Source organism: Lutra lutra, chromosome 12 (genome assembly GCF_902655055.1).
Source record: "Lutra lutra chromosome 12, mLutLut1.2, whole genome shotgun sequence".
NCBI classification, from domain to species: Eukaryota; Metazoa; Chordata; class Mammalia; order Carnivora; family Mustelidae; genus Lutra; species Lutra lutra.
This window is the reverse complement of record NC_062289.1, coordinates 2,331,978-2,455,353: the sequence shown is the minus strand read 5'-3', so window position 1 is coordinate 2,455,353 and position 123,376 is coordinate 2,331,978. Positions and strand designations below refer to the sequence as shown.

At 55.6% G+C, this 123,376-nt stretch overlaps 1 protein-coding gene and 1 long non-coding RNA gene across 7 annotated transcripts; both read right to left on the bottom strand.

Moving 5' to 3' along the window:
- Positions 1-2,294: 2,294 nt before the first annotated feature.
- On the bottom strand, positions 2,295-105,613 carry MBP (myelin basic protein). 6 transcript variants are annotated; one of them, XM_047696290.1, is made up of 10 exons: positions 105,475-105,613; positions 86,623-86,698; positions 68,620-68,707; positions 34,752-35,188; positions 28,322-28,399; positions 13,628-13,735; positions 11,680-11,715; positions 11,315-11,347; positions 8,085-8,195; positions 2,295-3,857 (listed from the first exon to the last, which is right to left on the bottom strand). In XM_047696290.1, exons 2-10 carry the CDS (start codon positions 86,671-86,673, stop codon positions 3,813-3,815), a joined length of 987 nt encoding a protein of 328 aa, XP_047552246.1. In that variant the 5' UTR covers positions 86,674-86,698; positions 105,475-105,613; the 3' UTR covers positions 2,295-3,812. The 6 variants fall into 6 exon arrangements, with proteins under 6 accessions (XP_047552246.1, XP_047552251.1, XP_047552245.1 ...); XM_047696295.1 differs by lacking the exon at positions 86,623-86,698 and having other exon boundaries at positions 105,475-105,555; XM_047696289.1 differs by lacking the exons at positions 86,623-86,698; positions 105,475-105,613 and adding an exon at positions 75,838-75,859.
- An 8,949-nt stretch (positions 105,614-114,562) lies between these two features.
- Positions 114,563-116,414, bottom strand: LOC125082588 (uncharacterized). Its single transcript, XR_007122018.1, has 3 exons — positions 116,141-116,414; positions 115,114-115,497; positions 114,563-114,903 (listed from the first exon to the last, which is right to left on the bottom strand). It is a non-coding gene; the product is annotated as an uncharacterized LOC125082588 (long non-coding RNA).
- Positions 116,415-123,376: the final 6,962 nt, after the last annotated feature.

The window sequence follows — 123,376 nt, the reverse complement described above, 5'->3', positions numbered from 1 at the left end:
CCTGCTGGCGAAGGGCCTGCTGAGCGAGGCCCACAGAAGCAGAGCATGGACGGCCTCCCGTGGTTCTACTGGCACTCTGAGGAAAGCGGTTCCGTGTCTGAGGTGGGCGCAGACGGCTCACGAGCGACACGGCCTTCACAGACTCTGCGTGGCCAACTGTGCCTTCGTGTCCCATTGCTGGGAACCACGGTGATGACTTAGGGCAGAGAAATCCTCGTAGGACATGTGCTGGCACCTCTCTGGGGAAGAGGAGGGGGTGCCTGCCTGCCCGGTCCTGGGGTGATTCCAGCATCGGGCTGGGGGAGTGCGGGGTGGCCTGGGGAGGTAGGGCTGCTGCGTGAGGCCGCGCACAGCTGTGGTCCTGTGAGCCCTGTGCCCGGTGCCCCCCGTGCCCCCCCGAGCCCTCTGAGCCCCTGCGTGTCCGGTGCCCCCCACGCCCCCGCACCCCTCACGCCCCCTGCGCCCTCAAGCCCCCATGACGTCCGCATCCCCCGTGCCCCTCACGCCCCGTGCACCCCTGCACCGAGGCCCTTGGTCCCCACTGCACTGAGTTCCGAGGCAGGACTCTGGGGAGCAATTCTGCTCCACGGGAGGCTGTGCGGTGAGACCCTCGTGGGAGCACGTGTGGCCCACGGAGGAAAGGGCGTGTGAAGACACAGGAGCAGTGGAGGAAATGCGCCCAGTCCTCGGACCGGCTCCAGCCCAGCGGGGAGCTGTGTGCCTGGACTCAGAACCCCTCGCCCCCTGCATAGCCTTCCAGGTCCCAGACAGTACCACCTCCCCGAGTCACCCGAGCTCCTGTCCTTCGTCCCACTAGAGAGCTGTCTCCTCGCAAACTCAAGTCCAGGGGGAGCCGCACCCCAATGTCCTGGGCTAGCGTGTCCCGTGGCACCCCCGTGTCCTGACGCAGCATCCCCGCCATGTCCTGCTAATCCAGCCTGGGTCCGTGCCCCCCGCAGACCTTCTGTCCCCTGAGCTGTCTGCTCTGCCTGCGGCGTCCCCCCCTCCGCGTTGGTGGGGCTCACACTGCACCTCCAGCTGCAGGGTCCTTCTGCCTGTCGGCCTGATGACGGTGGCGACCCACGGTCTCGATCTACACTGAGTGGCGTGGCTCTCTGTTCTGATGGGGAGTCCCTCCTGCGCCTCTCTTGCCCCCGGGACACCTCTGGGCTCTGCTTGTGTCTGAGGCTCCCAAAGCCCCTCCTCGTGGAGCTCAGCCTGGTGCCCACCTCGTGGGAAAGCGCTCGGGGAGAGTGCACGTCCCGAGGTTCCGCTCCAGTTCTGCCTTGTTTTATTTTGAAATATGTCTCTGAGTGTTGTCGTGCTAGTTGCTGTGTCCCTGCAGGATTAACCCTTGATTTACCATTGAAGGTGCGTCCTGTATATGTACCATTAGAAGGGACCGGCCAACTCTAAAAACACTATCGTAAGAATGTTGACTCTCGGGGCGCATGGGTGGCTGCAACGGTGAAGCGTCTGCCTTCAGTGCAGGTTGTGATCTGGGGGTCCTGGGACTGAGCCCCACATCGGGCTCCCTGCTCAGTGGGGAGTCTGCTGCTCCCCGTGTGTGCTCTCCCTCGCTCTCGGATAAGTAGATAAATAAATAAAATCTTTAAAAAAATGACTCTCTATGCATGATTTTCCTGATTCCTTGGTTGAAGCATTTGGGGGCTCAGAGGAGGGAAGGGCTGGCGCCTGGCGAGTAGGGCGGCTCCCCAGGCTGGGGGCTCCAGACAGTGGGCTCGTGTCCTCCCGCCACCATCCCAGCATGGGGGCCGCCCCCACTATGCTCACAGGTGCAGAAGTTCCCTCCCTGCTGCTGCGGAGACAGAAGGGAACCAGGACTTGTTAAAAGCAAGAGAAAACAAAGATTTTGGCTTATCTTTTTTGAAACAAAATTGTTGTCACCCAAAACAACGACACAGAATTTCCCAAATCCCTCATGGCTGTCCATGGCTTTGCGTGGCAAAGAGTAGTTTCCCCGAGTTTCTTTAGCTCACGTGAACAGGTGTTTCCTCTCGTGAAGACAATGTAATGCAAATACGCTTTAAAAGATTGTGTAAAAACAAAATGAAAAATCTTTTCCTGGTGACATAGCGAATCAGGGCCCTCACTATGGCCTCTAGTCCACTCTCCCTTATTGATGCGAAAGCCACTGGGTACCAGCCCTCGCCCCGCCCCTGACGGCACAGCCCACACCCGTGTCACCTCTGAGATGCGACCTCTCATCTTCGTGTCGCTGGGGCCCGCGTTCTGCAGACCAGAACAAAGATAAAAGAAGACACCACACAAGGATCATTAAAAGTTTATTATTTTATTTCGATATCGACCGACGGTGTGTCGTTTCCACGAGGCCCCCACCATCACTGTGCTCGCTGTCTGGGGTGGCCGCACACAAAGATCCCTCGGCCGACAGTCAGCTCGAAGACGTAGAGTGTGTGTGTGTGCGTGCGTGTGTGTGCGTGTGTGTCATGAAATGTGGAGGTTTCATTTCTGAAATTTTGTTCCTTGTTCCCCCGTAACCCTCTCATCACTGAGGCTATGGGTTAATAGACATTACATTGCGCCCACACCGGGCATCGGAATTAGGACGGGGTTACGTTGGTGCGCTGACTATTCCTCATCTTCGTTCTAAGGGAGGATGACGCCGGTGTGGCTCCTTGGAAGGCCTCTAAGACGTAGCTAAAATCAAACGGTGGGTCAGTGTGTTATGAGGGGAGCACAGGAAAGGTGAGCTTGAGTTAGAAAAGACACGATTTAGAGGAGCCCCCGTCTCTGCTCGCAGGGCCGGCCAGGCCCGGGCCCCCGACGTCCGGCCCCGCCACTCGGGACGCGGGCTCTCCGAAGCCCGTGGCCACGCGCGTCCGTGTCGGGATGCCAGCTGACGGAGGTTATCTGTCCACCGAGGGTTAGTATCTGCCTGCGCACTGCCGTGAGGAGCACCGCCGGTCACCTCCCACAGTGACCAGGGTGACGCCACAAGGCCACCCGGAAAACTTCTCCAGTCCCACTCTGAGACGAGCGTCTCCCTGGACCCTCCTGCTGGGCTCAGGGGGAAACAGGCTGTTCGTAGAAGCCGCTCTGGCTCCCTCCGTGCCATCACCTAATTTCCAAGAAGATCCTGTTTCCCGTTGGGGCCGTGGCCCAGCCCAGCTCTGCCTCCTTGTCCCCTTGCAACCGCGCCTGAGACCCGCCAACCGGGTGTGGTGGGCAGCCGCCGCCTGTAGGCGCCCTCTGCGCCCACCACATGGGACTCTCCCAGCTACCCGCCCGCACTGCACGTACTGAAAGCCCCTGTGCCGCTCCTGACTGCTCATCCTGGAGGGAGAGTGAGTGTGTGTTAGGAGGTGAGCCGGGGTCGGGGAGAGAAACCAAAGGAAACAAAGGAAGCTCGGATCAGCAGTCCTCACCGCCCCGCACGCATCCCTGTGTCCACAGCGGCGTCACACGGCAGCACCTGCGAAGCCTGGGGAAGCTGAGTCAGCAAAGCCAGTCCGAGGGAGGAAGGTGAGCTCGGAGGTGCGTCCGTGCCCCGGCACCGCCAGCGTCCGGGCCACGCTGGGCGGAGGGGGCTCCAGGCACGCGCTCTCTTCGGACACAAAGTCACCGCTGACCGTCTGTCTGCGTCTCCTCCGCTCGGCTGATGGCCAGAACCGCAGGGCGCAGAGTGCCTGGCCCACCGTGTGCGCAGCTCAACGGGCATTAGGCAGGGTGTTTGCTACACGTGGGGAGCGGATGTGGACGGTATTAAATTCGTAAGGTAGTTGTATTAAGAAGCTGAGGACAGGATTCGGGGACCCCAGGGGAGGGCTTCAGCGTCTCGCCATGGGGGATCCGGAACGACTGTCTCTTCCTCCCTGAGAAGAGGAAACACACAATTAGACGACGTGCGTGGGGCCAGGGCCTCCGCTCCTGAGCCAGGATCCCGCAGCGGGAACCCCGCTCGCGGACCATCTCGCCTGGCTCTGAGGCTGGGGCTCTGGTTGCACGTGTCCCAGCACTCTGAGCGCGAACTCGCCCGGTGTGTCGGGACCCTCGGAGAAGCTCCCGGGCCACCTGCCCAGGACCCAGAAAGCCAGCACCCACGTCACGTATGGGGGGCCGAGACCAAGAGGCCCCCGGAAGCAAGGTACCTGTGAAAGCACATGTCACCACTTGCCACCTGCGCCCTGGACACCGCCCCGGTCTCAGCGCAGCCGCCACCCTGCGCAGTGAGCTGGGTGTCGGAAGCCTGGTGCTGGCGACGCCCCCTCCTGTGCCCGTGCACAGAGGGAGACCACAGCTCGGATCTGTCGGGTTTCCAGAAGACCCTTTACATTGTTCAACAACTGCTTTGTGGGGTGTTAGTTTCCTCGGTGAGAACATTTACGGGACTCCAGCCCCTGGAGTACCTGGCGAGCCCCCAGGAGCAGCGGGGCCGACGGCCCGGCTGGCCTTCCACAAGCCGGCCCTCAGTGCTGCCCTCCGGGGGAGCCCAGCGCAAGTCTGCACGAGCCTCCCCGCCTTCTGAGCCCCCCAAAATCCACCTGCGTGGCTCCCTGGCAAGTGCAGTCTCATTCTGAAAAGGGGCGGACCCCCTGCTTCCTAGAACAGAGGGCGTCCACCCTCCATCCTGTGCAGCACAGTCCCGTGAGACAGCATTTCACCTCCCGGGGCTCCGTCTGAGCGCAGGACAATGATGGGCATCCGGTGTTATTTCTATGACTGTGCCTGCTCCTGGCAAGTCCCCACCATGGTGGAAGGAGACGCCAGCCCGGGAGGCGGGGTGCTTATTGTCCCTGTTTTCTAGTCCAAGGAGCCAGAGCACAGCCCCGTTGAGTGATGCCCCATGGCCATGCGGCCAGAGGCGGAGTCAGGGTTCCACCCAGCAGCCCTGCTGGGCGGGTCTCATGCTCTCCTCCCTGCCAGGTTCTCCGCACATTCGAGCAGGTCGATGCCAGCAGCAGGTTGGCCCCAGGCTCAGCTGAGTGGACGGGCTGGACCACGAGCAGGAGGTCGGCCTGAGGCCGCGTCTGGGGTAGGAAGAAAGGGGACCCGCGGGAAGGCCGTGCGTTCCGTCCCTGCCTTCCCCACCCCTGTGTGGGAAACTCTCAGCTGTGCATTTGCAAAGAAGAAACTGGTAATATTTCGATGCAGTTCCCTAATGATTCAGAGAAATGCAGGGTCTCCAAGCAGTTCCCAGCCCATGGGGTGGACCATCTGCGGTACTCCCCCTTGAGTACTGGGGAACCTCCGTCCACACTCACTGCCTTGGAGCCCTTCTCGCCTCTGGAGGGAGTTTTCAATTGACGGTACCATGTGCGTGGGCTCACTCAGCCCTGCGACCGTGGCTGGCCAGTTCGTGGACATTCGTGTAGTAAAATCTCATGAAAGCCACAGTCACTGAATTTGATAAGCTGAAGCTTCCCTTGAACCCCACGGAAGCTTTACAATTTCTAAACTACTTTGTACAAACAGACATGTAGGAATACACGGAACCGAGTGAAAACGAATGGACCTCACAGGCTTGTGTCTGTCGCCCACGATGAACACGCTGGACAGGGACGTGGCTGGTCCGCTTGACCCGCAAGCTTCTCGCGTAGGCCGGGCAAGATCAGCACACATGACCCCATGATTACTGGGGTCACAGACCCAACTATTCCACCATAAATGGTAAGACCGTGATGTGTTAGGGGGCTGATTAGAAAGCGCCCTCATGCAGATTAGAGATCTCCTGTCAAGGGTGACTGGGGCTGCGGGGCCTCGTGCATGGCTGCCTGAGGCTGAGCCCGAACTGGGGGAGACCAGGAGCCTGCAGAAGGCACAGGTCCTGCCTTCCGGCAGCCGGATCTCTAGCATGATACCACCAAGCCGCACACAGCAGAGCCTTTTAGTGTTAAATCAGGTTGTCTACTGTGACCCCAGCGGGTGGTCTGAGGACGGGGGGAGCCGAGGGGATGCTCCTGTTCTCATCTGTAACCCAGAACCCCTAGACGTGCAATTTCCATGGAAACGCACGGCTCCCCCAGGATGTGCCCGCCGGCCTGAAGACAAGTGGTGATGAAGCTTTCACGGGGGCAGTAAGAATCCACGACGTGTCTATCTGCGGGGCTGGGACACCAGCCAGCGGACAGGCTGTGCGGCTGTGCCCACGCTAACATCCCTCCTACTGGGGTGTCTCGTCTTTCTCCGCCTGCAGCGATGTCAAACCCTCCCCCAGGAAGGACAAACAGGCAATTCCTCATGAGTTACTTTCTCCGGACAGGGGGCTGCGGGCACCCTGGGGCCTTACGCCTTCGCTGATGCCTTTCCTGCCCTAACACAGGAACCCTGCCCTGTACGTGCTGGCGTCTGTCTCCCGATGGCGCTTCTTGAGGGCAGAGAGGGAGCCGGTCCTGGGCACCTTGCAGGGAACCGTGGCTGTTGTTAGGTACTTGCTCTCTGGCCACGAGGCACGGAAGCCTGCGGCCTCGTGTGGATTCACGGGAAGGGGAAACAGCCGCTCGGTCGTTACTCTAATGAGGAAGTACGTGGGAACGTGACTCAGACAGCGGTGCCCGTGGCAGTCCGCTGTGGGCGCCCCGTCCAGTGATGCACGGCACTCCCTCGTGTCTCAAGTCAGCCTGGGGACTGTCCTGGGCTGTCGGAAGGTGCAATGTGTCCCCATGGGGCGTGGAGCGACCCTGTCCCCTTCCAGCTGTGAGCCCCGAGGTGTGGGCTCTTGCAGGGACCTTGGGTCCACTGCCAAGACCCCAGAGGGGAGGCTGCAGGAGCCCCAGCCCCATCTAGGCTGGTCTCTGCCGGGGACGCACGGCTAGCCTTTCAGTGTGAACACCATGTTGTCCGGTGTCAGAGGACCCACGTGATGCAGCCCTCTGGGGGTCCCAGGGCCTTCTGTGTGGGGGACCCCTTCCCTGTCTGACCGGTCTCTTCCGGGGCCTCTGCTTCCTCCAGTCTGGGCTTGCCCCCAGCTGTGTGACCGGTTCCTCGACCCTGGCCCACGAGGCCTTATCTGGCCCTCCCCAGAGCTATGGGCAGCCATCCAGGGGACCCTGCCTTGTCCCAGGGCACTCATTCCAACCACGTTCTGTCCCCCACCACGAGAACATGCTCTCTACACGCCCCCCCCCCCCCAAAGAGCACGCGGTGAGGCACGGCAAGCACCCATCCACGGAGTGAGCCTGACCGCAGACGGACAGGGCCCGGGGGCAGCCACAGGCCTCTGACCGTGAGCACCGCCAGCCTGGGCTCTCAGCTTGCCAACGTGCCCCTATGTCCATCTGAGGCCTCTGCCCCCGGGGATGGCGGCTGCTTGTGGGCGGCCCCGTGCCCGAGGCTGTCGGGCATCCGGGGTCCAGGCAGTTACAGCCCCGGAGGACGGCGTCCCGCAGGCCCTATGCCAGAGCTGGGGGGGAGGCCTGGGATCCCTGTGGGTTCCCTGGCCTGCGAGTGTACAGGAATGAACGGAGGCCAGTGGGCCCCTCCGCATACCGCAAACCCAACCTTGGGCTCGACCAGAGCCGAGATGGGCGGCTGTGGGGCTTTCTGAGGCTCTGCTGCACTTCAGGACTGTCCGAGTCCAGCCAGAAGCCAGAGGGCCCACCCCACCTGCTGTCCTCACGCTGCCTTCTCACGCCCTGTCCAGGTGCCCGGGCCCTGCCAAGCTCACACCTGACCATGGCCCCGGGGCCAGTGACCACAGTGTCCATATCAGGCAGCCCCCGTGGGTTCTCGGGACCTCTGGCCGCCTGATCACTGACCTCCCCCGGCCCCTCGGCTCCTGCTCCCTTTCTCGGGCGTCAAAGATCTGAGGCCTCGGCACCAAGGGTTTCCAGACAAGGTCAGCGCCCACAGCCACCCCTGCTTCCGCAGGGCGTGGTGGAGCCTCGCGTGGGACCCCTCATGTATCCTCGAGGTCCCCAAGGGAGCCTGGGCCACCCCTGCAGTCACGTCCTGGTCCCTGGGCCAGCCTGGCAGCTGAACGAACCCCAGAGGAACAGTGTGTAAGGTCTGGGCCCCGCCCACCCCGCCCCGCCCCTGGTCCCGCCCCTCGTCCACCCGCAGCGCACCCCTGACCATCAGAAGGGTCACAAGGGTTACGTTACCAGCTTGAAGATTTTGGAGAGCGTGCCCTGGGCGTCATGGGCCCCCTTGAGCCCCTTGTGAGCTGGAGCTCGGCGTCCGTAGCCAAATCCTGGCTTCTGCCCCTCGCCTCCCTGCAAGAGACCAGAGAGCCCTCAGGGCGGCCGTGCGGGGGACGGGCTGCGGGGCGGGGACGGGCTGTGGGGCGGGGACAGGCCCGCTCAGTCGAGGCCCAGGGCTGGGCTCTGTGCTGCCACGTCGGCCCAGTCCGGGCTGCCGCGCGTTGGGAGATGGGCGCCCAAACGCTCTCAGAGAAAGATCGGAGCCGGACCCGCTCCACTGTGTGGCTCTCAAGAGCGGCAAGGTCGAGCTAACCCCGGTGAACGGCCTTGGCTCCCCTGCCCGCAGGAAAGGCGCACCCGGCCCGCTCTCGGCCCCAGGGGGCACTTTCCTGGGACTGAAGCAGCGGGAGGCCAGGCGCCAGAGCTGGGGGGCCCTGCCTGCTTCTCTGGGTAAACTCTTCATGTCCGGCCCCTCCTGCAGCGGTCTGCAGGGTCCGGAGCCTTGGCCTTAGCACAATTTACTTTTCTAAAGCGGAAGGAGAAGCTTCGGATTCTTTGGCCTGGATGAGCTCTCCCCAGGATGACCCGGCACCAGCTCCCCCGGCCATGGCTTCGGTGCCCTGAGAGCGGATGTGTGCACCCCCTTGGGGGCCCGGGATCTGGGTTGGTCATGAAGGAGGGAAGGGGGCAGTTCCGGCCAGCAAGCCATGTCCCTGCCACCGTAGACCAGGGCACAGTCGCAGGCACCCCGCAGCCTGGACGGAGCCCTGGCTCTCCACTCCCTCGCCGTGCGAACTCGGGCAAGTGTCAAACCACCCTGAGCCTCAGTTTCCTCATCTATAAAATGGGGTTAGGGGTGACTGGGAGGGTTCTGCAAGGTCACGGACGTGCTGCCCTGCTAACAGAGCCTGTAAGCTCGGGCACGTGCTCGCCATTGTTTCAGGAGAGGCCGCACCCGGCCTCCCGGTGCCAGCAGCCCCCGCACGCTCGGGGAAGGAAGAAATTCCCCGCGTGGCACAGAGCAGGGCTAGTGATTGCTGACGTGTCAGGATGTCCGCATCCCAGACTCGTCTACTTTCAGAGCTATTTTACTTCCAAATGGGATCTTCCCCCACGGACACAAGAAAGGAGTTGGGGGGCTTGGGCGGTGCTGACACAGGGAGGTTAGTGTTCGCAGAATGGGGATCCCCAGGCTCGTGCACCATGTCACGCAGGTGCCAAGCAGGCTGGGGGTTCTCAGATAAGGTTGCTGCCTGCCCCGCGGCTCTGTCTTCACAGACAGGCTCTGGGAGTTCAGGTTCTTCGGCAGGACATGGGGGATCGCTCGGGTCTGCGCCTGACAATCCAGTCAACGAAATAAACCTGGTGGAGCCCCGGATCCCTCTGCCTCGCCGAGGGTCCCTGCAGCACACAGGTGGGTCCGGGCTGGAGGGAACGGGGATCCATGCGGGTCCCCCGTATCCTAAAGGTGGTGGAGGCAAGTGGAGGGCGGGCTGCCCTGGGGTCCAGAGGTTCCTGTGGACGCGCTCACTCTGGGACGTCCCACGGAGGGACAGGCCACAGCCAAGCATGCAGGTGCCACATGCAGACACACGACGCGGCAGGAAACCACGCCTCACACACCCGTGTCACATTCTCCTGTCTCGCTTGCTTTTCTCCAACTAGGAACTTCTGAGAACAAAACTCAAGGGTGGGTTTCCAGATTAAATGATCTGCTTGACTTTTCGTCCTTTCCAATTCTTGGTTGCTTCTATCTTTGGATAACCTGGAATTTACCAAGAAATGTTTGACATAGTTTAGAAGAAGCACGGGCGACTTCCACACCCTCCAAGCAGGAAGGCCGTCCTGTAGCTCGAGAAAATGGACCCACGAACAAATGAATGAGCTGGATTTGCTTTGGAAAAAAGAGAAACTGAATAAAGATTAGTAGGCTCCAAAACGGAGACGCAGAGGGGAGCAAAGGTCTTTCTGGTTTGCTGCTGGGTGAAGCGGGTTCCGAGTGCCCTGCGGGGGAAGGGCCTCCTCCCTGCCCCGCACTTTCTCCAGGACGGCTGACTCCACATCCTGCCCAAGCGTCCAGGCCTAGAAAGTCAGGAGGCAGACCAAGGGGTCACCAAAACAAGAGCTCCTTCCACAGTTCCTCTTGGTCTCCTGCTGGCACAGATAGTCAGACGTCCGTCGCGGCAAGGCCCAGCCCACCGGCTGCCTACACGCTCCGCCCCTTTTTGCAAAGTCGTTCACATCGTTCAGAAAAGGCTCAAATACATGTGCATAAAGCGTTCCAGCAAATTCCATGTAAGAACATGCTGGGGCCATGCACGAGCCTTACGGAACCCCCTAACCTGCTCGGCGGGCCTCCCCATCCTGCACCCCTCCCCCCACCACTGTTCTCGCTTCCCTCCTTTCTCTTTCTTTCAAACTTTGTTCATCCGTGTGTGTGATGCCCATTAACTGAGCCCCATGGATGTGCCCGCCCTGCACTAGGGACTCGGGCTGGGTGTCCAGCGCACATGAGGTCCTGGCCTGTAGGTCATGGTTATTCTTCCATTTTATCCCGCAAACGGCAGCCTGAGCCAAGTAAGAGCCGTATCTGGCATTTGCTCCTAACCAACGTCTACAGGTTTGGTTAGCACACGCCGATAGGCGTTTTCAGCCAGCTTAGACACCACCGCAGGTCACCGGTGTCTAGAAAGTAAGCCGGCTGGCCTTTAAAATCGTGGTGGGCACTTGGTTCCCGGTGTTCCTCAGACGACGTTCCTGGGTGCTGAGAGCTACACTGTGGTTATTGCTACGCCTGGTCTCGTGGCTTCATGAGACCATGTGACAGGGGGTGGCATCGCCAAGGGTCAGCCTGGGGGCCGGGCTGGGGTCTGGACAGCCCGCCGGGCGCAGGCCTCCCTGGGCCTGCCCCATGGGAACTAGTATCCGCCCCCCCTTGTGCTGGAAGGAGGTCAAGAACTTTCTCAGGCATGGAGCCACCTGGTCCGGCGTGGAAGCAGAGACCTGTGCCCCGCTGCGGGGTCGGTGGCCGGGGCCCTGGATTCCCCTCAGGAGGAGAAGGTGGCCCTCGATGACGTGGGCCCTGGGCCTGATGAGGAAGAAGGGGAGCCTCGCGGGGTGGGACGCAGATGCTGGGCAGCTGTGAGGAGCAGAAGGGAGAGGGAGCCGCGCGGACATGCCGTGTCACCTACCCAGCTAAATCTGCTGAGAGACAGTCCTCGCCCCTGTGGGAGAGAGAGAGACAGTGACATTGTCATTGAGGTAGGGAGAGAGAAAGTCTTTTACGAAGCGAGCAGGTCAGGATGCTGCTGAGCGCGAGCAGTGCGGACACCCGCCGGGTCCCGGGGTGGGGGCGGCTCAGGGCGGATTCGGGGCGAGGGCGGAGAGGGGAGAGCGAGCTGGGAGCTGGCCCCACTCTCCGCTAGGTTTTCCGCAGCCTGTGCTACTCGGGGAAGTCAGGCAGCCGTGAGGCCCGCCCTCTTTTTGGTACATTTAGGGATTTCAGGGAAGGTCTCCAGGCCGAGTGACAATTAAGGACCGTGTTCCAAGGTCTTACCTTTCCTTGCGACGGAGGAGGTGTGCGTGGTGTCACCTACAAAGATACACAGAGGCCAGTGAGCGGGGGCGGGCACTTCCCTCCCCCACGGAGCCTCCTGCCCTCACCTGCCGGCTCTCGACCAGCCCGGGGTGGCCCGGAGACCTGGGGGCCCAACAGTCATCCCTCCCAGCCCGCCTCCCTGTTCTGTCCTCGTTCACGGAGACTGTAGGACCTGGGACGCCAAGGCCAGGCAGTTTGCAGAACACTCAGAAAGTGTTCAGACGAGGGCAGGAGGCTCTGTGAGCAGGACCGGTCCATCCCACTGAGGTACTCGCACACGCGTGCTGCCCCCGGGGGTGACGGTGACCCTCCCTTTGCTGAGGTCCTTTCTTGGGGTTGGAGGAAAAGTGTTGCCCATACTCAGGAGTGTTCTTGGGCCTGGGGCTCACTTGTCAAACACTCACTTGTCAACATGCAAAACACCCTCTTAAAATGTCTGTGGCACAAAATGTTTAGGATTGGAAGCGTGTGGTTTTGATTTTGTTTTTCAGTCTTTATTTTTGAGAGCAGTCTTAGGTTTCTAGAAAGAATGCACAGAAATTAGAGCGTTGCCACGGCTGCCCTCTTGTCCTGCACACTGTCCCCCTGTCTGTTACCACCTTGCACGCGTGCGGTTTGTGCATTACAAGCAGGAACCACGGCGGACGCACTTCCATTAAGCGAGTCAGAGTGCACAGCGAGGGTGTTCGTTCAGTGGGTTTGCTCCCGTGCGTGAGGTCAGGTGTCTGCCACAGCTGTATCACACACAGTAGGTCCACTGCCCCATCTGTGCTCCCCCGTCCACCTCCCTGTCCACAAACCCTGACAACCGCTCCTCTTCGCATCTTGTTAATCTTTTTGTCTCCAGAGTTTTGCCTAGCCTACGTTTTTAAAGTGCGTGTCTCATAGTACTTTAGTCTCAAAAGGAGTGAGTTCTTCACTAGAACACAAAACTCAGTAAGTGGCAGATGGAGTCCAGACCTTGTGACCAGGTTCTAGGGCTGAGCTCCCATGGCCAACCTCACCCTGAGGAGGAGGGAGGCATCATGGGGGATATACTCACATTCCTTGTGGGGACAGACTCGGGCTCCCATGGATTAGAGCTCGGGGACATCTGGGGATAGACTCTGGTCCTCTCATATTAGAATCAGTGTCATCTGGTGATAGACTCAGGCCCCCATGGATTAGAGCTCAGGGTCATTTGGGATATACTCCGGTCTATTGTGGATTAGAGTTTAGGGTAATCTGGGGATATACTTGGGCCCCTCATAGATTACAGTTCAGAGTCATTTGGGGATATACTCTAATTCCATGGATTAGAGCTCAGGGTCATCTGGGGATAGACTCAGTCCCCCATGGATTGGAGTGCAGGGTCACCTGGATATACTCCGGTCTATTGTGGATTAGAGCTCAGTGTCCTCTGGGGATAGACTTAGGCCCCCATGGATTAGAGCTCAAGGTCATCTGGGGATATACTTTGGTGCCCATGGATTAGAGCCCAGGGTCATTTGGGATATACTCAGGTCCCTTTATGATTAGAGCTCAGGATCATCTGGGGATAGACTCAGGTACCCTATGGATTAGAGTCAGGGTCATCTGGGGACATACTCAGGTCCCTGCATGCTTAGAGCTCAAGGTCATCTGGGATATACTTAGATGTCCTATGTATTAGAGCTCAAGGTCATCTGGGGATATACTTAGATGCCCCAGGATTAGAGGTCAGGATCATCTGGGATGTACGTAGGTCCCTTCATGATTAGAGTCAGGGTCATGTGGGGATAGACTCTGGTCCCCTGTGGATTGAATTCAGGGTCATGTGGAGATAGACTCCGGTCCCCCATGGATGAGGCCGTGACTGGGCACCTGCTGCCCCCCAGGCTTGATTCTCCCTGCCGCCTGCCGCTCACAGTTGGATGGGAGCACTTACAATGTTCTTGAAGAAGTGCACTACGGGGTTCTCATCTTGGGGCCGGCCGTGCTGTGGCTTCTGGGGCAGGGAGCCGTAGTGGGCAGTTCTCGCTGCGTGATGTCCATCCTGAAAGAGAAGGCGTGGGGAGCTCGGGTCAGGTCCCAACCTCCGCTCTGGCCTCCCTGGGAGGCCTCTCTCCTCTCCTGGAAATGCACCTGGTTTCTTTAGGGTCGGGACCTTGTGCTGGGATGTGGCTGCCATGACTCGGGATGCTCCTGGGGCCCGCAGGGGAACAGCAGACTCTCTGACTATACCAGGGGTGTCTCCACCACGGACCTGGCACTGGGTCCCCCAGAGTCACGGCACAGGGAAGGGAAGGGGATGTCTCCATGAGTCCACTGAAGATGGGCGTGGGGTGAGTGAGTGCTACGAGAAAGCTATCACTTCCCTGAGCTTCTGCTGTGGATAAAGGAGAACACGCGGGGATTAATGGCAAAAACCCCCACCATGAGCTCTGAAGGGGGTGCGTCACGCCAACGGGCCTCCGTTTCTCAAAATCAGCGCCCTAGGTCACAGCACTGGCACCCGCCCAGGTTGGGACGACCGCTTCCTCATCTTGAGCCGAGGGAAGGCTGTGGGCAGCAGTGCCCAGCCCTTCCCAGCTCCGGAAGTGCTGCAGAGATGACACAGAACGTGGTGGAAGGAGCGAGGCCCACGGCGTACCAGCCCCCACGCGCCCCTGCACCCTGGGCTGAGCGTGGCCTGTACACCAAGCGCTCAGGGAGGCGAGCTTGCGGAACTGATCCCGGGGCTTCCCTCCTGCTCGCCCAGTAACATGCATGGGGAAGAACGTGAGGGAAATGAGGGCCACGGGAGCTTCTCTGGGGCTGGTCTGGCATCAGAGGACCAGGGGCATTTCCATTACATGGGCTGAGGTCCCTGCAGGTCCTCCCTTCCCTCCTCAGCTTTGTGCAGCCTGTGTGAGGCCAAGCCCTTCTTCAAGAGACAGTTCGCCTCTAAGGAGTCTACCGCCTCCAGCATTTGAGGCCTTCGGTGGGCCTCACCTAACCAGTGACTGTTGTACCCAGGCTGGGCTGTGGTTGGAGGGACAGGTGCATGCACCCAGCACCCACTGTTGGGGACATGCCGGCTGACCCCAGATGTCTGTTTTCTTGCCTCAGACCCGCAGGTCTGCAACTCCGTGGTCACCCTTGCCTCCAGGAACATGTGTTGTGTCTCTCCAGTGCCCCACTTGCATCCGCCCCTTCCCAGGACTGCCGCTAAAACAGAAGCTGGTGAGCTCTTCCTCTGCTTGTTCCCTTTCTAGCCAGGACGCATCTGCAAACCCGGTGGTCCTCTCCCCGCTGCACTCCCGACCACCCCCCGCTTTGGCTTTACCAAACAGAGCATGTTTTCTCTGGCCGGAGGACCGCCGCGAGCCCCCCCGACTCCCAGCCATGCGGTGTGTGTGCTGCTTCCTGAGTGCGGGTCTTTGCTCTGACGGCGCGGCCACCTCGCTGTGCTGTGGACACGTTCCCCACGCGCGGCCGGCCTCTGCACCATGGGGATCCTGCTCCCTGCCTCTGGGGAGGGCCGTGCGCGCTCTCGGCCCGGCCCCCGTGCCGGCGCTCCTTCCTCCGCCCTCTGCCCTGGTCACTCTGCCCTCCTCCTGTGAGGAGCCGGCTCCAGCTCACCCTGCAGACCTGGGGTGTCATTAGCCTCCCACACTGCTCGCCCATGAGCAGCCTGAGTGTGCAGTGCCAGTGGCCTGCCGGGAGCCCGGCCGCTCAGGTCTGCCCCAGCACCTGCAGGGGAGGCCCAGGGAGCCGGGGGGCACTGGCCTGGAGGTGTGGGCACAGCAGGGAGCGAGCCGGAGGGGTTCTGTTACTGCTGAAACTCCTGGCCTTCCTGTTCTACCCGCTCTCCGCTGATGCCACAGGGACCCCAGTGACCCAGTCCCCTGCCCACCCTCATCCAGCAGCCCGTCTCCAGCGTCTGGCCTCACCAGCCGGTCACACTCAACGCGCGCGCCAACCTCGTATGCTCCCCTCCAAGGAACGAGTGAGCATGAAATCAAGAATTAAAAAGCAAAACAGATGAGCCAGGAAATGATTTAAATTAGTTACTTTAAGACAAATATCTTTTCAGTGTCTCACACGTCCTGCAGGTGGTCATTTACAAGATCCCGTCCTAATGGCCTGGACTGAGGCAGTCGGCTGGCTGCCCCGCGCACCCCGCTCTTCTCCCGTGTTCATACATTGTCCTCCTGCGCGCCCAGGACTGGATATTGGGTGACGATGCATCTCACACCCGTAACGGACACGCCTGTGGTTAAACTAGAGAAACGCCTCAAACTTTACACAGAGGTTTTCACAGACGTGACTGGAAAGTCCTGTGACGCGGCTCTCGGACAATTCAGACGTGCTCATGTTGTGAGCTAGACACGGAGGTGTTACACAGGTGATAACACTTCTCACGTGACTTACGCACGCCTGCTCTGAATGCTGCAAGACAAATTATGTATTTTGTGATTTTTTGCGATGAAGATATTGGTCGCCAATCTTCTGAGGGAAGCATAAGTTAAAGGAGGCATGAAGCTGGTAAACTGCATTTGGGCTCTGGGAGCACAGCATCGGGGGTCAGCGCTGCTCATGGAAGGGTGGTGGGTGTGCTTATTCAGAACCCGCGGCACGGAACTGAGCACGCGGCACACGTGAACCGTGTGTTGGACTGACGTGCTGACGCGCAGAGCACCTCTAATACAGAGCTCACACAGGCGTCCGGCTGGACCCACGCTTCTTCCGTCACACGCATGGCGAAGCCCCGCCCCCCCGAGCATGGACTTGACCTGGACGCCTGGTTGCAAACTGACGGCCGCGTGGGGGATCCGAGGACGTCCCCGGATTCCAACTGCATCATTCTCTCTGTCGTGCCCTGGCAGTAAAATGACGTGAAACCAACCACATTTCTACACATTGCATAATGAAGAGTCAGATAAAACAGCAAAATTTGAGAACAGTGCCGTGCACAACAGCATCAGAGAAAGAAACTGTTAGTATAAATGTAGGAAACACAGATGGGGTCTCTACGCTAAACGCCAGGAGATGCTGGGGAAGAGAGCAGAGACCTGAGCCAGCAGGCAGACGTCCGTGTTTGTGGACGGCAAGGCTCGGCGCGGCAAAAGTGTCCACTCTCCCCAGACAGCCGGACGTCCTGGAGGCCCTTCCAAAGTCCCAGCGAGGTTTTGTTGAGATACAGACAAGCTGTTTCTGAGACTGTAACAGAAATGCCAAGGGACCAAAATGGCCCAGCAATTGTGGAAAAGAAGAATAAAGCTTGAGGACACCCCTTGATTTCCAGGTTTCTATATAGTGCACGTAACGAAGGGAGTGTGGTGTTGGATGGGGGACAGACACGGATCGGCGAGCCCTGTGTTCAGAAACTGGCTCAACAAATGTGACCCGCTGGTTTCTGAGGAAGGTGAAGACACAAAGACCGTTCAGGAGTCTTTTCAAAAAATGGTTTTGGGACAACCATGTCTCTATATTAAAAAAAAAAAAAAAAAAAGAACCTCAACCCAATGATGCACCTTATCCAAAAGGGAACTCAAAACGGACTATAGATCTTTATCAACAACGTAAAACTACACAAATTTAGAAGAAAGTATAGTTCTTAGACATGACATCCAAGGAATGGCCCATAAAATTAAAAAACTTTGGTTTTGCAAAAGACACTTAAGAGAATGAAAAGTCAGGCTACAGCCTGAAGAAAATATGTGCAAAACACACATCTGACAAAGCACCTGAAATCAGGCTATGGAAGGAGCTCTCAAAACTCATCGGTTAAAAACAACCCCGTTCAAAATGACAGCCCAGACACGGAGTCGATGCGGCCTGGGGCACGACAGGGACATGAAAGGCTGCTTGGTATCGTCAGCCACTAGGAAAATGCAGCTCAAAGCCACAAGAAGACATCACAGTGGGTGAAATTTAACATACTGACAATACTAAGTGTTGGCAAGAGTGTGGGGCACCGCGAGCTCTCTTGCACTGCTGGTAAGAATGCAAAATGGTACAGGCCTCTGTCAAGCAATCTGGCAACTTCTTCTAAAGTTAACCATTTACTTCCCGTAGGACCCAGCAACCCTACTCCCTGCTTGGAAGGGTAGAAGGCAAACAATATTTCTGGAACTCTTTTTTTTTTTTTTTTTTTTGTAATGAATATATTGGCCAAGAACTTCTTGAGGGAAATAGTAATTTCAATCTTAAATGAAAACTTATGCTCATTAAAAAAAAAACCAAACCTGTCCACGAGTGTTTATTAGCAGCTCAATTCCTGAAGATCACTAATCAGCCTAAACAACCCAAACGTTCCTCAGTGAGAGGAAAGGCAGACGGAACGGCAGCAGGAAGACGGGACAAGCGTGATACCTGTGGAAACTCAGAGGCATCTCCACGGTGTCACGCTGAGCAGAAGCCACTCCGAGATTTACAGGACGTTCTTCTAATGATTCAACCATGGTGGGGAGCAGAGTGGCAGTCGCCAGGGCACAGGGATGGGCGAGGGGAGGCTGTGGTGTGGGTACGATGGGAACGCAGTGGGGACAGCTCTGGGCTGAAGGGTCCTCACTGTGCTGGCAGCTACACAGAAGGCCACAGGCATTAAAATTCACAGAACTGCACACAGAAAGCGCATCTGTGTCTCTAGATTAGTACCGAAACTGGACCACCGCCATTAGCAGGGTCTGTCTTTATGAAGCCGAGTGTTGAAGAAGACACTGTGTCGTCACCAGGACTGTCCAGCTGGAGGCCCGTGTCCGTGAGTCTGGCCGTCCCTCCAGATGCACCAAGCCCTCGTTTCCCTGCCCCTGGCCCCTGGTTCCCACCACCCCCTTTGCATCTCCATGGATGTAACTGTTCCTGGCACCTCGCAGGGGAAGGCTGGTGGGTCCTGCTGTGTCTGGCTGCTTGCAACCATGCCCTCTGAGGCTCACCCGTGCGGGAGCAGCCGCCACAATTCCCCTCCTAGATCACTCGGGCTGGATGATGTTCTGTTGCATGGACACACCCCTTAGGTTTGTCCATTCCTCCATCGAGGGCACCTGGGGGGCTCCCCCCTTCTGGCTTCTGTGCTGAGCCCCTGGCTTGCCCACATCTGGCAACGTCTCCGACAACCAGCAGAAGGGGTGCCCGGACCCCCAGCAGCTCGGAGGGAAGCGGTCGGGCAGGGAGAACGCGTACGGTGGCCAAGTATGAGGCTAGCGCCATGTGGCCGGTCTGCACTGCTGAAAGGAGCGGCCCACCCACGGCTGGAGGGGCCACAGGGCCCTCCCCTAGGGAAGTGTCTGGGGCTGACAGTCGGGTCAGGTCAGATCAGGGCCGGCATCTGCCCATGTGGCAGCAGGAGCCCCTGGCAGGCCTGGGGAGGCGCTTCCAAAACACTGGGGTTTTGGTTATTTGTTAAATTTTACAGTTCATGGGACACGGGTACTTAGCCTTTTCTCATACGGCACTGGAAGGAAGGGGCTCATGTGCTGGGACTAGAGAGATGGGGAGGACACTGTGTCCGGAGGAAGCAGTGGCAGGAGGGAAGAGGGGCAGGTCTCGGGGCACGAGGTGACCTGTCAGCCCTGCAGACCAGCTGCGGCCAGGCCAGGCGGACGGGCACAAGGGTCGCGGGCTGGTCACTTGTGGGGTTTCCCCCTCCATCCCTCCTTGGTCTTCAGCCTCTGCCCCACAAATACTGGTGGTGGGTGGAGTCCCTGCCAGAGGCTCACTGGATGGGGGCCCCCAACAGAAGAAGGGGTCTTCTTCCTTAGTCTGTTGTTGCTTTTCCTTTTTCCTTTTCTTTTTTTTTTTTAGCTCTCAACACGGGCGCAATCCCACGACCCTGAGATCAAGAAGTGAGCCGAGACCAAGAGTCAGACGCTTCCTCGACTGAGCCACCCAGGCACCCAACGCTTAGTTTTCAGGACACACAGTTAGTAATTCTCTGATGAAGCACTTTTGTGTTCACTAAGGTTGAAAAAAGAGGCAAATGGTTGACAGTTTGCCCTTATTTGTCAAGACTGGTGTGTCTTGCCCATGTCCATCCCCTTCCTGGAGCCTCGTTTCCGGCAGGAGGTTAGGAGGGAGAGGGGGCGTCCTCAGGTCAGCCGGGATGATCTGGGAAGAGGGGCAGGGCAGCAGCTCCCTGAGGGGCCGAGAGCTGTCAGAGCCCGGGAGCCCCCGGGCCACACCCGAGGTGAGGCCGTCTCCACACGTACAGCTGAACACTTTTGCACAAGCGAGATTTGAGAATATTAATCTGCTTATTTTTAATGAAAAATTTTGGGCCAATGAGAAAAATAACACAAACTTGTTATATAGAAAAGTCAAAATCTGAAAGGTTGTAGAAGAAATTCTACCACTTAGGGATGGCCCTTGTTTCTCGATTTGGGGAAACAGTGTCTGGACCCAGCTCTGCGCACACATAAACAGACAAATGGGCAGGTGCCCTGGAACGGGCTGTCACTTTGCACAATATTTATGGCACGACCGGGTTACTCTTTCTTTTGGCATCAAAACCAATAAAATGACAACTGCTTGATGGCAAATCAAGTCTCATGCCGTGGGAGGGAAGCCAAGGCACAAAGGGCAACCGTTTCATTAATTTTTAGGGTAAACTGCTCTTTCCTTTAACCTGTGTCCTTGTATGGCTTTTTGGAAACACATTCCCTCCGCTTGCGATAACGTCCGTCGCCAGCAGGGGGAGCCCGCGCGCCGGCTTCCAGGCCTCGCGCCGCTCAGACCCCAGGAAGGGATTTTCAGCTGTTCCCGACTTGCCCGAGAGCCGGTGTCCTAACAGGACATTAGCTTTCACCGGACGCACCTGCAGATCCACGGCCACCGACCGTGCCCTCCCCAGCGCGCTCGCACTCGGACTGACCAGAGACAACTGACGGCTCCTTCCCTCCCCGGAGGAAACGCTGTTCCCGTGAAAACTGTGACTACCCCGTGCCCGAGGTTTGTGGTGAGCGGCACAGGAAAGGCCGTGGCTCCTACTTTACTTCTTACCTTTCCAGGGCCGTCGGGACGTGCGCGACTGAAATCACAGGGAATCCCCGCCCTGGGCTGGTCCCCACCTCTGTGCGCGCCGCCCACGGGCGCGGGGCTCCCAGACGCACCTGGGCGCTCCCCGTTGCACAAGCACAGCCCAGTGAGCCTTGGGGTCCCTGCCCTCCCACGGCCCAGGCCTCACTGTGCTCGCTTTTCTCTTCTGGATGGACGCTCTTGCCTGAGTGCCCGGGAGGAGCGGGAGAGCGGTCATGCGTCCCTGCACACGCAGCACAAAGGCAGGAGCTGGACGCTGGCCAGCGCAGGCCACCAGCTGAGAGCGGTGACGTGGCAGACTGCAGCAGTGTTAGCGCCAGTCCTCTCCGGGGGTTTAAACCCAAACTTCAAGATCGAGTGCATCTAGCCCTTCGTCCCTAATGGTTAAGGTCGTCCTAATGGGGTGATGACCTCGGGTATGTCATATATTAGAATCTCTCTTAAATACCACGGAGGATGCTCCAGCTTCCTTCCAACAACACACAGGAACAACACGTATGTTCCATCCCTCCGCCTCTCTACGGTGCACTAATTTGGGGGACGCTGATCCTTCCAACCCAAAGTGCATGCTGGTATCTGCTCCGTCTTTCCTACGGGATGGAGAAAGAAAGGAGCTCAGGGAGCAGTTCCTACGTGAGCCCTGCCCGTTCTTGAGCTCACAGTCGAGGCTCCTTGGGGAACTCAGCGTGGACGGTGCTCCTCACACCAGCCCATGCCCCCGCTCCGGCCGCTCAGCCCGGGCACGGGTCCTTAGCAAGGATCTGATCCCGGCATGGAACTCTGGCCGCTGGAGGCCCTACGCAGCTACAAAACTCTGTCCCTCGGCCCCGACGCCCCCAGGACTCGTCTGTCACCCTGTCTTGGAGCGTCCAGACACGGGGTGCCCGGGGCTAACCCCAGTAATGGTTTTCCTCCTGGCGCCGTCCTACGTAGCTAAACCACACGAGTTCTAGGAATTTCTCTCTGTGTCCCCAAAGGATTCCATTCAAAAAAGGAATAAAGAAAGCTATTCCACTGGCTTTTAAAATACAGGGTGTGTGATTCTCCCGCTCTCCCGCATCGTAGGTGGGGCAGGAAACGCCACTCCATTTAACAGGTGCGGCAGCCGATACTCGAGAGCAGATGCGGGGCACGGCCTCTCCTGACTTTTGGTCCAGGACCCGGGGCTGCAACCACCACCCCGAGCCAGATTCTTGTGGCTTCCACTTGGGGCAGAGGCTGATGTTCCAAACCTAACACTTGGAAGCAGATGAAGAAATCGCAGGCTAACCACACAACAGAAGGAAAAGGTAGGAAGGGAGAATGGATTTTTTAAAAAGTGTAGGATTATTTTATTCTTTAAAAATGTGTAGACTTACCTTACGTTACCTTGTGAAGGTGTGACAGGCTAGAACTACAAATGTTCCTGTATATAAGGAAAAGTAGTATCTATTGACCGTGTCAGAGGGGCCCGTTAGTGCCCCGAGAGCTGGGGACGCTGCGGCTGCCACTCTTCCCAGGAAGATTAGTTCCGACTCGTTTTTGGTAACCATGGACAGCTGGGGACAGTGAATGCAAAACAGCGGTTGATGAGGCGAGATTTTCCAGTTTGGTGATCGTTTTGAAGGATGCATTTCTGCGTCATTAAAGCTAGGGCCAGTCAGCTCCCACTGAGCCAGGAGACGCCGCAGCTCCCCACGAGCAGCCCGTAAGGCTACGCCATCCTGCTCTGTTGGTGGGACTGAAAGCGGCCCCTGCCGGCCAGGTGGGAGACGGACACGTGCTGGGGCTTCCGCCTGTAACCGAAGGGCTAAACGCCACAGGACAGCCCTGTGTCCTGCCCCGCCGTCCATGCAGAGGGTTTCACCAGGGGTCCTGAGAGTGACCGAGTAAAGGAAGGTGCATTTTGCTTTTTCATGCCGGAGAAGTCTTTGATTGGGGGGCATTCCTGGGAGATTCCTTTCCAGGGAGCCATGTGGTGAATCTTCGTGACCTGTTTGGGGCCACGGACCACAAGGCACAGCGAACAGGACGCTGGAATGTCTTCCTCCTGGAGCTAAGCCCCAGCACGCTCGTGTGTGATGTTCTTCATGTTTACTGACCACAAACAGCACACGAAGGAACCCACATACCTTTCCCGCCCCCCTCCCCGCTTCACGCTCCTTCCATGGCGGGTAGAGACCCTTCGAGGCCGCGGGCAATCTGGTTTCAGTCGCTTATCCTCCTCAAGGACTCCCTGCAGAGGCCGCAGCAGGAGCAGCTTCCTTCCTTCCATCCAACGCTCTCCTCATCCCTGCCGGCCATGCCTGTTTCCACCACAGAGCCGCCCTGCCTGCCCCAGGTGCTGAGCCCGGGCGCCCCGGGTAAGTACTTCCAAACCAGCAAGTGCGCCAAGGGTTACAAGTTTGCAGATGAGAGACGGGTCTGACTGTGAGGCGTCTGAGCTGTGACCTCGCTCCCTTTCCGGTCCGGGTGTGTCGGGGAGAGAGCTGGGGCAGGGGCGCTCCCATCGGCGCCCCACAAACCCCGTGACTCCCGGGTGTCCCCAGACACCACGGGTGGCCAGACGAGGCTCTCCCGTGGCCTTGGCCATGCTCCTACTTTTGTTCATGTCTGTTTCTCAGACGAAGCTGTGACGCCGGTTTTGCTCAGACTTCCAATGTGCCTCAGGAGACAGCGTTCGGGCTGTGTTTTGGGGCAAAGTCAAGACGTCCCAGATGTCACAAATGGGGGACATTCTTCTCTGTCTGAAGGGCACGTGCAGTGTGCCCTGTGCTTTTGTTCCCTGCAAGCTGAAGGATGTGTTCGTTTCTGGATTGTTGACTCGAGTGAGTTCAATTAGAGCCGCGAGTTTCTTTCTTCAGAGAGAGATGTGCGGGGCCAACGGCAGTCATTTCTCTATTTCTGGAGGAATTTACAGGCAGACGTTTGATTTAGAGGGAAATTTTAGGTTACTGGCACCCGACAGCCGGTCTCTTCTCCAATCCCGGAAAGCAAGGCCGCGGGCAGGCTGTGCAGCCTGTGGGCACGGCGGCTTGTGGGCGTGCGGCTGTCCCCAGCGGTCAGCTCGGCAGGGACCGGCGCCAAGGTCCAGGGCTTTGCCATTAGCAGACGGTGAAGACGAGGGTGACGAAGAAGGCTGCCGTCGCGGGGCCTCGGGGGAGCGGCGGGGTTCTGACTCCCTTCAGCAAATCGGGCGACGACCATCCCCTACCCTGCAGGGATGGCTCTGCCCCCCTCGGGGGCCATGCAGGGGTCGGAATGACAAGAGGCTGTCCCCCTGGGCACAGAAAGAGACAGCAAGCCCCATGTCACAGCCTGATGCCCGGGGTCCAGCTCCGTCATCCTGGGCGGTGGGCACGGCAGAGAGGAAGGCCACAGAGGGGGGCGGGGGTGCCTGTCGGGCTGGAAGTGGCCCTGAGAGGCTCCCAAAGCCACAAGCATGGTGCTGTGTTTCCAGCCGCCCGCCCTCGTCTTCTCGGTCAGGCACCGGTGACCTAGCGAGTGCCCAGCTCTTAACAGGCCCTTCTGCCGAGGCATCCCTGCGGAGGGCATGGCTGTGGTGACCAGCGACTGGTGACCCGGGGCTCCAGAGACGCAGCAGCGTCCCCGCCCCTCGCCTGGGGAAACCGGCAGTGCTCCCTGAAAGGAAAGAGGTGTCTTCCCCGCGGGGAAGCTCTGCTCCCCCAGAGTCAGGGTGGCTGGCGCAGGGTTCACAGCCCTTCTGGAATGCGGCCTTCCTGATGCTTCCTTGCTGTCTCCAGGGAGGTGGGAAGCAGAGCCGGATGTCGGCCCACACCGCTCTGGTCTGTGTCCGCTGCTTCCAGGCACCCGGTTTGCAAAGACCTCAGTGAGTCCAATGGGCACAGGAGGCTCTTTGAGCATAAATGTCAAGCGAATGTCCCAACGGGCCTAGACACCAGAACGATGGCCCCAGTGTCTTTTCTTGGAATCCAGTCATCTCTGCACAGAAGGCGGGTGAGCAGGTCAGGGCTGTGGGGTCTGGAGCGTTCTCTTTGGACAAGACAAGTTGTAATGGGTTGTGCAGTAGGTGAGGGCCTTGGCCCCAGGTTCAGCAGCGACGGGAAGTAGCCCTCAGGGGCAGAGCGGAGCGCTGGGCCCCTGGGGGAGAGGCCAGGCCACCCGTCTCCGCCGGCGCGCTCCCCGAGGAGCCTGGTCTCTCTCGGTGCCCATGGCCAGACCCACAGCGTCCACCAGATGTGCGGCCACGGGGCTCATCCACCTCCGGCCAGAGCCAGAGTTCGGCAAACGGGAGGATCTGATTCAGGAGACAAGGGGGGGTGGGAAGGGCATCTTCGGAGGCCGGGAGATGGGGATTTCTGTCTCCCCTGCACACAGACCAAGCTCTCACAGGCCGAGAGCACCCAAAGGCATCCCGATGGCTGCTGGTGAGACCTGAGTCCCCGGGAGCACCTGCAGACGTCCCCGGACGCGCTGCACCAGTCTTCAGAGAAAAGGCCTTCATCTGTCACTTACTGTGTGGTCGAGAAGCTGAGGCCTGGAAGCAGGAACGCACCCGCCCCCCACCTCCACCCCACGGCCAGAGGCAGTGACAGGTGGACGGGAAGCCAGAAGTGTCCGGGGCCCTGGGTGTCCATCCGGAGGCTCTCAGGCGTCGCATGGCTGAAAGGCAGGACACACCAGACCTAGGGGTGCCCAGGGCTGGGTGGGGCACGGGTTCCCCACGGTGTGGGCAGCACAGAAGGCTACTTTCGCTGTTGTTGGTGCTTTTCCGGTGAGGAAAGGGAGCCCAGCAGTTGAAGCCAAGCCGCAGCCTGTGTCTCTGGTTCTAACTTGGCTCTGGTCCACGGCACGAGGTGTCTTGGCTCCTTGGCACTCTGGAGTGAGAGCGTGGGGGCTGCCCGGGCCCTCTCCAGCCAGGGAGGCCTGGATGAAGTGTCCTTCAGCCTCCAAGAGACTAGGAGCCAGGGGCCGTTGGGGTGGACGCTGTCCCACTGCCGCTCTTCACCGGCCCCCAGGACTCAGAGGGAGGCCACGCATGGAGGATCGGCCACGGGACTGAGTGTCCTGCATGAGGCTCGGCACACCCACAGCGTCATGCTTCACGCGGTCCCCTGAGATGGGACCCCATGCAGGGAGATGGGGCTAGGGGCGCAGAGCAGGACACATAAGATGAAAGAATTTGGTATTTTCCTAGGGGCCTGCCCTCCAGCACTCTGCTCTCCGTCTCTCCCTTGGAATTCTCACCTCTCCAGCTTGCCTTTGGGTTCCCAAAGATGATGCCACCTGCCAGCATGGGCTCCCTCTCCCACCTGCAGGGTCACTTCCACCCCTAGAAAAGCTGAGCTCCGGTAGTTCCAGGACACTGTTGGATCCCTTGGAATCAGAGAATTCCTGGTGGGGAGTTGGCTCGTGGAAGCCACCGACAACGGTGGAACCCACCTGTCCTTTGATGGTTACTCTGATGTCATGGTGGCTGGCGCTTTCCTAGCTTTCCTGGTGGATTTGCAGAGAGAGGCAGAGAGACTCACGGGGATACAGGGAGGAGGAGGAGTGTTCTGGAAGGTCGGGGCACAGAGTGTCTTTCTGGCATTGCTCATGGTCTGGAGTCCCCGAATCTGGGGAGGGGTGGCGGTTAGGGCTGAGGGCTAGGAGTCAGCGGCTCAGCTCGCAGCTCTACCCAGCAGCTGTTATCCCCCCGCAAGCCTGTTTCAAGAGCCCTTTGCCCCAGACTCTCAGACAGGTGCACTCTGAAGCCATGCAGCGTAGCAAGCCCCCACGGTCTTGCCCGTGGCAGGTGCCATTAGGTCTACTTTCTGGCCCACGTGACCAGCCTCTTGACATAATAATGGTTCCCAAGTTGCTAGAGGAAGATGTTCCAAATAATCAGCAGCTTTTGCTCAGAGAGGACAGAAGACCCTGGTTTATTGATTCTCTCCATTCGAGAACATCGTGGAAGTGCCGCTCCCTGCAGGAGGGAGGTTCTGGGGTTCCCAGACCCGACCTGCCGGACCTCCAGGCACCCCTGACACAGGGCACCTCCTGGAAGGAGCTGTGCACGGTGGGGACTGGTCGCGTGGACCACTGAGGCCCTCGAAGGGTCTGCACGGTCAGTAAGGACTTAGGGGAGCCCACTGGCTTGGCTGTGTGCTGGCTTTGTCCTTGGTTTCAACTCAGGCTCTGTGTTCGACGTCCTGTCACTCCGCAAACACACGCGTACCGCACCCACACCCACACAGCTGCCCGGCACCGGGCGTATTTCCACGTTCTCGTGGACGTTCCTGTAAGCCAGTCCAAGTCCCATTTGATGTTCCCACTAGTTACGGGCTGTCCGTAAATGAACAGAAGACAGATGTAAGAACCAGAGCCCCCAGGGTGTCCTCTGTCCCTTACAGCGCGTCCATAGGCGGCCACGGAGACGGGGTCGCGCAGACTGTTTCTTGTATGCCAGGTTACTCTAACGTACGCCCAGAGGTCAGTCTGGGGTGAAGAGGGGGAGGACGGGGTGTGGCCTTTCCTCTTCCAAGTCATTTTTTAAAAGAGAGAGATCCACAGTCTAAGCTTTCTGGCGTGACCCAAAGAGCACAGCCCTGTCCTCCTCCCAGCAGAGGCCTCTGCTTCTGCCTGCAGCCGTCTCAGTCAGTGGTGGAGAGCGCAGGGCACGGAGGCGCAGAGTGGTCTCGGGGTGATCAGAGCCAGTGGGGGGCCCGCTGTCATCCGGTCACACATACCAGGTGCTCGGGTGGCCTGAGCGTCTGGGAGCACTGCCCCCCCCCGGGCAGGGCATTTGCTTTGACCAATGAGCCGTGGAGAGAGGCGTCTACAGAGTGAGCGGCCACAGGAGTGGGACCACAGCCTGTCCTGCTGATGCTCTTTCGGGGGATGGTCCACAGGCGTGTCAGACGGTGTGCTCGCAGTGCTGTCCATCGTCTCCAGGCACGGGTTCTCAGCCTTCTGTGCTTTCCCAGGTGACACACTTGGGGGTCCGGCTCGGGTGCCCCCGTCACCTGAAAGCGTTGGTCTGTGGCCGCCAGCTCGTGTGGTGGCCGCCACCGTGCATAAGTGGCACTGTGACTCCTGGTTGACTTAGGATTCCGCTGGGGTGATGATGCCTCTCCCTATTCCCCTCGCCATCCGTGCCCGGAGCAGGAGACGAGAACCTCTGACGGCTGGTCCTCCATCCCAGCGCGGTCCAGACGAGCCCAGGTAGGGGCAACCCCCGCCAGCAAACTCCCCAAAGACACACATCATGTGACAGAATAACTCAACTAGCGATTGCTCAGTGTATGTCAGACGCTGATTTTCGAGGGCAACTCAATGTCACGGTCGTGACCGACTCTCTGTGTCCTAGTGCCATAGAGCCACTGAGGCCTGGCTGGCCCCGGGGGCTCTTCCCCCACCCCTGCCCCAGACCTGGCCCTTGGCGGTCGTCACCTGTGCAGTTACCCGACTGAGAACTCAAAGGCCTCCCGAACGAGAGTTTTCAGTCTTCTCACCTGGACCCTCACTAGCGTCCCTCGAGGAGCTGACCCCTCGATTTGCAAATGTGACTCCCCCACGTGCTTCAGCCCTGCTGTAGCCCGTGGGCAGGTGTGTGCCCAGACGCAGCCCCGCCACCGGGGGGATGGGAGGGGCCTGGTGGGGCCAACACACGTCTTACCTGGTACATGGTGCACAGCCCAGGCTGGCTGTGGGCATGAGAGGGCACAGGGCTCCGTCTCTGCTTGAACCAGGGCACCTGCCAGGGGGACACAGAGTGGCCGTTGAGTCCATGCAGTGCCACTGGCAGAGCCCCAAGTCCTCCGGCAAACATCCCCTCCTGACCGGGCTTGGCAAATCCCTGCGCGGTGAGGAGGATAAGTGGGGGATGGAGGTCGGAGGGTGAGGGCGTGTGGATGATGGGTGGTGACCACCGAGGGGACAGAGGAAGGAGGAGACAGCAGCAGGAGCCCCCGGCACTCCGGGGAGAGGAACGTCAGAAAAAAAGGAAGAAGAAGAAAGGTTTAGGGGGAAGTTCTGGAGCCCTGAGCCCAACTATGTGACCAAATTTCCTTAACATTGGAGCAGGCACCAGACCTGTAAGATTTTGGACAGACAAGCAGAGGAAGCACCTTCCAGCCCGAAGTGACATGCTACAGGGCTTGTCAAGTCTACACTGGAGTAGAGAAGGTTCCCAGCTCTCCTGGGACGGGTTTCGATCTCCTGCAACAGGTGTGGGAGCTTCTGTACGGGATTTATAGGAGAAACCACCGCTGTTCTGCCAGGGTCACTGTGCTCTCTGTCGGCCCTCCCAGCTTTCAGATACATGGAGGAGAGGGAGAGAGAGGAGAGAGAGGGAGAGAGAGAGAGGAAGGAGAGAGAAGGCACCTTACGGTGGTCAGGAGATAAAACCGACATAAAGGATTTTAGGAGATGTCTCGAGGTGGCTGTGGATTACATGGATTTTATAAAACAGGTTACTGGTGGGTTATGTGTGCAGTGAGCTGTGGTTACACACAGGAGAATGTTAGCGTGTCTAGAAGCATTACTGTGAACTGCACACGGAGCTTCCCGAGGCAGATCTGGGGCGAGCGTGCCTACACCCCACCCCTGCTCTTCCCCACGTGGGAGCCGTGATTTCTGTCCCAGCAGGACTACTGGTGACTTCAATCCCAGGCACGGAGTTCTGCCAGAGTGAGACAATTGTTTATGTCAACATCTCGGGACGAGGCTGCGGTGGCTTCTGCCTTGATGAGGCCTGGTCGTCCCCACAGGCTGGGAGCACCCCCCTCCCCCACTGGTGGCAGATGGGCAGGTCCACGTTATACTATTGCCCAAAAGGCCAAGAAGAATTTTGTAACTCATGCCCCCCCCACCACTGAAAACAATGCCCTTTCTTAATGAGGGGGACCAGCTCCTTGGGCTGCTTCCAGGTTGCTCTGGGGATCCGTGTCGAGCTACCCGCCCTCCCCCCATCCCTGGCACTTGGGGCTACGAGCACTGCTGGCCATGCAGGCCGCCCACCCCAGCACGGGGAGGAGCGGGAAGATGGGCGTTCTCTCTTCAGGTGACAGCAGAGGGACGAGGCACTCCAGTGGCCGTGCTCGACTGACCTCCCGTACAGATGCAGGAAGGGGGTTCGGGCACTGAGTGTGCCCCACGGGGCTGGCGGGGACAGAGCTGAGACGTGCCTCTCAGAGGAGCCCTCACTGGTGGGGCTTCCTCAGAAGAGTCCTGGTGCTCTAACTCTTCCTACCTTTATACTACTTCCTCTGAAGCAGGACGGCTCGGGGCAGTTAAGAGTGGGGTGGGAGGGACCTACGGAGACACTCTTACCCTTTCTGCGGGTTCTATGGTTCCTAAGGGCTAACAGGAGCTCTAGGGTGGGGACTCCTGCCTGGGATATGGTCCTTCCCTCCTGGGACACATTCCCTCCGATGTCAGCCCCAGCTCTCCATCAAACAGTCAGCCTTGCCTGTCACCAAACATCTCATCCTTCGATCAAAAGGAAAACCAGTGACGTTTGTCACTGTACATGCTGTGAACAGACATAGTGGGCAGTGAGTGAGGACAAGGGCAGGTGAACACATCCAAATTAATTGTGTATTTGCTTTTATTTCTAGTTCATCCTAGACCCAATCTCATCCATGACCTTCGTGCTCACCGGCATCCTTGGGAAGATCCCGTAGCCTGCTGTATCCAGATTCCCGGGGTTCCTAGGGTGCTGGGACACAGCCTCAACAGGGTGCACAGGCGGGTGGGTTTCTCATGCGCCCAGTTGCCTGGGAAACGCCACCGACTGGGCTGTGTCCCCCCAACCCCCACCCAGGGAGAAGAGAATCTGTTCTGCACCCACACTACCCCCAGAGCGGGACGGTGCTCTCCGACGAAACTGAACCCAGTCAGCAGCATAAACACAGCCAGGATGGACCAGAACGCTGAGCTGTCCCCGGAGAGAACAGAACATCTCTGTGCAAAAGCACACGAGTGAGATGCTGCCCTCCGTGTGCCGAGGGGGCGGCGCTCAGCCCTACACTCACCTGTGGGGTGTCACGTCAGGAGCCAGCGAGATCACCCGTAACAAATGCACTTCATGGGGGTGGCAGGGGGGTCCCCAAAGAAGACTACTTGAAAAATTCACGTGTGATTAGTTCATCCTTGTTCTTTTACAAAGTGTAGTGAGTGCGTGAAGGAGGAAACCCACACGGAACAGAAGCTGATCCAACAGGCGCACAGACACCCGGCAGGAGGCTCTCGCCGTCAGACACATGACCTGATGCCAGGGTGTCGCTCACACAGGGGTGTGGCAGGACTGCCCGGAACAGGGCCACTCGCCCTAACGTGGATCTCACCCACTGAAGCCACGGGACCCTGGACTTGGAGGGTCTGGGGACGACGGACGTAAGCTGCCTGCAGCCACAGAGCCGCTGACCCAGAACCGACCAGAGCACCGACACTTCACAGAGACGTGCCTGGGGGGAGCCTCAGAAAGCACGGCCGGAAATACACCTGCCACATCGCAAGTTCTCTAGAGAGAGCCGGGCCGAACCTCTTGGCAAAGTGACGCACCAGACGGACGGACGGCCAGATCACGGGCACACAGCCTCGCACGGAGAGTCAACCTGCTTTCATGTGCGTGGCCGTGCTCCTGGGGGCGGGAGTTCTCCGCCGAAAGGGTGTGTACGGGTCCCCAGGCCCCGGACTCGGGGGGTCAGGCACCGCATGGCGGGGGGGCTCCCCCGGCTTCCTACCCCATCCCTCCTGCTGCCTCTGAATGCTACACTCCCCACAGGATTGCAGCTACAAAATTGGGATGTTATGTCAACAACGAAGGATTGAGGGATGGTAGAACTAAATCGTGTTAAATGAGGATGCAGTGGGGAGAGAACTGGGAAACAGTTGTACTGGTTGTACCGCGGAGCGGTAGATGACAAATGGCTTTCATCCTGTATGATCCAAATTAGAGGCACAGAGACCACCCTGAGTGCCGCAGGAAGGGAGGCTGGGAGCAGGTTACCCGGGGAGCTCGGCTGTGAAGTCAGGACAGACAGACGCAGCCATGTGTGGGGATCAGCTTTCGTTTGGAGAAATGAGAGAGTGGCCTGTCCCCCAGCCTTCCTACTTGGGGACGGCCCAGGGGCACATCAGTGTGTGCCGCTTAGTTATTTCATAAAACCTCACCCCTTCCAGATAAGAAGGAACAAGCAGTTTCCAAAGCGAATGACTGGTCTAGGCTTTGGCCACCGCACCCGTGTGGGCCACGGAGGGTGGGGGTTGAGGTCTGACAAGGGGGCAGCGGGCGGGCCATGTCCACAAAGACTGCATGCACTTTCTCCTTCATCCTAAAGGCCTGCCCCCTGCCCCTGAGCCCCACAGCCCTGGGAGCTGGAAACCTGTTCTCTGGAAAAAGACAACAGAGCCCTTGTTTCCTCCCGAAGCAGGGAGCACGTTCTCCCTGAATGCGCTCTCCATCCACGGCTCTCAGAAGAACATCCCCTCAAGGAATTCATAATGCAGGTTCCTTGAAGGTCAGCTCCCAGCCTCAGGAGGGTGGGCGTGGGCCATGTATTCTGAGGATGGGGGGAGGGGAGGAGCCCCCCGAGGCTTCGGGGGAGGGGGGCAGCGGAGGGGCCCAGGGACCCACAGCCCCCTTCCCAGGGGCCCGGCCTTCAGCCTTGCAAGATTGCACCAGGAAAAACCTACTGCAGACAGACAAGCAGAATAATTGCTCCCCCCTCCGCCCCCCTGCATACTTTACACCCCAGGTGGGGCAGCCGACGCTCAGGCCTGGGCGGGGGCCCTTTCGGGTCTTGTGTACCTGAGACAACTGTCTAGGAATGACAAACGTGGAAACATGAAAAGGGCTTTTAGGGATGATAATCAGGCCCTTCGCTTCTCTTCTTTTCTCAAGCTTCGATCCAAAGATCTCTCCACGCACGCAGAGCAAAGCAGGAAGAGAAACCAACCGACGGAATCACCCGCAGCCACCAGGAAAGACCCCAGAATCCTAGGGCCCCCGAGGGCGTGTGCGGGCGGAGAGGGCTTGAAGCTCACGTCTCCAGTGTTTCAGAGCAAACAGAGTCCACAGCAGAATAAAGGCTCTGAACAGACACCAGTTTCCAGTTCTCCACACGGGAAGGCATCGCGGGCCTGTGTTTCCAGGAAGCCACGATGTGACGACGCGTGCAAACCTAACGGGTTTCTCTGGCATCAAAAGGCAAGGCTGTTTGTTTTCAAATCTGCTTTATTCAACATTCAGTACTGAACAGAATTGATACTTCAGAAATCCTAAAACAATTGTTGAAACATGGTTTTCATTTTTTCAAAATCCTGGGAAAATATTCCAATTCCTCTGGCTCCCTGATCATCGGACAATGCTATTTTGCAAAGTTGATGCCTACTTCTGAGATGGATCTTTTCTCTGAAAGTATGAGAGGGGATAAGAGCCTTAAAGCAACCGTGGCTGTAACTCTACATAAAGGAGGAAAAACACGTACCCACGTTCACACAGGTGTATGTGTCCGTTCTGAAGTAAAGTCAATGATTGATACCAGTGCATTCACAATTTTAATTTAGACCATAACCACCGAAACAAAGCTTGTTTTATAATATGTGCTACACAGCCGTTTAATCTTTTCTGCACAGTGTAAATGTTTTCCTGTTCCTTGAGTGAAGCAGAAGAGCTTACACTTCCCAAACCGGCAAAGCCACATGCACAGGAGGGCTTGGAGGGACAGCCCGGCAGCCAGAGTCGGGTGCGGTTTGATAGCTGTGCGCAACAGCAGCGTCAGAAACAGGTCAGGTGACCACCACATCAGGGTGAAGACAGGCCCAAAGTCCAAGCAACTGTCTACAAACACAGACCCCGAGAGAACCAAGCGGAAGGTGGACTGAAGACACAGCAACTATTAGTGGCCAGAAGTCATGACAAGTGTCCCGTGAGAGATGATGGCACCTGGAGGCAGATGCCAGGGACCCACGAGCCACACCTGAGCCTCCAGGAGCCCTAATTCCGGCGCCGCCAAACTGCCCTCCCATTTATGTTCAACGATTTTACCATCATCAGTAATTTTAAAAAACTGTGGTCAGAAACAAAAGCAAATTTTAGAAACGCCTTTAAAATCGCAAGTCAGGCCCCTGCTCCCTACTTCACCCGGAAGAATCTTTACATTCCCAAGACTTTCAGGGCCAGCGCGTACACAGCCAGAGGCAAAGCTGCATCGTCTGTGTTTTGTGAACACAGCCAGTGAGCCGGCTGTCTTGAAGAAACCCTCCCTTCCCCGAGGACCAGCTAAGACCAGACCGGAAAAAGGCGCAGGACACGCTATGCGTTTGCTGCAGCAAAGCCACCTGGGACAGCCGTCTGACGGGCCGTTGCCGCAGATGCCCCTCCAGGGGCCGCGGCTGGGAACTGGGCTACGATGGGAGCCTTTTCCCTCCTGATACGATTTGTATCTACAGAATATTTACATAGTGAAACTTCACAGACTCTCTCTTCAAATTAATGCAGTAACAAAATAATACGGTTTTGATTCATAAGCACGCAAGGATCCCTCCAGCCCTTTCCCCTAAATAACTCGGATAAAAGACACAATTTGCTCAAGGCGAATTTAAATTTCGAGTTTGTTCAGAAGTCCTCAATCGCACGATTGTTGCAAGACAACGCAAAGCTGGCAGCACGGACTCTGAGGAAAATGAGCACAACCCCATGTCGACCCCAAAAGCGTGGGCACAGAAGCAGAATCAGCCACAGAGCCCCCGAGTGCGAGACACTGGAGGACGGAGAATGTCCGCGATATGCACAGCACAGCCCCCTCGAGAGGCAGAATTCAGAATGGTCTTGCCCTCCTGGGCCACATCCTGAAAGCGTCCCGCACGGGGAGGGGACAGAGGCCGAGCTGTGCGGGAATGCAGCGAAAGCAGCGACGCAGCCCCCCTCCCTCCCCGCCCGCGGCCGCGAGCACGGCCAACACGGCCAGCAGCTGGGTGGCCGAGGGGCTCCACCAGCATTTCCGCCGCGGCTTGGCTCACCTGCTGACTTTCCTTCCTTTTCCTTGTCAACTACCGCGGACACACGTCCCATGTGCCCCCAGTTACTCCTCAGAGCTCACCTTGCCTGAGCCCCGCTTGGGCACACCCCTGTCACCGCCAAAGAAGCGCCCGAGGGAGTCGAGGATGCCCGTGTCCCTGTGCCTCGGGAGGAAGGCATGCCTGGCGTGGTCCATGGCACTCGCTGACGCCAGGTACTTGGATCCGTGCCTCTGGGAGGGTCTTTTCTGTGACGCCATCACATCCAGGCCCTCGGGAGTGGCTGCACTGTCCTCTTGGATGGTCTGGAGCTCGTCTGACTCCGAGGGCCTGTCTTTGAAGGTGTTGTCCTCTCTGCCCGGAGCATCTCGGGAAAAGAGGCGGATCAAGTGGGGGCGGCCCCCGGGGTCAGCTGGGTTGGCGTCCTGCCAGGCATTCTTTGGGTCTGCTGTGCGCTTGGAGTCTGTCACCGCTGTGTCCTGAGAGGGGGTCCCATTGTTCTGCTCCACATCTGCCTCCCCTGCAAACAACAGTGAGACATGAACACGGGCCGTGCAAAGCAGAGCGAGGGACAAAGCCGCTTTCTTCCAGGGCGAGGGACCTGCCTGTCTCCTACCAAAGCCACAGAGTGTGAGCAGGGCCGGCAGGCTAGGTGGCAGCCCCGACGGCTTCTCGCAGGGCCTGACCTGCCCTGAGCGTCCTACCTGTGGGTCTCGTCTCAGCGTCCCTTACTCAACATCTGCCACTCCAGGCCAAGCACACCCTGCTTCCCACGGAAGCGGCCGGCGTGGACACGGCCGTCACCCCTGGGTTTTCCCACGGCCGCACAGGGACAGGCCAGGACTGTGGGACGCTCCACCGGTGCCCAAGCCCAACACTCTGGGAGCACGAGGTATTTTTAGTGTACTTGATGAAAATGGAACTTCCCACATCTTTCTGCAATGCATGCCCTGAAGAAACGGGCATTTAGAATTCTTTAGTTTCCAGATCCCACAGGAGGCCTCTTGCTCCAGAGAACGCTTATTCAGGACATTTCCATGTGGCTTTTCTGCGAGCAGCCACAGTGGTAAAGTCTGAAGTGGGAACCGCCTGTTCCATGGGCTTCACCGTCCCTCAGCTCTTACAAAGACACAGACAGAGCCTTTCCTTCCAGAACGGCCACACCCCCATTCTGCCCTCAAGGTGCGAGTCAGTTGTAAGTGCACGTCCTCTCCACACCACCCCTAGTTACTTACCTAGAGAAAATGTGGGTTTACTCACAGGTTCCTTAATATCAGCTGTCCATCCACCCAAATACCCACCTGTCTGCTCACTGACACTTACCCAACAGCAGCGCACTTAACCGTTCATCTGCTCAGCCACCTGCTTAGTCACCTGCCCCCTAAGCACCCACGGCTCCATCTACAGAGCCGTCCACCCAGCTACCACCCCACCAAGTCACTCACCATCCTTCCACCCACCCAGACACCCAACAACCACCCACCGTCCCACCCAGCCTCCCACCACCCAACCTCCCAACCACCCACCCACCTGGCCATTCAACTATTAGTAAGTGTAATGTACTGAGCTAGATGTTTGGGCTTCAGTAATGAACAAGGTGTGGTCCTTGTCTCATGAACGCTGATGGAAATGAGTGTTATGAAATGAAGTGTTCCTAAAATGGCAGGTCCCCATCCTAAACCCCTGTCCCTATGCATGTGATCGTGTTTGGAAATAGGGTTTTTTGTAAATATAAGCATGGTAAGATGAGGTTGTACCGGAGGAGGGCGGGCCTAACCACACGGCTGGTCCGTATGAGAAGAGGGGCTTTGGACAGAGACACAGACGCACAGGGCAGAGGCTGTGTGATGGTGGCGGGGACACAGGGATGTGGGGACACGGGGACACGGGGACGCCAGAAGGTAAGAGGCAGGGGGTCCTCCCCGAGGGCCGGCAGCAGGAGCACAGCCTTGCGGATACCGGGTCCCAGACTCCCAGCCTCCAGAGGGTGAGAGAGGAAATTCCTGTTGTTGTAAATCACCTAGTTTGTGCTCATGTGTCACTGTGGCCACAGGACGCAAATACAGTGTGTACCTTCACAACCAACCTGGGATAGCTAGGCCAACAGAGCAGGGTAAAGGGCTTCAGGGAGGCCCCATGAGGGATGGAATGAGTGGGCCGAGGGCACACTGGGGTGGAGTGCGGCTGCCTCTATAGGGGGTGGACGCCCACAGAAAGACCTGGAGCCAGAGGGCTGGTGAGAGGAGCAGGCGAGTGGGAGGCCCAGGCACCTGGTCAAGACTGCACAGGCCTCAGGGGCCAGAAAGGCTCCAAGAGGGACCAGAGACCCCTGTGGGATGTGGGCGGGACCAGACTTCCGGGTAGAAGGTGGCTGGGCCTGCAGGTGAACACAGGCGGGAGGGACCGACGGCCACGGGAGAGACGAAGGTGAGGCCACGGAGGTCTGCTTGCAGGGGCCAGGAGGAGCCCAGCAGAGGTAGTGGCCTCTTCCTTGCGTCACACATATTCTCGGAAGTGTGTGCGTCGACAATATGCACTTTCACTAACACATCGGTCACTAACACAACGGTCACTAACACATCGGTCACTAACACATCGGTCACTAACACATTGGTCACAGAAGGCAGATGGTTCCACGCTCTTTCACCAAAATCACATTGGTCAGGAGACGGACCCACGGATGACACCCATCAGGCAGACACGATCATCACCCATGTCTCCAAGGATGAGGGTGTCACCCCCAACGTATGTCCTCACTGTTTGCCAGGGACAGAGTTCAAGGCAGACACCTGGCACTGGGACCACCGTGACCTTACTCAGGCCCCCGTGGGACAGCACGCGGCTGGGAGGTGCACCCAGGCCTTAGGGACACGTCACTTAGAGCACGGCCCGTCGTCTCCGACCACTGATGAACTTGAACCCCATAAGAGCACGATTATTTCTAATGAGTCTACTAAATGCCTCTCTGCCTCGTAGCCGCAGGCCAAAACCACGGCTGGGGTCAAGCACTAGGTTTTGCAGGGGTGCGTGGTTAATTTATACGATGCTCCAGAAATAGGGTCTGAACCTCTAGCTCTGCTTTCTACTCTGTGGCTAATATGAATTAATGCAAATGTGCTAGAGAAACAGAAGCTGCATTGTACATAATTAAACGCATTAACAAAACACAAGCACATCTGAATACTAATACAAGTACAACAGTTGGGCTTTGTGTCCCTGAATAGGGCTGTTTGTGAGGCGCAGAGAAGGGCGTTCGTGTCCTAAAAGGAGCTTCTCTGAGCACAGGGGCGCGGGGAGTGGTTGAAATCTGTGGATGGGCAGCATTTCTGGTTGGGATGAGAGCAGTTTTAATTTGTCAATTAATGTCAGCTTTCATCGAGTTAAAGCCCAATGCCGAGTTTTTATTTTGACTCTAACTATGGAGTGAAGCGCTTGGTGCACGATTAGGGAGGCATGGGCTGGATTCTGCCAGGACACGTGGTTAGAATGCTCTAGCATTGTTCAAATTCTACAGGAATTTGCAGTAAAACTTCTTAAAAAAAAAAAAAAATCCCACCTCAATCCAATTGCTAGAATGACCTCCAGAAAACTTTGGTGGGAAATGTCCGGGACTTCCGAAAGCAAGGCTGTTAAAATCCCAGAATGGCTTCCTGGGGCGTCTCTGAGGAACAGAGACGTCACTCACGCCAGAGTGGCTCTGGAACAGAGATGCCCACCAGGCAGGATGGTGGTACTGGGGCAGTGGTGTGTGCGGTTAGTAAGGCTCAACCAGGTCAGAACCCGAGCAAGACTCCAGCCGGAGGTCACGGTGGCCCCATTTCCTTCTGTGAGTCCGGCTGTCTTCCACCCACGGAGCCCTGGCAGGCAGGTGTCCTAAACCCTGTGGCCTGTAGCTTCTCCCCCTGGATTATATCTTACTTGACTGACTGCCTTCTTTCCTTTTTTCCCTTTTCTTTTCTTTCTTTCTCTCTCTCTATTGCTCTTTCTTTGCCACTGTTTGCTGGGGTTTCACTCCACCATCATTGCTGGTCTGTAGACTCCAGCCTCTCTTGCGGGATTCCCTTTACCCACAGCTGCTGGAAGCGCCTGCACGAGGCCTCCCGGTCCACGCCCCTTGTGCAGGCCCCAAGTGGCTCCCCACTGCCACGTGCTCCTAGCAGAGGTTCGGCTGTTCTTCCGTTCTCGCTCCAACAGGTGCTCGCACGCGGGGATGTATTTGAGAGAGAGGCCACCCAGGGCCCCGGGAAGGGAGGCCTTTGCCGCCTGGCCTGGGTGTTCCAGATTCAGTATGGACAGCCCTAGAAGCGGGTGGTTTTAGGAGCCCCTCTGTTCATATGAGGAAACAGATGCTGGAGTGTTACACAGGAGTTGGTGGGGAGGTTGATGTTGGCCCAGGTCTGCGATGGGGACACCGCGGCTCTGGGGGCCTCCCACGCGCTATTCCTGCCCCGACGGGCTTTACCTGCAATGAGGTGTTTGCCTTTAAGAGGAAGACTTCACTGCGGAAAACTGGCAGCTACACCACATGTGGGTCACAGCTGCTTCATAGAACGGGGCTGCGGGGGAGACGGCCTTAGCAGAGAGCCACCCGGCCCGAGTGTAGAGCTCAGCCAACGACCCCCCTGCCAACAGGAGACCCAGCTCCACCCACCTGTGGACTCTGCAGGTGCAGGAGGGGTGTCTCCCCCCTCCCGACTTAAAACAGGGGTGTGCATTGGCACAACACGTTCGGGAGGGCTGAACACCAAAACAAGCTGACTTTGGGAATCCTGTATCGCCACTCCGGCTAGACGGGCCACCCCTGAGCACACAGGAGCTCGGGGTACATCCTTCTCCATGCTTGTTTGGAAAACTCGCCCTCTGTAACCAGAGCAGGACACGCACCCAATACCCCTGAGACTGTCTCAAACAATGGGATGACAAATGGATTATTGTCCCACAGTTAAATACTATGACTTTTTATTTTTATTTACTTACTTTCTTAAAGATTTTATTTATTTATTTGAGAGAGAGAGAGAGAGAGAGAGAGCGAGCACGGAGTGGGGGAGGCGGAGGGCCCAGGAAGAGGCAGAAGCAGACTCCCAGCTGACCAGGGAGCCCAATGTTGGGATCGCATCCCAGGGGATCCCCTGCTGGGATCATGACCCGAGCCGAAGGCAGGTGCTTAACTGACTGCTCCGTCCAGGGGCCCAATATTCCTACTTTGCAAAGCAGAGTATGTATCTCACGCTCTCCTCCAATGCACTGATGGAAATCAAATTTCATGAATAACTTCCACCAAAACCGTGCACGTGTGTGTGCGTGTGTGCACACATGTGAGGGTGTACATGGGTGCGTGCATGCATGTGTGCATGTATGCACGCGTGCACACGCACATGCACGTGTGTGTGTGCGTGTGCGTGCACACGTGCACGCGTGCATGTGTGCATGGGAGAAAAAGTACAGATGTCAAGTCACAGCCTGACGGGGAAATCAGAAAGCAGAGGGTGGCTGCTGATCCTGCTTTCCTGACCAGGTTGGTGGAGTGGCGAGTTAGTCACTGTCCAAATACCCAGGTGTGCATCTTAATGACAGCACAGAGTGCACTGGGGGGCCCTGCCCCTCACCCCCACTGCCGGGTGCAGTCACTGGGGAGGAGAGCTTAACCTCGGACCTGCCGAGCATCACGGACCTGCTACAATGGGTAAGGGCTGCTTCCTGCCCACGGAGATGCTGTCGCTGGGTGGGAACCCAGCACTTTTCATCCCTTCGCATGGACTTGGGAAGCTGCACCCATGCCATGCTGAGCCTGTGGGGTGCGGCCGCTGTGGGCACGACCCTGGCTGACCTCCTGGGTCTGTGCCTCTCTCTAAATGCCAGGTCAATGCCAATAACGACATTTATCCAGTTACTTGGAGCATGACTCGACCGCTCACGGAACCAGAATAAACCACCAGGAATCACCTCTGTGAACGCAAGTCCCTCTGTTAAATCAAACTCAAATGAGAACTTTCACATTCTCTCCTCTGAGCAGAAATCCGGAAACACTACACCAAGGGGTTTGTCCAATAAGGACTTCACTTGGGTCATTGAATAACGTTTCATATTCAAGGCTGATCAGGTCTTCAATGAGGCAGAAACAACGAAAAGCCATCATCACTCAGCTGATAAGCGGTTTTGCCAATATGACACTGTGACGTGTGCAGTCGCCTCTCCATCCTTCTGTCTCGGGACTTGGGCAAGTTATTACGATGCCCGTTAGAGCGTCAGGAGAAAACACGTAACTGCCACAGCCTCGCTCAGTTTCACTACAGAAAGGAGATCTCATATTGAAGGACCAGGAAAAGCATCTCTGAATGAAGCTGTAGAATGAATTTGGGTCACTTTTGGACTCTCCTGCCAAGAGACTACTCCATCTGCCCCCGTCTCCCCGGCCCTGTGAGTGACCTCCAGCGAGGTCAAGGCTGGGAAAGCACGAGGAAGCCCCGGGTCTCCGGCACACCTGAGATCCAGATCCAATTCCCCTGCAAACACTCCAAACCCCCAGACACAGCTGCTTCTACTTTGGACCCACGGCTCTCACTCTGCCACAGACCAGGACATCTCCCCACGGAGCAGCTCTTGTGAGCAGTTCTCCATATGTATTTTTTCTACATGACATCCTTCAAATATTTGGACAGAAAATAAAAGGTGATTTTCATTTTGAGGGATCAGACTGGTTTTATCCATCTTTTTACCTTGGCTTCTAAAAGCATCTCTTCTCAGGGCGTATCTGCTTAGGTCCCACACCCAGAGTCCAAGTCTGGTTTGTTGGAGTGGCATTAAGATCCCATAAATGGCCCCAAACCCCACAGAGTCCCAACGGAACTGATTTAATGAGTCTGTCCTTCGTCACTGGGAGTTTTCATCCAAGGAACTAGGACTCTTCCTGGTTCCATAACGCGGGTCCCCAGCCTGCAGTCCGAGCCCCTCCCTGTGCTGGGCTCATACACCGTGGGCCACGGTCTCCGCGGCCCCAGAGGAGCCCGCCCAGAGTCACTGCTTCCATATCTTGTCTCAGGCCCAGAGGACCGATGACTGCTAAGGGTCAGTGGGACTCCTAAGCCTAACCCTTGTACAACAAGCTAGGAACAAGCATTCTTAGACATGCAGGCAGTAGCTGGACAGAAGCCTCCCGACCAGCCCGCACCACTTTCTTGTCTCCCCTGGGTCACGCACCTCGCGCAGCCCTGCTTTCAATACTGTGTGGTACCCATGGAGAAGGGACCCCGAGATCGCAGGGACCCTGCCTGGAGAAAGTTCTAAATGGGGCAGCTAGGCCCCTTCCTGGGCCAGAGAGGGGGACGCTGGTGCCGGGACACTCGGTGACTTTATCTAAATGCACAATGGCAGAATTCAGACAAGCTGCATGCTCTGTTTTCCGGCTACACTCAACAGTTTTCTCCTGAGTGATCCACAATCCGCTTTCCTAGCTGCAGGTCCCTTCAGGAGGTAGTACCCAAAACTAAGTCCTCACATTGAAATGCGCCCGTGTGTCCTCTTTGTCATAACCGTTCAGATGAATCCTTAGTTTCTAGCTCGAAGTCACAGCATGACCTAGATTAAAGGGACCATGGCTATGGAATGAAGCCACAGAATGGAGGAGATCTTCAGTGATCTCGTCTCCGATTGGTTGTTTGCAAACTCATGCTTTAACTTTTTCCCTCATATGTATTCACCTGGTGATATCTTCAGGATCCCCAAGATGGCTGAAGCCATCATAGAGTCGGGAACACCACAGCTGATGTGAATTCAGGTCCTCTGTTGACAGGTCCAAGTTCACGTGCTTCAGAGAGGGGGCCTGAAGTCACCCGTCATCCCTTACAGCCAAGAAGTGCTTGAGAAACCGAGACGGCTGCAAAGAGCTCAGGAGACGTTACCAAAACCTCAGACCCTCGCACAAGAGCTCCTACTTCCAAAATAACCGACAGAAGGGGCATCGCCTCCTGCAGCCCAGGGAGAACCATCCAGAAGCCCAGGGCTGTAGGTGGAAACAGGACGACGCTGACTCTCCTCCAGAGGTCTTCCTAAACCCTGACGGCTAATGTTGGCGGCAGACGGCGTGGCTCTCCTGTTTCAGGATTTTTATGGAAGGCAGTTTTGCCGATGAGCACATCACCCTCCGGAGCACGTCTGCCCGCCTTCCGGGGTGTCCAGCCGTGGGAGCCGGTCCTCCCCGAGCCGGCCTGTCGCTCACCGCTCCAAACACCAGCTCCTTCAGCGAGAACCTGCTCCGTTCCCCCAGGCAGAGACTGCAGGAGAGCTGGAGAAACGCGACTCAGACTGTGACCCCTTGACCCGAGGCTGGGCCAGAGGCCCATCTTCACCGAAGGTATGAAATTCGTCATCAGTTACAGCGGAACGAGATTCCCAGGCTGCTTTTCTGTGCAGGAGGCATTTTCTGTTGCTGTTACTGCCTGTTTGCTAGCGTTTTTGCCTGGACACTCTAGGCCTGGAGGAGCGAGCTCTCCACAGTGGGGGAGGGTCCCACCACAGAGTCGCGGTTACAGACTCTCTTTGGAGTCTTGGTGAGGACTGACTGAGAAAACGCTGCCTGGACAGCAGAGAAGCGTAGTTCAGCTCCCCGAACTCGCTACAACCCAGAGCGAAACTAAACCGCAGCCGGCGCGTGGTTCTTACTGGTGGGCGCACCTCACGGCTGGTGCTGGGAGCCGCAGCTGTGGGCCCGGCCCGCCAGCCTCGCCCCGAACCGGCTCCAAGCAGGACCAGGCAGCCTTCTTGTGACCCTGTCATTGGGGAACCCCTTCTCCGTCCCCTGAGGCCTGAGACCAAGAGATGGGGGTGTGGGCGGGGCTTTGGAGGTAGAGGCAAAGACCCCTCCCCCATCTAGGGCCAGAAATACCCGGTTTCCAAGCAAGGTTCTTCACACCGGGCATGCAGGTGTGTTAAGGGATAGAAAATTTTGTCCCACTGGTATGACGGGCCCCAGGAGGAGCATCTTGCCAGGTCTATGTGTGGACCATCAGCCACTGCACCAGGCTGGGCACCAAGCGTGTGGCCCTGCGGGGCTCTGATTAACCCTGAGGCAAGCGCCCCTGGGGGAAAAGCCCGGGGCCAGCAGCACAGGGCAGCCCGCAGGCTCTGCAGCACGGACCTGGGAACCACTGCCCCTGCCCGAGCCCCCAGCTCCCACCCTGGAGACGGAGGCAGGTGAGGACCCCTTTCCAGCAAGGGGCTGCCTTCCATCAATGGCCACAGGCCAGGCTTGGACGGAACCTCACTCTAAAAAGACAGCGACATGTGGGGCCTGGGGGGCTCCATCGGTGAAGCGTCTGCCTTTGGCTCAGGTTATGATCCCAGGGTCCTGGGATCAGGCTCCAGAGTCGCTGGGCTCTCTGCTCGGTGGGGGGCCTGCTTCTCCCTCTGCCTCTCCCCACTGCTCATGCTCTCTCTCTGGCACACACTCTCTCTTTCTTGAATAAACACATAAAATCTAAATAAATAAATAAATAAACAAATAAAAAGACGGCAACAAGCATGCTGTCCAGTGGAGTAGAGGCTGAGGCGGGAGCCCATGCCAAGTGCACATGACCGTGGTTGGGCTGACTGTCGGTTTAAGGAGAAGGGGCACCGGGGGGCGGGCGGTGCCTGTGTGCCTCTGACCTGGCCGGGTTGGCCCCTCTCTGCAGAGGAGCTGGTGGGGCAGGGGAGGGGCGCGGGGGATGGTGGGGGTTGGGCGGGTAGAGCCGTGGAATTTGGGAGCGTAGGCCAGAGCTGAAGAGGACCCTCCTTGTTTGTGGAATACTTCTGTCCCTGGCCTGCTGTGCTCGGGGTCACCAGGGAGGGGACAGAAACAAAGAGGCCTATGGTTGTGGCCTGTGGATTTGCTGTGGCAGAAATTCTGCATCTATGAGAGGCGCGCGGCCGCCCTCCCGGCCACGCTGGGATTTCTTGAAAACTTTTCCACAAACGAATCTTATCAACCCACCCATCTCAACACGAAAGCCTCCTTTGTGTACCCAGAACATATAGTGTTTATTTGCTCTAAATTGCTCTAAATTCCTCCCACAGCAGGAATGGGGTCACAGGAGAGGCAGCCCGGAGGGTCGGGCCAGGCTCCACTGTGAGTCCGGGCCTCGCAGGGCCCGAGTTTCTTCGTTTGACAAGGTGGGTGCAAGCGTCCCAAACACAGCTGGTATCCAGATGTGACTCGGACAACAGTCCGGTATGCACACCTGTTCTGTGCCATGAGCAGCCTCTGTCGGTCCCTGCTGCAGCTCTGCACCTGCCACCAACGGGCCCAGAGAGGCTGCAAGGTTTCTCCCACGGAAGTGGCATCACAGGAACACTGAGCTGCTTTTCAGGGGGGCGTGCGATCGCTGAAATGAGAGTATTCCTGCCTCTACATCTATTTAACCTGGGGTTGGGGGGTGCTCAGAAGTCCCAGGGGAATTAAACTAGATCTGCACTGTGAGGCCACAGGCCGGCTTACGTCAAATCCGGTTGACTTTGGCTCTTGGTCCCACCACCTACTCTGTGGCCTCGAGCACGTGAGCTCATCTCTTCAAGTCCCGAGGGCCTCTGCTGCAGAGCAGGGCGAACTGTTGGCGCTCCCCCACCACACTGCTCTGACAAGTCCTTGAGGGGCCCATGATAAAGTGTCTTAGCACTGGTGCATGGTGACTGGCCATCAGTCAGGGCTTCTGTTACTGTGGCTGTCACAGTATTAAAATAAAAAAAAAGACTCTGGCAATACCTGTGCACAACAGTAAGAGCCTATACAGCTTTCACCCAGCCACCCATCTGCCCACCCATCCACTCGTGCATCCATCTGTCCACCCACCCACCCACTCTCCCATCCATGTATCCACCCACTCATCTACCCACCCTCCCATCCATCCATCCATCCATCCATCCTTCTATCCATCCACCCATCCATCCATCCTCCATCCACCCATCCTCCTCCTATACATCCATCCATCTATACATCCATCCATCCATCCTCCATCCACCCATCCATCCTTCATCCTCCTCCTATCCATCTATCCATCCATCCATCCTTCTATCCATCTATCCATCCATCCTTCCATCCATCCATCCATCCATCCATCCACCCATCCATCCATCCTCCTCCTATCCACCCATCTATCCATCCTCCATCCACCCATCCATCCATCCTCCTCCCATCCATCCATCCTTCTATATATCCATCCATCCATCCATCCTTCCATCCATCCATCCTTCCTTCCTTCCATCCATCCATCCTCCATCCACCCATCCGTCCATCCTCCTCCTATCCATCCATCCATCCTCCATCCATCCATCCATCCATCCTCCATCCACCCATCCATCCATCCTTCTATACATCCATCCATTCATCCTTCCATCCATCCATCCTTCCTTCCTTCCTTCCTTCCTTCCATCCATCCATCCTCCATCCACCCATCCGTCCATCCTCCTCTTATCCAACCATCCATCCATCCATCCTCCTCCTATCCATACATCCATACATTCTCCATCCACCCATCCATCCTTCCTTCTATACATCCACCCATCCTTCCATCCATCCATCCATCCAACCTTCCATCCATCCTCCATCCACCCATCCATCCATTCTTCTATACATCCATCCATTCACCCTTCCATCCACCCATCCATCCTCTTCCTATCCATCCATCCATCCATCCATCCTTCTATCCATCCATCCATCCATACTTCCTTCCATCCATGCATCTACCCACCCAATACACGCTGCATTCCTATGTTAGGCAGAAGTCTAAGAATGGCCCCCAATAATTCTCATAATTACCAAATTCTCTTAGGTAATCCTTAAAAACCTGTAAAAGTGATGAGGTATCCCTTGTGATTATGTTATATCACATTGAAAACAGAAGATTATCTGAGACTGTTTAATCCAACCACAGGAGCCTTTTGGAGGCAGAGAGTTTCTGCAGTGGGCAGCCGGCAGAGAGGTTAGAGGGAACTGCCAGGCAAGCCATAAGAGACGGGCAGCAGCATCTCAGGCTTCAGAGATGGATGGTCTAAGGGCAGAGATGGGGCTCCAGCTGCTGAGGGTGACCTGGAAGGCAGCCAGCAAGCAAATGGGGACCTGATCCCAAAAACTACATGGAACTGAACTCTGCGAACAACCTTCGTGAGCCACGAAGTAGATTTGCCCCTGAGCCTCCAGAGAAGAGCCGGACCCGGACAACACCTTGGTGCCAGCCTTGTGTGACACTGAGCAGAGGACATGTGCCAGCCAGCCTGGACTTCTCGCCATGGAGCCAGGAGCCCCAGAAGGATTGTTTTCAGCCACTAAGTGTGTGCTGCCTGGAGACACCACGACAGAAAATGACACATGGCTACTGTGGGTCGGTGGGGAGTGGCTGGAAGTGAGCAGAGGAGTTCCGGCCCCTTGTACAAGCTCTCAGGTTAGGAGGTAGGAATTAACCCCACAATCTCATGGATAACCACATGCAGCTTTACACGAAGGAAGGAATCTAGTGGGGGGAGGGCCTCAGGGCTGGGGAAGGGCTTGGGGTCAGAGAAGCTTCCCTGTGACTGTGGGTGAGCAAGGGTTCTCCTGACACCAGGGCACTGGGGCTTTGGCAGAGAAGACAGCGGTCACCAAAGCTGGAGTTGGGAGGGCCCCGGACTGTGGCAGGGACCCCAATGCCATGTGCAGCAGCCAAGGAAGGTGGGAGGGAGGTGGCGTCCTACTGGAAGCAGCCTTCGCAGCAAGAGGGCATCTGGGTGCTGCTTCGACTCCCTCGCTATGGGGCTGTGGGAAAGAGAGTCACCTGCCGGGAGATAGAGGGTGGGAGGGACAAGGGCCTCCTGGGACAATGTGGGCATTGTGTGCCGTTTGGTGATAGCGTGATAGTCACCCTGCTATCGTGACTCCTGGACTCCGTCTTGTCCTCCTGTGTGTGTGTGTGTGTGTGTGTGTGCCCGCGTGCATGTGTGTGTGTGCACATGCGTGTGCGGGCACACGGATGCTGGGGGACGGGGCAGGAGGGGAGGTTGGTGTGCCAGGTCCTGTTTGTGCTTCCTCGCTACTACAGGACTTCCGCCCTGTTAGAAAGTTCTGCCATTCGTTGAGCACAGGTTTGTTTCCTTTTATTAGTTTGGGGATGTTGGAAGAAAGATGGAGGCAAACACTAGCTCTACGGGATTGTTTCTGTCTCCCATGCCCTTCCAGGCACCCCCCCCCCACCAACAATGCTCAGGCCCCTGCGTGTGTGCATTCTCAGGTGCCCTCAGGAGCCCCTGGGGGCCCATCTCCGTCGAAGGTGCCACCTTCCCAGGGCGATGCCGTCTGTCCTCCAGGCCTCACTGACCTTGGGCTTCTGTGACCACCCTCCTCCCAGCTCTCTTTCCCTACTTCCAGACTCTTTTCCCTGGGTCCCGTGCCATCCAGTGTTGGCCCCCACCAGGCCAGGAGCTGATCCCTGTCCTCCACACCGCCTGCCCTTGGGCTCTGAGCACCACACACTCTCGCTCCTTTATCCGGAGGAGTAAATAGGGACGTCACATCTAGGGACAGACTGAAGGCTGAGGGAAAGGCAGAGGGGGCTCACGCCACAGCAGGCACCCTATTTCCGAGGACTGGCTGATCAAGCACACAGACACCCTTCTCCGGTGATGCCCTGTATTCAGGAGTGTGTCCAGGGTTTGGAGAGACTGGCCAGTGGCGCAGAGACTGCTGGAGGGCCTGTTTTTATAAAACTCTCCAGCACGGCTCCTAGCGGTCCTGGCGGAAGGTCAGCGAGCAGGAAGGGGGAGTGCATTCTGCTGGGCTCTGCAGGAGGGACGCAGAAATGAGTTAAGAATAGACCCTCCGGGAGAGTTCTGGCTATGCTGACTGGCTCTGTGACCGTGGTGGGGGATCAAACCTCACCTTTCCTGGCGGAGTGCCGGTACTCTTTAGGGAGGCTGTTCTGTACAACTGAGGTGTCTGGGGTCACACTGACACCCGACAAGAGTGGGCACATGCCAGGCACTGGTGACGGATGGGATGTGGCCCCATGGGATGCACCGGGAGAGCGGGCCACCAAACTGGCCTCCTGAGTCAGGGCATGCTAACCAGCTCCACAGAAAGCCACTAGTTCGGACAGAAACACTGTTGCATTGGCAGGTTATTTCCGGACAAAGTCAAAGTCACAGCGGCGAGTCATAAAGTCATCCATAGTCCCCCCACCAAGACTACATGCAAATTAAGTGTTCAAACCGTCGTGCAAATGATGCCTGGGTCGGCGCCAGGGTCCATAATCGAACCCAGTCACTACTGTTGGAAGAACATTCGGCGCAGCACCCAACAGATCAATACATCGAAGGGTTCATGGATCTGCATTATTACCTGCACAGAAACTAAGAGTCTGTGTTGGAACTCTTAGGTTAAAGGACACAGAAACATCAGCTCAGTTTAAAGGAAAGCAGCACGGTAGCAAGTAACAGAGGTGGGCGAACTCCAAAATACCAGATCAGAAGCACGAGAGAGGCAGCATCTCCAAGTACTGATGGGACGACGGGTTCTGCCACACCCCCTCGTTGCCATGTGGGGACCACAGGGAGCACACAGCTCTGTCCCAACTGGCCATGCAGTCGGGCCCAGACAGTCTGACCCCACAGCACGCAGCGAGTGGAGACGCCAGCCCGTTTCCTGATACCCTATTGCGTACTTTCCCCTAACACTTCATGACTAGTCCTGGGAAGTAGACAAACGGAAGGCCCCAGATCTGTGATTGTTTCGCTCTGCCTTATATTTCCACCTCCCCAGGGCTTGGAAGGGAGCAGCTGCGATGTATGGGTGCACGCGTGTGGGCATTTGTGCTCATGGACGCACACACGCACACAAGCAAGTGTCTGTGCACTACTCGCTGACCGGAGGAATTGTTCACCAGTGATTCATATGGTGGGTACTGCTGTTAGCTTCTCATGTAACAGATTTAAGGTACAAGAAGTTTTATGACTGTTTCACAGGCAGAGTTCTTCATTTCTGTTCTATTCTGAGCATAAATCAACACAGTTTCCCTGAGTTAGCAAGGCAGTCTCATCATCAGTGATGTAGAAGGTGTTGGCAAACTTTGCCCACGACCAGATCTGGCCCATCTCCTGTTTCTGGATAGCCTGCAGGCTAAGAATTTTTTTTTTTAACCTTCTTAAATAGTTTGAGAAGAAAAAAATAGTATTTCATGACACATGAAAAGGATATAAAATTCAAATTTTGGTGTCCAGAAATAAAGTTTCATAGGAACACAGCCAATGCTCGTTTACTGATGAAACCATCTGTAGCTGCTTCCAGGCTCCAAAGACAGAGCTGAGTAAGCACTGAAGAGACCATATGTCCTGCAGAGCCTGAAATATTGGCTCCTGGCCCCCTTTACAGAGAGTTTGCTGACCTCTGCGATCAGCTGATTTTCAGCTCTAAGAACGGGGGGTATTAGGCAGCATTCAGAGGATATAGCCCTGGGAGCTGAAGGTCACAACCTCTGGAGAAGTCACTGTGCTATGAGCCCGAAGCACCAGCATTTACTTAAGTCCTTCTCTGGCCCCAGAGACAAGGACGTATGGCTCTACTTGCTCTGGGCTTGAAGCTTTTGTGTCTTGACACAGAAGGAAGTTTTAAAAATGTAGTTGTTCTTAATGAATGAAATTAATCACAATTATTTTAAAACAAGATGAATGGGTGTGCTTGCCGAAAGGAAGTCGGCTCTCTGGGATCATCTGTTTTTCATTCATACCCCAGGGCCACTCAGGAACGTCCGTGGGGACGCAGGGACAGAGAGCAATAAGCCAAACTCAGAAGTGGAAGGTACAGGAAGCAGGGCCTGATCTGCCCGGCCCGGGGGTCGGACGAAGCTGATTCTTAGACCCACCCGTCACGCAGGAGCTGTGCGCCAGCCGCGGGTGGGAGGGAAACGGCGGTGATCGTGTAGCACCCGAGGGCAGAGCATAGGAGGACAGGTTGGGGCCACGCGCTGGGTCTGAGTCCGTCTGCGGCTACGGAATCCACGTCTCATGTGGGACACATTCGCAAGAAGAACTTCTGAGTTAGGAAGGTGCCCGGGGCCTCCCTACTGGCTCCTGCCCATCTCTGGCCCTGTTCTCAGCACGGTGAACGTCTGGTCACTGAGGAACTTTCTGCACAACATCACGTATAAGCGATACAATTCTAGTGACGCATGCGTCGGCGTCTAGCTGCCGTTCATCTCTGTGCCGTCCATCTTTAAGAATTGAATGTCAGGGGTGACTCAAGTCACCTCTGACTGGTGATTTCGGCTCAAGTCCTGATCCCAGGGTCCTGAGATTGAGCCCCACCTTGGGCTCTGTGCTCAGTGCGGAGTCTGCTTGTGATTCTCTCTCTCTGTCCCTCTGACCCTCCTCCTGCTTATGCTCTCTAAAGAAAGATAGAAAATCTTTTTTTTTTTTGAAGAACTTAATGTTATAATTTTCTTATCCTCCTTTTTTTCTCCCCTCTCAATTCTGAAAGTCGTTTGCTATCAGCTGATGGAAGCTGGCAGCTTACTTGGGAGAATTACTGGCAGAATGCCAGCAGAAACCCAGAGAGTGAGCAGCGGACCTTACGTCGTCTGAAACCAGTGAAAAGGTGCAGAGTTCCTACTAATCACAGCACTATTTAAAAAATGGTCAAACCTGGAGCTACCTGATATGGAGATGAAGAAACACCCATTCACAATAAAAAATGGAAATAACTATCACTTTACATGACCTTTTTGGAATTTTTGCTTGTTAAATGCATAAATATCCAACATTTTACCCGCAGCTGTTCCAAATTAAAGGAAGGAGGAAGTAGATGCACAGAACTCGGCCTGCTTTCTCGTCCTTTCGGCCAAAGACACATGTTGCAGAAACCCTGTCTTTGGTCTTCTGAAAAGATCGGACACTTGGCATTGGACCGCCTTGCTGGGGTGTTTGCTGTGGTCCGATGAAGATGAAGCAGAAGTCCAGGATTTAACTGTTTTGACTGGCATCCCTTCTCTCAACCGAAACTCTATTTCCAGTCTGACCACCCAACCCCAAGAAACAGTCATGCTACTTTGTAACTACTCAGGTTAGAATCCAGACTAATCAGGATGATACTTGTATCTTTCCTTACCTGTTACTGTGTGCTCCCTTTTGCAGGACAGGCATAATCCCTGGCTTACAGTATAACAAATAATTGATACATTTACAGTTTGGTGAATGAGAGCGTTATTTTTAGGTCTTTTCTTGGGGACAGTTGCAGATCTGTACTGCAGCACTTTCTGTCCCTGGAAGCCAAGGAACAATGGTATCAAATGTCTGGCGCAGCAGAGACCAGGCTCTTTGCACAATGTCTGCTTTTCACGGCCGGCCATCCGGCACCCAGAGAGTGTCTCCGCCGTGCCAGCCTCGTACCAGCGCGTGACAGCAACTGCTAGTTTTTAAGGATAAAAATAACTTGAAAATGCTTCAGGTTAAGAAATAGTCAGTGAAATGCTTTAAAAAACTCAGGCAATAAAACATGATTATTCAGAGTGAGGAAAGGTGATGTGATGCTAGATAAATGGGGAGAAAAAAGACATTCTAAGAGATTTATGAAAACAGCCTCAGGTGAACTCTCGTCAACTCACCTGCTGCTTAAACTATTCTTAGACATGTGCTGTTTGAGTAAAGTGCATACTAATATACTTTTAGGGGGGTTTATTTTCTTTTTAGGAAATCACTTCAAGATCATTCATCACGATCCTATAGTCAGATGACCATTTAATTTCATAGGGTATATAACAGAAGAAACCAAAAATATCCCCTATCTACTCATCCAGTCGAAATAGATACTTTTAAAGATTTATTTATGAAAACACAGTGGGTACTTACGATAACCTATTTTATGTTTTGTTGCATGAACCTTGAACAAACTGATACTTTCATAAGGGAATTATAGTATGTAGAAAGTCAGAATTTCCTCATCATGAAAATAAGCTCATGTCTATATTCATACGTGGGCATGCGTTACGAAGTTCTCCAACAGAAATCAGTTCCCTTGAATCTAACAGAAACGTGTAAAATCTTCATCAGAGAGACAATGTGGTGACATTCCCACCAGTCTTGGGTAATCTCAGAGGTTAACCCGGTTACTGGTCCCTGAGCACCTAGGACAGAGTATGTGATGTGACTCAGAAAACGGCTGTGCTCGCTCTCATCACCCAAGGCCAGTGTCACTCACAGCAGGGCTGGCGTGGGCTGCCAAGTCCCCTCAGTCTGTGCGTCCACACGAGTCCAAATGCAGCAAGCGCACGGTCATCCTTAGAAAGTCGTTTATCGAGACAAAGCTTTTCACCTCCCTGAATGCTCTGTGCCTTGTAGTGGACCCAGCAATTCCACGGTGTCGTGATGGGAGCAAGTTACTTTCTCCCTCTGTGCTCCACGTGGGCCCAGTGCCGAGGGAGGATGGAGGTCAAACGTACCAAAGCCGATCTATTCACACCTGCCTGCCTCAAACACTGTCTTAACGGTGCCAGCCACATGCCCAAGCGTTCGCACCACAGTGACCTCAATCCTCCCCAGTCTCCCTGCTTGACTTTTGCTGACCTGCACTCCCTCTAGGGCTCTGCCCCTCCGCCTCCCGCCCCCCTCCCATTGTGTCATACACGGCCCTGGCCTGAGCCTCTGTCTCTGATCACCTCCGCCCTTGTCCTCCTGCCTGTGCAGACCAGCCCCGGCAGGACGTGGATCCCCACTCTGGATGCTGGTGGCCTGGGCTGATGTGCCTGCAATGGCTGGGCTTGGTGTGCCCACCAAGGTTCTGGGTGCTAACCTTGATCACCTGCTCATGATGCCTCGGGGCAAGAAGCCTGATCTGCGGCAGGACCCGGGGCCACCCAGGCCAACCAGGGTGGCCGGTAACTGCAGCACAGAGGGCAGGGAAGGTCTCCAGGGTGGCACTGTGTGGCCCGAGGACAACACAGGGCAATGTCTAGAAAGGCAAATTTGCAGAGCTGAGGACCACTCCTGCCATCACAGTTCTCTAGACTCCCCTCTGCAGATCTGCAGTCCCCGTTCAGCAGCACCCCTGCAGCTCAGCGTGGGTGTGTCACCACCACACCGGTTCCCCCATGGCCCAATCTCTCAGATGCCGCCATGCTCGGGATCCTCGGCACTTGCGCACTTGCCCACCGACAAACCAAGACGGCAGTCCTATCACCACCCACAGAATCCTCTTGCCACGGCAAGCGGTAGAGCGACCCTGTCCTGTCCAGCTCTGCCCTTGTCTCCCCGGCTCCGTGTTAGAAGCCCCAGAGCTCCGTTCAGAGTCCACCCCGGCCCTGGCCTTGCAGATCCTCTGGCCCTGGGGCACGAACCGTCCTGGAGAGCACCTTGCCCTGCTGGTGCCCGCTCTGTGCTCCCCTCCCGGTGGAGGAGCTCCATGCTTACCTCTAAGGCACCTAGACACTCTCTGCTCTGGGAACACACAAAATTGCATCTGAAATGTTGGAAATCAAATTAAGCTCAACTTGTAATGGGGAGAAAGCATTTGTTACGCAATAGCCGTATACTATTTTCTGTTCAAATAAATTTACTTCTAGGAAATGGACATGTCTCTCTAAAGACAATTCGTAGGATGGTGGTAGGTTTCTGTGTTGTGCTGTGTGCACAGGCATGTGTACTGGCGTGTCCATGACAAAGACTGTCCTTTATATGAGATACATCCAGATACATGGAAAAATGGGTGTCTCTGGTCTTCGTACACATCCTGACCAAACTTGTTCCTTTGCGGAGTGAGCTCCAATGCCAGGAATCAGTCCACATCTTTCTTCCCATCGGAAAAGAAACATCACATCCTGAGAACACTGATGACAAGGGGACCCAAAGCAGTCTCAGAACAGCGAATGGACAAACCACAGCCCAGCCTCTATAATCTCCATGAAAATGCGACAGCCCACTGGTGAGACCACCAATGGCTGACCTGCTCAGTGCCGGACTCAGCGGGTCGGCGGTGTGCGAGGCAGCCACCTGCGGGGAAGTGTGCATGACTGACACCCTCATGGGAACACCCACTGCTCCACCAGCCTGGGACACACGTTCTGAAAACCACTTGGATTCGCATGGGGGGTCAGGAGGGCCAGGGTCACTAAGGTCCGTGAGCAAGGACAGACTCCCGCAGCACTCAGGATTTCTGCCTTCTGTAGCTGAGGCATTTTCAGTCTTAAAATCATTACCATGGGGGCACCTGGGTGGTTCAGTGGGTTAAAGCCTCTGCCTTCGGCTCAGGTCATGATCTCAGGGTCCTGGGATCGAGCCCCGCATCAGGCTCTCTGCTCAGCGGGGAGCCTGCTTCCCCCTCTCTCTCTGCCTGCCTCTCTGCCTACTTGTGTCCTCTGTCTGTCAAATACATAAATAAAATCTTTAAAAAAAAAATCACTACCACCAATTTATCTCACTCTTTTTTTTCTATTGGAAAAAGTGCCAATTGACAGTGAGATTGCTTAACTGGTCAGCGAGCCGGCCACACACACAGGATGAAGGAGCAGGGAGGGGGCCCTGAGCCCTAACAGGTGAGACACAGGCCCGTCTCCAGGACACGGTGCTAATGGCACATTGGGTTAAATGGTTGCTTGAAAATTCAGCCGTCGGGGAAGTCACAGCTCGGTGGCAACCCTGAGAGTGGACTTGACGTGCGTGTCGTGAAGACACCAGAGGGGAGCGTTCATCAACGCAACTATCAGCTGCGTGTGCGAGATGCGTAATAACCCACACGTCCACACGGCGGGGCCGAACAGCGAGTTGACTACGGATATTTGCTTCTGTCCGTGTAGAGCTGTTGAGTGTTTCACTGTGTTCCTAGTGGTGACGTGAAGACCCGCAGCCGCTCTCAGTCCCAGGAGCGTCCCAGCTGTTGCTGCTGAGGCTGTCATCGGATCCTGGCACATTCACAGACATGGGGGCTTACTGCCATAGAAGCAGAACACCAGTCTCGCTGGAGGGCCATAGAGGACTGGCTGGCTGCCTCCCGGGACAGAGCAGCACAGTCACTCGAGGTGAGGGCAAACTGCACCTCGGGGCTCTCCCAACACCAGCCCCCCCTAGCTGAACTGCAAGTCTGGGGTGAACAGCCCCTCTCAACTCGCCTGGAGGGCACCTGGGGGCATGGGGCAGGTCACGGTCCCCAGAGACTCTGAATGACCATCTTGTTCCTTGAGTGTAGGGAGGCGCAGCTCTGGCAGATGTGGGGGGATGGTTTTCAGTGTTGGAGGCATCGGCTCAGAGAAGCTGAGCTTGGAGGGCATCGCCCGGTGATGGCCACAGTTCCTGAAGGCGGGAAAAGAAATGTCCAATGCCACCAAATATCCAGGGTCCCTCCGTCCCTCAGCTGCCTGCAAGTCGGACATCTTTGGGGATTAAGGGAATCAGACACTAAAATGCGTGTTTCCCCGGGGTGGTGGAATGGGGTTTGATAACACCCCTACGCAAACGGCAGAATAAAAATGAATGTGTACACGGACAGCCCTGCCCTCTGGGGCTCAGCAAACAAACAAAATAAAGACCCTGCTGGGGGTGTCCGCTCGGGAGAACAGGGCAGCTGCTCCCGCCGAGACAGCACAGCGGCCGGCAGTAGGGCTCACGACAGCCGGTGTGCGAGCAGCCCACACCCTACCAGCCCGTGAGGGGACCAACAAACCAGGGGCTGTCCCAAAGACGGAGTGCAGCGCGAACACTCGCCCCCACTTGGACAGACCTTAAAAGCACGGTGTTAAGTGAGAGGAGCCAGTGACAAAGGCCACAAGTGTCACGTCAGCAAAGCCGAAGAGAGCAGATTAGTGGTTCCAGGGGCTGGATGCGGGTGGGGGGCGGGGAGAGCTGCCAATGACAGACATTTCCTCTGGGGTGACAGCAGTGCTCTCAGTGAGGTTAGAGTGGGCATGGCCAACTCTGTGAACAGACTGAAACCATTAATTTGCCTAGTTAAAACAGGTGCACTTTATGGTATATAAATGTATCTCCATCACTCTGTTGAAAACGAAAGCAATGAGGAAAGTCTCCATTTTACTGTGGTGTTGCCTCAACGTAACTTTTCAACAAGACAGAAGAGAAATCAGACAATGAAGGGGCTATGCTCAGGTTTTTAAGGCAACTGAAAGAAATTAAAACTTGTTGAGTGTTTAATTCTGAATGCCAGCAAATTAGCTCATGATTCCGTATCTACCAGAATACCTCCGTGTCATGCAATGAAATAATTACATCTATTACTTGTCAGAAGATGATTCTGAGCAAAAATTATAATCACAGGACTACTGACAACAACTAAAAAGCTAGAATTCTAATAATTTTCTAAACTGTGACCACCAAACAGCTGGTAAGAAGGATGCTGTCGGTTTGAGATTAAAGATCTGGCTTCTCTGATTTGAACTCCTTTGTCTCTCTTTGGAAACACACTTCTTCCACCCAAAATCCCCTTGCAGGGCCTCACGCCTGTGAGAAGGGGCTCTCAAGTCTCCCCGTTGGGGGGTCCTCCACCTGGAAGTGCTGTGTGACCTGCCTCCGGGGTGTTCCGGGGATGACACGGTGGTGGGGGCAAGGCAGGGGCGTATCACAGCGATGGTGTTTAGGACCTCTGGTGAAGGGGGGTCGGGGGGGACAAACGGGGCCTGATAGCTTCAGGAGGTGGGGAGGAGGGAGAAGCCAGTGTCATCATGACGAGACCACTGTGTCACTGACTTCGTCCCCCCCGGGTCGCTGTCCCACAGGTATGACAGTCTGCAGATGACAGATGTCCTCAGCGAGGCCCAAGGAGGTCAGAGCAGAAGACACACATCTACTAAGCCAGAGGATCCAAAGCCAGTTGAAAAGCGATGTCCCAGAGGCAGGGTGTCCACTGTTTGGTCCACTGCTGCCCCCCTGCACTCCCACGAGATACAGAATGGAGGATGGCCCAGTCCAGCTCCCTGTCACGCCCGAAGGAAGAAAACACTGGTCTGTTTTCTGTCTTTGAGGTTCTTGAAGGGCGAGGTCCAAGTCTGGGAGGAGGCCAGCGCGGCCCGGGAGTTATGCCAGGCGTCTGACAGGAGTATGTGCCTGTTCGAGGGCGTCGGAGCTCAGATTTGTGCACCTTCAGGAAAGGGTCACTTCTGCTGTCCTCCTGGTTCTGCACCCCATTATTTCTGGTCAGATGTCACCCATGCAGATGTCACCAGGGAACCCCAGACCACCTTTGACTCTCCGGGGGATGCCCATTCCTGTTGCCAGGGAAACAAGGACTGTTTCGGGTTTTTCTGAGTGTGGACACTGTCACTGCTGATGCCTAAACAGGGTGACAGCAGCAACGACAGAATGGACACGTTTTCATTGAGCAATTCTATCCCCCATTCTTGTCCTCTCTTGACTCGGAGAAGCTGCATGTCCCCAGAGCACTCCGGCTCCACGGAAGCAAGATTTCCAAACTTGCCAACTGCTGACTCATCGGGCCCTACCTGGCAAGAGCCCGTCTCTCCTGGCTCGAGGATCTTGCTGAGGAGAGAAGCAGTTACAAAAATAAAGACTCGAAAACTCACATAATTTTTGAAAATAAACTAGGGTTCTGAAACACAAAAATAGCATTCTACTTATATTTTAAATGTCAAATTACATACTCCCCCCCCCCCCCCCGCTTATAAGCTTCGCTGGAGCCGACAGCCAGCTACTGGGTCCTTCTCTGTACACTCCGTGACTGGATCCTAGCTGCATGGGCTGCCCAGGGGAAGGATCTGTGTCAGTGGCTTAGAAATGGCCCCGTTTGAAGAGTCCATGCCGGGTGTGTACAGCGTATCCCAGGGAGAGCTCCTTGAGTGAGTTGAAGTGCTGCTGATTGTCCCAGGCATCGAAACCTTAAGGACCATCTCCTGGAAGCCAGGGCGCGTGCACGTAAGACGTGACTGTGTTCCTAGCATCCAAGCCCCTTGGCCTCTGCCCCCCTCATCTTCAGGGCAGTCTAGGATTCCCCAATTTTCTCTTTGTTCTTGTGCTTCCCGTCCTCACCCCTGCGCAATCACAGATACTCATTTCTCTCATTCAGTTTTTATGAAAATGAGGAGGAATGATTCGGGGGACTACAGCTCCCTGCACAATGAGGCGGATTCCTATGTAGGGGAGAAGCCGGGACCAGAACCTGCTGTGCGGGGGAAATGCCAGGGTGGGGGGAAAAGCCCAAGTCCTTCAGGTTAAATGTTCTTTCCCAGCAGAAGCAGCCAGGACAATGCCACCGCACTCTGTGGACCTCAGAGCGCTGCCATCCCCACAGCACCGAAATACGAAAGCGCTTCAGTCTTCCGTCCGGGCAACAGCTGCCTGTGGCAGAGCTGCCAGGAAGCCCTCCAGCCGCACGCCTGCACACCTGCAGCAGAGCTCGCGTGTCATGCGCCGAGCAGCCAGGCCCACACGGCCTGCCCGCCGTTCCCGCACACACAGACAGACCTCCACCCACGGCCTCTGAACCAGCTCGGGGTGACACGGGAGACACCTGCCCCCCACCCCCATGCGTGCGTGTGAGCCCGTGTGAATGTGTTCGCGCATGTGTGACGTGCGGTGTCCATCAGGTTCCACGCCACTGTGGTTGGGGCCGCATCCCAGAAGGACGGACAAATCTTGTCCTAAGATTCCCCCCAAGATCACACAGCATTCTCGGGGTCCCTGTTGTGTTCACCTCACAGAGGTGCCCATCACCCTTGTCTCTCCACCTGTGGTAGGCCACACTCTGATACAGTGTCACGTTCCAGATATGGAACCGCGAGCTGTGACACCTGCTGATGTCTTTGGCTCTTAACAAAGCTCCCAGGAAAAAGAAACTGAACATTAAGACATGATTTTTTGAAGTAACTTTAAAAATGTTTCAGCTAGAGGCAGAATTAAGACCCCCCCCTTGGTGTTAGATAGGGAGAAAGGTAGGAGTGCCTTTATGTACACTTTATATAATTTGGAAAGTCTTGAAATAAAAATGGCTCAAATGCAGTGAGTCCACCTAACGAAACATTCCAGTTAGGATGTGCCTGAATGACCTCGACTTCACTAGCTGCTGAAGAACACGCTCGAGTCTGTAGCCCTCCGACCTCCTGGGAGCACGCGTCTCTGTCTCTGCCCTCCAGAATGCTTGAGTCTCTAACAGCCTCTGAACTCCAGAATGCTCGAGTCTCTCATGACCTCTGACCTCCGGAACAACAACCTCAAACCTCTGGGACCATGCCACATTCATCACCTCGATTAGCAGCCCACCTGCCACCACCATTACTGGTACAGGAAGTCACCTGCCAGACAGCCGTGGGACTGCTTCTCTGGATCCGGGTACAGATGGGGAGGTTTGGGAGGCCCAGCAGGGACACTCCACTCAGAGCAAGAAGCCTGGCCTGAAACAAGGACCTGCCTTTCATGTCTGCGAGCCACGGAGCTGCAGGGCAGACCGTGAGGACAGGACCACAAACAGCCCTCCTGGCTCATGACACATCGCAGTTCCAAGGAAAAAACCGGGCAGAACGCAACTGCAAAGCGGAGTTTGGTCACGGCCATGGTGTGCACAGGAGTGGGATCAGGCTGCGTGATGGGGAGGGACAGCTGGGAGTCTGGTTGTATTTGGCCTGCGGCGCTGCTAAACCCAGAGCGTACTGTGCTGTTTTATTTTCCTTCCTAAACACGTCATTTCTTCAGTTTAAAAAATATCGACAGTATTGCCCGTGGCGGAGGCGAGGAAGCGGTTAGGCCTGCCCTGTACAAATTCATGGGGGAGACACGCAGCCCTTCCCTCAGTGGGAGAGGCTGATGGAGGGTGATGGCCACCCCCGAGCCACAGCAGCCAGGACAGGTGTGCGTGAGCGCCGCTCTGCCTGCCGGCGGGTCCCATGCGCAGGCCCCAGGCGTCTGGACCTGGTCCTGGGGGTGGAGGCTTCAGGAGGGGATGGTCCACCACTGCCCTGTGGCCCCCAAGTTCACTCTGCGAGTTCCGGCGGCGCATGAGGCGGAGTGGGCGACGACAGCTTGACTCGGGGAGCAACGTGGCGCTGTCGAACGGGAGCCCAGGGCCGGCCGACTCCGCAGAGCAGCGGGTCCCGTGAAGGGGTCCACGCAGGGAGGGTCATGCCTCCCTGGGCCTCAAGCTGGGGCCATTGCTGGCCACTGGCCGAAGCCCATCACAGTTGCCATTTGTGCGTTTGTAAGGTCTGTGTTCCCTCTTTGTTCTGGAAGTCTTTCAGAGTCCTATTGTGGCCCGGATGGCCTCAAGTGACTCGGAGCCACTGTTTCAGGGTAAAGGCCAGGTCCAGCGGGCTCAGCGCGGGCAGCACCGTCAGGCCTCGTGACTCCGGACGCCCGGCAGGCCCGTCGTTCCCCCCTGGAGCGAGCCTCCTTGGGACCAGAGTCCCCTCATGGGACGGGCTCTGCCGAGGCAGATTCCCGAAGGCGCCCCCAGGCCTCAGTTCTGCGCCGCCGCCGGCCTCCTCAAGACCTCACCTGCACACCGCGCAGAGAGGTGCTGGGAACGCGCGCCCGCGCCCGCCTTGGAGAAACCGCCCTCAGCCGTCCCGGATCGTGAGCGCGGGGACTCTCCACTGCCTGAACTGCGGAGGAAAGAAGCCACCGGCGGGAGCCTGCCAGGACGGCCGGGGTGGCCTCAGGGAAGGTGAGCCCCTCCCGGCGCAGACACCTGTGTCTGCAGGGCTGTCTGCCCCTCCTCGCAGTCGGGGAGTGGGGTGTCCTGCGGGGGGGGGGCGGTTCTGGAATGTGGGGGCAGCCACTCCCCATAGGGGCTGTGTGGCCCAGGGTTCACCGTTACAAGGAACTTATATGGAAAAAGCACAGACCGTAACCAAGGACAACCCTTTTTACGAAAATGCGGGAGTGCAGGCAGTCTTAGCAATTCCTAATGTCAAAGGACGAAAGAGACGCACAGAGTTTCGGAGATATTTTGTCAGCGGGAAGAACGTTTACCCACACCAGCCTGCGCCCACACACCCGCGCACACGCACACACACTCACGGGCACTGCGAGCACGTGCGCCCACGTTCTGATGCACACTGCTTCCGCGCCGTCACTCGCTCAGCAGCAGCCCTGAGCAGAGCTTCTCACAAGGAAATGGCTCAGGCTGAGGACACGTTGTCTGGGTGGCACAGCTCCCTGAACACGACAGTCTGCAAGTCTGCATCAGAGGAGAGGAGAGGCCTGGGCAGCAAGGAGAGGTGGGGGCCCTTGGATCACAGTATGGTCACCAAATGCTTGGCAAGGAGACAGCGGCCATGTGGGGCTCCCCTTCCACTGGTGCCAGCAGGGTGCAGACAACACACAGTGGCAGTGTTGGCTCAAGGTGGGAGCCAAACTCCTGGCACCAGGAAGCAGCATCTCCCCATCCTAGCTCCCCTCCTCTTGGCCAGAGATGGCCATGTGCCGGGCCAGTGGGCTGCGGTCACGGGAGCACTTCTGGCCCACCAAGCCTCAGTGGAAGTGATGGACACTGTCTTCCTGTAGGGGTATCTCACCCTCTGGCTGCCCATGCCCGTGCACCCCTGCCCCGCGGCAGTGGCCTGGGTCCCTGAGTCCCTGCTAAGGGTGACCTGCCTGACCTTGCTGGACTGTGACAGTGAGCCGGACATGGAGCGCTGAGATTCTGGTGCCTGTTTGGTGGGCTGGTGCCGTCCTCCTCTCCTGTCCTAACGCAGCTCTTTTCTAAGTAGGCTGGTCAGGAGAGATCTCACCGAGAAGGAGACATTTGGGCACAAACTGGAAGGGGTGGCGGGCTTGCCACCCAGATGTCTGGGGAAGAGTGTTCCAGAAGGAGGGCACAGCCTGTGCAAAGGCCTGGTGCTCCAAGAAGAGAGAACAGGGGGGTGAGGGAGACAGGGGAGTGTAGGAGGTGCCATCAGAGGTGCCTGGGCCCTCAGGGACCCACAGTCTGTGGCAAGGGTGGCGGGGCTCTGGGCAGGGAGGGGTGCACTGGGCTGTGTGCACTGCAATGGTCTTGAGATGAGGCTGGATGCAAGGGCGGAGGTCTGGATGGAAGCAGGAGCCAGACGGGGCTCCTGGAATCATCCAGGTGATTGCCAGTGGGGACGTGGACCACGGTGGTACGTAGGTCAGTGGGTGAGTGCCTATTCCATGAGCCAGACAAGCTTGCTAGGGTCCCCGGAGCATTAGAGACGAGCGCTGCCCCCGGAAGAACCCCGGCAACACCCCCTCCCTGTGGCCCACGTGGCGGAGGACAGAGAGGCTCCGGGTCCTGCCGAACAGGTCAGCTATCTCTGGACACTGGCCTTTACCGTCTCTCCCAGTACCCCCACATACTATTAAATATCACGTTTCTCTGCAGACTATTCGAGGCGGGATGGGTTTCCCTGGAGAGGCCAGACGTTCCGGGACAGGCATGCCTGGGTGGAGACAGCGGGTGACCGTGCACATGGCCCCTGCCTCCTTCCCAATAAGCTCCACCCAGGGCAACTTCTCTTGATGGCGTGTACTCCTCACAACGACCCAGAGGTCGGTTGTTAGCACCCCACTTGCACGGGACACCTGAGGCTGGATGTCCTCCCAGAGGTCTGGAGTCCACACGAGTTACTCGGGGATACGGCCTCACAGAAGTAACCGAGGGCGGGGATGTTTGTCCAACAGCTCATGGCGGGGGCTGGGGGGAGGTGCTGCCCCACAGAACCAGACCTCCCACCGCCCTGAGCACCCACACTCACCGCAGGGGCCCTCAGGCACTGGCCCCGCCCCCCTGGCCACCTGCCAGGTAGCAGCTATTGGCCAGAAAGGAGTCCGCCACCAGAACGCAAAGAGGGGCACCCCCCAGCGGCTGCCTGGGAACTACAAGGAGGCGGTGCAAATCCTGGCAGGTGTGTGTGGGTTTCAAAGATACAAAGTAGCAATTCACAGGCGGGCGAGGCACAGAACAGTATGTCTCCCGTTGTGCCGCTGTTTTAACGTATCTGTCAGACAGAGACGTGAAAGCTGCTTCTGTCCTCCAGGGCCCCCCACGGTTGTGTCCTGGGGGGCGCTCGGGGCAGGGCCCGGAGCAGGAGCTACAGTCTGGTCCCTGTGGCTTTCTGGCCTCTGTCCTGGCCAGCAGACGCTCATCTCTACATGGTGGGGAGGGGTCAGACCAGCGGCTGTGACTCTGTGATTTCTATCTGCCCCAAAGACACACTCCATATTGATTCTGTCGCTGGCCTAGATGTGAACGACCGCTCGGGTAACAATCGAGCTGTCATTAGCAATAAATTACAGTCAGCGTCCACGAGGTACAAGAGCAGGCCGCCGAAAGCCATTCTTGGAGGGCGCGGATGACCTTGACAGAGGGACAGTTAACGAGAGGTCCACAGGAAAGCACCGGGTGGGTCGCTGGCCTTCAGTTATTACTGAGGGGAGATAGAATTTTGTATCATCATGACTGTTTCTTACTAATTTTGTAGCTTAGTCTAGTAATCAGGATTGATCAAATAGAAATAATATCGGAAATAGCATCTCAAAAAGATTTCCTCACGGAAAGGTCCTGGAAACAAAAAAAGCGAAGTTTTTTTTCTCAGTGCTGTACGAAAATTCCTGGGGTGTCTGTCTGTAGCAGAGAGTACTTTCCAGACGTGGCAGAGCAGTTCCTCCCGCCGCACATGTCCTTACAGGTCCTCCCCATCCAGAGAGGCGTCCACACCCCCGTCCCTGGCAGGGTTCGAGGGGTGTGCACGGGCCACGCAGGACAGCGACGAGGTGAGGCCACAAGTGGGACATGTGCCTCACCCAGCGCCAAGGTGGGAAGACGCCCACTGCAGTTTATTATAATTTTCCTGTGAAACTGGTCACCACAGCTGCCAGGAAAGTGCCCTGTGGTGGCTGACACCACACGGTCGTCTGTGATAAAACCCGAAACGGGGGAAAAGATCTTACAACTGGCTAAACACAGCTGGGCATCCTTGGGCGGCCGCATGCAGACCCCTTCTGCCAGTCCCCGTGGGGGACAGGGACGGGGTGTTGTACAGGTGCACATTTGCAAACCTGCTCGTTCACTCTGGGAGGTTCTCTTATCTCCCCTGCTTACCTGGGAGGAGACCAAGACACGAGAGATGAGGGCACGGGCAGAAGTAACACAGCTAACACGCAGCTGCACTGCCTCCCACGTACAAGGAGACATTAAACACACGGACTGGGTCTCATTTTCCACCGGAGCGGCTGGGACTCTCCAGGTCCAAAGTGAAGTTCAACTATTAGCAACCGCCGTATGGTTCACGCGTGTGGTCTTTCCTGACTCAACCTCGACTGTATGCTTTCCATGTTTTACTGTCTGTGTGTTCGTGTGAGCTAACTGAAGCTTTGTGAGATGAAGGCACGCATATACACACGTTTATACTTAAGAGATTGTACTTATATAAGTGTCAGTGTTGCCAGGACGAATACTTTCTTGCTGAACACTACACATAGATAATTCTATCTCCATTATTTGAGCGCTGAGCTGGTGAAGGTTTTCCCTGTGAAGCTCCACAGGGGTATGTCCCTACAGGCCGTGTGCCCCTCACTTAGCCATGGGCACCGTTACGCATGGGGGCAGGGAGGCGATGTTCCCATGACCCTGGGGTTCTGCAGCTGGGATCAAGCTCACCAGATGTGCTGAGTACTCATCCCTTCTGCTCTGACTCTGGAGATGTGGGTCGTGTCTAGAAGGAGCCATACTCATTGGGAAAGAGCAGGGGTGCCCTCTTTTGGGGATTTTGCTCCTTTGTCACTATAATTTAGGGACAGGCTTCTGCTGACCTCAACTGCCTCACCTTCCCTTGTTTTGTGGCTAGTGGACTCTGGACGGAGGGATGGTGACCGTTCTGCCTTCCTTGCTGACTGCTTTTCAAATGATGAGGATCGTGTACGACACACATGTGGGTGCGTGGTGGAAAACAAAAAAAAAAAGCTCGGGAACTGGCCAACCACAAAATGACCTGGTTCCCCAAAGCTTAGACAACACATAGCTCTCTAGGCTACCGTGTTTTCTTCCTCTTTGGGTAACCAGGCAAACAGTCCTAAGTATAACCACACACTGTCAGGAAAAAAAACATTACAGGAGGAGACGTAGAAGTGTGCTCGAATGAGTGAATCATTTAGATGAAGAACAATCCTTCATTGGGATCTTCCCATGAAATGAAACGGTCAAAGTCCTCAGGGCATTGCTAAGTATGCAGCTGGCTCTGGCCTTCATGGAGGCTGGAGAAGCATGGCTGGTTTTAGCCGTGCGCTCTGTGACTGTCAGCCAGCAGCTCCAGGTACCTGCCAGTAGTCTGCCCCTGGCCGTGACCTCCCAGCCCCTCTGATTCCGTCCCTAAGCCAGGACTCTGACCACCTGTGGGACAACAGTCTTTCCTGACATTCGCAGAGACCTTGAGGACCTGGATCCTGTAGAGATGTGTCAGATAAAGGATAAGGTCCATGCATCCGACACGTGGACAATGTGAGTGCCAGGAGCTTCAAGATTATCGCCACCTGGTTGCTAATGACTCAGGGTTCATAGAACATCGCGAGGCATGGGTTTTTTTTTATGGTACTTGGGGAAATTTTGTCTAGTCAGGGAAAGTGGGAGGCAGCTGCTGACTTCATCTGGACTGACATTTGCACAACGCTTCATAATAAAAAAAAAAAAAAAAAGCTCAGATACATCTTCCAAGATTAGGCAGCCACGATTGACAGCCAAGATCCACTGAGATTCTTCTTCCCTTGTCACTCTGCCCCTTTGCACTGGGGTTTCTCTGGATTCCAGGAAAGCATCAGGCGTGGGGGATTATCGCAAGTTCAAGAACAGATACCCGCAGTCCCGCAGGAACTCCTGGTCTGTATTAGTCAGGCTTCCATGGGGGCCGGCCACCGTCGCTCAGGGTCACGTGCCGTCAGGTGGCCACACCTCACACCTCCCTTCTTCTCTGACTCAGCCTGGATTCAGGGTCAGCTGCCCGTGTCGTGAAGGTGATCATTAGGGATTGTTTCCTGACCTCGTGAGGGCTGTGCACCACGACCCCCACATAAGCGTGCCCAGTGCTCTCGCTGGGGAAGTCACAGGAAACGACCCAGGCGGCGTCTGCTTGTGCTGCTATACCCCTATTCGTATGGCCTCTGCATGTTCAATACTGAGGACAGATTCACAGATTACTCATGTGACAAACGCAGGTTCGTGCCAAGATGGAAACGGGAGCACAGTCACCTGTACACACGGCTCCGTCTCCAGACTGAGTATCCACTGAGAGGGCCGGAGAGGGCTGCGTTCGGAAAATCAAACCCTGCTCGTGCCGACTTAGGGAAACACGTATCACAGGAGACCCTTCTTGACTGACACTATGTCACAAGTGCGTATGCACACGTGTGCAGAGTGTGTCGGAAAGGAGCAGGGGTACAGACACTGTTGTGAACGATCCTGAACGCACGTAACCAGGGGAGGTTAATAATGAGGAAGATGATGTTTGCTTTAAAATAAGTAAGCTTAGCCAGCATCCTAGAAGGTACTCTTGTCATACAGGAAACCTAGAATTGGACATTTTTATTCTGTCATTTGCTTTTACGTGTTTAATATACATATGGAGTTGGAATATGGGAGCAGAGAGGTCGTCTAGAGAAAGAGCTTTGCAGATGGACTTATGATGGAAATCATCGACACTCAGATGCTCCATCCAATTCTGCAGACCTTCCCTCTGCATTCAGAGCACCTGTGGTGGCGTCTGGCCTCATGTACTGGCTGCTTCTCCCCTCTGGTCCTCTGGCCTTGAGGGATGGGGGCCCCACTCCGGGAAGGCAGCGGACAACACTCGGGCATCACCCCCGCACCCCCCCGGCCCCCCCTACTGCCGATCAAGTTCTCAGGAAAACCAACGTGCAGCAGGTGTGACCAGCGCAATGCCGATTCCTCTCGCACGGACCCCACTGGTTTCCATAAACTGGTCTGCATTGTTTTCAGCCTCTGCGCCTCTGGGTTATGCTGAGTTTCACGACAGTTTAAGATGTCAAGGGAGTGGGCAGTGGTACTTCTGTCATTACTGCCATTTACTCAGGACGGAATCATAGAAGAGAAGGGATTTTTGAAAAATAGCAAACAAATCAGAGATAGGAAAGTGGGACGGCTTTTCCTGCCAGGGGACAGAAAGTACTGAGAAACCCTTTACTCAAGTAAGCAGCGACCAGGCTAGGGAGCATGGGGAGGAGGCCCGTCTGCCGTGGGCGTCATAATCTGCAGGCACGACACACTGCCCAAGGGACACTCCCTTTGGTAGCCAGAAAACTGCTCCCTTTCCTCTGATAGGCCAGAGAGCCCCCTGGGTCTGGGCACGCTCCAAGCTGCCCCTTTGCTCCTACAGCTTTGGGGGTTCTTGGATGAGAACAGAGCAAGGCACGTGACAGATCTGTGTTGTGTCTCGCTCAGCCGTGTGATCGTGGCTGTCATGGCGTACCGCAGTCCCACGGGAAAGGTAATTTTCTTAATGTTAAAATCAAACGAGAAGGCATTCGTTCTTCCTCGGAGGGGAGTGGAGCAGAAATGCTGATGAGTCGTGCCTGCCAGCGGGCTCCACAAAAAAGTAAACTTTTATAGAAAACGGTTATTTTCAACACCTCCTGAGTCATTCTCTGCGGTTGAAACATCTGGGCTCTGGGACAGCCTCACTTCCTGTTATTTCTGTTTTAAGGGCCCCGTTAGGTTTTCTACCCACAGGGGTCAAATAAGCACAGAAATATTGTAGAGCTTGTCTACACCTGGAAAGTCTCTGGAGTCTACGTACAAGACGGCACAAAGCACAGGAACAAGAACTAGACGGCGACAGCTGTCACTGGCTACCTGCATGGTCATGTCGGGGAGGACAGATGGCAGGAGGCTGACCAAGGGGACTTACCCATATTCCTATGGCCTCTGCATTTTCAATACTGAGGACAGATTCACAGATTACTCATGTGACTAAAAACTTAAAACTTTCCCCAAATGCGTACATCTGTGCACAAGAAGCCCCGGCCTCCGGTTTCCCGGTCACATACCGAACACCTCGTTGTCTTCCGAGGCCTCCCGGGAGAGCTGGCGCATGTCCTTCTTCTTGTCAGACTCTCCTGCGCTGCTCTCTCCGTCCTGGAAACAAAACAGAACAAGACCCTCTCTTGAGATCCGGACCTTTGTCAAGGAGATGGTTGTGATACACTTTTCTTCTTATAAAAACGCAGTTAATCACCATCCCCTGCTCATTGCCGGGCTGTGAGGGTCTCCGGGTTGGGGTGGGCTTTCTGCAGAGGCTTGAGCTCCCGCCTCTTTTCTCTGCCTGGGCTGCAAGCATTCTCTGGGCCGTGGATTATTTTCGTACAAAAGAAACGGAATAGCACCTGGGATAAAGTGCATCGGCCGGTCATCTTGCGTGTGTTCTGGGAGCCGAACCGCCTAGTCCCCGTTCACGGTGCAGGGGGTGGATGCATGGGAAGGCGCGGACTCTGAACTGGCCTTCCTTAAATTCCAATCTCGGTTGCCTGGAAGACAGGCAGGGCAGCCCTGGTGCCAGAAGGGGCCCTTTCGGGGGCAGAAATCCATGCCGATGTCCCCGCGGTGCCAGGAGGCCACAGAGGAGGGGTCAGGTGCCACCACCGGGCTGGGCTGCCCTCTGGCCTCCCTTCTACTCTGTCATGGAGCCCTACCGGCTGTACCAGGCACACGTTCGTTTTAAGTTTATATTTTAAGGTTATAGGGTAGATGAGATTTTAGTTTCTTCTTATTTGTTTACTCAATTGTATCTCATTAGTGTGACAGTGAACACGACTGCAAAAGGCTCTGCCCAGGGCACAGCAGAGAGGACTGCCCCTCCCCTCCGCATGTCCCTGCCAACCGCCGCATGTCTGCACCCCTCCACATCTCCGCGCCCCCCCATCTCTGTGCCCCCTGCATCTCCGTGTTCCCCCCGCATCTCCACGCCCCCCTGGCAGGTCCGCATCTCCGCCACCCAGCATCCCTGTCGGGCCTCCCTGTGCACACTGCTCTGAGTCTTGCTTTGGTCTGGTAACAGGGAACGCTTGCAGTGGCTTCACAGGTCCCACACAGCACCATCTGACCTTCCCTCGTGGCCACAGCATGCCCAGCACTTTGGTTACTCCCAGGAGCACTGTCACCAGGCTCTTGCCCCTGACCGTTGACCTGGTTTGCAATTTTCTCAGTTATGACCAGCACTGCGGGAGCTCACGGGCCACAGGCACAAAGGGACATGCCCAGATCCTGGCTCCCCTTGGCCTCTCTCTGGCCTCCACCCTTCTCTGAGTCACTTTTCCCAAGCTTCTCTCATTCCCTGAGTCTCCAGCTAGGACCAAGAGACAGGTATCCCTCCCGCTGTACATTCTTCTTCTGAAGAGCCGGATAGGCACCGTCACCAGGGCTGTAAGCTGGGGAGCCAGACTGCTTGGGAGTAAACTCTGGCTTGGCTTTTGTTTATTAGCTGTGTGACGTTGGACAAGTCACTGAACCTCTCTGTGTGCTTCGGTTCCCTTTTCTACAAAGGAGAGGAAATAGTGACCTTGTATGGTTGTGTGTTGTGGTTGTAACAAGGGTTGGGAAAGTTAGTATTTGTAAGCACTCTGGACATACTAGGCACACAGGAACTGCTCTATGACTGTTTGTTAAGTAAAAATGGAAACTCTGGGGAAAAGGTGACAATCCTCCTTTCCGCCTTGGCTCTGGCACCTAGCTGCCTCCTCCCCTGGCTTTGGCCTGCTCGGCTTCCCCGCGGCCCTCCTGAGGGACTCCCGTCCTTCGCTGTCAGATCTCTGGGAGGCTGGAGGGGGGCAGGTGGTGCCAAGGACTGGTGCCCGCTGCAGGGGAGCTCCTGGGGCCGAGCTGGACTGGCGCCATCTCGGGGACACTGCCCGCTCCGGGCTCCCCCACGCAGGGGGACCAGAACACCTGCGTGAGGGGTGGGGTGCGTGCAGGGAGAGAGATGCTCTTCGTGAAGCCAGCGGGCAGTCCCCTAAGCCAGGACTTCCCGTCTCTGGACTCGCCCGTCCCTCCCAGGTCTCGGGGCTTTGAGTGGGCTTTGCTGCTTGCAACAGAGGCTGCCTTGACGAACAGGAGTCTTCTCGTGAGGAAGCCATGAATTATTACTCCATCAGCGGAAAGTCTGATTCAGACCAAGACAGATTCCCGGGTTGGGACAAGCACATGCAGGCAGCCAGAAGGTGGGAGGGAAGGTGAGGCCTAGGCGGCAGGGGACCTCGGTGGCCTTGGGGAGGCAGAGGCCAGCCCTCTGGATTCATAGCAGCAGGCCTTCTGCTCCCCAACCCCCAGGTTCCTCTGGAAGCCTGAACGGGTAACATCCCACCAACCAGCATTTGTAATCTTCTTCCCACAAGTAAATTGGAGCCAGTGTCATGAGGCACATTGATAATTAACACTGTAACATGGAGCGGGGGGATCTGCTATCACCGGTTGGCCAGTAAACTAGCTTGATGGTTCCTGAGCTGAGATCCAACGGTCTCACCAGTAACTACTAACACAGCCTAGTGCGCTCCGGGTCACAGCGACTGAAGAGGTAACAGTGGGACAGGAATGAGACGTCATTTTCTAGCGTATTGACAACATTGAGGAAAAAGCAACTTCCAGTGTTGGGGGTTCAGGGAAACAGGAAGTCTCCAGGAACCGGAATAAACGTTCACAGCCTCTTCCGTGGGACAGAGGACAACAGAACCAAGCTGACCCTCTGCCTGGAACAGCCCTCCCAGCCTCCTGCCCTCAGAGGCCAGGCGGGTCAGAGTGTGGGGGAAGGTATCTGGGAGCGAGGACCTCACCCTGCCTGGCACCTCCGCTCCCCCTCCTCCTCCCCGGGTGGGTCTGAGCCCCTTCCCACTGCAGACCCCCACGGACTCACTCCTCTCTCCCCATCACACTGCAAAGTGTCTGAGGAACACAGGGATCTTGCCTTATAAACGTCTGTCCCTAGACCTCGCCACGCCTGACACCCAGCAGGTGCTGGAAAGAAAACTGCTCAACTGTTGTGTTTAAAATGGGTAACTCCTGCTTCAGCAGGGGAAGCCAAACGTGGCTGACCATGTATTTTTCCATATCTCCCTATTTAGTTCGGGAGGAGAGCAAAACTTGAACAGAGAACACTTCTGGACCGATTGTCCCATCAGCTGGAGGTTCATGTCCTGCGTCCGGGTGTCACGGCCCGCTTTGAGGATGACCTCAATGTCCTATTCTTCACTTAGTACAAAACAAGGATTACTGGAGAAGTAATGCCACACATTTTAGCTGCCATTTTTATTCACTGCAGGTGCATTTTTTCACGCATCAACATCTAAAATCAGGATGCCCCTTACGGTCCGTGGTGTCTCCCAGTAAGAAATGGTGACACCTTCCTTCCTGGGGTAAAACTCCAAAAAGTCTCAGAGATGAGAGCAAAAGCTTGATATTTAAAGTGAATCACCCTGCTGTCAGTGACTGGAGGTCGATGACACGGTCACACAACCTCGCATCTCTGCACTACCAAAGTGGGACAACGAGATGCTGGCACTGTCTGGCTGCACCCGGTGTGGACTGCTCCCCTGTAGCAACCCCGTGTCCACCGTCTCTTCCTTGCAGGGGCCCCAGGGGGACGGGTGGATGCGTGAGGACAGACGGGACCTCCTCCCACCTCCTGAGTGATGAGTCCGCAGAGTGTGCAGAAAGGACACGTTGCCCTGAGACATCCACTGACTAATTTCTGTCCAAATAAAAAGTTTGTTCTGAGACCTGATGCCGCTGCTCTTCCACAAATATAAAGTACATCCTTATGTATAACATCTTTTCAATAAACAAAATGCCCACAAGCAAAACAAACATAGTCAAGGTGATGTGTGTCAAACATAATGGAATTTTCATGGTCAAGAAATAGGAGCTTCCTGTAAATGACAAAACACAGAACATGCAGATATGCCAAGAGGGTCAGTCCCCATGACCGGGGGACCCAGAGTGTCACTGCCCCAATGTGTCCCGATTCTCAAAATGTGTGTGTGACTGCCAGTGTCTAAACGTGTTTCAAGAAACCGTGGGACTCTCAAAACTCAACTGTGGGAGTATTATCTGGTTTGAGTTCCCTGATTGTGTTCCATTCACTCACTCAAGTTCACGGTGCTGGAATGCAGTCCTCTTAGCGGACGTGGGTCACCTCCACCAGCCCCGACAACATCACAGCGCTGGCGGCCACAGCTGGGGCTCTGCCTCATGCACCCCGATGTGGGGAATGCAGCAGCTGTTCTGCTCCTGGTCCAGTCTGGGGCTTCCTGGGACATGCCCAGGACCTGCCTGGCTCAGCACCTTCCCGGGAAGGCAGCTCTGTGAGCCGGGAGAGGGGTCGGCCGCATGGATGGAGCCATGGAGACGCGACGAGGGGACTGTCACACAGCAGTGGTCAGCATCTCTGCCCGGGTGACCTGCAGTCCAGGACCCCTGTGCTTCCCTACTGTGGGCTTCCCAGTCGGCAGAAAGACGTCACATGTTCCCCACACACTCAGAGTTGGTGACAAAGATCCATGGACAAAGGTCCCAGGGCCTAGGATGAGCAGGTGAGAAGAGCACATTGGGGAACAGCAGCATCCCTGACCCTACACCCACGGGACCATGTGCTGCGCGGGCAGGTGACCAAGCCTTCACAAAGGGAGGGCAGCTGGGGACAGGGCCCAGACGGGGGCGGAGAGTGTGGCGATCCCCGGTCTGGGGCTTGGGATGCGGAGACCAGGCTGCGAGCGAGTCAGGGGCTGGTTGCCCGTGACCCAGCGCGTCGGCAGGGAGCAGGGCAGACTCTGATGGAAACTTGTTCCCTCCCGCTCTTGTACTTCTTTAAGAGGCAAAACATTCTTTCGGCTCTCAGAATCAACCCAGGCCCTGTGCGGGCTGGCTGTGTAGACGTGCAGTTCCAGCCCTTCAAGTATGTCTCAAAGAGGCAACTGCCACCAGCACAGGGGGCAGCAGCCACTGATGAGGTCCTGCCCTCGCGGTCCAGGGGCGAGTGGCTCTCCACGCACTAGCGCCCACGGAGCTAGGACCAGATCACTGCTGTCTCATGTGGGTACAGAAATCCTGCTGCTCTCGTTACGGAGAGGGGGTGGGTGACACACTGCGTTTGAAACCATGGAAGTACTGAAGTATCTGCACAGGAAAGATTCCCGAGCATGAGGGTGTGTGTGTGCGTGCGTGTGTGTGCGTGTGCGCATATCTGTGTGTGTGTGAATGTGAGCGTGTGTGTGAATGAGAGAGAGAGAGTGTGTATGTGTGTCTATGTGTGCGTGTGGGGGGGGTAATATAAACAGTTCTTATAAACCTTGCAGTAATTACTCAGCATTTTTGGTTTGTTGCTTAAAAATAAAAGGATTGGGGCGCCTGGGTGGCTCAGTGGGTTAAAGCCTCTGCCTTCGGCTCAGGTCATGATCTCAGGGTCCTGGGATCCAGCCCCGCATCGGGCTCTCTGCTCAGCAGGGAGCCAGCTTCCCCCTCTCTCTCTGCCTGCCTCTCTGCCTACTTGTGATCTCTGTCTGTCAAATAAATAAATAACATCTTAAAAAAAAATAAAAGGATCATCCTTACTCTTGCTCTAGGCTGGGTTTGGATAAGTAACAGATACTAGCAAAACACGGCAAGCTTTCAGGGTCAAAGTAAAGAACATGAAGAAAGATGAAAACTCGAGTCATGGCCCGTCTCAAAGGCATGTCCCTTCTTATGCGGAATCAGAGCAGAATGGGGATATCAAAGCAGAAGGGCAGGTCTGAGTCTAGACCGGGGTTTCTCAGTGTGACTTCCTTGACACTGTGGGCTGGGTCAGTGCTCATTGTGGGGTGTAGCTTTCCTGTTGTCGTGAGACGTTTCGCAGCATCTCCCGCCTCTACCCACGAGATGCTCATGGTACCCTGCTGCTGACAACCAGGAATGTCCCAGACACTGAAAAAATGTCCCTGTTGGGAGAAGGGAGTCGCTCCTAGTTGAGAGCCACTGTTCTAGACAAAGGGAAGTATTTGAGAGGGAGAGATAATGACAAATCCATTTGCTAGTGTGTGTGCTACCAATAAATTCTGTATAAAAATACTTTTTAAGTCATCAAAACTCTTTTGAGTTTGAGAGTAGGAACAACATGACCAGAATAGAGACCTGAAGGTGAGAATCAGATTTAATTTAGATCAAGTGCCTTGGTGTCAGTGGCTCTTAGATAGGAGACGAGAGCACAGCCACAGACATAACAAACTAGACTTCATCAGAATTTAAAACTGGGCTGCAACTGAGGCCCTCAAGAAAGTAAAACAACAACCTAGCGGGAAAAATACTTTCAAATCATCTGTCTGATGAGGAACCCGTGTCCTGAATATGTAAAGAGCACCTACAATTCAACAACAAAAAGACAAAACACTCAATTTTTTAAAAATGGGTGAGATTTTGAATAATTTCTCTACAGAAGATGTACAAACGGCCAGTAAGCACAAGAAAAGGTGCCCCCACATTATCCACTAGGATGGATGCAAGCAAAAAGACAGACAACAGCCACTGCTGATCAGGGTATGCGGAAGTTGAAGCCCCACCATTGCTCTAAGGGGTGTTCACGGCAGCACATTCCTAACACCACGTGGGGGAAGCAGCCGCCACGGCCCCTGGTGAGAGAGCGGGCAAGAGATTGCAGCGTCTTCCTGCGCGGAACATATTCGTTAACAACGGGCACCTCCCCGTGGATGAGCCTGGGAAACGCCGTCCTCTGACAGCAGCTGGTGGCCAATCGCCGCAGGGCACAGTGACACAGACACGTCCGTAAAATGTCCAGAGCAGCCAACACTAGACGGACTGGAAGATGCTGGTCCTGGGGCCTGGGGGTAGGGGTAGGGGGACGGGCAGGGAGTGCTAGGGGGTGCTGGGTCTCTTTGGAGGTGACGAAGGGGTTATAAAATCCGGCCGTGGTGCCGGCTGCACAATCCTGTGAACATGCTAGAACGTCCCAAGTCGTGCACCTGACATGAGTGAACGTTATGGTGCGTGACTTTGCCTCAACAAAGCCGTTTGTTAAAGAAGAACAACATGGCCCAGGGAGCCAGGACCCGGTGAAGCCCAGGCAAGGAGCCCTTCCTCACAGTAGGTGGCTCGTCCGGCGTGGGGACCCCATGGGATTCAGCACCAAGATCCCAGATTGGTTTCTGAAATGTGGGGAATGAAAATTTTGGAAGAATTTATTCTAATTCCTAGGCTGGTTAGTTCTCCGTCTGGTGACAGCGACTAACCTGAATGAATTTATGAACAGAGGCACCGAAAGGCTTTTGTCCAATCCTGCGGAGCCCAGAAGGACAGAACACTGACATGACAAGTCTCCAAGAGGCGTGAGGTCAAAGCCAGGGCTCCTCTGCCGACCCGTCTGTCGGAACGGCATCCGGAAAACACAGCGAGCCTTTCTGATGACATGAGTACATGAAAATCCAGGCTTGGCTTTTTAAATCAAGAAAGTGTATAAGGAGAAACAAAACACGTGTCCACACAGAAACTCGAATGTGAGCTCTTGCCCCCAGCAGGGAGCATTCAGCCGTACGACAGCCGGGAGCGCGGACGGACACAGGACACAGGACGCCGTCCGCACCGCGAAGGCAGCCGGAGAGAAAGACCACACGTCACGTGATTCTATTCACGTGAAATGTCCAGAACAGGGAGACCCAGGGACAGGAAGAGACTCACGGCGGCGAGGGCCGGGGCACAGAGGCTGAGGGGAAAACAGCACACGTTCTTCCTGGGGTGAGGTCAACATCTAAAATTGTTGAGACTGTCCCGTGTGTCTTCGAACCTCCTGAGGACCGCTGACCCGTGCGCCTCCAGTGAGTGCTGTACGGCCTGTGCCTTACAGCTGCAGGAAGCGGGTCTGAGAAGCCTTCAGAGGTCGGCGTGCGGGCGGCTCCCAGGGAAAGGTCCCGGCGTCACGGCAAGAGACCTGCAGCTCTGAATTCAAGGTAGTTTACGGAGCCATCCGCTTCCGGAGCGGCTCGTGTGACAACTTAGTGTTCACACCACCGTCTCTGCCCAGGCCGCTCTGTAGTGTAATTAGGACTGCCGTGTTCTTCAAATAACGAAGGCAAAGACACGAGCTCAGAGCTCGATTTAAGGATTGACTTTTAGAAGTTGCAGCAAAACAAGTATTAACGTGCGTCACGGTAAAACTGTTTATCGAAGCCCGTTGCGTAACCGGACATACTGGCTTCTATTTTAGGAACACAAATATCTTGGCATTTTTTTCCTGGAAGCTGCTGCTCTATCCGCTGGTCCAGTCTTAAATAAGGACAGTCACATAAGGAAGGGTATGAGGGGGAGGGACCGACAGGGACAGGGAGAGAGAGGCTGGCTGTTTAGGGCAGCTCCTAGAGTCATTGGTAGTAAACTGCGCATTCAGTTAAAATGCACTAAAGGTAATTCAGGTAATTAAGACATTCATCAGCTCAAAAGGATAAGTTACATTCCTGAGAGCAGAATAAGGGGATGGAAAACTCAGACCTTCTTAGCTTGAAGCTGAATATGTTTCCTTTAGTTTTATGTCATAAAAGCCTCAGGGTCCTAGTTAATTCCCGTAAACCTGGGACCGTACACAGGCCCACACGCGTTCCTGTAATGGCTCGCTGGGATGCGGATACGGCGGAAGGGCAGCGAGGGCTAACAGTCCTGTTCTCCTGACTGTGCGCCTCAGCCCTGTGTCGCTCAGCCCCTTGCTGGCGAGCGGCCGCGTGGCAATGGTCCACCTCACAGGGCTTCTGTGGGTGTCCACGGCCCCTGGGAAACCTGCCCCATGGTCTGGCCCTCGTCTGGCAGCGTCCACACCATCAACCGCCATCATTTATTTTACAAACCTTTCTCTCCTATTTTCCATACCTTAGAAAAGGTGGAAGTAAAATCATTCTAAAATGATTAATGAGCATATTAATACAGTAAGAAAGAAAGAGACGGATTTCCCCCCCAGAACCTGCATTTTGGCGCCTTTGCTCCAAGGGAACAAGCCGGTGCCGCCCACGGAATCGCTGCTCGTCTCTGCAGATGCTCTGTTCAAAGCCGGACGCCGCCGTGCCCGCGACCCGGGCAGCAGACCTGCCCCAGCGCGCTCTCAGGGCTGCAGGAACGAAGCAGACCGCCTCCTGTCTCTCCCCGTCCAGCACCAAGATGAGTCACGCGCTCCATGAGGAGATCAAGTCCGCTGCGAGAACGGATACGCACACGTGCGGAGAGGTCCAGTCGCCGCAGCGGTGCCACTGACCCCTCACGCGGAAAAGGCGCGTTCAGGAGAAATTTTGCTTTTCAAGACACAGACGTTATCTCGTTTCATAATCGAGGATGACATTCAGTCAGAGTGTAGGCAGATGAAGATAAGAGTCACAAAATATTTTGAAAAGCCTCTTTATGGAGCACGTAACGCACCCTCCAGGTCACGTGGCAGCGGAGCTACCGGGATGGGAGGAGATCGGACGGCGTTCTCCGGGGTGCGGGAGGCAATGCTTCTGCCCCGAGCACTGCAGAAGCTGGGACTTAAAGAGATCACCCTCTGTCTCCTTGTGTCCAGAGCACAGTTGTAGGCTCAGGAACAGAAGCATAAAACCCAAGTTTGGCTTTCTTTTAAACACTGAAGACTGGACAAGAAAAGCATGAAATAGAAAGTTCCTAAACAAAGAAACTAAATATTCTGCGTTCCAGCAATGAAATGAAGAGAGTCTGCATATTAAAATGGCTCATCAGAAGGAAGTATTAATTAATGCTCTTGGAATAGTGTACAAATCTCGTTATACCTCACTTTGAAATGCACTGCAATAAACCACTTTTTAAAAGAACTAAAATGGGGGCGCCTGGGTGGCTCAGCGGGTTAAAGCCTCTGCCTTCGGCTCAGGTCATGATCCCAGGTCCTGGGTTCAGGCCCCGCATCGGGCTTTCTGCTCAGCAGGGAGCCTGCTTCCTCCTCTCTCTCTGCCTGCCTCTCTGCCTGCTTGTGATCTCTCTCTGTCAAATAAATGAATAAAATCTTAAAAAAAAAAAAGAACTAAAATGGTCCTGACGTAGAATAGAAGGGCAAAAAAAGATTTTGCATTCAATTTATTTAATCTGGTGTGTGAGGGGTGGTCCCTATAGCTCTTTTATTGATTAGACACAAAAAGAAGAAACCCCAAGACCCATGATGCTGGATGCAAAGCATACTCAGTTCCACAGCTGTGCCAGTGAGAACCAGGAGTGTCTCATGCACGATCTGGAGGCGAGAGGAGCACCGCAAGCCCAGCACTCTTGGTGTCAGGGGAGCGGTGAGGAAGGACAGCAAAGGCGGGAGCCCAGCATTCAGCAGTCACGCCTCAGATGCCCGTTCATGGTGGCCTTGCTTCGTACTGACAAGGACACGGGTATTTGCTCCTGCCATTTTCTTCCATTTCTTCCTCCCTGAGATGAGCCTGGGCCGGGCGACTGCACCCCGTCAGGCCAAGGGCTCCCGAGTGCCGGCAGTGTCTGACAGCACCCCTGCAGGGGAACAGGAGCAGGGCACGCAGGGGTGGGGGCAGGGGAGGGGTCCCTCCTGCCCTCGGTGCTGGGATCCCCAGAGGGGTGGCTGCTCACACACCCGCAGGGGCTCTGAATCCCCGCTGGGGGCCATAGGCAGACCTACTTCAGGAGTTGAAACTGTCATCTTTAAACGAAGCATCTGCCTTCCGCTCAGGCCATGGTCTCAGGGTCCTAGGATCGAGCCCGCATCGTGCTCCCTGCTCAGCAGGGAGCCTGCTTCCCCTCTCTACCTCCCTGTACTTGCTGCCCTCTCTTGCTATTTCTCTCTGTCAAGTAAATAAAATCTTCAAAAAAAAAAAATTAAAAAAGCGTCTTTCTAAACAAACAAACAAACAAAAAAACCAAATAAAAAAAAATAAGTACATTTGACTTTGAGTGCAGAACGGCATCCCTACCTCGTAGCACAGAACCTGGGGGACAGCAGCGTCCAACAAGCAGACAAAGGAGAGGCCCAAACTGGCACGGTCGCTCAGCGGTCAGGGCTGGCTGGACGCCCCGGCCCCCCTCTTGGGTGAGGAAACCAGCTCGGAGTGGACGCTGGAGTCCCAGGCAAAGTCCTAGGGAGAAACAAAAGGAACCCAGCCTTGGGGGTGGGGAGCTGCACAAGGACAGTGAGACGGCAGCTACAGGTGGGGGTCCGGGCTGAGGCCAGGGCCAGCGAGGGTGGGGGAGGGGCGGTGCTGCCTGCCCAGACGAGGGCAGCAGGTGCAAGGTGGCCCACGCAGGGGGCAGGAGAGGACAGCCTGGCTGGAGGGAGAGAACGTGCAAGCTGTGCTGGCAGGGCCTTTGCTCGAACACATCCGAAAACAACACTGGGGCTCGCCTTTGCTCTGAACTTGGAGACACTGGTATTTTAAGTGTCTTACCGCAATTATGAGGCAGCACACACCTCTATGAATAACCACGTTGCCGTAATCCTACGGTGCACGTGGAGTTCATGTCATTACCGACTCGCCTCACTTCCGTCCTTACGACTTGAGCTCGGTCCCAAACACCTTGTGCTGAGGTGTGATTAAGAACGCATTAGATGAGAGTCTGTTTTGTAATCATCAAAAGCCGCAGAAACATAAAAACGAATTTTACCTAGGTTTTTCTTTAACGATGTGATAATTAAATTAACGAAGGCACCAAGTTACCCATTAGGAGAACGACACGTTACAATCCCCCAAGTGCAGAGCCGGAGAAGGTGTGCGCGCAGCTGCCAAGCGCGTCCCCCGGGGTCTGGGGCTGGCGGGCTCGGAACATCGCGCACACACCCTCAGAAAGATAATTTTACACAAACACAGTCCAGCACAGAAAATTTCTGGCTTCCAAATTTAAGCTTCGAAACCACACTGCGAGTCACAAGTGAGAAAAGACAGGAAATAACATTCTGAAAGCCGGACTGTTCGGTTTCATGTCGTTAAAAGGACCGTAAGAGGATTGTATTGAATATCAAGAAGTCCTTCCTCCTTAAGAAGCTCGGAGTCTTCCTATGAAAGGACGGGCTCTTCCCTGTTAGCGACCAAACCGAAGCCCTCTGAAGATGGAGGGACGCAGCGGCATTCGGGAGCCCCGGCGCGGGCTGACAGACGGCACTCGGCCAGCAGCTGAGTGAGCGCCGGCGACGACGGCAGGGCCAGCTGGGGGGGTGGTGACCACAGGACCTCTCACGCCTCCCAGAGTGGCCGCCCCGTCCGACAGCCGCCGACATCACCGACGGCCCGTGATCATCCCCGAGATCACGTTCTCAGCCGGTGTAAATCCAACACGGAACTTGAACACCGGTTCACGCACGGCACGCCGTCACGAGCGTGCTGCTTCCTCCTTACACACCCGCTGAACGACATGCACCCCCGCGTCGGCGCCCTCGGGGCTGCGTCTGAATATGAGGGCAAGATCTCGGACTCCCCCGCCCGCCGAACCCCCCACCCCCGCCCCCAGCTCTCTCACCAGAGCTGAGTGTCACTCACCTAGGGGCAGAGTAAATAGGGAACAACACAGAATGAAGTCAGAAACGAGGAGAGAAAGCCCTGTGCGTCCAGCTAAGAATAAGATGAGACACAGTCTGGTCTCATGGGAGCCCCGGGCTCCTGTCTCAGGCCATTGGCCGCCCGAAGCCCAGGGACGTAATCTGTGACGACAGAGAGAAGGCAGGGCTGTGGGCCGGGTGGCCTCTGTTGCACAGTCTGCCCTTTCCGTAGTTTTACACAAAGAATCATTTTACTGCTACATTGTTTCTACTTAATAACCTGTGTTAAAATATCACTTACACCTAACAGCTGCTGTGGCCCAAAGATAGTGGCCGGCAAATGGGGCCACAGTTTCTGATGGAGACTGACTTTGCAAACAAGCCTTTGGGAGCCTCAAGAGCCAGAACATGAGCATCTCTCGGGGTCAAGCCCAGAACGCGAAGCGGGAGCCGTTGGGGTCCTGAGCCTGAGCCCGAGGCCCCGGTGCGGCTGAGGGAACGGGTTCTGCACAGCACGGTGCATGGACACGTCCAAGGTAAGGGGGGCCAGGCGGGGGCTGAGCACGCGTGCTCGTGTGCGTGCACACACACTCACACACACACACGCGCACGCACACACACACACACACACACTCCCAGCCTGGCCTGCGGACCCCACGCAGGTTTATGCTGCCTGGGGCACCGTTTCATAATCAGCCCAGTGTTTTTATGACGGGGTGTTGACAGGTGGCTTTGTTCCTTGTTACTAATTACACTTTATTTATGTCTTTAGTAATGGCGCGTGTTTGTACACTTGTTGCTGCCTCAACTGACAAAGGTGTGAGCGTTCTCCTGTATCAGATGAAACAAAATACCCACTTCTATTCCTTAAGCGTCAGAATCCAGCTTAGGGTCCTGTCTCTACACAGAACTGTGACGAGGGACTGTCTTTGCGTCGGTCCTAAGGGCAGGAGCACTGCTGACTCAGCACGTTCTAGGCTTTGCTGGAACATAAAGCTTAGTTGGACGGTTCTCTAACGTCAGTAACAAATTCTGCATCTCAGGACGCTGGGGGGGCTCCGTCAGTGAAGCATCTGCCTTCGGCTCAGGTCATGATCCCTGGGATCAAGTCCCACATTGGGGAGCCTGCTTCTCCCTCTGCCCCTCACCCTGCTTGTGCTTGCTCTGTTTTTCTCTCTCTCTGACAAATAAATAAAATCCTAAAAAAAAATTACACATCTCGAACAGAAACGTCACCAGCATCCCCAGCGGCGGGCGCTGCGGCCGTACCCCCCGGGGCCAAACCCCAGCTGGTGGGTTGGATGTGCTCCCCCTTCAGAGGCGGCCCTGGTTCCCATCAAGCACGACTGGACAAAACCGAACTGTGAAAAGGTGTTTCACGTTACCTTCTGCGACCTGTTCTCAAGTCAGACACAGGCCCGCTCAAGAGTTTTCCAGAAGTGAAATAAGAAGGTTATCGACTATGACAGGTTTCAGGATGTTTCTTTCCGAGGGCGTGTGTTCCGCATTATTTTATTTCTCCTTTTCAGGCGCTCGCTGCAGTTCTTTTGGGATAAGTCGGGAGAGTCGACCGCGGCGTGCGCTAAACCCCGACGTCTTCCGTCCGAACGTGTGCCGTTGTATGTGTGCGGGGCTGAGCTCTGTCCCGGGCGGAGTGCGGGGGACACAGAGCTGTGTGCTGAGCGGGGAGGGGCGTGTGGGAGGACGCGCACCGGCTGTGGGAGCGGAGAGCGCCCTGACGCCCTCCTGGGCAACTTCTGGTGTGTGTGTGTGTGTGTCCCTGCTTCTCCAGGGATTTCACTCTCCGCATCCAGTTGGAGCTTCTGCACGAAACTCAATGACTCTGAGAGAGACCAGAGTTCTTTTCATTGACAAAATGGGTCGATGCTTGGTGGGCTTTCAGGAGGTCTGAGAACCAAGGTGACCTGGACAGAGGACCCAGGAGGCCACGCTGCCCCTCCGTACGCATGGCTACTGATGTCTGAAGTATTTAAAATTCAGTAACATTTAAAATTTGGTTCTTCAGGGGCTCTAGCCACAGATCACCTGCTCCTTGGCCACCTGTGTCGGGAAGGTCGTTCCATGGTCCACAATGGAGGCTGAGAGGACTGCTTTACTGCGTGTGTGTGCGTGCATGCGCGCGAGTGTGAGCCAGAGAGACCCAGACAGCCGGGGGATACAGAGTCAATTCTGGAACTCTGCCGAGGACAGGCCACCATGGATGTCTGCCGGAATCTCACTAAGGATTTACTCCATGTGGCTGAGGTTTTTCCTCAATCTGGTAACAGGCCTGCGAGGATGTACCTTCCACTTTCCAGATCCCTAAGCTTTTAAACAGATATGATTCACTTAAGAACCACCTGAGTTCTCAAAAACATTTCTTTATGCGACTTGCCCAAGAAAACAGAATTCACACACATATGGGTCTAATAACGGCCCAGGTGCCACAAGCCCGTCATAAAGGTAAGTATTTCCGGGTGAATTCAGCACCCGGTGGCCCCACAGCCCGGCCACACGATGCTGCAGGCTGGGGTTGGGGTGACTGCAGGAAGTGGCTTTCTTCGTAAGCCCGCTTCCCATTCTGCGAAACAGCTGTGGTGACAGCGTCATTTTGCATCGGAAGTGTAGGAGGACGTGTGGCATCGGGAGGAAACAGCGCCACGGCGTTTGGAAGCCTGAAAGGCTTCGGCTCAGTCCCACCATGCCCTTCTCCCCATGGCACGGACAGCACCCTGCCCGGGGTTTGTGGGCTGTCACCCAGCCCGGTGCTGGCAGAGGGCAGGGTCCCCTGGGCACACTCCCCTACGGGCTGTGCGGGGAGGGGACGCTGAGGACAGAGCGGGGCCTTCAGCGAACCTAATTTCTGTGTGGGGAGGAGAGATGACAGCATGGAGGCTCTCCCCCAAAGATGGCTTCAAACAGGATGACTTCCCACTCCGAGGCTGGTGCAGCCAGAAATGAGGCTTCTAAATTGGGGAGAAGACCTGGCAGTGTCCCACAGCTGGGATGAGTTGCAGGATGTAGGACTCCGTCAAGGAAAGGCCTTGAAGAATTACCCCGTGGACGGACAAGGGCCCCCGCACAGCTGGGCTGTCAGTCCTTTCAGAAGAGACGGATTCTCCCACCAAAGCGAAGATGGTCCACACGGGATGGGAAGTGCTGTGTATCTGCAAACCAGCGTCTCGTTTCTCAGAGTGTTGTTCGTGTACCGTATGGAGGGTCTCGTCAAGCGAGTGCATTTTAACGATGATTAAAGACACAGATGCCTTTCTGGGGGACGTGGCTGTCCCTGGAGAGACAACATGCTGGTGCGTACTTCCCGCATCTGGGCGCGCTCGGCTCCGAGGAAGGGCGGGGATAGCTAATCGGTCTGACTGGAAACCAGACGGAGAAGTCACTCCCTACTGCAAGGTTCAGGCACGAACCTACACTTTGCAGGTGCTCAGAGTTTGGTTTTCAGTGTGGTATATTTTTCCTTAAGCCAATGAAATAGAAACATCCAGAAATATGGGGAACTTGTGAGCCAGGTACAGTAGCAGGGAAATGCAGTCCCACGCTGAGTGAACCCCAAGCCCAGGGCAGCCCAAGTAACATGGTCTCTCTCCTGTGTCCCTGCCATACACGGACCCGACACTGAGGGCCGGTCACACGCAGACCCCTCGCGAAGGGCCTGCTGCAAATGGACAGTCTCTCCAGAGGGGCAGTTGGTCCAACACCTTCCATTCAAGCCGATAAAAGGTCCTGAATCCCCGCCGTAGCCAAGCGAGACAAATGTCTTCTGTCCCTTGGCCAGGTTCCTTACCAGGCTCCCCAGGGCCATCCGCCAGGTACCTCCTCCCCAAAGGCAAGGAGGCTATTTTTAGCCCGTGGACCCAGTTTTCTTCCAGGAGCCTCTGTGGGGGAGGCCGCTGAGCATGCAGCGAGTCTCAGCCAGACCCAGGGGCTCGGGCAGCGAGCACGGCTGTCCTCTGGGGCTCCCGGAGCCGCCGGGGCGCGTCCTTCCTGAGTCTGCCCGATCCCCAGCATGAACATGGACCGAGTGACAACGTGCTGATAAGTTAGTGAGCCGGCACCGTCCAGAGTCTTAAAAACACAGGGAACCAAAGGCAAAATAGGGCTTTCTTCGTTTCCGAAGACTGGGAACGATTCACGGAAACAGTCCCGTGGCTCCCCCCGTGGCTGTGGTCTTTCTCCATCATGCTCACCCCCAGATGCTCTGCTCCGAGCCAGGGCCACGGGAACAGGGCTCTCAGCCACCTGGCCACCCTGCCCTGTGTCCTGCTCCACCGGCCACTAACGTGCAAGGCTGGAAAGGCGGCCGTCTCTCTCTGCCTTCTGGAACACACCCCTCCCTCTGGCATCCCGACAGGTGCTCTTCAGGGGGACGGAGAGGGCGGTGGGAAGACCGCGGGATGCTGAGTCACGGGAGAAACCTGACCCGGAAGGTCCTGCTGGGAGGGGACTCCTTCCCTGGCGCTGGACAGAGGCCCCGGCTGGAGCAGGGAGTCACACCCACCCCAACACGGACGGGTCCTCGGCAGGGGTGCGGGAGGGGAGGGCAGGGGCAGGCGAGGGGAGCGGAGGTGAGACGGCCCCACAGAGACCCTCCGATTCACAGGTCAGCCCGGCACCCTGACACAGACACTGCTCCGACTGTCCCCCACATCCAAGTGGGCCGCACGGAACCCTGTGGGAGCACACAGAGGGGTCCACAGCAGGGCAGCGGCCCACGTCGTCTCATTCTATTCTGGTGCCCGTCTAAATGCCACGGATCATCTCAGATGCTCACTCGGAAAGCTGTGAAACCTTTCTCTCTGGTGACAAAAACTAAAAACAAAAAACAAAAAAACTCGCAGAGCTTTACCATGTAATGATCACCGGCAGACACCAGTGTTCTTAAATCCCCAATTTTTTTTTTTTAAAGACATGAGGTACCGAAGCCGGGAAGAGATTTCCCGTCCCTGCCCCCATGACAGGAGGGTTCAACGTTCCACACGCAGGGTCAGCCCCGTTTCGTCATCACCTAAAATGACCCTCGATGGTAGAGAAGGTCCCAGACGGAGCATAAAGCCACCAGGAGCCTGGCGACTGTCGGCCCCGGGGAGGTTAGGAGCCAGAGGCTGAACCTTGGTTCGGACACATGCCAGGGGAATGTAAGGCAGTGCAGAGAACCGGCCTCAGGAAGGGGAGCCGAGGTCGATACGATGAGTGGACGCCATGCGGGAAACACAGGGTAACTTCTGAAGACCTGGAGGGATTCGGACCGTTTTTATGTGCATTTTTCCCTTTTGCTTAATCGGTACCTTCCAAGCGTGGTGCGGCGACCGAGTGCACAGGGACGGCAGACAGCGGGCACCGGAAGGGCCGGCCCAGTAAGACTGTCGTGGGCTGGGGTCCGGGCCGAGACGTGTGGGTCTTGGTCTCTGTGCTCAGGGCCACTCTAGACGTTTCTGAGGCAGGGGTAATACCCCCCGGTTTCCAAAGGAGCCCTGCAGCTGAAGTCGGTATTGGGGGGTCGTGCTCAGTGACAAACCGGCCCACTTCTTACCTTGTCGCCCTTCTCCGCGCTCAACTCCCGCTTTCCCGCGTGGTTTCCCATCCTGCGTCGATGAGCTCGTCAGAAGCTACGAGAAAAACACAAGGCGTGGGCTTTAAAGCTAGTACCCTCGGAGCTCCTGCAGTTTCAGTCAGAGCGACAGTCCTGTGAGATACGCCTTGCCCGCTTCTGAGACGAGAAAACGAAAACCCCCGGACGTGAGACACACCGGAAGCCGTATTAGCACGTCACACCCCCGCTTCTGATGCGGACCAAACGGCGAGGACGTGGGACCCCAGCCAATCCCCACGCCCTGTTCAGTAACAAAGACCCTCAGTGTGTTCCTCATCCTGAACAAGGAACACGCGTCCAGACCTCTCGTGGGCGGCATCCGCCCCGAGGCATAGCGCCAGAGCGGGTCCCATCTCCTCCCCAGGTGTGCTGAGCTGCGCTGAGAGCAGACAGGGTGACACTCCTGAAAACGAACGGCCCATCTGGGCTCACTGTTATGGGATCATAGGGGCACAGACACTGCAGGGTCAGACTGAGGATGGCTCATCAGAAAAGTAAGTATCCCAACAATGTGCACAATCTGCGAAGAAGATGAAGTTGGCTTAAAAAAAAAAATCTGTTCTTCATCTGATTTTTTCTAACATAAACTTTAGCAGCATATTCATGATTTTTTTTCACCCCACAAGGCACAAAAGTAGAGAATTTACCCAAACTCATTGTATACCAACTGCTTACCCACCCTCATCCTTGGCCCTGCAATGACCACCAGGACCACGCGCCCCATCACCGTTGACCATCCCCGGGGCGCAGATGCTGGTGTTTAAGGACAGGTATAAAGCACCATCGTCAACGAGGAACTCTTTGTAAACAACGTGTGAAAACCATGTCCCTGCTGAACGTGAAGCAGCTGTCTTTGAAGGGTACAGATGGGAAGGATTTCTAAAATGGTACATATGCCTGGATAAAAGGAAAGTCTCACTCCCCAAGAGGGGAAAGGGAACTTGCTTAAGATCTGAATTTTCCAAAGTCTCCCATAGTCCTGGGTGCCTCTGAGTGACCACGAAGGATGCCTTTGCCCTTCTCCACGAGGACCCAAACCAACGGTGGGATGGGCGAGAAAGGAAGTGATGACATTTTCGAGTGTCCCCTCCCAGGCTGTGTGAGTCCCTGAGCAGCTACGGGTGGAGACCCTCAACAGCCAACGCCCGTGGAGAGAACAGTCTTCCCGCCTCACACTGTAAACGGAAACCGGGCCAGGCGATGGCACGTCCCGTGAGAGCGGGGGAAGAGAAGGATCAGGTGAAATGGCAATGACGAGTTCCAGTAAATCAAAGGCAGCTATGGTGGCAATGAGACGTCACCCGCTGAGGAGAACCGGTAAATTCCGCACGGTTCATGCATGAGAGTGAAGAAACCCCTCATGTTTAAGAATGTACGCTTTTAAGGATGCAAGTCTACCTCCGCAGGTCACTCTAGCCTCCACGGTGGTTCCATCGTCTGTCTACCGAACCATTTAAACCGACCATCTCAAGACCCTCGCGGGAAAGATGGAGGTGAGGCACACAGTACTCCACTTGACAGGCACAGAGAGGGAAAGAGAACTTGTTTTTGTCCCCTTGGGGTCTGCAGAGTAGGCAGGCAGTGTAAGTGGGTGTGTTCTCCCAGGAGACGCGGGTCTGGAAGCAGGGAGCAGCCGTCTCTCTGAAGTTTGGCTACTTTTTGATTCCTCGTAGGATTTTAACTAGATATTGAGAACTTGCAAGATGTGTAGAATACACACACTAACAATACACTCGATATCTGTGGATCTCCCTCCCTGTTGTAGAAATAAGAATGGGCTATACAAATCTAAACACCGACAATAACAGATATTGTTAAATGTCTATACCGCCCAGAGCAATCTACAGATTTAGTGCGATCCCTACCAAAATACCAATCGCCTTTACGCAAAACTAGAATGAGCAATCCCGAAATTTGTACGGAACCACAAAAGACTCAGAATAGCCAGAGTGATCTTAGAAAACAAAACTGAATGCATCACAATCCCAGATTTTGAGACATATCCCTGTACAGTACAGTAGTAATCAAACTAGTATGTTACTGGCACAAAGACAGACACACAGGTCAATGGAATGGAATAGAAAGGCCCAGAAATAAAACCATGATTATATGATCAATTGATTCTGACAATGGAAGCAAGAATATGTAATGGGAAAAGCCTCTTCAATAAACGGTGATGGGAATGCGGGACAGCTCCGTGCGGAAGAACGGACGGACGACTTTCTCACACCGCTTTCTCACACCCAAAAATAAAAGAAGAAAACCCCGAAAGTCCAAGTTGTTGGCTTTAAAAGAAATTAACTCTTTTTGCCCATGTTCCGCAGAATGGATGAAGAAGATGTGGTCTACATACGATGCAACATTACCCGGCCACCAAGAAGAGCGAAATCTTGCCATTTGCAACAACACGGATTATTTGGAGGATAAGATGGTAAGTGAAGTAACTCAGAGAAAACCTATGCCGTCTGGTTTCAGTCATACGTGTAGAAATAAAACAGCTGAACAAACTAAGAAACACTTAACTCCAGAGAACACACTGACGGTCACCGAGGGGAGGGGGTCAGGGAGGGGCTAAACAGGGGAAGGGGAGAAAAATGAAACATCAGCAAGAAGACTTCACTTCTTTTAAAGCCAACAACTTGGACTTTCAGGGTTTTCTTCCATCTGAGCATAAAGAACCTCGCGTCACCAACCATATTCTCCCCTGGGCAGCACATCTCCTACCCCCCACCCCTACTTCCTCCAGCCAGCGTCCCTCCCCTTCTCCCCAGAGTGATGTTCCCTCCTTCCAGAAAACCAATCTCTAAGAATCTAACCTAAATCAGAATCCTGTGGGGTGTGTAAATATTTGGGGGTTTGTGGACAAAAGTGGAACTATTTTTGGACAAAGGGCATTTGAGGCTGAAATCCATTGACAGTCGTGCGCCCTACCCTGACCCTCTTGCAGAAAGATAATGCTTCTTCCAAGCTGGTCTGTCCTGATCCAAACTTCCTCAAACTTGGGAGCGTTGTTCCTGAAAGATTTAATCCATATTCAGAAAACTCAAGACTACCAGACCTAGGGTAGATGGACGTCACAAAAGTCCAGGTCAGACTTCTGAATGCACACAGAAGCCGTTCGAGTGGCCCGCCTCTCGGATTAATAGCAGGAGAATTTATTTTACATGTACCATTTTCTGTAGGCAGATTCTCACATTAAATCACAACGTACACTCTGGCACAAAGAGAATGACAAGACGTACAAGGGGAGAAGTGACGTGGGAACATTGATCAGAACCTTCGTCATGGACAGGACCTTCCAAGGCACCCGAGGATGAGGGGCATCTGGTAGGACTGCGGGCAAAGCCATGGCGTGCACACGAGTTTGGGCGCTGGCTTTGCTGGGTCTCACTGCGCCCTCATGAGCTAGCAGAGTGGGAACGTGCAAGGGCGATGCACTGGGACGGGGAGCTCACTACTGCCCACCAGCCTCCCAAACACGCTAGAAGTACCAGCCACAGACCAACCAGTGGAACACTGGCCAGTCATCTTTAGTCCACTGCATTTTTTTTTTTTAAGTTCACTTATTTATTTTTTAAGTCCTCTCTACACCCAGCATGGGGCTGGCACTCCATGGCCCTGACGTCAAGAGCCGCCCGCTCTCCTGACCCGGCCAGCCAGGCGTCCCTGTTCCATTTCATTTCTGCAACTAACTGAACAGGGAGAGCGATTCTGAACGTGTGGGATGCTGCTTGGAGACCAGCTGACTCTGAGGAGTCTTGAGTAACGTGAGAAGCTTCTTGTGAAATAATAAAAAAGGGAAGTGGGGGTGGCGAGCGGGGAGAGTGGAACTGGAAGCAGAAGACCTCGGTCTGCACAGGGTGGGGGGTGGGGGCTGCCTCACACTCCTTAGGGTGACGTCCCGTTCCAGAGGGGAGGCCTACACGGCCTCCCGGGGTTGCTGGAAATCTCCAGAACGCGTCCATGGGCACCTACGCCGCAGCAAGCTCGGCGGCGAACACCCCGCGTGAGCCGTTCAAGGTCACAAGCCGTTCAAGGTCACAAGGCCTACCTGTGGCCTTCACGGTTCAGACTTCACCCCTCCTGCAGCCGACACTACCCGCGGGCCCCGTGGTGGAGATCCTGAAGGACCCCACAGACGAGCCCCACTGCAGGCGGCCGGGCGTGCAGGTGCCCAGCAGGGTGCTGGGCGTGAGGGCGCGCGTGAACACAGGGCACTGCCAAGGATGGGAACCAGTCGCATCCGGCCGCTTCCGGCCGGGCTTCCAGCACGTCTGAGTGAGGTGCCGTCCAGGCCGGTGCTCTGCGATGCGGGGCAATGAGCCCCGCCTCTCTGTGCCTCCCATTCCCTTCCGGCAGTGAGAACGAAGCAGCCGTAGGGCTGGTTAGAGCGAGGGTCAGTCTAGTCGCTGCTGGTTTCTGTCCTCGGGTCCCTCCCAGCAGGTGCGCATGATCGTGGGGGGTCGAGCAGCTGCAGGAATGCACGGACCCAGCCGTGGGCATCCGCTCGAACTGTCCAGGTCAGGGAAGAGAAGGGGGTAAGAACACTGGCAGCCCCGAGAAGCCCAGGAGTGGCGCCTCACAAGGAGCCCGAAATGAGAGCTCAGGCCCCCTGGGGGAGGCGCCCGACCCAGGAAGTTAGGCAACTGGTGCTGGTTCAAGACGGTGCTGAATGGGAAGCCAAGAAGGAGTCCGCCATCAGCAGCCGCAAGTGACAGCTGTCCCCGGCCTCAGAAGAGCCTTCAGATCCTTGCCCAGTGTATGTTCACAGGCGGGAAGGTGGCGGGGACCTGACTGTGAGACAGAGAAGGTCCCAGACATCGCCCAGACCCAAGCCTCCCGGAACGCAGGGTTCCTGGGAGCGCAGAGTGGCCAGGGAGGCCGGGGCCACAGTGCCCGGTCAGAGGAGATTGTGGGAGCCACTCCTGCTCCTCACTGCCTCGGGGCTCAGAGCATCTACCTTCTAAGTCATGTAATTACAGGAACAGCCCTGTAGCTTTGTTCCCATTTCACAGCTGAGAAAATAATGTTTAGAAGACTGGATCTAGCTTCGAGTGGTTCGTGACTTTAGGAAAATACTTTACTTAAAAATTGGTATTTTTAATGTATTATAAATACATCTTACATGGAAAAAATCATTATAGGTCTAAGATATACATTTCTATATTATTAATTAGCACAATACAAAGAAGTAAGACCTGTAGCAAGTAGCCTGGAGAACAACAGGGATAGCGAGAACCTATGCCCTGAGAACACTTACATGGGGACACACGCTGACTAACGAGGAGAACAGGGACGCTCCTCAGCAGAGGTCAGAAGACCCTCAGGGTTCAGTAAGGGGCTGCACCGACAGCACAGACCCCAACCACACAACTAAGATACCTGCCCTCTCCCCCCGTCCCTAGGGAAAGGCTTGTAGTTCCATAAGGTGCCGGACGCAGAATGAGGCAAAAAGGGCATTAATTACGACCCCAAAGAGCTAATCTTCCACATGTCTCAACAGGAAACGTTCAAATTTCTTCTAATAACATTTAAAAAAAATAAATAATTGCGCTTCACACCCAGTAGGGAGCCAGAGGGCTGACTCTGTCCTGGGTCTCTGGTGCTATTTCAAAGCGATGTTTTCCCGTTTTGTGTGCACCTGCCAACGTGTGGGCGTGGCCAGGAAGCACCCCAGGGGGACGCCACTGGAAGGATGGGCTGGGGTCTGCGCTGGCCACAGAGGCGGGTGGACCACTGAACCCGCGGGGAATCTAAAACCTGCCCCCAGGAGTCGCGGGTCCTTCCCAGCACACAGGAGTGTTAACGTGCATTTATGACGGCAGGATTGAAACACCCCACCAGGGTGGTAACTTCTGCTTTCCTGACCTTTTAAATCCATTAAATGGACTTTGGCGTTAGCCATTCATGGAATTTTTGCTTTTCAGTGGACTCTAAAGGTCACCAGACCTGACTGTTCTCACCACCGCCCTGTTACCGGGGTCCGCAGGGCCCCAGCCCCTGGTCGCCGGGCCAGGCAGCAGCCCCCGGGGGCGGAGCGGAGCCGTCACTCGCATCGACTGAAGAACCACTGGGCAGGAGCGTGTCCTCGTGTTTCGGGGGTGGTTGGGGGTGGTCCACCTGCGCGTTCCGGAGGACGGAGAGTGCGGCAGGCATCGTGGATTCTGGGCATGTGCGCGGCAGATGCTTATCTGACCTCTGAACTGTGGGTCGGGTACTAAGAGGAAAAGTGCAGAATTCAGACGGATGGGGTGTAGTCAGCATACCTCAGGAAGGGCGTCACCAGAATGAAGGTCACGAAGCAGGAGGCGGTGACATTTCCAAAGGGGCAGCCTCTTCTCCTTTTTGGGAACGCTAACCTCGGACAGAAGGAACTCCCCGGAGAGGGTCTGGGACCTGGCGGTGCTGGTGGCCAGCTCCGTCCCCTTGGGTGACTGCTGTATCCCATACGCTCCTGGGGGGCTCCAGCACGTCGGCTGAGCACAAGAGCCCCACCCGGAGCGCCGGCAGCTGGAACGGAGAGGGGGGCAGGCGGCTACAGACCGGAAGTTCCTGCAGCCTGAGTGACACGGGGGGAGCGAGTAACACGCTCTCCCGCCCTGGTCCCCCCTACCTGCAAACGTGGGAGGGGAGCTGGGACTTCCTGGACTGTTGGGGAAAGGGCTGGTTAGTATCTGACAAGCACCTGAAGCCAGGAACCATGGTCAGAAGCTAAAAACCCCAGCAGGGGCCTCTTGGGACCAGCCACGGGCCATCTTCCACGGCATCCCCCCACCGAACCCAGGCATGGACTCAGGCGGGGGGTGTTATCCAGGTAGGTGTGTGCACGGCCCTCAGCCCAGAACCCTGGCTCTGGTAATCAGCCGTGTCTGCACCATAACCACAGATCCACGAGTGCCCCATGACTCAGCACACAGTCCATGGCTGTGAGAAGAAACACACACTCTGGGCATTGCTCGGGGCCAGAGCTGGTGATCACAGGACAGAACAATGTGACTTCGACTCTGTGCGTCTTTCCACCCACCTCCGGAACAACTCATGCATCCCTGACACCGGGCGTGATGGTTCCTGATGGTCACGCATAGGGAGGAGATGCGTCGGCTCAGGCCGTAGGTTTCTAGGTGGCATGGGGCCAAGAGTCTCGTCTGAGTCTTAACTAAACTAAACCTGTGTTTCTTCCTGAAAACACAGAAAACATCTGAAGCTTGAACTATTGGTCTAAAATATTCAGATTCAAGTCACCAACCCCTATGGGGCCCCACGGGAGACAGCAGATCTCACTGCATCATGGTACTGGGTGACTTCTTTCCAGAACCTTCCAGATTCCAATCAGGGAAAAGCATGGTGCCCCGCGTGGTCATCAGCCCATCACAATCCCGCCACAGACATGGTCAGAGGCTTCCAGTGGGCCCTGCCGCTGCCCCAGGGTGAGCTTGCGCTTCTTGAGAGCCAAGGGAAAGATAAAGAAGGCTGCGAGTGGCCATTATATTCACAGGAAGGGGCGGGAGATGGTCTCGGGAGAGCAGGGTGTGTGGCCAGGGCGGGAGGTCTGGGGTCAGGAAGCTGACAGCAGCCGACAGGACGGGGTTACCACGGGCTGGGTGCTCGGTCCACATTTCAGGGCATTGCTTCTTCGTCCTCTCCCCGCTCCGCAGAGACACGGCCCTGGCTGTGCTCGTCTTACAGATGGGGAAGCTCGGAGGTCGGGAAAGTCGGGGGACCCTAGGTCACGCACGGCAACCACATGGAAGGCCATGTCCAGAGCTCCAGCTCCGGCTCGGCCGTGAACTGACAGGGCCCCAGACAAAGCATCTCATTTCTAGGAAAGGATTTCTTGAAGCCTGAGTCTTGGGTTTGTTAAGGAAAAGAGCTCCGCCCGAAGGTCAGCAGGGGCCCCTCGGCCCGTAATTCATGCCGCACAGCCCGGCTCTCCTGGGTCCAAAGATATCGACAAAGACTTCACAAAGCCTTCATTCCTCACATCCTTCTGCGTGAAAACCACCGCAGAGCCTCGGTGAATAATGAGGGCTTCCAGGAGTACATCCTGCGATGCAGCCCCTTTTAAATCTGTTACTGAGAAACGGCTTTTAAGTAAGTAAGTAGGTAACAGAGGCCGAGAGTGTGCCGAGCGCGTCGTCTACACGAGGTTGCCAAGAGCTTCCGACTTGAACACAAGCTTTCCAGCGGGCTCTGCGCGGCACTGGGTTGCTAAGTGGTATCTTTAGGACTGAAAAAGACCGACTTCCTTTCAGAAGGCAGTGGTTTAGTACCACGAGGCTGAGGCCTTAGGATTTTCTTGCTCCATCAAAACCAAGACTGTCCAGGATGGCCCTTTTACAGGACACCCAGTGCTCACCCCATGTGTCACTGTATATTATATATTATATATTGTAACGCATCTTGACCCTTTCTACTCCTTACGAATTACAGCATTTCCTATTTGACCCCCTTGGCAGAATTTACACGAGGCGTGGTGACATCGAAGGACAGGGCAGAACCAATCTAAAGAAGCAAAAGGGCACGCTGGCGTGGGAGAAAACGGGCGTGCGGCGGCAAACCTGGATTCTAGCCGCATCTGCCCTCAGCAGCGAGGCCCTGGATGCGTCAGCTGGCGTCTGGGAGCCCCACCTGCTGTCCTGCTGGGGAAGCGAGGGGCCGGGCGGGGGGGCTCGGGGCCCTACAGCCAGGGACGGCGCTCCGTTTCTGCCAGCATCTGCTCCGCACACCCAGCATCTTTATGCCTCGAGCGCTCCCCAACAAGGACTGAGCAAAGCCGCCCACATTGTGTCAGACTGTGACAGCTGGTTTCCCGAAGTCAGAGGCCAAGCCCAGGACAAGATGCTATGAAAACTCACTCCTGGAGTGTCTACTTGGTGCTCAGTGCCAGAAGGAGCGGCGGGAGAGCAGGTGAAGAGAGCTGGACCCTGTCAGGCCCGCAGCGCACAAACACACCCACACGAGTGTGTGCACACTCACGCACGCCCGTGCACACGTGCGTGCTCACTCTCTCCCTCTTCCGAGTTCTAGGATGCTATGATGGCATCCACAGATGTTCTCCAGCCTGTCCCTTCTGCTGGGAGTCCTCAGACTTACTCTAACCTACTTCTGCCTCAAACCCTTTATAGAATGAGGCCGGGTATGCCCAGGAGAGAAGCCCACATGCGGTCGGAGGCCCATGCCAGAGCTCTGTCAGGGGAGCGGGTGTAACGGTCCTACAACGAAAGTGGGGCTTTTGGTTTGCACACTGCTCCATCCGCAGCACCATGATAGCGACTGGTATGTCGTAGGTGCTCAGGAAATACCCATTAAGTGACTAGGAGAGAATGGAATGAAACCAGGAAGCCATCCCCTCGACCCCAACCAATCACATGTGCTCACCTGCCCACACACACCCACTCTCGAGCAGCACGTCTATGCCTGGAGACCTGTCCTTGGTTTGTGGCCGCACACCCAACCAGACCAGCACTCGGTCCGCGGGGAAGCCCAAGGGGTGGGTGTGGCTGGGAGGACCGGCTGAGCCGGATGGGGCAGCCGAGGTCCACCCAGCCTGGGGCACCGAGAGGAGAGCCAAGGAGCCAGGGCCCTGAAGGCCCATCTAGGGGTGGAGTCCCCGCAAACACGGAAGCCCTCGTTCAGAAGGAACCCAGGACCCTGCAGACAGGAAGTGTGGGTAGATGGCTGGGGTGCTGAGCACAGACGGCAGCAGCCAGACTCCCGGCCCCTGCCCTCAGCTCCAGACGGAATCCTGCAACACCTGCTGGCACAGGGACCAGGAGGCACGGGGGGTAGAGGGTCTGGGTGCCCAGGTCCTGGACGCAGAGCCCGCGGCCAGATCCCCGGGAGCCGCTGCCTGGCCCACACTTGCTGCGCGAAGGGGCCCATGGCCAAGGGCAAACCGACTCCTCTGAGCTGGGAAGGGGATGTAGCGTGGAGTCGGGGACACTGCTCTTCGGGAGGCGAGGGGGACCCAGCGTCAAGGAAGCACGCCCCTGTACTCAGCTCACGCATCACCCGTCACAGCAAGTCTGGGTTACAACATGTAGAAACAATGCACTAGTGGACTCAGGGGCTGGGGGTTTGTGCCTGAATTAATTACCTGTTCAGGGTGCTAATTTGGAGATTACGCTCTAGGAAGCGTTCATCCAAGTGTGGCTGGACACAAACACTGGAAGCCAGGTCAATCCGAGCAGGTCCCGGCTCAGCGGACTGGCCTCCAGGCGGGGGGCAGCCCGGCTCTCCGGGCAGGGGGCTCCGTGACCCTCTGTGCGAGAGTCAGGCCCACGGCTGACGCTGTACTGAGACCTCCGCCTGCTGCTTCTCCTTCCTTGCTGAAGCCCTCGGGCACCGCGGGGCCCGGGCTTCGCCTGCTTTGAGGACCGAGTGGACACCTGCTGCTTCCCTCCGCACACTGTCCCGCTGCCTGCCTCGGCCTCCGGCGCACACTACCCAAGGGCCGGGACGGGTCTATGCAGAGACCGCCGGAGCATGCGCCCAGGGAGACGACAGTAAGAAGACGATGGGGAGATCCTGTGGTCTGGAGCCCAGAGCAGCCTCCTTCTGGGCTCCCACCTGATGATGGGTGTCATGGTCATGAGATGTCACGGTCATGAGGTGTCACTCATGGAAGGAGGTCGGGGTGAGCCCTGTGGGCTGACCCCAGGGTACATTCTTCAAATTCCTGTCTGAGCCCAAGTCCTGAAGAAGAGAAGGTCCGTCCCAGAGGCGCAGGCTCTGAGACGGCTGTACCACAGCGGCTCTCACGAGACCGCAGCCTCGGTCCGGCCCTAGCTTCGGGGGCAAATTCAGTTGTTGCTGTTTCTTCCGTTGGTTTGAAATCTTGTAAAGTAAGTAAAAGTAAACAGTGAAAGGTACTTCTCCTACAGCACACTTACTTCGGTGTCGCTGACCCTCCAGACACGTGCACTTCTACTTACACTTAGTGTCAGGACAGTTACATAATGCAGCTTGAACTGTGACATTCCGCAGCATTTTCAGGAAGTTTTCCTCCAGGTCTGAGCACCGCCACCCCCCACAGTCCCCACCACCTGTCTGGAGTGAATGAGGTCGGCTTTCCATATCGGGTCTGGATCCCTCCCTTCTCCAGAATAAGTCCTGACGTACGGAAACCAGGACAGAATGAAAGAATCACGGTCTCTCTTCTGGGATGGCGGCCCCTTCCAGGGAGCCGTGCGACATGCTGTAGGGAGGCTGCAGACCTGTTCTGCCTGCGCCAACATCTGACTCTCCTCTCTAGGTTCCTGGGAAGACAAGTGCGGCGGTGCCCACACTTCATGATGCTCCGTCTTAGCCCTTCCAAGGTTATTACATCTTCAGACACCAAAGGAACCAGAATAAAAACAACCAGGGCACCCCCAGTGCACCCCCCGCACACACAGGCACACATGCAGACACACACACATGCACAGACACACGCATGCACGCATAGATGCACACGCATGCGCACAGACACATGCACACACGTAGATGTAAATGCATGTTGACATGCACACGCACGCACACAGATACACACATGCACGCACATATATGTAAATGCATGCACACACACAGAGAGAAACCTAGTTTTTAAAATATAAGTATCATATTTATTTTATTAAATTGCTGCTTTAATTTATCTGGTCCTTCAAGGCAACACGGTAAGCTGAACGAATCACGTATGACATTCTTCTGACCGGGGAAGAACAGACTTGGCATGTTCGCATGACGACGACAGGACCAGCAGAGCTCCGCCAGCTGCGATGCAACAGATACGCGCCCCACATGCTATGCCAGTGACACCAAGGCACGTAAGCCACACTTGCAGTGTCCCAGGATGCACACGTGTGATGGAACATTTAAGCTCCGCGTCAGCAAGATGCTCTGAGCCAGGGATCGGAGGCTCTGCTGCTAAAAGCTGAGCAGGGAAGGAGGGCATCCCGGGGACAGTCCGGGATCGGCAGACGTATAAGGAAGCGGGCCACGGGGCCACGGGGAGTGGCGTGGGGCTGCTGGGGGAGGTTTGAGGCCCGGGGAGTGCCCTGGGTCCAGGACGCCTCTGCACAGCACAACCTCGTCTCCTCCCTCCGCGGAGCAGTCCCGCTATCCAGGAGCCCTGTGGTGCACCCTCTGTGTACAGGGCAGGGGCTTTGCGGTGGGAAACCCGTCTGTGTGCTTCCAAGTCCCCCCTCACACAGAGGAACCCTTGGGGCAAGAGCCACACCTGCTGTACCGCCGCAGGCCTGCGAACCTGGAGCGGGGCGTTCCGCGCACCCCAGTCTGTGGATTTCAAAACTCCTCATGCACGGGCTGTGCTTGGGAAGTCCGCGGCGCAGCTCTGTGCCTTCTGCTCCCACAGCAAGATCAGCAGGAACGTTAGGTTCCGACGACGCAGGAGAACATGGACGGAGAATCCAAGCACCGTCATCAGAGACGCTCCCGCTTACTCGATGGAACGACAACGCTGTTCTCTGAGAGCGGGACGCACGACAGACGTGAACGATACCAATGAAAGTATAAACATGTAGAATGTCGTCATCCCAGAGTCCCTCCTTCCACCATGAAATCATTTTATCAGTGAAACACAAGATTTTGTTGACCTTATTCAAACACATGTCTATGAGCACGTGTGTGTACATCTGGATAACCTCGTGGAGATGAGACCACCCTCCCATGCGCGTCATCCGGCCCCCACTAGGAGCGGGGGTGCATGGAGTTTACTTGGGAGCTCATGCACCCGGTCCCCAAGACTGTGGCTGATGCGCTGGAAACAGGGCCTGGGACTCTGCATTTACTAAGAATTCTGGATGAGTGATGCAGGCGGTAGGCAGACCACCCAAGGGCAAACAGGCGTTGGCCCTGCCCCTCAGCCTCATGAGAAGGCACAGAGCCGGGCTGGCCGGCGGTGGCAGATACTTTGGTAGCCCGCCACCATGCCCCTCGTACCCCCACGGCCCCTGTGCCCCCTGCTAGCCATCAGAACAGACCCAGGGAGATGGTTCTCTGTGTGTGTTCTGTCTCTAGGTTTCCCACCAGACTCCGGGGGAAGAGCTACAGAGGAGGGAGTCTTCTGTCTGTTTAGGCTGGTGGTTGATGGGGCGGGGCCTCGCGTGTCTGCTGCGGGAGCTGTGCTTGTACCTGGCTGCTCGCTCCTGCTGATGGGGTAGCATTGACAGATATTCCTAATGGGAGTGGAGGGCAGGATGTGGCGGGCCGGCACCCTGGGGTGCAGGGTGGTCCCATGTCGCCTGACCCCACGAGGCAGGGACACCACATGTGCAAGGTGACTATCTGGTGGTGGACACGGCCGTCAGGGGCCCTACCCTTACTTAAAACACTAGGGCAACCATGCTCACGTACCCCCTGACAAAAATCAAACCCTCACCTTATTTAACTACAATACAGAGGAATCATTCTCTGAAATGTGAATTTCAGAAAACATCACTGCAGGAAGACACGTCACACCAGTAGGGCCATGTCTCAGCGAGCCCCACTCACAGGAAGTCACTGTCCTGCTGGCTTCCAGCCGGGAGCTCCGGGATGGTGCGGACGGGGAGCCGCGGGGTGGTGGGGATGGGGAGCCAGGTCCCGAAGGGCAGCAGAGCTGTGGCCCACGGTTCTGTCCCCCACGGGCTGCGGGGCAGGACACGGCTCCATGAGCAAGCGTGGGCCCCCAGCAGCAGGGCGCTCTGAGTGCACACAGTCCCCAAATGTCAAGATGGTCGGCACTGAATGTTGACCGCAGATCAAACCAAAACCCAGCGTCCAAGTACAACCAAGTCACGTCTGTTCACAGAACAGGTGTCGACACTACTCAGTCTGCTGCATGGTTTTAAAACCGGGAGACAGAAACCAAACCCAAGCCTTCATTTCTGCATAATCAAAATCCACAGGCTGTTAAAAACCACTGCATTTCATAAAATGTCCTAAACTATTTTTGTGTTTTTGATTTTGCAATACATATGAAGGAAAAGCATCTCGCCCTGAAGAAAAACAGCCAAGGGGCTCAGAGCAGAAACTCATTTCCTGTAGGAAGGCTGTGGCCTCGCCTCAGAGACAGCCCATCACACACCCTCCTTGTCACCACCTACGAGCCACTGACCCCTTTGCAAAGCCAGTGTGAGTTCTGAGGTGGGGTGTCCTATCGCCATCAAGAGAGATGTTCTCGAGTTCCTGCAGGTGAAAACTTGGATTGTTTTCCTATCTAATTCTTTCCAAGAGGAGCTGTTTTGCAAAGGCCCCGGGTTTCTGGGCCCTCCCCAGGTGCTCGTGTGGCCTGCAGGGACAAGGCAAGATCACAGGCCTGGGCCTGGGGGCACCACCCAAGGATGGCTGGGGAAGGTGAGGGCAGCCCTGTCCTGATCCGGGGCCTCTGACTTGTGAAGCAAGTTCTGGGGGGCTGTAAGGACCAGAGGTTTGGGACCTGTGTCTGAGACCTTAGATGTGCCACTTGACAGGCCTGCTTGCCCCAGAGAGCTCGGGCTTCTCTGGGGATGGACCCTGCTGGATTCAATGTGGGGCAGAGGGACTGCGGAGAAGTCACATGGCTGGGCTTCCCCATCGGGAGGCAGAGCCTCCCTCCAGGGCCCTGCGGCCACCATTACTCAGTTGGTCTGTGTCCCTTTAGAAAAGAAATCTGTCTCGGGAGAGGGGCAGATTAACTAGACCTTTAATGGATTTTATGTATGTCCTAAAAACACACGTATTATGAAAGAACAGTGTCACATAAAAATCAACTCCTGGGTTGAGGAATTCAGAAAATTAAACCTTATTTAAAGGGGCGACTGGGTGGCTCAGTGGGTTAAGGCCTCTGCCTTCGGCTCAGGTCATGATCCCAGCGTCCTGGGATCGAGCCCCACATCGGGCTCTCTGCTCAGCGGGGAGCCTGCTTCCTCCTCTCTCTCTCTGCCTGCCTCTCTGCCTACCTGTGATCTCTGTCTGTCAAATAAATAAATAAAATCTTTAAAAAAAAAATAACACTCAGGGGGTGCCTGGGTGGCCCAGTGGTGTCTGACTCTTGATCTTGGCTCAGGTCTTGATCTCAGGGTTGTGAGTTCAAGTCCGACGGTGGGCTCCATGCTGAGTGTGGGGACTGTTTCATAAAGCAATTAAAAATAAAACAAATAGAATAACATTTGGGGAGCAGAGTGGTCGTCCTTTTTGTGCAAAGTGCTGCTTTAACCTTCTGAGGACGGTGTCAAGGAGCAATGTCCCCAAGACCACCGGTAGGGACTCCAGGTGTGAGCAGGTGTGCGTGTGTGTGCAGGTGTGAGTAGGTGTGCACGTGCGTGTGCAGAATTGTGGGGGGGGTGTGCATCAGAGTGTATGTGTGTGTCCATGCTGGCCATGAACTAGGCTGTCAGACACTGAGAAAGCCTCCCTTCTGCCTCTGTCCTCCTCTGCGCTCTGAGCCCATCTGTCCATGTTCTTTCTCCTCTTTACGTGCCTGTTGGTATGTTTTTTACATTCGTCTCTACTATAAAACTAAACATGAAATTTGTTTAACCACTTACGAATAAAACCTTATTTTCTTCTTTTCTTTTGGAAAACGTTAACCCCTTCACTCTTCAGGAAAGTGAATTAATTTTAGAAAGAAATCAACATCCCCTTGAGAGATGCAGACCTAAAGGAGCCTATTCTAACCCTTGTGAGCGGAAAGACGCAGGACGCGGAGGACGCCACAATTCCAGTAAGACAAACAGTAAGGGGACTCGCTCTACCCGTTGTGAAGGTTTACTGCGCTGCTATGGATATCAAGCCGGTGTGGTGCCTGTGGCGGGACAGACACCCAGATGGGTGGAACAGAACCCAGAACCCAGAACCGGACCCACACGAGTATGCGGAAGTGACTTCTGACAGAGGAGCAGGGCAGCTTGACTGAAGAGTGACCTTCTGTTCGACAACAGCCCGGGAGCAACAGGACACTCATAGGCAACATTAAATCAAAGCCAAACGAAAAGCCCTCAACCTACACCTCACACTTGATATACAGATGAACTCAACAATGGACAACAAACAGACTTAGGTGTAAGATGCGAAACTACACTAGGCAGGAAAAAAAAAAACAAAAAAACAAAACAAAACAAAAAAACAGGAGAAAAATCTCTAGGACCTCAGTCTAGGCAGAGCGTTCTCACCCTCCCCCACCATTTCAACCCTGAAAAGAAAAAATTAATAACAGATCTTGTCAAGTTGAAAAACTTTCTCTCTACCAACAACCCTGTGGAAAGACGATGAAAGACAACTACCAGAATATAACTGCCAACCACCGGACCACCGTCTAGAACACAGGAAGAACGATCGAGACCAAATGCCCAATTAGAACATGGGCAAGGACACGAACAGGCTGTTCACTGTGAGGGTGCACAGATGGCAGATACACGCAAGGAATCTTCCACGTCATTACCCACGAGGGAGATGCAAATCAAAATCACGATGTCACCACACATCTCATGGTAGAACAGCTAAAATAAAGAGTAGCCGCGGTGCCAACTGCTGTCGGTGTTGTGCACATCCTGGGTCCCTCCCACCTTGCAAAACAGTGCAGCCATTCTAGAAAAGAGGACGGTAGTTTTTTACAAAATGAAACATGCGCTTGCCCTATGACTTAGCAACTGTACTCTTGGGCATTCATTCCCGAAGAAATGAAAGCTGTGCTCACACAAGAACCTGTACAAGGACGTTCAACACAACTGTGTTCACAATAACCCCAAGCTGGCAACGATCCAGTGCCCTTCCAAGAGGGAATGGCTAAAACAGGCAAACAAACAGCCCAGAGTGGTGACACACGCGTCCCACGAAGCGCGGCTCGGGAATGAAAAAGAACATAGACTCAGCTTGAACGGACCTCAGGAGAATGGCGCTTAGTGAAAAAAGCCGGCCGAGAAAGCCTGCGTATTGTAGGCTCCGTTCATACAGCAATCTCGAAGTGACGAAATTACAGAAATTGGGGAACAAGATGAGTGGTGCCAAGGGCTCGGGGAGGGGGAGGGGACAGCCTGGGCTGCGGCTGAAAAGGACAGTGTGCACAGCCCACAGGTGGAGCTGTCCCACCAGCCTCTCGGTGACCACATGATCCAACTAACATTTATAAGTTCCGGTGGCAAGAAAATTGCCCAGATCCTCCGCCACCAGGCACTCGCTGCCACCGGGGACGCCGGCAGCAAGACCCGACCTTCCCAACCCCCGCAGGGCAAGTCAATGCCAAATCCCAGAGCGAGCACCTTGTCTTACACCGTCTCACCTTCGAGCAGAATCGTGATACATCAGAAAGACTGCCAAAGTGGATTTGAACCAAATAGCTTCGGTTCCATCCTGAGTTCATAAAAGCAGTCATTTCAGAATAGTTAAATCCTTGAGAGATCTTGCTAACCAGCACTGTACTATCACTTTTAACTGGATTCCTTCCCTTCAGGTTTTTGTTTGTTCCACTTAAAAACATAAATCTGCTACTGGGCCCTTCTCCTTGTGTGGTGGAAACATGTTATTAGGCCGACGGCCTCCAGCAGGTCCCCTGGGCCACCCTTCAAGAAGGGCTGCTCTGCTCTGGGCTCCCCAGCTCCGGGCACCAGGCAGTGATGTCCCAGCGGGTCCCACCGCCGCCCACGGGTGGCCTGCCAGTGAGCCTTGATGCCCACTGGCCCCAGACCTGTGGGCCACGGTCTGTAAAATGTCCGGGTCCCTGGTGAGTTACAATCTCAAATAACCAGAGGTATTAGGGTGCTCCGACACCTTGCTTCCTCTGAAAAACTTCTTCCAGCCGAGTGTGGGTGTCCCCCCTAGGTCAGCCAGGGCCCCCCCCGAACCATGTTTAAACCCCTCAGCGCACACCCTAGCCCCCTCACGCGCCTGCCACGGCTGCGGAGCTGAAAGGCACACTCGTTGTTGATTCTCACGTTGTCGCAATTGGAAAACACAGAACAGGAACCAGAATGCGCCTATTTCCTGCCAGAGACTTACTGAGATCCCCCGAGAAACTTAAACATTTTGTAAACCTCACTCTGCCTTGCGAAACTGAGGGCGAACTGGGACCTTGAAAGAAACCAGGAGCTGCCACCAAGCATCCCAGGAGACCCAGAGCCAAGGGGCGTCAGCGCAGTGAGGGGAGAACACATCGTGGGGGCCACCACCCACCGCGCGGGGCCCAGGCGGAGCGCCCGCCCCCAGGTCACAGGCGCCAGGCGCGCAGGTGGCCGCAGGTGGGCCCCCGGGGCTGCAGGTGGGTGCAAGTGGCCTCAGCAAGCGGCTGCAGGCAGCGCGCGCTGGAGCCGGGACAGGCCCAAGGAAGGCGGAAGCCAGGCGAGTCTCCAGTCGCCGCCCCCCCTCCGTGATCAAAGAGAAACTTGCTTCGTTCCGGGGTGGGGTGCGGGGGCGTCCGCGGGGCTCCGCGCGTGGAACTAGCAAGCACTTAGAACTGGCAGGGACCCCCAGCCTGCCCTTCAGCTCGCCACCAGCACCCGGCTCCATGTCGCCAAGAGCGGCCTCTTTTGACCTTCCTCACCTCTCACCCCTAAACCCCACCCCCACCGCCACCTCTAGGCCGCGCGCCCTTCCAGAGACCTGGCCTCGGGGCCTGGCCGGAGGCCACACCTGAAAACCCGTCGGGTTCCAGCGCCCGCCGCCTAGACCGGCGCCCACACCCGCGCCCACCCACTCGCAGGGAGGCCTCGGGCTGCCACCTGCACCGCTGCCCAGGACAGCCCCGCGCCCCGGGTCCCGCCCAGAGTGCCGGGGGCCCCGCTCCGGGGCGCGCACACCCAGCCCGGGGCCGCCCCGGCCGCCCCCGCCGCGATCACCCACCTCGAGTCCGCCGCTCCGAGGCCGAGGGCGCCGCGGGGTCCCAGGCCGCCCCTCCGCAGCCCGGGCCCCACTCGTGGGGAGCCGGCTCCCGGAGCTAGCTGCGGGCGCTGCCTTCCGGGGAGGGAGACGCGGGCCGCCGGGGCCGGAGGCTCGTCCTCGCCGGCGCGCGGCGGTGACTGAGGGCGGCAGCTCCACCGCCCGGCGCGCACCCCGCCTCCCGCCCCCGCCGCCCGGGCTTCCTGCGCGCCAGGTAAACACCGCTGTGAGCGGAGCCCGCCCACCTGCCGCCCCGCCCCGCGCCGCCTGCCACCCGGACCACCTCCGGGACAGCCTGCGGACACGGAGGGCCACGGACGCGTGGGGACCCGGGCGCAGAGTCGGCGCCAGCGGGGCGAGGCCGCATTTGGCCGCCCAGAACCCCTGCTCTCTGAACCTTTCCTGGGGCTTAACCTCTGAAACTACCCCCACCCGCCATCGCCGGGAGGGACCTGAGATAAAGTCTCCCCCACACCCCAGTCCCTTTTCACAGTACGGGGACTCGGGTCCAGAGCTCGGCTGCTGGCCTGAATCCACCCCATCCCCGGTTCAGTGCCGGGGTTAGCGCTCCCGTGGCCGCCAAGCCTGGCCTTTGGGAACCCCACGTGATGAACTTTGCATGGATCCTGGCACCGGAACAGGTTCCTCGGAGGAGGCAGGCAAAGGGCACACACAAAGCAGACCAGAAAATGCCCAGGGAGGAGGGCGAGCCCTGGGTCCTGCCCCACTCAAGCTTCTGTTGGCTTGTGGGCAATGTCATCCTCCCCATGCAAAGGAAGCCTGCGGTCTGGACATTAGTCACCTGGACACATGGATTTGGTGGTCGGGTGGACTTTTCCCTGTATTCTTGGCCTCCTCCTGGCAGTGGGAAAGTAGAAGGGAGGAGGGAGAGCCAAGATGCTGGCGTCCTTCCTGATTCAGATTCCCCGTCAGTGAACCGAATCTGATTCCCCTGAGCCCGCGGGGACGTGATCGTGTATATTAGGAGAAGGGGGATGTCCGGTGCTTGGCAAGAGGCAGGGGGCCCTTATCCCCTGGGCCAGCCGTCTGCGGCTTCAGGGCTGCCCGCCCAACCGGCTGTCCTCATGTTCCCCAGGGATCTAGCAGCCACACTCAGATGCGGACGATTCTACGAGAAATCCGTCCGCGGCGACCGAGGTGTTGAACCTGATGCCTTCCTCAGGAGAGACAGGTGAGAGGAGAGAACATGATGTTCCCCACCTTGCATGGGGGCCGGCAGGGGCCATAGAAAGGGGATGCTGGTTGTGCCAAACTTCCTACTTTTTCTGCCTGTTTCAGAAATGGATAAACAGGGTGGGAATAAGGGAGTCAGACACACAGTACGGGCGCACACGGCAGTGAATCAAACCCGGGAGGCTCCTGGCTCCCTGCTCCTTGCCTCAAACCACTCATCACAGCTCTCACTGCCCACCCCCCGCCCCAGACTTCTTAAAGGTCAGTCCAGGGCCATCCAGAAACTGGGCTTCTTCTGGGTGCCTGTTTCGGCAACACAAAGACCTTCTCCCCCCCACAGATGTCTCTTTGCTTCTTCCTGGGGTGAGTTGGCCGAGGAGGGCCTGGGGTCCCTTGAGTGAAGACTTGAGTGAAGGTTGGGCAGTGGAGAGCCCCACAGGTCATGCGGAAACAGCGTCCTTCACCTTCCGCTCCACGCTGCATCTGCTGATTTCCAGTGCTTTATAGAAAATTCACATACGCCAACTGTCGTCCCTGCAAATGTCAGGTTTGCCAGTTACAACTCTTTTTAAAGTATTTATAAAATCCTGCTATGCCTGTTGTGTGGGGATACAGTGTCCCCAGACTCATGTTCGGGGATCCATCAAGCAACGTATGTGCCAGGAAGACTGTTGAGTAGAACAACAGATCGGCGTTTGGAAGACCTAGTCCTGGGGTCGTCCCCTCCCTCTGGAGGTGGAGGCGGGGGCCGGTATCTCGTGCTTTACCTGGAGACGGCCACACACCTTAACAAAATACAGAGGTTCATTTTGCTGAATACACTTGAAAGGGGTCTTTGGACAAGGGAGGGGGAAATGAGCCATGCCTCATGGCCTCTTTGACATTTCCAAGATCAAGATTTCGATTCCCTCTGACCAGCGCGGGCGGCAGATGGTGAGGGCGGCCCACACCGCTCTGCAGGGGGCAAGCCGCACGTCCGACTGTTGTTCTGTGGAGATAACTACAGCTGAAGGAAGTAAACACATAAATCTTAATAATTGTCAGGAGACTGGACTGCATGCCTTTTTGAGTTTGCTTTGTTTTCCTCATCAACAGACTTAACTTTGTAATTATATTTTGGCTGGACAAGGACTGAACTTCATTTTCATCATGGTTTGTAATGAACAATTTGCTGGTGATGTTCGCAAAGCCGATAATTTACCAGAATAGGGTTGAAGGTTCACTGTTTCACCAAAAATTCCCGCTGGTACGTGGATAGACTCTGCTCAGGTCACAAGTACCAGTAGGCGAGGGGCGTGAACTCCAAAAGGGCAATTAAAATAACTCACGTGGACAAGGAAACACTTGAGAGCTCTAGACCACAGCCACACACGCAACAGCCCCACACGGCACCCCTAGACTCCCTCCCCAACTGTGGCTGTCCCCGCAGCACCCCCTCCCCCAGCTCACGCAGCCCGTGTGCAGAGTCACGGCCGCATGGGCACCTGAGTGGCCAGAGAGGACCTGGGGTCTCTCTGTGCGCTCCCCAGCGTGTGCGGCCTGGTGAAGGGGTCAGGCAGGTGGCCCCCCCAGCAAGCTCGGAGGCGTAAAGGGCTGAGGGACCATGGGGTTTGGGGAACCGGCTGGTGAAGAAGAGAGAGACAGAGGCAGCAGCAAGGCAGAAGCAGTGGGGTGAGCACCCCCGCCCCACCCCAGAGATGTGGGGTTTCCCAAGCTAGCAGAGGGCTGGTGGCCCGGGAAGCTTCAGGGCGGTAGTCTCCGCCACTCGGGAGGTTGGGTTAGTGGCGGAGACTAGCATGGACAGAGCCCTCCATAGACCGTGGCAGTAATACTTAGCAGATCCTGCTTGGGCCTTTGCCAATTCCAGCAATAAGGGCTTTCCATGCATCCCCGAGTCCTCAAGGCGGCTGTGGGGTGAGATCTGCTTCCTGTGTCCCACAGGGTCTGGGGCTGCGCGAGGGCACAATGGGAGCAGACATCTCGGGGCCCGCATCTCGGTCACGACTGCATTGCAAGCATGTGGACGGCACCTGGCACTGTAGGCCCACGAGAGATACTCACTGTGTTTATGGAAAGGGCCAGAGTCAGAATTTGGTGGCAGACCCACACCAGTCCCTCCGTGGAGGGCAGACGGAAGGCAGAGCCCATTGGACAGGCGGGCAGGGAGAGATGCTGAGGGAGAGGGAGGGGTCTCACTGATAGGCTGGCTTCTGCCCGGGTGGTCTGAGGAGGGAGGGAGAGATAAGGGTCTTTAAGGGCAGGTGGGATGCCCAGATAACACGCTCGGTTAGCGGCCGGCTGCGGGCAGGGTGTTTCCGTCAGCAGGCCAACTCCTCCTCGCACAGCCCCTCCCCGTGGACCCCGCTCAAGGACGGCCTCCACAGTGCAAGGTCTGGCGGGCAGGCGCGTGTCTCTTCCGTGTCCCGGTTGTCCCAGCGACTACCCCACAGCTCTGTGCGCCGGCCCTCCCCCGACGGAAGCATCACGGGCAGATGGAGGGCCGCGTAAGCAGCTACCCGAGGAAGATAAGGACCTGACCCTTGTGAAGAGGAGTCCAGGGAAAGAACAACACCGGGAAGGGGGGTCGCAAATGCCCACGGAGGCCGTGGAGCTGTCTTGGCGGTGGGGGTGGAGGAGCGCGTATCAGGAAATGGGGATGGGAAGTGTAAAGGTCCTGGGGTGGGTGGCGTTAAGTGGTCAAGGAATCCCAGGAGCCCACTGTGGCGGGGGGAGAGAGAAGTGGAGGGAATCTGTTAGGAAAAGAGACGGGAGGTCGAGCCTGTGGACATTCCGCCGAGGGCCTGAGCTGCCGGAGGAGCGACTTTGCCGAGGACAAGGGAGGGGTCCGGAGCGCCCCCGGATGCACCCCTCTGGTGTCTGAGCGGACACTGAGTGGGTGTGTTTAATGGGGCGGGGTCTGGGTGGGAGCTTGGAGGAGTCATTTGCAGAAGCTCCGCCTGATATCATAGACGGGGCAGGTGGGAGGAGGAGCCAGCCAAGGACTCTTGGGAGGAGGCCCACCTGCGGTGGGGACTCCAGGGACCCGGGCAGGACTTGGGTCACCTTCACCAAGACCGAGGTGACATCCCGGCAGGAGTTGGGGGCAGTCTGAGACAGTGCCTGCCCACCCTCCTTTCTGGGAGTTCGCTAATGGGGGGGGGCGGGTGAGAGCAGCTACTCTTCAGGATGTGAGAAAGGACAGCCTGTCTGAACACAGATGGAACCTTCTGGGGAGAAGTGCCCTTAACTGCCCACATTCCTGTTTGAAAGTGCTTCTCAAGGACTGTAAATGTCTCTCCTTTAACCTTTCCTTACATTCTTCAGTGCATGTTTTGCGGGGCCCAAAGCTCATAAAATCTGGGAGCCCTTTTTAAGAAACAGAAGACTAGGAATGCAGCGAGGTATGGGGGTCGGGGAAAGACCGTGCTGTTTCGGCTGCACGAGCACCCAACAGCCCCTCTGTGGTCTGTGTCCCGACAGGTGGACGCCCTCATTAAACAGGGGGAGCCCAGCTCCGGGTGCATCTCTTCCAGGCCTGTGGACCCCCTGTTCCTGTGACTTTGTTTCTTCCCAATCCTAGTGGGATGCGACTGGGGTTGTTTCAAACTTTATGAATCCCCCCGGCCTCCAGGAAACCTTGCCCCTGGCAAGTCTGCCCTGTAACACTCTCTCCCCTACCTGTTATGAGGATATGATTTTGTATGTGACGTTCTTGGCTAATGACAGGTGTCATCCGGGTAAACGACACCCGGGAGTTTTCACTGAAATGAGTGTGTATTCTTTGTGACTTTTCTTATATTACACTCTAAAATATTTGATACTAATCAGTGATACGAAAGGAACCCCACCATTATTCAATTAATCTGCATATCTGCATTACCGTCTCTGGGATCGAACATTCATACATAGCTGTTCTTATGACAACCAAGAGCAACAACTTCGGAGGTCGGTTTGGGTCAGGAAAATAGAATCTGCTTCTGTTTGTCAGGATGCATACCACAGGCTATTAAAAGAATGTAAACGAGCACGGGCTGTATGGGATCATCGGTGATCTCTCTGTGGTAGCCTAAGATACAATCAGGTCTACCCAAAGAAAAGCAGTTTCTTCTAATCCAGAGTTGAAGAAATGTTTCACTTCCCGAAAACGCTGGGTCCTCAGAGCCGACCTTTCTAATTACAGAAATCCACACCTCCTGCTGCTGCCCCATTCCCCGTGCCCCACCCCTCGCCTGCCCACTCTGGAGTCCTGTCCACCCCAACGGGATCTCACTGACCACCCAGGGCCCACACAGGCCTGAGAAGCATCCTGAGCCTTCGTGTTGGTGCCCCCTCCTCTCTCCTGCAGCAGCCTTCCCCGGTGGCTTGGCCAGCCAGCGCCGCGCAGTGCATGTTTCAAGGAGAAGGAAAATGTCTCCTCCCTTGTGGCTGAGGTGTGGGGGTGTGGGGGTGTCCCGGCAGACCCAATGCCATGACCAGGACCCGGTTTTTCTCTCCCTAGTCTCTGAATTCCTCAGGGCCAGCTCCATCCCTGGGAGCATCTCCCCGCGTTGTCCCTCAGGGTGGCTGGCGGCCTTGGGGCTTCAGGCTTTGCCCTACGAGTCCAGGGGACCTATGGGCTGGGACCGTTTTAAGTCTTGGGACAGTCCTTGGCCTGAACCAGGGGAGTGGGATTCCTTGAGCCAAGGCTTGGGCAGCTGCCGGGAGTGCACGTGCTTCTGGAGATGGCAGCTGGTGCTGAAGGTGGGGCCTTGGGCCTCTGAGCAGTGAGGTCTGCCGCAAGCAGACGGCAGGGCTCACCTCGGGCTTCCGCACATGCTCTCACCTCCGCCTTCCCTACAGTGAAGCCAGACCTCACCCACACTCGCACTGGCTCTTACCTCAGGACTCCAGGTGAGGCCAAGCCCTCTTACCCCATCGGGGGTAGCTCCCGGGGATCTGGGGTGCTGTGGCTGCCCCCATTACCATGGGAGAGGGAAACAAGGATGAATTCTAATGAAAGCTCCCATGGAAAGGGGAAGAGCAGCAAACCCACGGCACTGACCATTTGGGGATAGACAGAACAGCCCGGGTCCCCGTGTGGCCTGTGTCCGGGAGAGAATCCCACAGGCCTGGGCCCATCGGTCCCTCAGGGACTGGCCCTGGGGGTGCCCCTTCCATCACCACCCGGTGAAGCCACCTTCTGGCTGGAGAGACGGGGGGCCCGGGGGTTAGCCTGGGGGGCAGGAGACCCGGCTGTGGGTTTCCAGTCTTGCTGGCAGTACAGTCTTTTTTAACAAGCTGGGCTTCTGTCCTGTTTCCTGTCGGCTGCTTAATAATGAGCAGGCGGCTTCTCAGTCCTGCGCGTGAGTTGTTCACTGGGGCAGGGCCTCGGGTCCTGGAGTAAGCCCTCCCTCTGCCCCACTTGGCATTTAAGTGCTTTGCCTCTGAGCCACTCAGGTAGAAGGTGGAGGGTGCGTCCTCCCTGCCCAGTGGGGTGGCCCTGCTGGTGGCTGAACCTCCACCAACAGGACCAGAGATGAAGGACAGCCAGCTGTCTGGGGACAGCCTGAAGATCATTTTTCCTCTCCGCCTCCACCTTCCTTTCTACTAAGTTCCTGCTTCCCTGCTGACACAGGTCAGCCCCGGTGGGAGAGACCCCTGCAAGGCCCTTGGTCCCTGGATGGCCCCTACTGTGGATTGCATGCTGTAGGGAGACAGGTTTTCAGGACAGCACGCCATCGTCTGCGTCTCCTCTGTCCACAGCAGGTGGTCAGCATCGAGGATCTATTTCCTGAGGGCTTAGCGATCTCCCAAATTTGGAATCGTGCTACCATTCCCAAATCCTGTGGCTGTCTGTCACCCGAGTGCCGACGGCCAGCCAAGGTCGTGTAGCCATATGCTTGCTTTAAAAGGTCAGGGGAGGCCAATCGCTGTCCACCTCCAATGCAGCCCATTCCAGATTAATTCTGTACCCAGCTGCTCGTAACGACACTGCCGGAGCAAAGTATTTATTGGGTGCAAGTCGGAGAAAACCAACATGAACAGCAGCTTGAGCGACAAAGGACTCCGTTGTATGTTGCCCCAGAACGCTCAGGAAGAAAGCTGCCTTCAGGTGCGGCTTGACGTGGCAGCTCGGGTGCCGTGACAAGGGTCCCCTTTGCTCTCTGGGCTTCACACCAGAATGTCATTCTTTTCTTCCATGCTTCCGGCAGCTCAGGTGCCTCATTTGGATTCAGTCTTCAGATGAGACCCTGGAGCTTCTGGTGGGGCCTGCTGAGCTTGCTTGAGCCATGAGGACCAAAAGGGATGGCATCACTCTGGCTGGCTTAGGAAGATGTTATCAGCCCCACCAGGAGCAGCAACAGCTCCCATTTACATGTGACATGCACATAAAGGAGATTTTTGTCATGGTGACACACTGAGTGTATCATAGTGAAAGCATGGACACAGGAGACAGACCGTCCGGGGCCAGCCTCTGCTCTCCAACGTGTGACCTGGGGTGAGCAGGTTAGCCTGGGCATGACTCCATCCCTGCACTTGTGAATGACGGCAATAGTTCTGCCCTTATCCCTACGATTGCCCTGAGGGTCACGTGAGATGGTGGGTGTGGGGTGCCCAAGCATGGCCGGGCACCCTGTAAGGGCTGGCGGTCTGCGGTGCACCCGTGTGTTTTAATACGCACCAGAAATAAAACTGTCAGTGAAATAATCATGTGGGATGTTCACAACCAGGTCAGCAGATTACACTCGACGGAGGCCTTGAGACAAGAGACTGATAAGGTTAGGCAGGAGTAATGAAAACGACCTCCTGTTTCCGGGGAGACAGAGCGCCGGAGGGGTTCAGGATGCTCGTTCTCTTAGGCAGCGTGAACATTCTCTTTGAAACACCGCCTGCTACCTGCACAGGAACTCAGGGCTGGTGATTTGAAATCACAGCAGGAAGCGAGAGAGAGATGCGTCGCCGCCTCAAGAGTGCTGGGGGCAGCCTGGGCACAAACTCTTTCCTCCCTGAGGTCCCTGTGCACCCGAGCCACGTCAGGGCAGGTGGGTCCCTCCTAACCGCCCGAGGAATAGGACCGAGCCCTCGTGGCACTTGTCGCTGTCGCCTGCATACACGTGCCCCAAGGCTGTAGAGCGTCGAACTCCCGTGGGGTGAGGTTGCTCACTGGCTAAAAAACGTTACATTAACATTCAGTGGGGGATCTTGGGGGGCTCAACCTGCCTTTCCAAGTATTTTCTGGTCCTGTTCTCTCTCTCTCCTCCCCAGCCCCTTCTCTCCATATATCTACATATATGTATATGTCCACAAGTCACACCTTACCAGTGGGTCTGAGTGCTCACGCCATGGGATGGGAATCGGAGGCCGGCCCTTGGATGGTGGCCATGCCACTGTGGGCCGCTGAGCACCAGTGATGTGTGGTCTCTCTGCTGAGTGGAAAGTGCACTCCAGGTGCTGAGGTGTTCCAAGATGCTTCTCTTGCAAACCAGGAGCAGCTAAGTGCTCGTGCCCCAGTGGTGCTTAGGTGGGGGTCCGGAGCCTTCCCTGCATATCCCTGCTGGTCCCCGCACTGACCCTCGGGGGCCCGGAGGGATGGACAGTGGGACAATGGTTGACCAAGTGACCACGGATCAAGGAGTGATTGGAATTGACTTTGACCACCTATTACACATGGTGTTACCAAGCTCTACCTGCCTAGGGTTGAAAGTTGGAAAATGCAGAGACTTGGGGTGCCTCGGTGGCTCAGTCGGCGAAGCATCTGCCTTCAGCTCAGTTCATGGTCCCCGGGGCCTGGGATCGATCCCCACCTGGGAAATCCCTGCTCGGCGGAAAGCCTGCTTCTCCTTCTCCCTCTGCCTCTCCTCTGCCAGCCGCTGCCTCTGCTTGCGTCCTCTCCATCTCTCTCTGTATCAGATAAATAAATAAAATGCTAAAAGAAAATGCAGAGACGCATTTTGAAAGAATAAACAGCTCCAGATTATTATTCTCCTGAGATGTAATTACTCAGGCATAGTGCGCATTTTCTTCTCCAAATGTTGTCCTTCTTCCTGTATGAATAAAATTGTCATTGTGCTGGATTATTTTGTTCTCCGCTTTTCCTACTTAGCAGAATATCGTCAGCTGGTTTTTCCCTATTTCCCACCAAGAGAGATGCCAGCCTCCTCGCTGCTCAGCGTGGCACTCGACGACGGGCTGATGGCCCTGCTGGGAGTCAGTTTCTTTCTTTTTTTTTTTTTTTTAAGATTTTATTTGAGAGACAGAGATCACAAGCAGGCAGAGAGGCAGGCAGAGAGAGGAGGAAGCAGGCCCCCGCTGAGCAGAGAGCCCGATGCGGGGCTCAATCCCAGAACCCTGAGACCATGACCTGAGCTGAAGGCAGAGGCTTTAACCCACTGAGCCACCCAGGCGCCCCTGGGAGTCAGTTTCTTATACGTGAGTCTGATGCAACGGTGTCCTTGTGTCTCGCATCTGCATGTTACCCGCGTATAGGAGAGTAGAGCCGGCTGCTAGAGTAACACCTCGAAAACAAACAGAACGAAGACGTGTGTGTGCAGACCTGTCCTCCGCTGTCCACGGGGAAGGAAGAGCTCTCGCAGGGAGGCGTCCTGACACTGAACTCTGCAGGTGGGATGTGAGTCCGCTCCGTGTCCGGGGCGGAGCTCGGAAAGATGCCAGGGCGGGAGATCACAGAGCAGGACACGTGCTGGAGGTGAAGGACCCCGGCCTGGGGGGGACGTCCTGCGTCACCGCAGCTCCTCGGATCCGTCATACCCTGTCGCCTGGGTCACGGGTTCTCTTCAAGGCACGACTTCTCATCTGCAGAGGAAAATTAGAGAGGGAAGGAAGAGAATGCGTGTGAAACATAAGGGAAACTTTGAAGGACTAGTAGAACTACTAGTTTTTGTTGTTACATAGGAGTGAAAAGTCTCTGCTTTGTGATGTATTTAATCTACTCAAGAGCCCCAGAAGAATCACACTCCCAAATGGGCAAATGCACACATGACCATCCCCGTGATAGTTACGGGACAGACATGGCTGGAACGACCAGTCAACCTGAATTAGATGCCAGTGGCCTCACGGAGCACGCGTATGTTCTCACGCTCACTACGGACCTGCCCTGACCCCTGCTGTGAGAAAAGGAAAAAAAAAAAGTCCAGATTTACAAAGAAAAATTTAAAAACCAGCTTAGTTGGTGAAGCCTCTGCCTTTGGCTTAGGCCATGGTCTCAGGGTCCTGGGATCGACTCCCGCATCGGGCTCTCTGCTCAGCGGGGAACCTGCTTCCCCCTCTGCCGCTCCCCCTGCTCATGCTTGCACTTTTGCACTCTCTCTCTCACTCTCTGAAATAAATAAAATCTTTAAAAAGGTAAAATAAAAAACCATAAGATTCTTTTGAAAGAAAGTTCCCTTCATTCACTTTAAGTGAATTATTTGTAATTCCATTTTTAATTTGAACCCACCTTTACGAAATCATGGACGCCGTGGGTTTAGACCCAGAACTCACAGCGTCTTGTTAACAGCGCCATGCTGCGAGGCGTGACAGAGGTGGGATCCGTGAGGAGGAAGGGCTGGTGGAGAAGCCACTTGTCACCCACGTCAGTTTCTCTTCCTGTGACGATATCTTCTAGGAAATGGCAGCTTGATCTGCAATTTCCACTCAGCATTGAGAGGGCTCATAGGTGTTAGCTAGAGAGAGGCCATCCTGCAGATCTCTTCCGAAGAGTTAATGATGTTCTTCCTGGGTGCGTCTGACTGTAGCTACGATGATCTAAATTGGGAGATGAGACAAGTGTGTAATGAGTTGACAGAGACGTGCAGGTAATGCTGATTAAGTATTCGGTGCAGACTCTCCTTACCCCCCAGGAGCGTGCAGGGCGGCGTCTGCAGATCCGCCTGGAGCCTCTGCGCCCCGAGTGGCCCTGGAAGTTCTGCCCGCTCCACGGAGCGCACACGGCCTTGGTCACAAGGAGTCAGATCCTCTAGGTTAATCCTGGAAAAAACAAAGGCGGGTTGGAAGCTGTCCTGCTGCCTCTGGCCGCGTTAGCCACACAGGCAATTTGTTCAGGGCACTTGGATCAGGGCTTGAAAAAAACGGACCCAATGCCATAAAGAATTTGTTTGTTAAGACAATGTATCTCAGGACATTCACAGGGCTCTTATCCTCACAAAAACCCTCAGAGGTGGGTTATAAATTGATTATTATTCCAGTGGGAGAAGGGGATCAGTCGGGGTTCTCCAGAGAAACAGAACCAATAGGAGGCAGAGAGGTGTACGCAGGGGTCCGTCCATGGGCCATCTCCCTCGAAGGTCACTTCAAGGGTGTGGAGCTCAAACTGTGGAGACCAGAGTCTGCAGGCCAGAGGGCAGGCTGGGGCCTCGGCAGGGGCTGGAATCCCTTCTTCTCCCGGAAGCCTTCGTGTTTGCGCGGAAGGCCTCCAGCTGGTAGGATAAGCTCCCCCGACATTCTCAAGGGTCATCTTCTTAGTGGCGACAGCTTGAAGACATTAATCGTGTCTGCCAAGATACCCGCACGGACAGAGCTAGGTATGGGTTTGACTGACAGTCGATGATGGAGACTAGTCAAGTGGGCATAGAAACTCTAGCCCCCATGGAGGCGCTGACCAGTTTCCCCAGGGAACACGGGGTCTAGCAGACTTCTGTCAGCGGCTCAGTTTACACAAAGGCTCTTCCCCCCACAACTTATAGGGTCGTGGTGAATTCAGTGTTCAACTTCTACGGCTGGGGGATAAACATCGAAATGTTAAACTATATTTTTTTGTTTGTCTCCAACTCTTTATGAACTTTAAGGAAATAATTGCCTTTAGGATAGACATCTGGATGCTTTTAAAAAATAGCGTTTGGAAGAGCTGAGAGACAAAGCGCCGGGACTCAGCCTCTGAGACGTGTGCGCCCGATGCGCGGGAGCGTGATGTGTTTTTTGTGCTAATGTGTGCCTCCGAACTTCTTTAAAATGCCAAATTATTCTCTTCTGGGAGGGATGCAATCAGTTCTCTGCTGACTATTATAAAAAATGTAGATAAAAGCAAAATTTCAAAGGCTGTTCTACAAAAATTATTTAATCATGTCTGGCTCATTATGGAAATTTATACGAGGTGTGTGTTGATGGGTAGCTGCGCCGTCCGGGCTGGGCAGATGCAATCATCACCGATTTTATGAAAAACGCCATGTATTCGTCTGTGCAATAGGCACTCTCGCGGAAACACGGGGGCAGCCAAGGGCAGCCTCGCGCAAATGCAGAATCCAGTTGGAGTCGGGAGCATTTAAAAGGTCGTCTCCTGCTTTCCTCGGAAGCACAGTTTCCTGCGGGCTGATGATGGAAGGTCTGACGCTGTGACATTGTAACTTCGTTTTGAAGCTTGGTTCACGAGGCCATGCAAATGCCACAGGAGAGGCCAGTGAAATGCAAGCTCTTCACCACTTTCATTTCCCAGGAACCGGTTTCGGATCTTTCCTGATCTGATTCCTCGAGAGGGGAGGAAAGGGCACGGGTGGGCCACCCTCCTGGGGGGGGCGGGCTTGCTGTGAGTGCCCCCTTGCTCTCTCACCTCCCTGTTTCACCCAGAATAAACCGGACCGTAAGTGCTTTTGAAAACCTAGAAACAAAAGCATTTCAGCATTATTTTTACAACAGTAAGTGCTAATGATGGAGAAAAAACAACAACCCTGCAGGATGCAGAAAGTTCTGCAAGTGAGGGAGAGTGTGGAGGGGAGCAAGCTGTCGCAGAAGCAAGGCTGGACACATAAGAGATGCAGATCACCGAAGTCGAGAACGGAGACTTACACTGACCATAACTGCTAAACATTAAAAATTCATAAGCGGGCAATATAAGATCATATTTGCAGGGAAATGTGTAATACCTTTTAACATTTCCACACACTCTTGAAGCAAACATTGATTTCTGGAATGACCCTTCTGGATACCTTGGGTTTTGTACAAGATACATCAACGCATTTGTAGGCTAAACCCCATTTCCCTTCTCATCTGCCTCACCTTGCACCAACTTCTTCAGGGGGCCTTGGCTGGCGTGGGGGAGAGGGGCACCTGGGGACAACAGCAGTGCCCACACTTCTCGTTTACTTTTAGGGGAAGTGTTCAGTGGGAGGTGATGCTGGATTGGATGCCAACCCAGATGGCCCAAGGATGTCCCACCGGGCGGAAGAGCTCTGGAGAGCCTCCCCGTGGCTCCTGTAAGTCACCCACACGTTCCACTGGATTCTGGATGAGCTCACTGATCCTGCCCAGAGCCTGGGCTAGGAGGGGCCCTCTGTATCCTGGTCTAGGCAGAGCGTGGCTCCCTCTGGGTCTCGCTCAGGGGACTGTGGGCATAGAGGAAGGGCTCTGACTGGCAGGGACAGCACTGCAGTTGGGCTCTGGTGTTGAAGGCAGAGACTGGGAACTGGTAGGGACAGCTAGTCTGCAGAATGGGGAGGAGAAGAGACAGCAGACCCAGAGGTCTTAGAATGGGTGGGCATGAAGAGACCATTCAGCTGGAGTTCACTTGCCCAGGGCTCCAGCAGCAGCCCAGATTTGGTTGCTGGGTACCCTCTGCGTCTGCTCAGAAAACCCTGTTTTACTTGAGCTCCTTTGAGGAATAGCTGTCTGATTCTTACATCCTGGCCACCATTAATTAGCTGGAAAACTCCTGGAGACCCATGAAATGGGGCAATTAAAAAAAAAAATGGAAGCCTGGGAAAGTATTTTCCATAACCAGACCACTATAAGGTTTGATTATTGAGATTTTTTTTTTTTGGTTAGTCTTATTTTTATTTCTCTCTCTTCTTTGTCATTTTAAGAGTAGGTCTAAGAGGGCACCTGTGTGGCTCAGTTGGTTGACCCACTGCCTTCAGCTCTTGTCATGATCCCAGAGTCCTGGGATCGAGCCTGGCATCGGGCTCCCTGCTCCGTGGGGAATCTGCTTCTCCCTCTGACCTTCTCCCTTCTCATGCTCTTTCTCATTCTCTCTCCTTCTCTCTCGAATAAATAAAATATTAAAAAAAAAGAGTAGGTCTAAAAGAGTCTGTGTTTTCTGTGGCATGTTGTAAACAGTTCATAAGTATTTGTAAATGCAACAATAGACTATATTTGAGTCAAATCTTGGTAATTTCATGTTTGGAAAATGATTTATAAGAACATGTGGCCGGACAGTACTGACTTTGGAACACACCCAGAAAATCATGAAAATCTGGAATCACACACACAGAGAAGTAACGTGTCATAAAATACTGCCGAATCCTTGGGTGTAATTCAAAAAGCTTAAGGTCCTGTTCTGCGGAATATTTTTTAATCTTGTTGAGTTTAACACCATCATTATGAGAAATAGATGAAAAGATACTACCGTGGCCGTTTATTTTATTGATGCCTGGAAGCAAATAAGCAATAGGAGAAGTAAGACTTTCTCCTCGTCATTGATTTCTACATCAAGACAGGGGGACATTCGAGCAATGTGTGTCATCAAAGAATTAATGGAAAAATTATAAATGTCACCTGGATGGGAGCTGAGGGAGATTATTTAAATGATCAGAAAGCTGTGAAGTTCGTAAGAGCAGTTTTGGGACCCATCCCGTGGAAAGCCTGCGTCATAAAATGCAAGCCCCCGAGGGCAGCAGGGGCAGAGCGCGCCTGCAGGGGGGCCGGCTCCGAGCCCACGGGCTCCGGGTGCAGAGGCACCAGCTCTCCCTGTGCGTCGCCCGTCAGCCCTTCCGGAAGCCCGGGCTGTGCAGGCTGTGCGGCTGCTTCTGTGTGCGTGCGGTGCCTGTACATTCTCTCCCCGTTTCCACGACATGCAGTTTTTACACAGAGTATAAAGTTATAAGCTGTTCCACACCGTGCTTTCTTATGCCTGGTGTTGTAGTAGGCCTCGAGGTGTACACTCACTTCTCAACATCTGAGTAGGACTTGTTTTATGAATGCAGCGTCATTTAACCGGCCAGTCCTATCAGGACCCAATTAGGTTATTTCCATTCCTCCCTAACAGGTAAGCTGCAAAGAAGTTATTTGCACCTAAGTCATCTTATACACGGTTAAATATATCCGTGGGGTGGTTCCTGGGTGACAGGGATGTGTTGGGAGGGCGACTGCCTGCTTGACAGGTGATGAAAGGCCAACCAGCCCTGTGCTACTGCTGGAGCCCGTGCTCTGCCTACTGCTCGGAGCTGTTGGGGTGGGGGTGGCCTTGGGAAAGCGACGTGGTATGGAGGACATCTGGATGTGGCTGAGTCCGACGTGGTATGGAGGACATCTGGATGTGGCTGAGTCCGACGTGGTATGGAGGACATCTGGATGTGGCTGAGTCCGACGTGGTATGGAGGACATCTGGATGTGGCTGAGTCCGTTAAGGGTTTTCTACAAACCTGAAGATGTGGCAGGTGGAGACCTCCTCGCCTTGGGGCCCAGGACAAGCGCCGTAGGTCGACTTAGACCTGCCACCTGTTTGAGTGGTGTGCCCTGCCCCGTCCTTGGTCTCTCCCGCCCTCCAAGTCCGGGGCCACTTTGCAAACCAACAGCTCATACACTATGTTGATAATGTTGCCAAATTGCCTTATTCGTCCCACGGAGGGTTCTCAAGCTTTCCTCCCGAGCCAGCCAGCCTCCGGGGGGAGTAGCTACTGTGTGTGTGTGTGAAGTCAGCCTCCTTCCACGTGCTTAGTTCATTTTATATTTAATTACCTGCTCAGGGCCTTTCACCATTTTTTTTCTTTGAGTTTATGGCCTTTTTCTTAGTACTTTGTAAAAATTCTGTACTTGGAAAAGAAGCTGTATGTGTCATGAGTTGATAAAGTGGTTCTTTTTGCCTTTTTACTTTGTGGGGGTTTTTGCTCTTTTTGAAAATATTCATTAGTTCTGAGATCTAAGCTTGTGACAACTCTTGGCAGTGACAGATCGTTCCCTCTTGAAGGACAGGTAAGAGTGATAAGGCGTTGATGCTGTTTTGACTTAAAAACAATACGACTTTGTCTTTGGAAGCCTTTGAAGGCAATTCTAAAAGAGGGGTTTGCAAAATGTTTTGGGCAGCGTCCTAGACATGTTACTTCCCAGGGCGTGATGGTGAGAGAGGACACACTTCCATCGGTGTACAAACGCCATCACGGCTGTTACAAACAGTTCCTGTGATGTTAGAGTCGCCCAGCAGATGTGCAGGTGTGTCCAGGTTAGTGACCATGCAGTGGGCCGGAGCACAAGCTTCTCAAGGGGTGCGGCGAACGCTGGGCCAGCAGGGGCCGCGGGCAGGATGGCGGCCTGCCGTCTCGAGAGGGCTGATGCCATCCCAGGGCCGTAGAGCCTCTGGGCACTTTAACTGGGGACTTACAGGATCCGTTTTTAATTTTATTGATTGATTAAGTGAACGAGGTTTTGTTTCGTCTTTTGTTTTTTTATTGGCTGAGGTCATTTTGGCAATATCGTGGGTTGATAAAAGGGACATTTAAGTCCTATCTTCTGGTATCTGTGAACGTGATCTCTTTGGAAAAAGGGTCTTTGCAGATGCCACTTACTTAAGATGACATTATGCTGGGTTGGGGTGAGCACAAGCCAGTGGCTTGTGTTCTTGTGAGAGGGAACTTTCCACCCAGGGAGAGGAGACAGGAGGCCTATTGTGGGGGGGGGTGAGGTCATAGTGTCACAGCAAGAAGCCACAGAGGCCACCGACAGCAGGGGGAAGGGGCAGTAAAATCCTTCCTCACGACCCTGTAGGAGGAACCCGTGCTGCTCATGGCTTGATTTGGGACTTCTGCCCTCCAGGACGGTGAGGCCATCAACCCACCCAGGTTGTGGCCCTTCCTTAGGACAGCCTGGGAAGCCCGCATCATCACACAGCATCAAACACGGAGCCTAGCTGCCTCCAGCAAACACAACCTGGTGCAAAGCAGAAACAGGAGAGCGAGTGTCTTGCAACGAGTCAGACCCTAGAAGGGAAGGAAGTTGGAGCGTCCACCCCAAGAGGGATCAGGACTTGCATTTGGTAAGGCTTCTCGGGCTACAGGCTGGAGGAGATCCCGGAGCGGAGTCCGCAGGGAACTTCTTCAGGGGGCGTTGGCTGGTGTCGGGGAGAGGGGCACCTGGGGACAACAGCAGTGCCCACACTTCACGTTTACTTTTAGGGGAAGTTTGGTGGGAGGTGATGTTGGATTGGATCCCAACCCAGATGGCCCAAGGATGTCCCACCAGGCGGAAGAGCTTTGGAGAGCCTCCCCGTGGCTCCTGTAAGTCACCCAGACGTTCCATTGGGTTCGGGGAACTTGACTCCTAGCCAGTATATAAAGATAGACGCTCCGTTTCAGAACTGTAAAGCACTGGTTGCATAGGTGACAGGGATTTAAAACGATAACCACAACTATGGACCCAGTAGTTGCCCGTGTTTTAATTACCAAGGATTTTGAACATATGGAAGAGGAAGTGGAGTAACAGAGACCCGCAGGTGTCCCGCTAGGAGGGAACAGATGTGAGCAGAGTGGGGTATTTGCCTCGGATCTCTCCATTCTTTCTGTAAAATAGAGCCACACAGATACAGCTGAACCCTTCATTTCATTCCCACTTGTTCCTCTCTGAAGTTCGTGGGTATCACTCCCACGCCAGCTTCTGACACAGGGAGGTAAACGCCACATAGTTTTCGTTTTTCAGATATTTTGTGTGTCTAACACACCTCGCTGGTGTCAGATGGCAGGCGTCTCTACGAGCC

Excerpts from the sequence above, each read along its gene's own strand:
- MBP (XM_047696290.1), bottom strand. The coding sequence starts at position 86,673 with ATGGGAAACCACGCGGGAAAGCGGGAGTTGAGCGCGGAGAAGGGCGAC. Across the intron at positions 35,189-68,619 it reads GGAAGACAACGAGGTGTTCG|GGGAGGCAGATGTGGAGCAG; the intron begins GTATGTGACCGG and ends TGTTGTTTGCAG. Across the intron at positions 3,858-8,084 it reads TCTCCAAAATCTTCAAGCTG|GGAGGAAGAGACAGTCGTTC; the intron begins GTAACGTAACCC and ends TCCTCTTCTCAG.